Source organism: Anomalospiza imberbis, chromosome 3 (assembly GCF_031753505.1).
Source record: "Anomalospiza imberbis isolate Cuckoo-Finch-1a 21T00152 chromosome 3, ASM3175350v1, whole genome shotgun sequence".
Lineage (NCBI taxonomy): Eukaryota > Metazoa > Chordata > Aves > Passeriformes > Viduidae > Anomalospiza > Anomalospiza imberbis.
The window spans coordinates 53,486,481-53,607,598 of record NC_089683.1 but is presented as its reverse complement, the minus strand read 5'-3'; the positions used below and the strand labels follow the sequence as shown (position 1 = coordinate 53,607,598).

General features: G+C 40.8%; 2 protein-coding genes and 1 long non-coding RNA gene across 16 annotated transcripts; 1 reads left to right on the top strand and 2 right to left on the bottom strand.

The window, feature by feature from the left end:
- Window positions 1-37,008: 37,008 nt before the first annotated feature.
- On the bottom strand, window positions 37,009-41,439 carry LOC137470780 (uncharacterized). Its single transcript, XR_010997249.1, has 3 exons — window positions 41,212-41,439; window positions 37,426-37,519; window positions 37,009-37,227 (listed from the first exon to the last, which is right to left on the bottom strand). It is a non-coding gene; the product is annotated as an uncharacterized lncRNA (long non-coding RNA).
- A 1,719-nt stretch (window positions 41,440-43,158) lies between these two features.
- Window positions 43,159-83,362, top strand: ECHDC1 (ethylmalonyl-CoA decarboxylase 1). Of its 7 annotated transcripts, none has more exons than XM_068184406.1 (6): window positions 43,159-43,491; window positions 51,270-51,491; window positions 56,308-56,450; window positions 61,287-61,339; window positions 63,277-63,357; window positions 82,689-83,362. In XM_068184406.1, exons 1-6 carry the CDS (start codon window positions 43,290-43,292, stop codon window positions 83,092-83,094), a joined length of 1,107 nt encoding a protein of 368 aa, XP_068040507.1. In that variant the 5' UTR covers window positions 43,159-43,289; the 3' UTR covers window positions 83,095-83,362. The 7 variants fall into 7 exon arrangements, with proteins under 7 accessions (XP_068040507.1, XP_068040509.1, XP_068040511.1 ...); XM_068184408.1 differs by lacking the exon at window positions 43,159-43,491 and adding an exon at window positions 43,971-44,105 and having other exon boundaries at window positions 51,268-51,491; XM_068184410.1 differs by lacking the exon at window positions 43,159-43,491 and adding an exon at window positions 43,971-44,123.
- Window positions 83,363-88,013: 4,651 nt separating this feature from the next.
- RNF146 (ring finger protein 146) lies at window positions 88,014-99,248 on the bottom strand. Of its 8 annotated transcripts, none has more exons than XM_068184397.1 (4): window positions 99,094-99,248; window positions 93,369-93,518; window positions 88,604-89,819; window positions 88,014-88,562 (listed from the first exon to the last, which is right to left on the bottom strand). In XM_068184397.1, the coding sequence occupies exon 3, from the start codon at window positions 89,816-89,818 to the stop codon at window positions 88,760-88,762; it is 1,059 nt and encodes a 352-aa protein (XP_068040498.1). In that variant the 5' UTR covers window position 89,819; window positions 93,369-93,518; window positions 99,094-99,248; the 3' UTR covers window positions 88,014-88,562; window positions 88,604-88,759. The 8 variants fall into 8 exon arrangements, with proteins under 8 accessions (XP_068040498.1, XP_068040500.1, XP_068040499.1 ...); XM_068184399.1 differs by lacking the exon at window positions 99,094-99,248 and adding an exon at window positions 98,897-99,064; XM_068184398.1 differs by lacking the exon at window positions 99,094-99,248 and adding an exon at window positions 98,561-98,755.
- Window positions 99,249-121,118: the final 21,870 nt, after the last annotated feature.

Here is a 121,118-nt window from a genome sequence, read left to right as displayed (position 1 = left end):
CAAATTTAAAACTGTTTAAAAATCTCTTGCCAAAGTGATCTGCAGTCAGCTCACCAAGGTTTTTAGAAGTGAACTGTCTCTTTAAGCTTGGTTCCAACTTCTTTCTCCTGTAGTGAGTGGAGAGTGGATGATGAAAGTAATTTACAACATTCAGAAATGAAGATAACAGCGGTCGGATGGTTTAGGTAGCATGATGCTGCTTGCAAAGCCTCCTATGAGTTCTGTGTTAGATATTCTGTTTTTCCTAGAATGCTATTTAGTGCCAGCCTGCATGTATTTTGGCTTAGACTACTGTCTCATAGGTTGTATACATTTAGATATGTCTGGGAGAATCAGGCTTATGTAATGCTAGAGCCATCACCTCTGTCATCCTTAGAGAAATATTTGAGAAAATCAAAGCTCACTAATTCCAAGTGCCTGCTTTCCTTTTATGTCTCTATACACATAGATATGTACACACCACATGGATATATACACTGATCAAATATTTTGTTTGCTTCCTTCTTGTTTTTGCACTGTATGGAAACAAGAGTGGGGCCTGTACATAGTCTTATAGTCAGTCTTAGCTAAAATAGAACAAGCAAGGGTGTTATGCTGGACTTGTGATCCCAGCTAAAATCCCAATGGAAGGAAGTGTTGCAACATTTTAGGGTAGGAAGTTGAACCAAGTAATTTATCATTTCTTTCAGCTAAAGTAGTCCTAATCCTTTCTTAGGATATTTTGCTCAAACATAAGTTTACATCTGCCTTTACAGTGTGAATACATATATATATTTCCCCTACCTACATTGTCCTGTGGTTTGAAGAAAGACAGGCTGTAGACTGTGATGCCTTAAGTTTTAGCTTTCATATTTTTCAGATTCTGTACTGCATTAGTGTGTGACTCTGAACTCCATATAAAGTGTTAGCAAGTTCTCTTCACAGTCTGGTTAGACAAAGCAATCCTTTTCCAGCCTGAGAACCAAGGACACTGTTGCAGCTTCAAGCCCCAAAAGTATAAACAACAACGAATTGAGGGGAGCAGTCTGGGAGTATGGGACTTCATAACCTGAAGCTGTAATTGAACAATTCACCCCAATATGTAAATGGGCCAAAACTTATAAAAGTGTGAAAACTCGTGACCTGACATCCATCTTGGGTGTAGCCTCGGCCAGGCTCTTCTACTGCCCAAGGTGTATCCTTTGAAGGCCTTTTAATAAATACCTACTTTATTCCTTTAACTCTGTCTAGCCTGTGTTCCAGGTAGCCTCTCAAGGCATCAAAAGGACTTTAATTAACAGTGGAGATTTTCCCAATTCAGGAAGACTGGATTCAGTTAATTCACTTGGCACACAGGGGTCAAATGTAAACTGTGTCTGATAGGAATGTATTGAAATCAGAGAAATGTCTCAAATTCAGACTTTTGGTTTATTTTAATTGCTACTTGAACTTCCCTAAAATCCAAAATCAAATTCAAATCTCAGATTAATCTGCCAATCCTGATGCTTCCCACGGAGTTGGACATTGAAATGACTGAAGAGAGAAACTTCAAATTTTACATGCATGTATAAGTACTAGCAGTGTACAGTAATAAATCTCACAACACTTCATGCAGGCTTAAAATTTCCTGCTAATATTTCACACTGGTGATCACTAGCCTGTAAAACCAACAGTGTAAAAGCCATGAACCCACAGGGAAAACTATGACAAAAAAACACAAAAAAAAACCAAAAAAAAAAAAATACTTGCAGAAAAACACATGTGGAACATCTCTACTAACACCAGGAAGCAGATACCACCAGCTTTGCTGCAGAGGCTTTAACTCTGATGACTTATTGCTATAGATGGATATAAAAGGAGGGGTCTCTTCCTCCTTGTACAGAGGAGCATTTGATGAACTTCTCTGTGCTCATAGCTGGATTCCCGTGTTTGCAATAACTTTGCTGAACGAGCAACAAGTGTCAGAGCTGAATTGAAATCAGCTCTTGTGCCATAAGTGGGTAGTGATGTCATCAGCTATCATCTTTGCTCTAGGACTGCTTGCTGCTGCTACTAACCAAGAAAGGCAGCAGGAAGAAGGGTCTTCTTGACATCCACAGCAAGTTTAGGGTTGTTTGAGGTTGAAACTCACAATGTTACTTGTCCTCAACACTGTAAAAAAGCCCAACAGCTAACTCCTCTTTCTGGAACAGTGTACACACCCACTCACTGCTGACTAAAACTGTTTTTCATGACTGTGATATTACCCACCAGTGACTTTCCACATTACAAGAGAGGCCAGCTGCCGCAGGTCCGGAGTAAGGAAATGCCACTCTTGGTTTTCTTATTTCTTTGGCAGAGACATGACAATTTGGTTTTCATTACACACACAGCTTTTATTTTTAGGTTGGATCTAGAGGAGGGGATAGTCACCATCTCCATCATTTCAGTCAGACTTTGATCCACAAAATTCTTTAATGCTATTACACATAAAGTACTTCTGATCACTACACTTTGTTTAGTAGTAGAATAAAAGATTGTGATCCAGCTAAGTAATAAATTTGGAGGTTGGGAAGACCACTCTTCCCAAGCAGCTTACCGTGTGAGAGCATGCTAGATATGAGATGTTAGAGCATTGCACTCTTTTGGGATTTCCTACAGTCCTGTGGAGCAAGCATTAACAATCCCAGTCTTGAAGTGCAGGAAAATGAAGTGGAAAAAGAAATAGCAGGGAACTCTTGACTTTCTGGGTGTAAGTGGGAGGAAAGAATTTAAGCAGAAGATTGGAGCAGACACAGCTGTAGCACTGTAAGATGGGCTGTGCTCTTTTCTACTGCCCTTTGAAGAGGGAAAGGATGAAACCTGCACCCACCTTACAAGCCAAACACTCTGACGGATGTCAACCCACCTAATGCTGAGGAAGGGAAAGCCCAGCTGATTTTACATTGAATTGGGTGAGGAACTTCTGTGGTTCATTCCAAAAGCTCATCCTGGGAAGGTGAATGCCTTCTGCAGTGGCAAAGGAGGCAACTGATGAGAGGTGACCTCTGCTACTGAGCCAGAACAATTGTGCTTGTTGTGATGGCTCACTGGAGCTCACAACATTGTTCCAGTCCAAAGATGTTACTTTGCCATTTACATGCCTTTGTTGTGGTGCAGAAGACTTTCTGTCACCACTGCCCAGCAAAATTGGTCAAATGTGATAATGCACCATCCTGGCCTGAAGCAGCATAGAAGGTGTTCCTGGGCATGTACTGCAGCAGGCTGGTTTGGTACAGTCAAAGACAGAACAGCCAGGTTAGATCAGAAACCAGTCTCCAGTGAGCTGCACCTGGCCAAGGACCAGTGGCAGGTCTTTGGCTCAGGTGCTGAGAGGACGAGAGCTGTTGCCTGAGCTTTGCATCCTGCTTCTCTGTGTGGGACCTCAGATTCTTAGGCTTCTCTCTCTTCCCTCCCCAACATGAAATATCAGGACTACATTGTATTAACAATAGATCTCATTGAAGACTGAGGAGGTACCTTTTGTTCTGCCTAGATGCAGTTCACAGGGGGTAATTTACTGGTTGGGTACAGTCTGCATTCGCTGTCATAGATTAGCAAGGAAAGAATTTTTTAGAGATTTGGCCATTATCCCAAGTAATTTGATAACTCTGTCAAGCTTATTCTACATTTCAAACTGTGTAGCAATTGGGCAAATAGTTTTATAAATCAAATAATAGTTCCTTAAATCTTTATTTACAATCTTAAGAGTCTTTTTTCAAAATGGATGTCTGCTCTCCTGTAACACCTCCTTGTACGTATATGTCTGGTCTAATGACTGCATGTTACAGTAAATTTTCTCTCTCAATCCAGAGAATAGAAACAGTATCAAGATGGATTATGGGACTGTGACTCTAGGGGCATGTCATTTTTTTGATCTACCAGGACCTGCTTTAGCTGATCTGGCTCAAACCACTGGGTGAGATTCTCAAATAGGGACCTAGGGCTTGCTTATTTCTGCTGGAGTGAATGAGGCACTTTCATGGCTCTGTGGGCCTCAGCCTGTGTTCCTCTTGTGCAAAACAATGGTTATAATAATGCTTTCTTTGGCTGACTGTTCTCTTTAGATTATGTTAGTCACTCTGCAGACGTAGAAGAGAGACAACAGGAACTTCTTTTTGGCCCAGAAAGAATAGTAAGGAGTAGGAAGGAAAATCCACTGAGATCATTAGAAGTCCTTTCTATCTTGGATCATACCCTGAGTGTTTAAGATCAATCTTTTAGCTAGCATTTCCTATCACTAAATTTGTGAGAGACAAGCCATGAAAGGAGGACCTGAACAGACAAAAAGAGAATTCTTTCTTTTGATTAACAAATATCACCCAATTACACTTTGGCTAAATTTCCTGAGTGTTAGTCCTAGTTCTGGGAAAAAGGAGTGTCCCAAAGGTCAGCTCTGACAGTGCAAGATAAGAACTGCACTTGCACTGTCATGAAAATAACTTACTATTAAGCTAGTGGATAGTTATTAAAATGTTGCTGAATTTACCACATAAGGCATATTGGATTCCAAGCTGAACTGGTCTGTGACTGTCAGTATGATTTAACAGATTCCATGCATCAGGTTCTAAATCTGCAATACTTTATTCTTCTGCCCCTGATTAAGGTCTTGGATCCATACAACTCTCACATTTAATTGCACTGTTCTTGGTTAAGAACACGTCTTTAATCAAGTGCTGGGCAGCCCCTGTTAGCACAATCAGATGTTCTAACGAAAGAAAGGAATTGTAGGTGTTGCCAGCAGAGCTCACACAGAGAATGCTAAAAAGGCAGGCAAGCAGAGGGCTGAAAAAGTTTTTGTCTCTTCTCTTTAATCACCCCTCCCCTTTCCTGCTGACATTTTCTGACTCAGTAGAGGCTGCCAAATCACAGATGGTTGTGAGGCCTGTATGAATAAGAATAAAACAAGGAAGCTAGTATTTGGGAGAGATTGGAACAGTAACAAATAAGACTGACCTGATTATTCAAGCATGGTCAGACATAGTGCCAAACTGCATCTTCTGATATTTGCTATGTGATTTATATATCAGTATAAACTGCAGGATACAGTCAAAAAGTGCTGCATCCCTTTTGTGTCTCCTCTGCTGTGAATCTAGTAGTGTTTTTCTGCTCTGAACCTCCTGACTTCTGAATTTTGCTGTACTGGTTATATCAAACACAGTTTGGAGTGGGCAGCTATACCAAATCAGATAATGTTTTCTTCTATAGCCATAAGCATAGATATTTTGTTGCCAATATTTTTAATTGCTAGGCAACCAATATTCCATTTTGATAAAGTTGTGCTATTGCACACTGAGACTTGTAGTTTCAGCACTATAGCAGAATATGGAAGCAAAAGAATAACACATTGTTGACGATAGTTCATACTTAGATTCACTCTGAGGTCACTTTTGCTGCCCTGTCTGATGCTTTTTCAGTGAAGGCCCATGTTGGAGAAAAATAATTGATTCAATTACTGAAGTTTAAAGAATAGAGGCAGAAAAAAGAATGCTGATCTGCAGGCAAGAGTCATCAAGCTCTGCTTCTGCCCTCCTGACACTCTGGCATCTGACTAAATCCTCTAGGAGTAGGGCTGCAGCTGCAGTACAAGCCCAGCTAGACCTTGGCAGCAGTCAGCAGCTTCATGTACTTTGTGGGAGGGAGAGGAAAAAAACAAAGGAAAACAACACAACCAAATAAAAATAATAACCCCTAGAAGTAGGAACACGAGTTAATTCATTCTGGAGATAATGTTTCTCTGTTTGTCAGTCACAGGAGTATATATCTGTGCACATTGGTGAGTTGTTGCTTTCATATGTTTTGTTTGGGGTGCAGTGACATTGTTCCCACTTTGTAGCTGGAGAGCAGAGGCACAGAGAGACCAATGTTTTAAAGGCATTGAACTATGTAATTCTAGAGTACTTGTGTGGGATTCTGGTCTCCAAACCAAGTTTCAGCATCTGCCCAGCTATTTTCTTTCATCCCTCCCTGGCCAAACTGAGATTGTATGGTAGAGAAGGAAATTGAACCTACCTCTCACATCCCCCATTATAGCTGCATTCCCCCCAAGACTGGGATTTGAGCCCTGCATACTTGTCCTGTTACAACTCTGGACAGTGCTTTAAGCTGTAAATACACTTAACTTGCCTTTCTGCATTAAGAGGAGTCTGCTTTAATGGAAAAATAGGTAAGCTGTGCATATGGTGAAAATATACATTTTTAACCTGCTTTTCTTTCATTTGGGAAAAAAAAATAGGTTAAAAATTTCCTTTCAAGAAGCTGCCTTCATTGTCTTCCTGATTAACTTCTATCTGCATCATTTTATATGCTTTTAGTCTTGTTTATTTTTATTTAATTTTTTTTATTTCCAAACATTTTATATCTCAAACTTTTCAAGCATCCATTAAGGGGAATGTTGCTTTGCCTCTAGCTATGCTTTGGAATTTTCTCTAATACCATTCTGTTCTCTCAAAATAGGATTAAAAATGTGTTTTGTATAAGAAACTTTCCCTGAATTATGAAATGACACAGAGCATATTTCATACTATTCTCCATCACCTTCTTTTCATATTCTGACAAACATCAGCTCTTGTCATCACTGCTGCAGACTGGACAGAGGGGCTTTTTGTGGTACCCTATGCAAACGCCAAATTAATTCCTAATGTGGATTACAGATGCCCTGAGGCATATCCACACAACAAAGAGGAATTGGGCCACTCACTGACCTGAGAGATGGTAAGCAACTGAATGTCACTTTGCAGTTGTCTTTGAGTCACTTCAACACAGCTTAGTCTTGGAATTAGCACCTGGGCCTCAGTGAGCCCTATAGGTTCACGTGGTCCCTCTGAAATATCACTCAAGAAGATCCAGACATTCACTTGCAGGCAGTGAAATTATCATGTTTGTTACTTGTGTGGTTAGAAAACACACATGAAAAAGAACAAACTTTCCTTTTAGAAGCTTGTTATTTTGTTTTGCATAGCAGTGGGCAGCACATGTTAATGTGAGACCAAACCACAGACTAAATGACATGTCTCTTTCTGCAGACAAATTTAACTCTCATTGAAGTCTGTGGGAGTTTTGCCAATGACTAATGGAAATACTAGCAGTTCCTTAGGGTCAAAAAAGAGCACAACAATATCAGGAAAAAATAGCTGAAAGCTGCTCTTGAAATATATATGTAAAAGTCCTGTTCATAAGAAGTTCACTGGCTGGACTTGCACATCTGCTCAGGAGCAGCCTCCAAACTGTTTGGAAATTAGTATTATACACTTTCATTAAGGTTGCCAGCTATCTTGTTTAGCTAAATAGTACCTTCTCTCCCTTTAAAGAAGATGATAATTAAAGAATGCAAATGCAGTACACAGAATCCCATTGCTTAGACCTTTATCCTGCTTAGTGCTCCTGATCCCTGGATTTATTTGAGAAGTGTTTAAGTGGATAAATTTGTTTCAGGAAGTGAACTGTTGTCTTAGATTACCAGAGAGTATTTCGTATTCTGCCAAGGTAGGGTTCCAAAAAAGGTGCCCTGTAAAATAGTGTAGATGAAATAAAGTAGGAGGGTAATAATTTCCTGGGTAATTGTTTAAAAACATTGAAACACTAAGAAACATGCATTTTAATGTAAGAAACACAAATGTAGTTGAGTACTTTTTGGAGGCATCAGGGAAGATTTGGGCTGCATTGTGTCAGACAAACAAATACAGTGATCATAATTTGTGTGCATGGAATTATTATGATCAAAACAAGTGTAACTACTGAATCTTCAAATGCTCCAGTGCAATTTATCACACCAAGAGGCATCATACACATTGCATTTATTGTGACTGTGCAAATATTAAGAATCTTTTTACTGCAGCGTGAGGTAAGTCTTCTTTCCTGTGAGCTCAGAGGCTTACCAAGTTCAAGGTCAGCAATGACTCATTTCTGCATGCCTAGATCATAGCAGAGATACTAACTATGGTCTGGTATTGGAAGTATCAGGTCTGACCACCTCCTAACATTGCATGTTTACAGTTTTACCCTGGTGATGCTATTTACACAGCAGTGGTCATTCTGTCTCTATGGGCCTCAGTTGGCCTGTGGAACCAGATAGCTTTGTCAGAAATGGAGAAGGATGTGACCAACTGACCATGAGAGTCAAGTACACCTGATGCTATGCAAAATGTCACATCCTCAAAGCATTGAGCAAGCAGTGATTTGATTAATGTGAATTCCCATTTTGTGTCAGAATAACCACTGGACAATCCAAGTACAAGTGTACCTTGGTACCTGGTGCTTGCTTGGGCTACTTGAGCAATACAAAGATATTACAAAAGGGAAAGACACACAACTTTTGGCAAAATGTACATCTCTATAATGCACAGTTTCTCTGAAAATCAGGCTCCAGACATTAGCAACTTCCCAGGACACTGTCAGAGTCCAAAATCTCAACAGCCAAGAGGCACAGACAAAAGCAAGCCACCTCACCTTTCTCAAAGGCAAAGCTATATTGGGATCCAGTCTGACAATAATGTACTAATGGGTATTTCCTGGTCGTGGCTTCTGATGTCTGTAACTTATTGAGAGCAATGTGTTTCACCAAAGGATAGTTGTGTCCAAGAGATAAATGACTCTGGATTATCTCTGGGGCTACTTTATATTTTGGTCTTGACTGCTACCTATTACTCCCACTGAATCTCAGTCTATATCTTGTCATGTTTCTCTGGCAGTTAAAAAAAAAAAAAAAAACAGGCAAGCACAAGCAAGTTTCTTAAAATGTTCCCTTTTGTGAGACAAAAGGAACTTCATACTATTAGTTGCTGTAGGCAACCTCCACATAGATGTAAATGCTGTCCTGGAATACCAAAGATGTTCTGTCTCCCGGCTTTCCACATATCAAGAATTTAGAAAGCATTATGTGTTCTGGAGAAACCAGGGGCATAAACACTACTTGAAAAATAGATGCATCAAATTATAATAATTATGATTGTACTTATCATATTGCAGTATATACATTGAAGGTTTTTTCTTTTTTTTTTTTTTTTTTTGTATGTTTTTGTGTCTGTTAGGAAGCAGATACAAAAGGTCTTTTCTCAGTGTTTGTCATTTCTGAAGAGCAAAAATGGCTAAAAGCTGAAAATATGTGCTTCTCCCTGGTCCAGTTCTCATTAAGTACACAGTATTTAGATTTCATTTCATGTTCTGAGTATCTGAAGTCTGCTGATTGATTTGTGAAGGTTTTCCTCAAGCTCATATGGACATGAGATATGTGCCACATGACTGAATTGCTGGTTAATTGCCATGTGACCCACAAGACCTGTGTATCTCTAGTAGTCCTTTATGTACCTGTTGTGAGTCTTCCACAGACACAAAGTAATGCAAAAACAACTCAGACCATGGAGAAAACAAAAAATGGAACCCAAGGTCTACAGCCAGACCTAACAATGCAGGGCTTAGGGAGTTTGGGTTGTTCTCCACTCTCTGCCATTCATTGGCTGTGCAACTTTGGACAAGTGAATTTGACCTGTCATCTTTCTTTCCTCACTTTTACTTTTATTATCTTTCTCATTTACTTGAAGGATCTTATGTACTTGGTATCGCTACACTTTCCCCATACAAAGAACTCATAAGCTTGTTGGAGTTTTTCATCCAGCTAGGATATGAACCTTTTCATTCCTATGGCCTTAGAGAGTACTCTTGTGAAGCACACCTACAGATAAGTAGTGCAAGTTCAGTGAAGGGATTAAATATTAACTGCAGCAAGGGCAGTTAATTGTGCAGTGCCTGAGTGCAGAAAACAATAGCCATCAGCCTCAAATATTTCTAAGTGAATCTGACTCCTAACTAAACCACTGCTGTGACTCACAGCTGTTATGCCATGTAAATACTTTTCTCAGAGACAATAAAATATAATTGGAGTCAGTTTGTTGTTATTGATTAGAGCATAATGCATTAGAGAGCACCCTCTTCCATGCATTCTATTTAGAGGCCCTGCATCATGGAACAGTCATTACAGCTTTTCCATCCTCATTGTACAATCACGAACAAAGCATTAAACATGCATTCCAGTTAGCCCCCTAACTTGAGCCTGTCAAAAGTGACAGGGGGTAAAGTCAGACAGGCAACATAATATTAAGCATTTCTGTAAGAATCTAAGCAAGCAGAGTGAAATCCAAAGGAAAAGGGGTGTGATTTAGCAAGGGATATAAACTTTCTTTCTATGGAGTGTTCTACACGTTGAAGATGTGGTATGTATACACTGCCAACAACTTTTACAGGGCAGATGGCACTATGTCAGTATTTTCTCCCTGCAAAAGTGGCTCTGTGCCCAGGTCTGCAGCTTTTCTTCCACTCCCTCCAGGAATCTGCAGTCCCAGGAGAACCTTTCTTAAAGAGGCTTGCAGTGGAAAGCAAGGCTTGTGCTCTGCCAGGTCCGATTCACTTTAAACTGTAGTCAGCTCAATGAGGTGCAAGCTAGCAGGCACTTAAGCAGGAAAGTACCTTTAGGCTAATGCAGTGCAGCTGCATACACAACTAGAGAAAAACTACTGTGCTAGCAAAATACTCTTCCTACCCCTTGCTTTGAGTGCCACAGAGGTCTCCACTTTGAGACTGCTCCCTTCAGAGCTGTTGCTGCAGGCTGGTTATAGTGCAGTACCACGGGAAGCCTCTGATTTAACGTCTGCTTTCTGCAAGGGCACAGAAAGTGGCCATCTCAAGAATGAGGTTTATATAGGCAAAGATCGATGCTGTGACAGTATGATGTGTTCCCAGGAAAAATAGCAATTTTTGTGCTCTTGAACAAGCCCCTTTGGTTTAAGGTTTGGAGTAACCTCCCACAGCCCCAAGGGTGTGGTTGCTGTCATACAAAGCCCTCCTTCCTGTTAGGAAGCAGGTAGTTAACAGCCAGAGTCCCAGCAGAGCAAAGCATATAAGCACATGATGAACTGCTTGAAGTTAAATATGCGCCCAACTAATTCACTGAACTGGAGCCAAAGGATGGAAAAGGTGATAGCAAGGGAACATTCAGCTGAAAAAGGAGGGGAAAAAAGCAGCATATTATAAGAACCATGACAATCCTTAAGAATTCCTATACGCCAATATAGTCTTTTTTCCCCCTGCTTGCAGCCTAGTACATCCATGGTGTGTTGGAGCAATTCACGCCAGAAGGATCTCTATTTCAGTGGAAATTGTTTTAGAAGTGTAGCTTACTGGGATTGCTAATAGTGATTGCTGGTACTAATAGTGTAGTTTTCTAGCAGAGAAAGTGAGTAGCATTTTAAAGTGAGTAGCAAACAGCAGTGGAAGAAGACCTACAATAAATGCTGCTGTTCACTAGCTATGAACAAATACAGCTTGCTCCAGGTTCTGTTAGAGCAGACCTCAGACCTCAGAGCACCACAAAGCAAGGTGCACTTGTTATAAAGAGCCACTGAAGGTTGGTTGAGATTCTTCTGAAGGTACTAAATGTTTTTTGCAAGACTAGGTCTTTCATTTGTCCTTCATGGTATGACTTAACAGGAAATTCTATTGCTGTGATATATGAACTTGGATGTTTTAGGCCTGGCTGACATTTTGAGCAAAATGGGCAGTAAAAACACCAATCAAGCTGAAACAGAATTTATGTCTACTTCAAGGTGTTTCACACTTTCTGCTTTGGGTAAAATGTGCCAAAGGCAAATGCAATTCTCAATGATGTTTGTCTGCCTCGGTTCCCTGCAGCCTCAGTGGTGCCTGTGAACAGACCATGGAGCAGTGCTCCTGCCTCTTCCCTGCAAAACTTTCATCCCACGCTTTTAGTGGCAGTGGTCCCTCATGAGCTTCTAGTTGTTAAGGTGTCTCAGGTGCCTCCAGACTGTAAGTAAGCAAATTATATATCTAGAGGAAAGAATGCATATTGCTTCCAATGCACAGGGTAAAATGCAGGAGGGGGTGAAATAATGGGTAGAGCGTGATGGATTACTTCATATCAGATTCCTGTGGGCCTCAGGAGAACATGTAGTTCTGTACCAGCATTGGCTCACTGCCTGACTTGGAGGACATTGTCCAACAAGTGCTGAATTGTTCATAAAGTGCTCCTCAAGAGCCTCCTTGTGCCTGAATTCATGTGGAAAGGGAAAACAAAAATCCTTATGGGATTTCTGTCGTGTTCTGCTTCCCTGGCACACGACAGACTGACGGACATCAGAGCACACCGACATTAAACGAAAGAGGAGATCACCACAAAAGGAAGCCAAAAGATCAGGCACTGCTCCAGGCACGGCTGCTGATATAAAATATAATCCAGCTGGCATGCAAAACACTGTAGCTGCCAAACATATCCCATGATGAGCTCAGGGTGGTCTCCAGGGCTGGACCACTGAAAGGAAAAAAATGCACTAATGGCAGCAAGATAGGGAAACTTTGCCAAGTCAGGACAAAAGTCACATGTGTGCCAATTTCCATGCTTACGAGAACAGCTCTGCTATGTCTGTGAGAAAGGACCTACCCGTGGGCAGGTCACACACACACACATGCCCAGCCCAGGCACACATGTCCCAAGGTGCCTTGGACTCAGTTGCCCTGCAATGCCACCAGTGTCAGATGGTGCTGCTGACTCAGGCTGCAGCTTGTGTTGCTGCCAAAGGGGACTTTACTCCCAGCCACAAATTCCTAGGGCTAATGCTTGTGTCCCTGCTTAGCAGGGAGGATCTGGGAAAAGGTGCAGGTGAAAACCAACCCAAAGGAAAAATAATGACTCATGTTCAGCCTGAGACACTTCCTGACTCAGTTTGCTGTGGATATCTACTTCTGCTGGTGACAGTGCAAGGGAGGCTTTGGACATGTGCAGCAGGGCCAGTCTTGCCCCTTTTGGTGACAGTGTGATCTGTGCACATGAAATCCCTGATTGGTTCATACAGGTCAGACTTAGACCAGCATTCAAGGGTTTGTTTTAAGGAGACTGTTTTTCTGGACTGTTCTTTTAGACTGAAATAGAAGTAAGTATTATTCTTGTGGCCTGCCACACCAGCAAGCTCTTTTCCCAGTTTCTGTGCCTCCCGAGAAGACCATCATCCTTTCTCTTTGGTTTTTGCTGTCAACATACATTTGTCTTTAGCTCATATGCTCAGCCAAAGCTTGTGACTCGGCAGACTTCAGCACCACAACATGCTGTGCAGCCTTCACTCATTGCTCCTCTTGTTTTCATGAGGTTTTGCTAATGGCAGCCGGTGTCTGCTCCCGCTGAGTCAGGAGAAGTGCCCACCACATCCCTATTTTGCAATCGTCTCTCATGCATGTCTTGTAGCAGATGGTCAAAACTGTCACAACTCATGCACTCTCAAAGACAGATCTTCCAGAGGTTGATTTCCTGATGTCTAGTCCCTACATAAGCACCTTGTGATGGGAGGGGGAGCAGCCTTCTCTCCCTCTCATATAAAAGGCAGCAATTCATTCTAATGCATGTTTGTACATCCTAATGCATTCTAACAAGCATGTTTGGGATTAGTACCTCATGTCTGCTCTGAGCATCCCTGTGGTTAGCACTTGTATTTGTGTATTTTTTCTGCTCTTCAAGATTTTATTTTCTGGTTTTCTTTTTCATTTGTACATGCCTGGTCAAATAATTTTCTCATTACACTACACTTTGTTTCTTTCCATTGTGTTTTTGTCTACCAGGGATGTGTCATTTCCTATTGCTCCCTTCACTGTTTCCATGTGCAGCCCTTCATACCCCTCTACCTGCATACCCATTCATTTGCTACTGCCTTGGGCCTGGGGCTGCCCAGTTTCTTGAAGCTCTTTTGAACTGCAGCAAAAACTGTGTTCCCACTTGGAATGTCAGTACATACAAAGACTTGAGAGTGCCAGCAATGGTCAGTCAGAGGCCAGAGAACTTCCCAGAAATTCAAACCAGCTTGAGCCAACAGTTTTTGATAATAAATTGTGTCAATAAAGAAAATAATATTGGAAATTTAGAAGCATGTACATTTACTCTTCCAATATTTTCCATTTACTTTCAATTTTTCCTACTCTCTTCTAGAAAGACATAAATGTATGAATTAATGATCAGTTCTGGCCCTGCAAATACTAAAAACTAACTTCATGGTGTGCACTGACTGCATTACCTGAGCAGAGCACTCTGACAGTGTGTGCACATGTGTCTATGCATGTGACAGCCATGTGACAATGTGGTTTCACCAAAGGTGGCAGATGCAAGCCTTGCATTGTATCAGATCAGATTTCCCCTAAAAAATGGTTGAGTTCTTGAACATAGAAATATGCTAAATACAGACATTTGCATTTTCAGGTTTTGTCAGTCTTCATCATGATGATAATAATAATAATAATAATAGTAATCCCCAAATCCCTAAACCAAAAATACTGCTACAGAAAAAGCATTTTAATTTTCTGTGTTCTCCTGTGCCTGCCCAGCATTCCTCTCTCCTAGATTATCAAGCCTCATGCCAACCTGCAAGACTATCTTTCTTATAAAAAGGTGATGTGGGAATGAAAGTGGTGAGTGGCACTGGATATACATACAATGCCTGATTGGAATCCTTGTATGTGACAGAATAATGAGAACATATATCTGTCCTCAGTTCATACATCCTCAGTTCAAACATACATCTATCCTCAATAATTCATTAATTACTTGCATTGCACTCCAAAATTCTCGGGCAGGAGGCAGGGCTCTGTGGTTACCCCTAGCAGCAGTAGCAGGAGTGGTTTTAGCCATGCAAGACGGACTGGTTTGGTGGCTGAATGCAACATTGTGCCCACTGCCATTGTGCCAAAACCTTAAAAGTTCAAAGGTATTTCATGGGTCATGTTACTTTGGCCACTTCTCCCTTTCTAATATTGAAATATTGTGTGTTTTTTTGGAAGAGACAGCTTCCCTTAATCCACCAGGATTACTTCCATTACAAACAAACCTCTCCCAGTAGATCTGGAGCCTTCTCTGCCTTGTGCCTCTTGGCTCTGACAACAATTTCCTGTGTCAGGGTGGGGGTGGGAAGCAAGTGCCAACACTCCAGCACATTGGCAGCCCCCCAGAAAGCCACTCAGATCTCACAGATCTCACATCCTCTGCCACATCGGTGCCAGCCCCATCAAAGCATGAGCTAATGCAGGGGCAGAGTCATCAAGTACGGCTGGATGGGGACCCCAGCTCTGGAAGAAACCAAAGAAGGCACAAGAGAGGGCTGAAAGTGGTGGGTCGAGGCAGTGGGGAGTGAGAGGGGGACCTCCACAAGGAAAGGCCCCAGGAAGATGAAAGGGCATGAAGTGGGATACTGGAGGGCATCCCACTAAGGGATGGAGTGTGGAGAACATGGTAAAGAAGAGGATAGGAAGGGGGAAAAGGTAGTGACATGGAAAACTATGGAAAAGATGACAGCAGAGGGGAAATAAAGGGAGAGGATGATTTCGAACACCCAGAAGAGGTGCTGAGGAAGGGAAGGAATTTTCTGGGGTGACAGAGGTACCTGGAGAACAGACCAGCAGTGGAGAGAGCATGAGGACTGACAGGAAGGTTGTGGGCAAAAAAGAAAAGGTAATGGGGAGAATGTGAAGGGATGCTGGACTTTGCATAAGAAGAAGCAGAAAAAGGGAAAGAAAACATACAGAAAATTAGTGTGATAGAGATAGATAAAGAAGGAAAGTAAAGAAGCAAGGAACTGCCCAGGACTTTAGAAACTTCAGTTCATGCAGATCTGTTCCAGCCCAGTTTTGAGGGTGACTCTCAGGATGAAATCAGGAACCTGTGTTAAACAAACTCTGAATTTTGGAAACTTCTTTTCAATAATAAGGAAGCAGAATGCTTGAAAATTGGCACATTTCCTATTACACAGAGAGGGAAGGAAAGAAAAAGAATAGACTTGTCCATAAAGGCAGTAATTACATCCACATGCTCTTATAGCAGAACTATTTTTAAAGGATCACTCTTGTATTTTTTGTTTATTAACTGCCACTGGGGAGGATAAGTGTAGTAAGTGTGATAAGGAATTAACCAAGCTGTGTCTGCAGTACTGCCTGCTGATGGATGGAGCAGTGCTTGGATGCTGTGCACCCATGCCTGTGCTGTACCTCATGGGTAGCAGGCAGGGAGCCAAGGTGCAGTTTCTCCAGTGGATTTAGCCGGCCTGGTACTGCAGCGCTGCTGGATAGGCTGGGCTCCCAGAGCGGCAGCTGAGGGGAGGAGGAGACTCCCTCCTGGGATGGAAACAATGTCTCCCCACACTGCTTGGGTGACCAGAGGTCTCTGCCAGGCACGGGCCAGCTGGAATAGGGGAATGGTTTCCAGCCACTTCTCACTGGCTTGGCTTCTCCTGCCTCACAGGCTGAACCAAGGCAAGGGAATTCAGCCCCTAAAGCAGCCAGCTCTGTGTCCACCAACACTGCCAAATTCCCGGAGCAGAGACTTTATTGCATGCAAGCAGTGAGAGCAAAGCTAACAATGGGGGGAAGTTTTTCCATCAGGTGTGTTGCTGGCATGAGCTTCATCTGATGACATGACGCTGCTTCTAATCGCTTATATGCTTCTTATGCCAAGTGTTTGAATTCCAGCTTTTCAGTTCACAGCTTGTGCCATTTCTTACACAGGGAAGGAAAAGCTGCACACAAAAAAGAGATTCACGTGACATTTTTGGTGGGGTTTTTGGCTCATTCCTGCAGCTGCTGTCCCTGGAGGCTCTCAGCTGAAGCCCAAAGGGGAGAAGGCGGGTGGCAGGAGGGCACAGCCATGGCTGTAGTGCAGAGGCAAGTCAGCCTGATGGACTGCAGGGGCTCTGCCACTGGCATCAGTCAGTGCCACGTGTGCTTCCACCCCATACCCTGCAACCCACCCTCTCCGTGCCCCCACCCCATCACTGGGAGGACACCTGCCCTGAAATGTATACCAAGGGCAGGCGGTGAGTGTGGCTGATCACAGGCTGGACAAACCCTTCCCTGTCTGGTAGTGCCACCTGTAGGGAAAGCCACCGCCAGCTGTGCCAGTGCCTTTCTGCTACTGCCCATGGGGATGCACATCCCTAACAAAAATTGCTGTGTTTTAGCACCCCAGAGCAGAGGCTGCTGCTGCTGAAAGAGTTCAGCAGATGGCACAGGCTGACACCACGCACTGGAGCTCTCCTCCTAAGGAATTTCTCTGTTCTAAACTGTGTTGAAATCTGTAAAAAGCATTAGCAAATACAGCAACTAAGTACTCTCTCCCTGCATTTTAAATAACTTGTTTACTGCATGTGACATTAAAAAGCCACATTTGAGGTCATGATGAAAGAGGTATATATGCCAGTATCCAGCGAGGGTGTGGTAGCCCTGCAAACATACTAGAGGGGTGGTAAAAACCTGCCTGTGGTGCTGCATGGGGAGGCATTTGCCCACAGCAGCGACTCCTTTAAAGACAGCAGGAAAGTAAAATTCTGTAAAAATCAGATGACCCAAGCAACAAGCTTTTTTGGATATCCAGCAGGAAGAAATGGCATTTGTTCCACGAAGACATAATGAGAACCACTTAACAACATTAAAACAAAGCATGGATCTAATGAGCTCTATGGAACAAGAAAAGAATGGTGAGAATACTAAGAGTAAAAATTCTCAGCATATTTAGCTCTTGAAAATCTCTGCTTACAGATGTGAAAACAGCTTTGTTTGCTTCATAACTGTCAAGGTTATATTGTCATAAAACAAACTTCCTGAAATATTAATCTGGCTTTATAGGTCTTTCCTTACTGATGTAAATGTTCTTGGAAAATGGTCTGAGCTCTGGCATCTCATTAGAAATGGAGATGTAGGGACTGAAACAGACTGTACACCCTGTGTATGACCAGGCTGTATCTTTGCCACGGCCCATGTCCTGATATCTGTTCTGCACATGCTTGTTAGGAACTTGTTTTTCAGAGATGCTGATAACAAGCAAGTCCTGCTCATGTCAGGAATGTTTCTGGAAGCAGAAACATTTTTAAAATTAAAAATCAGATCAAATGCAGTTTTCTGTTTTGCTGTTTCCGTTTCAGTATCTCAAGAGCACCCTCTTGGTATATTGTGGACAGCATGAACCTGCTCCCTGCTTCCCTGCTCTGTGCTAACAAGTTGCTATTTGTTACTATAGTTATATTGATTATTTTTAATAGACTAGGGAATTGCCATGGAAACTGCCAGCCCATTTCTTCTCCTTCTGCATCCTGGTATCTCTGATTAGCTCATAAATGTAATCTGAACTAGGTGTCTTCCATGGCAGTACCTAGGGTCAACTGTGTGCATCATTCTTGAGGGGTTCACAGAAGGAAAAGCAAGATAAGGAAAGTGATAAAGAAAGGTCTTCTACTGTGAGAAATGCCTGGTGCTCTGAACACAAAGCAATTTGGAAAGCATTGGGTAACTCAGCTTCTCTTTCAAAGGAATGCCTGTGAGTTTACATATTTGTGGCTTTGTCAGATTGTGCTACAGAGCTGTCATTGTTTCTCTTATTAGCTTAATAGCTTGTATGAGCTATATGGCCATACACAGGTGACATGGACCTTAGCCATACTTTCTGTGGACCTTTGCTTGTTGGTTAATACATGACTACCTGCCAAACCAGGAATTCCCTAGGAAGAACAGGCATGAGTGAATGACACAAAAACTATTTGCACATGGAATAGCCTGGGAAATTCCCAGTTGCTCTGAGGTTGAATAAAGGAAAAATTCAATTTGTATAGCACAAGGCCTGAAACAGAGGATAGCTTCACTGTTCAGGCTAGTTTAATACCAGGAAAAAACTATCTGCATTCTGCAATAGTTCACAAAATGATAGGAAATAGAGATGGGAGCAGCTTCAGGAAGAATCTCAAATATTGAGGCAAGATCAGCCAGACTTGAACTGCCTCAGAGAGCTCCCTTCCCATGCTTTGTTATCCCTGATATTGGGCGACTGTTCTCCAAAGGCTAAACAAGACATATGACCTTGAACTTCTTTTAAAACACTTCCTTCTTGTCTTACCTGTTATTGTCATGGAGAATTATTTTTCCCTTTCTCCCCACAGCTTTTTCTTTCATGTCTACCTGGCCTTCACACCAGAGATCCTACTCCATGGCAGTCCTGTCCATGTTGGTTTGCTCTCTGCAGAAAATGATGGTCAGAAGGGTCTCTGCTGTAGAAAGATCCTGCGCGAACTTTAGACAAGACCTTTGCTCAGACTTATATACTGCATTTACAACATCAATGCTGTCAGAGCACAAGAAGAGCCAGAAGGACATAAAAAACTGCCTGCTCAGGATATTCTCTGTGCAAGCACACACACCCCCACACACTGCAGAGCCTCTACCAAGGCAACCCACATCTTTGCTGGATTTTGGATTCTTTGCAAAAAGATTGCAAAGCTAGTTTCAAGGTCAGGGAAATTGGTGAGAGCACACAGGACCAGGTAAAATGGTGGATTGTTCTCTTGGATTATCATAAAAGGGTGGTCTGCAGTATTTTCATTGTGGTAAGTGTATCAGAACATCTGAAAGACATAGGAATAGCTAAAAAATTAACTCGGTCTCAGCCAGACCAGCTTGCAACACACATATTCTTTCCTACTGTCAAAATGTGATTGGATGCTCTATTTTATTTGTGAGAAAGGGCTGAGTGGGCATCTTGAATGGATTAATTTCCCTTCTTAAACAAGCTTACAAAATTGCCCACAGAACTAATTTATATGAAAATTTTCTCTTTGTAATAACTCTTTCCCCTAAATTGTATTTTTTTTAATTTGAAAAATCCATCTTTACATTAAATCAGAGCTGTAGGGTTATGCAATTTTGGTTTTCCTTTTAGTTACAAAAGCAGTGCCCCAGGCTTGGCAAGGACTTTTATGCACTAATCTCCATGAACCACTACAGTGTTTGTTTTGACCAGTGCTGTTCAATTCAATGCCCTGATCCTTTTTATTTATTTCTTACTTATAGAGGGAGCAACAGCTAAATAAAATTTCAGATGTTGCACTGTCAGTGAAAACCTTTCCATCACTCTCTGCCCTACATTGCTTTTCTTCATTACCCATTCTCAGGCTGCCAAAAAGCATTGCTATGGGCTTGGGTTAATTTGGCAGGAATGTGATTGTTTGATCTTATTTGTCCTTTTTGGACAGGTAGTGTTCAGCTCTGGTACTAATTATCATGAAACCTCAGTTCTGAGAGAAGGCAGGTGCTATGACTGGAGAGTAGGAGCCCAAGATCATTGAAAGGAAGAATGAGGGAATGGAAAAAAAAGGAGAGGGACAGAGGAAATAAGGATGTTCTACATTCCCATGGAATAAGTAAAGCAGAGGACCACTGAATTTCAGATAAAATTATATGGGGATAAGTATCCAGAACAGGCATGGTAAGGGGAAAGGATAAGACTTGATATTTAAATGAACCCTTAAGGTAAAGTACATCCTACACAAGGATGTGTCACCAGAGGACACAAGGAAAAACAACGCACCACAGCTTTGGTCACCATGAAGAGACTAATTTATTTTTTCTGACTCCAATCATTTATAGTTCTCAAAAGGTGCCAGTGGATTGGAAGGTGAACGTGCCACCTCTCCAATGACACTGGACAAACTACCAGTCTATCAAATTTCTCCGCCTCTGTGAAAGAATGCAAAACAATAGGTTGTTTACAGAAAGCTGCGTGAGAAAGTTCTCTACAAGGATGTAAATTCAGAAGGCTTTAGAAAATCCTAAGAAATGAGGGCGACAAGGATGACTTAAAAAGAGGCAGGGTATAAGGTGGGTAAATGCTCCTCGTCCCATTTTATGGGTGAGGAGGTGAAAATTGGCGTAGATGGGTGGTAGAGTTGTCCAGCACCTTGCAGGAAACCCTAGCAAAATCTAGGCAACTCTCTCAAACCCTTGCAGGTATCCCCTTTCCAGATGGAAGATGAGGAGCCACAAAGACAAGTTTCTGCTTCCTACAGGAAGATGTCCAGCTTGCTGGGGTAGCCAGAGGTGGCACGGCTGAGGGCAAAGGGTTGAGGAAGCAAAGAATCAGCTTTTCTGTCTCACTCATAAGCACAATTTCTAGCAAGTCTTCCCAGCTTTCAATATACACTAGCAAAGAAAAAATCTGTGTCAAAGGGTAAACAACTTCATGGGTAAACAAACCATGAACTTTCCAAGAGATGATAACCTCATCTAAAATGTTTTCTGCCAGTGGTCTTTTGTCTTTCTTCACATACTTCTGCTCCTGAGGACCTCCTATGGCAGAATCAGAAACAGCAGTGAAAACAAACTCTTCCATCTCCAAGTTAAGTACCTCGCACTGTTCCTTAAGACTTTGTCCTATAGCAACACTTGCCTTAAATTCATATGAAACTACTTTTCAATTATCACATCTCTGTCTCAGTGTTTTCTCTCTGAATTTTGTAGGCAGGATTGAGAAACTGAGATCCCAGTGTAGCATGGGCTAAGGGGAAAAAGAACAGCTGAGCACACCAATAAATTAAAAATAGACATGGTAGCTATGCTGAAAGGGACAAGGTTCTGCAATTGTGCTGTCTGGCTCAGCATTCCCTTCAGATCAGAAAACTTGCAGCAGGAGGGAGGAATTCACTCTTCCTATATGATTTCGCTCATATCTTGCCGGGGACAGAGCCCATTTCTTTAATAATGCAGTTCTGGCTAAGGAGGAGCCAGAACAATAAATATTGATGTGAAGAGAGATCATAAAGCCCCACTCATTTGTATTTTCTTGAAGTGTTATTCTTGAAGTAGCAGCAAAAGTAAGGGGGTCTCTTGTCTCTTTTAGATATCTTCAGGGAGATGTGATGGTTTCCTGATTTGTTGTTTTAATGGGGTGAAAGAAAAAAAAAATGGAAGATGGAATTATTAGTCTGGAACTCAGCATGCTTAAAACAGAGCATTTCTGGGCTAGGGTGCTCTTGAGAGAGTACCTCTGGATACCTAGAAGTTTTTCATGACATTCATCTGGAAGTTGCCTTTCCTCCTTTACTCATATCCCTTTTGGGGAGATTTTCACAGAACTGCATGAGCAATTCCGATAGGAGAGATAAGGTAATTTCTTTCTGCTTCTTTATGTAATTGGAAGGACATTTAACCATTTAATTGCTATTGATATCCTCAGGAATTAGGCACCTAGGTATTTTGGGGATTTGAGAAAAACCTCTGTGAAGAGATCTCCTTTTTTGCACTTATAAAATTTCTGGTTAGTCTCTTTACACCCGAGTGCCATAATCTGCCTTGAGTTCATGCCACATTCCTTTGCCAAGCTTGCCAGGACAAAATCTACCCCTCACTCTTAGAGCTCTAAGCTGTACATCCTGATCTTCCTCTGTTCCCATCGAGGTTGTGGGGTGAGAGCCATTCCATGTCCTGGCAGCTCAGGGAGGATGTGAAATGGGGATATATGGAGATGATCATCAGAGGAAGATATTTGCTCAGATGTATGTTAGGTCAAACAGAAGGCTAAAAAATTCAATCCCCAAAGCAAACAAAATGCAGCTGGATGCAAGTACTGGCATGAGCTCTGTCCATTCTCTGGCTGCCTTGGGTTCTTGCACCACTAGTAGTCAATAATGAAGCTTTTTGATATCAGAAAAAGAAAACAGTCACATCTGCCCTACCTTGGCTGGCTTTAAAGCATGTGCTTTCTTGCACTGTTTCTACAGAAGGGATTTTGAAAGATGGTTTGTCTTTGACAGCCCTTTTTGAAAGGCTCAGCTGACCTTTCCTAGGAGCTAAGACAAAAGTGAGCTGCCTGCATCATTTCTCCCTCACTCCTTGACAGGCCCATATACATAATAACACCTACAACTGGCAGCTGACATTTACATTGACTTAATAAAATTATCTCAAAGGAGAGAGGCTTTTTGACATAAAAAGTTTGTAAAATGATAGTGAACTTGTGTGTTCTGGAAAATAAAATATAAAAAAAAAGTGGGACCCAGTGAAAGGGGAGTTTGAGAGTTTTACTATGTACCTATGCTGCATCACAGTCCAAATTGCTCTTTTCTGCCTTGAATGTCTGGATCAATTTCCTCACTAGCATTTTTATTACAGCCAGCAATCAGGAGCACAGGAGCATTGGCTCTGAACTTGCTCCATCTCCTGGCTGCTGGGTTTTAATATCTTGCCTGGGAAATCCATTTTCAGGCCTGTGATTTCATTAACTTTCAACCCTGTGAAAGTCTTCTTTAAAATGGTGGTATCATCCTCTGGGTACTCCCATGAAACCAGACCCCTCTAGCACTGCCAAACCTAAAGCAGTGCTGAGGCAATCTTTGAAGACACAAGCAAATATCAGAGTGCACGATGGCCTGGATTTTTAGAGGATGCCAGCTGCTGCAGTTGCAATCATGTTGCCTACATGAAGAGAGATTCCGGTCTCCTTCTGCACCTGTGATTTCCTAGTGATTATATTTCGGCCTTTCTGGGTCCATCATCTCTGTCAGCCCTTTAGTAGATATAATAAAGATTTATATTCTAAAGGATTACTGTTGCTGTTGCAAGACATTAAAGAAACAGGCAGGAAGAACCCGGACAGGATTGTTTAGTAGCTCACTGAGGATGATGCAGTTTATAGCCTGTCTCCTCTGATTTTTATCTTTTGCCTTGCTCCACACCTCTGCTCCTTGGCCATTTAAATGGAAAACCTGTTTAGATTTGACAAAGTGCATTTGTGATTTTCACATATATTTTTTTTATTGAATCAATATATGCAAATAAAATATGTAAGAAACTAGCCCTTGTAAAAAGCTTGTGCAGCCTTCTGCCATGCAGTGGGCAGTCCCTGACTGAGTACACACTACCTATCTATTTCTACTACCTATCTATTTCTACTACCTATTTCATCAGCCACAGGAGAAAAGACACACTGCCAAAAAAATAATGGTAGATCCATGAGTTAATCTCTCACTGGGCACAGAGGAATTGTTGGTCTCTAAACATGTGACCACAATTTCCCATATTGTGGTGTTTCCAGAGAATAATTTTGGGGCATCCATTTATGCTGACTGAATATTAAGATCAGCTTTTTGAATAATGGTTGCTGATACTCCTACTTACAGGGCTAATTTGTTGCTTCGGTGATTTAAAGGAATTATTAGATCTTCAGATCTGGCTTCCTGTAAAACAACAGGCCATTACACCTCATCCACTATTCCTGTACTGAGCGCAATGACTCATTTCTGATGCAAAAGTAATGTGTTTACATCAGGCTTCTGGAAGAACTACAGACCACAGAGCTGGAGAATCTCTCTTACCATTCAGTGTGTTCTGGATTGTTTGGTTTCTGCTGGTATACGCACATACATGCACACATGCACATACACAAAGGCAGGTTACAGGTGTATATCTGATTTCTCACATCAATTACTTAGGCTTCATTTTCACGCCACTGTTACTGTAGCACTATATCTACACAATTAGAGAGAATTCCAATCTGATGTATTTTCTCATGAAGTGTCACCATGAAACCATGACAATCTTTTTGTCGTGATTGAACTCTTCAGGTCATTTTGTTTGTTTGCTTGTTTGTTTGTTTGTTCCCTGGCATAGTGCTTAGCTTGTATCTCTTCTTCCTTGATGAGGAACTTTGCAGGTTTGTGTTGGAGCTATTTTCAGTGAATAGTTCCAGTTTACCAAGAGGTCAAGGTCATTATGGTTACCAATCTTAGCTGATCTTCTGTATTTCTTCCATCTTTTCTCATCAAAAGCAGCATGCCTAGCAGCTCAAAGAGGTGATTCTCTCCCTCTGCTCTACTCTACTCTTGTGAGACTCCACCAGGAGTCTCAGAGCTTGGGGCCCTCAACATAAGAAGGTGGACCTGTTGGAACAAGCCCAGAAGAGGGCCACAAAAATAATCAGAGGTCTAGAGCAGTTTGGGTTATTCAGCCTAGAGAACAGAAGGCTCCAGGGAGACCTTACAGTAGCCTTGCAGTACCTAAAGGGGGCTTACAAGAGAGATGGAGAGAGACGATCCACAAGAACTATCCCCTAGTGATAGGACAAGGGGAAATGGCTTCAGATTGGGAGAGTTAGATTAGATATAGGAAAAAATTCTTTACTTTGAGGGTGGTGAGGCACTGGCACAGGTTTCCCAGAGAATTTGTGGATGCCCCATGTTTGGAGAGTTCAGTGCCAGGTTAGATGCAGCTTGGAGCAACATAGTGTAGTGGGTGGCATCCCTGCCACGGCAAGGGGATTGGAATTAGATGATATTTAACCCAGTCTTCCAACCCCAAACCATTGCATCATTCTATGTGACACTTAGGGACGTGGTTTTGTGCTGGACTAGGCACAAACCCCAGTGCTGGATTAACAGTTGGACTTGATAAAGGCCATTTCTGACCTAATGCATCCATGATTCTAAGATTCTGAATGTACAAGCTACTTTTATCGACTAAACTCTTCAGTGGGTGAAATCAGGGCTGTCTTACTCTAAATATTTTTCATTACTTGACACCGCATGGTCTTGACACCACCCATACATACCACATTGAATGTGACATCAGGTTAGATGGCCTATATTTAATTGAATCTTCTTCTGTGTTCTGTTTAGATGCTTCCAGATTTGTGATTTTCTCAAGTATACCATGCCAGAGATACTGACAGAAGGCCATTGATCTTTTGTGGCTTTTTCTTTCTATGACTCCTGGAGGAAAGTTGTCAACATCCAGGCTGTAATGTATATTTAGATGTTTTAAAGTCCTACTTGAACCTTATAAAGAAAAATACTTTATTATTTTTGGAACATTTTGTGCATATGTTGATGTAAAATTGTTGTGCTTTATTGACAGAGCACTGGTTGCAGTTTAAAACTAGTAATCTTAATTTGTTTCTTAAATTGAATTCAGTTATGGTAATATATTACAAAGCAGGACCACTAAATCCAAATCCATGATATCAGAAAAATGTATTTGTGGGCAAGTGCTGTTTATTACTGCAGCTTGTGACACGGATAAGCTTTACAAGAAAGGTGCAGCCTAAGGAAACCGAGGGGAAAAAACCATCTTCCATTTTTAATAGCTTTACTATGCAAATCAATGCACTTAGCTTACCCTTTAATACAGATAACGTGGTGCCTAAATTCAGCTCTGTAGCTGAAAATATGTAATCCTTTGGTTGCACCACCATTAGAAGATGATAAAACTTGTGAAACATTGCATTTTAATTTTTTATGAAACTTGCACTGCTGGGAAGTCATGGCTCAAATTTGCAGTTGTAGATTATTTGAATAAATGCTAGATAGAGGGAAATTTTAGGAATATTTCAGGAAATTTCAGGAATAGTCCTTAAAAAAATATTCTGGGTTTACCTTTCTCAAAAGAAGAATGTGAAAATGAGATTCAACTGTAACTTCCCTTGTCTTCTTTCCTGTTGACACAATTATTTACTCATAATGTGTGAATAACTGCTAGCAGCCAAACTGCTCTGCAAAATTTTATTTTTATTTGCTGCAATACAGGTGAGTTTCTACTACTGTGTTCCTTTGTTAAACTCACCCATGTGCCGGCATTATTAGACCTGGGCACAGAAGCCATTCCCCCTATGTCATGGTTTGATGCTGGTGCAATGTCAGCGCCCCCATGAAAATGCACCTTCCCAAATAATTGCTGTGAGATGTGATCAGGAACAGAGCAGAGCAGGCCCAAGCTTAATAACAAAAGAAAAAACTTTATTAAACTACTACTACTATAAAAGACACAGACACTAAATCCAGGATGAAGACCCTCCAAAACACTCCTCCTCCTCCCACCCAATTTCCAACAAACCACAGTGAGACACCACCCAGGATTCCTGATCAAGTCATCACCCTTCAGATAATCAATACTCAGTCCCTCAAAGGAGAGAGAAGTCTCTCTTGCACCACAGACTCCCCCAGGAAACACAATTGCCACCCTTGTGTTTCCATGTCACACATGGCAACCGCCCGGAGAAAATCTGCCGGTGTGACACTCTCCTTTCCATGTCACAGTGCTCTCACCACCGTGCATGGACAGACTGCTCATAGGGCTCCTATGCTTTGCCATGGACCAAAAGAAACAACAGTTCAGCTTCTCATTTTGGGACTACAGTCCCCCCCATTTTCCCCCTGGGGCCGAGGGTCCAAGAACAGAGATCATCTTCTTCCTGAAGACAGAGGGAATCACCATTCCCTCCTCAGCTTTCCTTTGTTCTCTCAATTTCTGCACTGGTGGTTGCTGAAGCAGGTCTCTTTGGTTCACCACTGCATCCCCCTAAAATGCAGTCTCTATTGCAGGAGAATTTGGTTCAGTCTATGGTTAACAAGAAAAGTCCAGCCACAAGCCACTCTATCATCTCCTTCCACCCAAAAATTTCCTCTTCCAACATCCCAGATCCTGGACTGTCTCTCTTCTACGTCAAATCGAGGAGGAGTAATATTTTACAAAGCCTTCATTTCTCAGGAAAGGGTTAAAAGTTCAGACTCCCTGGATGGCTGAAATCTCTGCTCAGAATTCCAACTCCCCCACTGGGCATCTTCCCCCCCCCTTCTCCTTCTCCTCCGCCGGCAAATTTACAGGTGCCGTAGGACTCTCTGTCTCTTCCCTGTGATTGGGGGTGGGGGGAGAACAAAGACATCTTCGCTTCTCTCCACCCTTCCCTCTGCAGGAGCTGGCTCAGTTCCAGTCCTTCTACCCCTCAGCTCACCTCGACCAGGCCACATGGCTTCCCCTCCCCCACCCACCCTGGGGCTGGGCAGGGGAGGTCTGCACAGCACCCTGACTGGAACCAAAGAGACAGCTCCCCTGGCAGTTCTTGCTTTTAACCCGCTGTGTTCTCAGAGGCGTGTCCATGCCTTCAGTGGTCACTCCAGGTGCCAATATCCAAAACCGTCCACTGATTGGTTTGACCCAACTTCCTGAAAAAATTCACTTCCATGTCAAACCACTACGCCCTCACACTGCTTATTTCTGTGCTTGCTCTCAGGAGTGACATGACTGTTTCTGATGGCTGGCTGACTCCAACTCCATCTTAAAAGTCCCACTAGAATTTTGAATTTTTTTTTCTTGGGAGACATTGACATACATAGGAACAAAGAACTCCAGAAATTATGAAATCATTTCATTTCCATTCAAACAGGCTTTACGGAGGACATTTTTCAAACAGTAAACAGAATTCTGTCAGATTGATTGCTTTGGTGCACAGATTGTATTTAATTTCTTGTCTTCACCATCGCACAGGTTTCTTGCAATGTCCACAGGGACAAACAGCAGAACTGGAGATTCAGAGCACTAACATACCTTCTACCAGTAATGCAACTCTTCCTGTTCAAAGGGGACTCAAAGCACCTTTAATGCCTGCATGGAGGAAAGACACTTCACCAGAAGACTTTCTTGAGAGATAAAGAGGACGCAGATCCAGACTGGAAGATGGAGAAGCCAAATCCTGTAATGGTCCATCTGTTCTGGTTAGTGAGATGCTTTCTTGGTTAGATAAGTAAATGTTTTACTTGATCGACACCCTAGGGTGGTATCGTTCATGCCAGAGTTGGTTTGTCTCCTGCATATTTCAGCATGATGCATTGATGAGAGAAAGTGCTCCTTGGCAAACCAGAAGACAGCTTCTGAAATAGAGGCTGAACCTCTGTTTGAAAGAAGAGGAAACCTCTGGTCAGAAGAAGAGGAAACTATCATTTGCTAATATTTTAATTGTAAAAATGAGGCTAAATTCTCATTAAGCAATTTATTTTAAGTGTTCATCAGAAAGCCCATCTACTAGCTTGGAAAGTTACGTTCCATCCAATTTGACTTTCCACAACTGTCACTGAAGGTGAAGTCTGTTTTCTGGAATGTTCCTGTAAGAAAAAATATTTCTTCACTGAAGAATGAAGCTTCCAGGACTAGGGGAACAGCTGGAGTTCATTGATGTTTAACTTATGACAAACACCCCTCGTTATGTTTTGCAGTATGAAGTCAGTTTTCGTTACTTCCTGAGGAGAAAAAATGTTATGTTTGCCTTCCTGATTGGGCTGCAACAGTTTATTAATTTCCTAGGAATGCTGGTTCAGTACTTTTTTTTTTTTTTTTTTCCCAAACCACTCAGGCAAAAATTTGGGAACATCCAAGGTTATTTTAAAGCAATTTGCACTCTGTATTTCATTATACTGTCTCCCTGAACTGCTCAGATTTCCAAGAGCATCCAAATGACACTGTCATGGAAGAATGTCTTCATTCTGTCAACCCATAAGCACAACAGTGCTCACATACCCACACATACATTGCTAGGACTCATGGCTTTGTGGTTGCAAAGTCGTTGTGCTAATCTGAAGCAGGTTGTTTTGGCCTCTGCTTCTTTTCTGTAAAAACCCAGCACCACATTGTGATATGGATGTGCTCTGGAGCACAGTGCTAGCACAAGGCACAGCTCTGCTGGCAAAGCAAGCGCTGGTGCCTTGAAATGAACCTGAAATGGATGACTGGGATTTCCATTTTCCACCAATGTGCTTAGATGCCATTAGAGTGACGAGGAAAAAAACTTTTTAAACAAGAATTAAACCAGTGAATCTACAGGAGCTTCAACTGGCTGTGCTGCCACAGCACAACTTTTCTTTGGCTTGTTTCGGTGGTTTATTATTTAAGCCAGAGGAAGCACTGTCAGGTGTAGAGCTGGGCAGTCTGTTAAACCTATTTCTGAACAAATTAATGGAAAGCTTAAGAGCCCTTTTGAAAGGGATTGTTTTGGCATGGGCCAGATTTTTTTTAACCAATACAATGTAAAACTTCAGTATGTCCCATCTAAACACAAAACCAGAGGGTTTTGACTGAATTTTCCTTGGATTTTAGGGATTAATTTCACCCTATCCCTTCTCCTCTTTCCTTCCCTGCCTCTCCCAACAAATGGTTTGAAGAGCAATCTCAGTCTTAATTCGACTGAACAAACCAAATGTTTTAAGTTATTGCTGCCCTGTAAATAACCCAATTCTTCCCCCTTGTGGCATTTCTAGAAAGAATCACAAATTGAGATGTTTATGGTAAGTATTTTGCAAAGCTGACAAGCACAAGGCCTTGTGTTACATTTGTAGCTACAGGCAGGAAGAGAGAGGAGGACAGCAGAGGTCTGAGGTAGAATTTGAAGATGACTTGTGTCACTTTTGACATGAGTTCAGGGCACAGCAGTGTTGCACCTCCAGGTACAGTGGTGCCTGGCTACACCAGCTGCTCAGCAGTGCATGGCCTGGTAGGCAGTGTCTGGCTCTGCTGAGTGGCTATTCTGTTTCTAGGGGACTTGTGCTCTGCCAGTGACACCATTTAATTCCATGCTGTCACAGTGATGGCTGGAGTCAGCCAAGGTATCATGTCCCTGCAAAGAAGAGTCACTCCTCAGCAGTACCTGATAAACAACCTGCTCTTCTTACCCTTGTCCCTCGACACTCATTTAAACAGAGCCTGCCGAGGACTTCTGGCATTTGATATGCTGTCAAAGCAGTGAAGGTTTGATTTCCCACAGGAGATCATGCATTCCTGTGACTTGCTGCAACAATGGTAGAGGATGATGCTTTCAATGTGCCATTGCAGAGCAGAGAGCAAGTTTCAGAGAAACTGCAAATGAATTTCAGGACATAATACTGTGTCATTCATTTTAAGAAGTTATCAAAATATAATTTGGGGAAAGGTTTTGCTCACCACTGCCTTTCCTGTAGGGACTTGGAGCAATAAATCTGTACAGGAAATAGCTCTGCCTCTCCACATTTATCCCCATAGTTTAATGCCACATCCCTGCCCCAATATCTTGCTTTTGAGCAAGATTGGAGTTTTTTTTTTTAGGTTTGTAATGAAAAAGAAAACAGACTTCCTGGAAAGAAGGGAGGGGAATTGCTCTTGGTTCATGTCACAGAAACTCCTGTTTGAAGCTATGATCCTTCAGCCCCAGCACATCTTTGAGCCTTGTAAGCCGCTGAAAACCTCTCTTGTAGACTTCACTGTATCAGTGTGTAGCTGTCACAGTAACTACCATGTGTTACAAATGGGGCATCGAGTAATTTAACAGCAGGAAAGTACTCCTGCCATTAAAGTCTTTGCAACACCTTTAACTAAGGCAGAGCTGAATAGCATCTGCACATTTTTCTTTCACTTCACACTGCAAACAAGGTAAGGGGCACACATTTCCAGCACAATTTTTCCTCCTCAGAAAATCAGAGCCTAAGTCTATTTTTGACATGAAAAAAAACCCCAAAAACCACCAAAAATATCCCCCCCCCCCCCAACTTTTCAATATGTTTCCAAAGCCTGGCCTGGAGAGTCCCTACAAATTTGTGCTGCAGTAAACCAGCACTATTATTTTTCTTTCTGAGTCTTAAAATAGTAACAACCTCCTATTTAATTTCACTGGTAAGTGTATGGAAGAGAGTAGAGTATTCCCTGGCATAGATCTGCAGAGCAATAACTGAATTTCATGATGAGCAATTTCAAAATATCATCTGTTTTCACCACTGCAGGATATTTTTCCTTAATTGTCTCAAAAACACCTGCCCATAATCAAGTCTTCTTACACAATCCTATTTGTTTCCTCACAGGTTCCCATGTATTTGACTACCATGTTGGTCAGATCCATTGGTCTGCTGTTTTGCAGCACCACAGCTACACAGTGTCCATAAGTCTGAAATGCATTTTGTAGCTGCTATGTATTGGTGGAAGTCTCAGCTCATTAACTGAGTACAGCTGAGGACACAGAGGAACGGGCCCCAACATTCCAGCTTGGAAAATCTCAGCTTAAAATGACAGACATATGGGTTCTACACAAAAACATTAGAAAATTGATATTTTTGGTCATCTTCTCTGGTCAAATCACTTAGACATAATGAGGAGGTTGCTCACTAAGAGAAAAGCCAAGGCTGGGCTGAGGTTGTGCAGTTCAGGTTGGTGGAAGCAGCTGCTCAAACCATGGTCATTTTTTAAATCCCTCATAAAAGTCAACTTTGTCAGGATTATACAGCACCAGTTTCCCTGTGCTATTGATTGAAGTTGGTCACCTTGTCGATATATTACCTTGGAAAAGCAGTTCATGGTCAGCATGCAGCTGATTTCTTCCCACAAGTGGACTGGGAAACAGTCTCCTGCAAGACAGCTGAAAACACATTTCATGGAACATGTGTTGGAATATTATTATCTCCAGTAAGATGGAGACATATCTGCTTCTATCTGATGTCTGTGTCCATGCCTTTTCATAATTATGGTGATGTAGCTTCTGTTGCCTGTCTGTGATGGTGTGAGTGGAGGCAGGCCAGCTGCAGGGGTGATACTGGATTATTGGATTACAGAGATACAGCTGGCAGGTCCTGTTCTGGCAGCTACAGCTGTACGTAGGCTTTGTAGGGCAGCCACAGTTTGCACAGTTTGGGACACCATTGACTGAAGTTTAGGATATAACATCACACATTCCTAGCTCACAGTGATATGCTTTCAAATGCTTGGTTTTATTCTTCTGTAGCACAGCGTACTCAGGAAGGCACTTGGTACTGGGCACTGATTTATAAAGTCGGAGCCCAGGACAGAGGGAACTACCTAATGTGACCACCTGACAAAAGAAAGCTTGCATTTCACCCACTTATCCCCACACTGAGTGTAGCTATTTAAGAACTTGACTGGAAGATGTTTGAATCAAATGTACATGAAGAGATAAAAACCCCACTGGTCCTCTTGGCATTTATTCCCATGGTTAGTTCCTCACTCCACCCCTGTGATTAAAAAATGATGCGTATTTTCTCACCTAAAAACATGAAGGATTTTTCACATGATATTAACTAGTTCATATTAGTTCACACCATGACTTTTTCTCTGCAGGCACAAAGGAAGCTGGTACTTCCTCCTGATGCAAGCATGAGGATGACAGAACTGAGCCAAGGCATAGGTGATGCACAAGCCTCAGCCTGGCTTCTGTGACTCCCCTGGTGCAGACACCTGCTGCTAGCATGGGTTGCCTGCCTTGCCTGCTCAGCACCACCTGTCCGTAGGGACCTGCCTGTCAGTGCAACTGTTCTGGCATCTCTGCTGCAGAAAGGGTGGACACCCCTCACAGACAGGTGAATGCAGCAGTCAATGAGGAGCTGTGGTCTCTTCCTGTCAAGAAGCTGCAACTCCAGAAGTCTCCACTCTGAGGCAAGCTTCAGGTACAAGGCTTCATGCTATTTACTTCTTGAAGTCTGTCCTGGGAATATCAGGCCAAACTAAAATGCATATTGGTCGATGTGCTGTCTTCCCTTAAGCTGTGTCACTAACAGCAACACAGTGCCAGCTATTATGTCCTATGTTCCTCTGTCCTGCTGCAAAAGTTGGGTTTCCCCATTTGTCTGACCCTACAGGGAATTTGAAATGGCTTATTATTGTAGAAATACTGTATTTCTGCTTTGTTTTGCTGAAGTATCACTCAGTTACTTTGGGAGTGGATATAACTACTAATAATAAATAATGATATTGTTTAATCTGCAAGAAATGCTGAGATGACTAGAAGCTCCTTCATTATTTCTTTGAAAGCAAAACCCATGATTGTCCCAGACCCAGGTCATGATAGTCCCAGATAACAGCAGGAGTACCAGAGCTTGCAGCCTCTGTTTCTGGCCCTCATGAACTGTGGGTAGTCATGCTGGAAGCTCACACCCAATCTGCCATGGCTGCAATGGCTCCTGCTAGGAAAGAAAGGGCAATTTCACCTCTGTTCTGGAGCAAATGTAGGCTGAATCACATGGTACATGTTCCTGTGAATCACACTGTTTCTATGACTTTCAAGTTCCTGGGACTAAGAACAGCCCCTCTTGTATTTTCCTCTAGAAAATCAGTGCAGCATCTGAATGTGAGGCTAAAGGATGTGCCTGAACAGTAATTCTGTGTCCACTCTCAGCACCCACCCTTAATCCAAGAGAGTCGGACTAAGGTGTTCCTGCTGCCAAAGCTGCCATTCTTGTTTTATGCTGAGGCAAGGCTATGTAGAGTAGGTACCTCAAGATTATCAAAATATGCCAATATTTCAATGAGCATGGGAGGTCAAACTGGGCCAATATAATTTGCTGACCTCTATCTATGTTTCTTTTCCAGTTGGGTCACTATGAAGTGTTACATGCTGGAGAAATTAATCTTGGTTTTCTCACCCAAGCCTCAGTATATGGATCATAACCTCTGTCATAGCTGTCACAGACAGGATGACACTTAGGCATTGATATATGACATAAATAGTGTCTACCTATCAGCACAAGTCCTGCAGCTGAGACCACAAAAAGCATGGCCACAACAAGGGATAATTTTGTTTTGTGCCAAAACTGTTGGCCAGACAATACCATCTTTGCAAACAGATTTGATTATCTCCAGTCTTGGTGAGACTAAGGAAGCAATCTGTGCACAACACCTCATCTGTCCTCTTCCCCTCATCTTCTTTTTTGTTTCTCTCCTGACACTTCCCTTCTGCTTTCACTGTATAAACTTGCCATTATTATTAATGCCTTGCTCCTTGTTCCTTCCTGCTTTGACTTAATAAGGCAAGAAGAGAGGAACAGCCCCCATGAAAGAAATAAATGTTATTACTACATGGGGATGAAAGCTGCACTCTTCCTGGGTTGTAGGCTACCACATTGTCATTGTGTTCCTGGGAGAGCCAGAAAGGGCAGCTAAACTACTCATATCATATAAGCTATAATATCCTGGAAAGTGTGCCAAGGAGTCCCAAGTATCTTTGGCAGATGAACCTGTTCCAGAGATAAATTTCTTCTCTGAGTTCATCCTGCTTGCAAGGTGACAGGGATGCGTGCAGTCCTTTGATGCAGTGCAGGCCTTAAGTGTGTAAGCATGGTGTCAGAGGACAGCTATATTTACCACAAATACTGCCTGTGTAGGAAAAATTGGAGGCTTTCCCCGATGTGAACTGCTGTGAGCTACAAGTCTCCATGTATCAGACTAAGTGCACCTGGGAAGGGTTTTCAGAGCACAGGACAGTGCAAATAAAATGTCAAAAAGACTTTGATATACTGGAGAACAGGAAAAGCAGGAAATTTTTTATACACAAGAAATTATGTCAGTTCGAATTTCCAAATATAAGCATTATAATTGTGTAAGATTATCAATTTTTAATTTTAAAGTTCAATTTATTCCTTTAGCATTCTTAAAAATGTAATCCAAATTCTTCAGATCTGAAGAATTTAGATAAAGAAGTACAATGTATGTGTGAACATCCCTTTTTTTTTAACTATGATTTTTATCCTGAAAATTATGCTGTTTGCACATCAGTCACTTCCTTTAAAGTTTCTGAACCCTTTGTTTTATGTCAGTCAAGTCTGATGGAGTCTCCAGGTCTCAAAGATATTCAGATTCCAGAAAGTTCCAGATAAATCAGCTGAGTGGACTCAAATGAATTCTCCTTCCAGGGAAATTTAAGCAAAATAACTATTACACCCTCTTTCCACCATGGGTTACCCACTGCATCAGGAGCCAGGCAGCACAGCACGTATATTGGAGTTTGCTGCCTCTGCCTTGGGGTCGTCAATGGGGAATGTTGTGCTATTGAAAGGAGTTAGGTGAGCCACCAGGCAGGCACAAATCCATAGGAAATTGCAACTCCTTGCTTTTCTTGCTCACAGGAAAAAAATGTCCAGACAATCCCAGTACTGAGTCTCCTGGCTTGGAGGGCGTAATGAATGTTGGTGTTGGTGTAGTCCATTATCCTTTCCCTCCATACAGCCCTAAATATACATTATGATTAGTAAATTAATGGAATTTTTTGTGATGTTTGAACTAGTATTGATTCCACTCCAAAAGTAATATGAGGCACGGTAGTGTATCAGGGACCTGAAAAGTCCCAGGTTGTTATGTGTTGGAAGGGCACAATAGGAAGAGGAGTGAGCTCATTTGGCAGCTAATACAGAAAAAAAATTTGGAGAATCACTTCTAGTGTTTTCTACTTTTTATTTTTCATGTTTGGTAAAAGAAGAGTCCTGAAAAAAGGTCTGTTGAAATAAATGTTCCCAGGCTATTCTGTTTTCTAGTGTGGAAGAGCTTATTCACATTATCTTGTATTAATGAAGGCCAGGACCGATTTTTAGCTACAGCATAGAAAAAGCCTTTATCTCTTCTGTGAAACCTTTGTGAATAGAAATGGCTCAGCCAGCAGTCAGTCCTGGTTCTGGAGCCAGGTGCTACTGCAGGGACCCACCAGTCAGCAGCACTGGAGCCCACCAAGAGACGGGATCAGCCAGCCACCACTGCATCTTTTTGATGGAATTTTTTTTCCACCTTCCTCTCAAAGACCTGTACCACATGCATTTCAGGTGGTATTTCAGCCTCTCTTCTACTTGGTAAAGGATTTGTTGTTGTAGCTGTTTGACAAACAGCTGAGATGCACCAGAGAGCAATACAGGGGAGACCAAAGTGCTGTGAAGTGGCGTAAATACATGCAAGTGCCAATGCTACTTAAGGAAGACTATGACCTTGCAGTGACCTGGCAGGTGACAGACAGAGCATGTCTCATGCACTGTATCCAGACAAATTTCCCGGTTCACTTTTTCTCTGTCCCCTAATCCTTCCTCAATGACACTTGGAGCAAAGTAACTGTTCTGAGACTCCCAAACAGTTGCAGACAGGCTGAGTGCCAGGGCCCCAGGCAGGATTTTAACCCCCTAGAGCTTGAGGTGAGGCTACTACACCATGCAGTATCTTTGTGCCGAGTCTCTGGGAAGATTAATTTTTGCTATTTTTATTTGCAGCGTGATAGTTTTGGGTTTTGTTTGTTTGTTTGTTTTTTAATATGAGATTATGCTTCCTAGCCATCTCTTCCTGCTTGGATGAGAAACAGCAAATGGAATATTGCACAGCACACCACATGGCCACAAATGTCTGATCACATTCAATGAACAATAATACCAATATCTAGTGTTAGAAAACACACTATAGAGAATATCTGTCTAGTCATCCATCCATCATTCTGCAAAGGGAAAGGGGAGGTAAAGGGAAAGGCAGGAGGATCCCCTTTATTATACATGCACACACACACACACACACATACACACAATTTGCCAGCTGCCCTTCAAGCTGATTGATGCTAACAAGTGTAAGGAGAAGACCAAGTGAAATCCTAAGTACCTCTGAAAATGATTACATAGTACCTCATCACCAGCTTTATAGGAATAGAAAATTTAATTTGTCTGCATTAAATAAATCATTAACTGTGATTAATTAATTTGATTTAGCAGTTAAAAGCTTGTACCCCTTGTTTTCTTGTGTATTGCTGGGAAGTACATGTTGAAGTACTAGAAAGCAGAAAGAAATTCTTTAATGATTCAGTCTTTTTGTTAGTATTTCAAATCCTATTTTATTCACATGTATCTGAAAGATGGTAAGAGAGATGATAAAATTGACGAAACATTAATTTCTTTATGCTATTTCTTGTCAGGGTAAGCTGACCATATTTTCAGATGTACTCCACAGCAGTCCCAAAATAAAGCTGTCTGACTGTACAACCACATTATGCACAGCCAATGCAAGCATGAGCAGCCCTGCCTCAGGGACACAGTGTAAATTTACACTTATGCTGACTCTAGACTGCCGTCCCCTGGTTACCTTGGATAGTCCAGGGATTTTGCACCCCTGTTTCTTCAGGCCAGCTGGCAACATACACCTACCTAGACCAAGTTGAATAAAATTTGACTGCACTGCGAAAGAAAACATAGTGTGAACAATAGGGTGATTCAAAGATATCAATATCCCAGTGTTATTTATGTTAGGTGTTATTTCAGACTGTATTTATTTATTTAAAAAAAACCCAAACACTTAACTGATGGGTTTGTATGCTGCTTGTCCTGTTACCTTGACAGGGGTAATTGGGCGAGGACACGAAACATGAGTGCGCAACAAAAATCTCTAGAGGTTTATTTCACATCCAAACCTCTCTGCATTTGCTTTTAGCTTTGAACTAAACCACAAAAGCAGTAAATTTTGAAACTGTAAAAAAGAGCAATGGGTTAGAACTTTAGATCTGTACAGAATTATGCTTTCAATGAGGAAAAGTGCAGGGCCTGGTTAATGTTTAAAGGCTTTAACAATAGTAGATATTGATTTTTTTTTTTCTGTGAAACAAAGAAATATATACAAACACAGCTTTTTAAAATGGTTAAAAAGCAGTGGCATGTAGATATAAATCAATTTAGCCTAATTAACTACTTCAGAGACATGATCACAGCTATCAACTGATCTTTAATATTATTAAAATACTCAGATTTAATACTATGAAATCTCAGGTGACCATCAGAAGTTTCTTTTTTTAATAACCTCTTTTACCATTACAATATTTTCACATGCTTTGGGCTTTTATTTAACGTTGGTTACTACAGGATGAGCTCTAAACTGGTCCATTTTCCCATATCAAGTCCAGTAGCCCTGGTGAACTCAGAGTCACAGGATTCAGCAGGCAGCTCTCCCCCATCCCAGCTGACAACCTCATTATCCATCTTTTGAAATATTTCAGCTGTGGAAGTGAAACACTTATGTAACATGTACTTGAGAAAAATAAAACCATCTCTGCTTTTAAAAAGGAATGCTCTGCACCTCCTGCCACCACTTAATTCTCACAATTTCTCCTTTCTTTATAAAATGTAAACTTTATAGAATTTTAAAGAAAAATATCATGAGTGAAAAATAGTGATGACCAGGAAACATGAAATAGAAACAAAATGGCAGATGAGAACAGGGGATAATGCTACCTTAAAGAGGTACCTAAAAATATTCCAGTTCTCCTCGTTTAGCAACAACCCTCACATCACATCATGGCATTTTCCATTTTACCTGGAACCACTATCTCTTCATGTGAAAGGGAGCATTAGAACAATGTATTAAACAAAACAAACATCAATTTAGTGTTTCTGTGACCAGCAACAATAGGAACTGCAGCTGGCAGTCAGTGTGTCACCCACCCATGCCCCAGTGCCTGAAATGGCTGCAGGATTTGTGCCCCCACCACCTTACGGTTTCCATGCACAACAGTTGCTTCTCTGGCATTGCAGATACAGGGGATTCTTGCCAATGGCCAGACTTGAAGAAGTCAGTCCTGAATCAAGGGTTTGTCTCTACTATAGCTGCAGAGATGTAGCTGCTGTGAGGATGAAGATGTTGCAATGGATGGTGCCTGCAGCAGTGTGCTCAGCCATGTGCTTGGTGGAAACGCAGCGATGCTAAAGACTGAAATCTGCAGCCAGATCTCTGTACAGTTTCTCATACGTGGACCTCCTGCAGAGGTATCTAGGCACAGAAGTGCCAAAGTAGACCATGATTTTATGTTGCAGCTACTGATAATAACTGGAACTGCTCTTCCAAAAGCTCTAATGCACTGGGAGGCAAGAAAGAATGTGGTTTGGCAGGCAGAGTGGGTCTGATTCAACCAACTGCTTATGTGTCACTGAAATCAATGGTGCTATTTAGGGGCTTAATTGCTTTGCTGAATCCAGGCCAAAGAGACAAAAAGCAAGATGGTTAAGCTGGAAAGCTTGGACATAAATCTTGAACACTTACTTCCTTTATCAATATTATGATTCTCCCCAATAATTCACAGTTGTTCAGAAAAGTTTCAAAGGAAACACATGCTTTACTTTTTGGCCCTGACTTAGCAAACATTTTGGTGTACCATTATTCATGTAGATGGTGCCATTTTCTTAAGAACAGAAAGACACAAGTGAAGTGCCACAATAGGCTGTTTTTGCAGGTCGGAGCTGTATTTAATATCTACAGCATTTAAGCATTCCTACCAAGGTTATACAACTGCTAGAGACATCTGGACCTAATACTGAAATGTTCCTATTGCAATCTGTGTGTGCGTGAATATTCTTGTGCCAAAATATTTATTTAAAACTGTCTTTAAAAGAAAGAACAATAAGTTCAAGGAGTTATAATTTTTTTTCAGTTGTTTTTCTTTCAATAACAAACACACCTCAGACAAATAAAAATTAACAATTTCAATACCAGTGTTTAATGCTTTTACTCACTGGTTAGTCAGTATCCATAAAGAATGGCGGCATTTGCCCTAATTAATGTCCCATTTCCAGGAAAGGCTTTAATTAACAGACATTTAAGCAGCACGACAATGTGGTGTGCAATTATCACCTGGCCTAATTCAGTGTGATTCAAATGCTCTTGGAGAAAAAGATGCTATTTTTTTCTCTGAAAGTTTTATGGAATGGAGTAGCAACAGACACCTAAGGAAATGAAGGAAAGAAAGCCAGAGCTTCAAAGAGATTTAGGGTGGAGTTTTCCAGTACAATTTCTAGCCATCCCAGTGACTGGTTGCCCCCCCAAAAGAGGGGGACCCATTCAGCTTTGCCCTGGGCCATGCATTTCTAACCCACTTCCTCTCCCCAAACTGGCAAAGCCCTGAGTGCCATTGGGAGAGTCAGAACTAACAATACAGCTGAGCCCATTTGATAACTCCGTGCTGCTAAAAGAGGATGGTCTTCCTCTAGTTTCCTTCATCTTCTTTCCCCTGCTTTGTGTCCCTCAGGCTCCACCAGCAGCAAGCCAATCTGGCTCAGCTCCTTAGCCCTGGGATCAAAAGAGAAACTAGTTGCTGTGCTAAAGTAGTTTCCTGACAGTTTAGTGAGCTCAGCTGGCTCACCCTTGGTTCTCACTCCCAGGCTTGAGAAGGGAGAAGTGTGTGACCACCACCTCCCAGTGGAAGTGGGCTGGAATTTCATCTTGTGAAATCAGATCTTATCTTGTGTAGGATGGTACACCACACACAAGCATGTTTTTGTGCTGTATGTATTTTCCATCAGAAAATTAGTGTCTAATCAAATGACAGTGTTGGTGAAGTGAAAGGTAAGAGCATGTGGCAGAGACCTCATGGCCCTTTTGGTTGGTCTGAGGCCACTCTTCCCACAGTGAGCTGTAACCAGAGAGAGGACTTTGTAGAGCAAGAACATACTTTACCCTTCCCATTCAAGTTGCTTTATATAGCATGGAAAAATGGAACAGTTTAGGTTGGAAAAGACCTTCAAGGCCATAGACTTATACACTAACTTAAGTAGCTATTAATGTTTAAATACCCAGTATTTGCTGGGTCACTGAGAGTGTGAGCAAGCACCAAGCTGTGGCTGTGCTGAACCTCTCTCCTGCCCTATGGCCTGATGAATATTTCATTATGCTGTGTCAAGAGAAACAGCTTTTGGCACGTGGCCCAGGGCTCCTTTCCCTCAACTTCCCAACAATACACCACAGCCTCCTGATCAGAGCACCTTCCCCAGAGAAATGAGCTGGTTTGTTTTGGCAGAAGAGGGCCTGGGTGACACTTCCCATGCTGTGCTACAGAAGCAGGCATTTCTTTACCTCATCTTCCAGCCATGCCTTGCTGGAGCTCAGAGAAAGCTCTGCAGGAGGAGATCCTTGAACAACATGGACAGAGAACATAACATCAGCACATTCTGATAGGATGGGTATGGAGCCACCTGGGAAGAGCTGAGCCCTTTGCAGACACATCCAGTGACTGGATATTGTGTGAGAAATAACACACTGGCAACTTTGGTGCATGAAGTGGAGGATGGGCTGACGTACAAGTACTGAGGTACTCACGGTGATTGCCCTGTCCCAAGCCAGCCCCTTCCTAACAAAATCAAACCAAATGTAACTTGGCACATGGAGCTGCATTTAGAAAGCTGCAGCAGCTCTGGGGTATTTCAGATATCTGCAGTGAGGACAGGAGAGACAGCTGGGGTGGTAGTTTTGTTAGCTAACCTAATATAAATTGTCTCTTCCCACGAATCACAGCTGTCAGGCACCAATGGGATTTGGGGGCCTCTAGGGTGAGGCTGTAAGGAGAAACGGAATATCATGATTTTGGATCCATAAATCTATATTTTAGAAATATTTCAGAAATTTAGGAATAGAATGCATGTGTCCACCTTTTTATGTGGGTCTAGTCTTTGGAGTATATGTTACACCATCCTTTAGCCTGCCACATTTCCACACAGAGCTGATGATATTTGCCTCCTAAAAATTACAGTCAAGGGACCCTTTATGAACTGACTGTGGGTTTATGTGTTGGTCAGTATCCAATAATTCCTGAGATCTAAGCCCAGATATGTCATCTATCTGTTCCATTGCTCTGAAAGGAGTTCATAAAAATAGCACCTGGGAGCTCTGTATCTATTGGAATTCAATATTTCAGTCTGGCAGCCTCAAAACCAAGAGTGAAGCACTGCTCTTTTAGGCAGTACATTATCGCCAGCTTCTGGGTCGGCAACAGGGAATGGGCACATTCTATATAATTCAGGTGGTGCCTGACTCTCCTCGGTCAGTACTGCTTCAGCAACGCAAGGAGAAAGTGTTATTGATATCAGTGGAATTATTTATAAGAATAAGTGACTTTGCAGGATTTTACTTTTTTTCCTTTTTCTTTTTCTCTCTTATTGTACAGTCAAACATCCAGGGGACTAGTCACCATCCTACTGAAAGTTACAGCTTGTCTATTCTTTAATGTCTGTTTTCAAAGATGATCCCATCCACCTGTTCATTTGCCTACTCTTCATGCTTCATTCTTCATTCTCTTCACGCTCTTCACTCTTCATTTCCTGTTCTTCACGCTGAGTGCATCCTAGTCTTTTCCTTATGTCCTATATGACGCAAGGCAATAAAACCAAAAATGATGCAAACTAGTTTATGGATCTGCCGGTCCGGTTTGAGCTACTTCCACCAAGCGCTGCTAGGTGGCAATATGTTACCTGGAAAACCATGAGCTTCCAGCCGCCGTCGCCTTCCTCTGCTTCCGACTGAGCTGGGACGTGCCTGGGCATCGCTCCGCTCCGAAAGAGGACAAGCCCTTGGAGCGGGACCTGGTGAGAGCTGATGCGCTCACACAGATCTTTACTGAGGTTTTCCAGACACAACTGCAGGGCTGAATCCTACTGGAAAAATTCTTTGTGAACCCAAGAGGAAAAATAAGAGGCAAGCCTGCTTGTTGCAGAGAGTGTTGTAAAAAGGAAATGTATCCTTCTATTGTATAAAGATAGCACTGCCCGGGACGAGACTATTTCATATTCTCGATTCTCTGAGCAATGCAAAGTTGAAACTATCTGTTCAGCGTGCAAAGTGTTTGTTTTCTCCACATAAATGATTAATTGAAATCCCCACATATTCAATCATAATTTTTAATGAACTAGGCCAATTTTGGAACATTTGTATTGACAGTTGGGTTGAAAAACAGCTTTAATAAAGATGGAGAAGATGTATTTCCAGATACATATTTCAGCCATGCTACAAATACTTAAAATTGAGTCATCTTATGTATATGTCTCAACAAGGACATGGAAAGATTGGGTCATATTTGCATAATGTTTTGAATATGCAAAGCACTAAGTAATCTTCATTAAAACCATTTATTTCCCTTGATCTGGCTGCTGGCGAAACCGATGGCACGGCTGTGTGTGACAGTGCCATTTTATGCCAGCCTCAAGTTTGCACAATTACAGTTTGATGCCAGGGCAGTTTGCGGCTTGCTCAGCACTTTGGCCCAGCTGCCAGAGCTGGACACAGGTGAGCGGCACCTGGAGCCGGAGAGGCACAGCGGCCAGGAACAGGACAGCTGGAAAGAGCTCCCACTTAGGCTGACAGGTAAAATAGATGGATGTGAAAATGGGGAGCCCAAGTCTCTCCTTGTGGCGACGTGGACAGAGAGCTAACATCTCTCCTGCTTGCTGCGCAGCCCCAGGCACAGCAAGTGGGGGCCCCGCTGCTCCAGGCTGGATGCTCCCGGCAGCATCCGTATCCTAACCCGAGACCTTGTCGGAAGCCAGCGGAGAAAGGAGGATCTTTAATTACCCTGACTTGGATAGAAACACGGGGCTTGGTTTTCAGGGATGGGGGCGATCGGTGCAGAAAACAACAACAATGACGACCTGCTTATGTAGTATTTAGCAACCTTGGAGCTGAGGTGTATGGTCTGCTTCAAAATTGCTTAAATTCGGGCAGAGTTCTCGCTGCTTGGGGTCACGCCTCTATGGATGTGGTATGAAGACCCCTCCTGCTGGCCCCAAGTCAGCCCCCAGCTCCCGGGGGCTCAATAGGCTTTTGGTGCCCTTCGCTCGGCGCGGGGCTGCCCCGACGCCGCTGCTGCCGGGCGCGGGCAGGCGGCTGCGGGCCCGGCCCGGAGGCCGCGGCAGCGGTTCCCGGCGGGGCCCTTTCTCCGCAGCACCGCCCGCCTCCGCTGCTCCGCCGGCGCCGGGGCCGGTCAGTGCCGGGGCCAGGTCAGTGACCGCCCGCGGGGCTCCGCTGCCCCGGCCCGCGGGGGGAAAAGGGGCCTCTGCCGGGGAACGGGGCTGCCGAGGCGGCGCGGGGCCCCGGCAGCGTCCGGGCGTGGGCAGGCTCGGGGCGGCCCGGTGCTCGCAAGGCCTCGGGGCGCCCGCGGCAGAGGCGAGGTGGCTTCGTCGGTGCTGGAGAGGTCGGCAGTGCTTCTGCTTAGCCCTGACACCTCGGGTCTCGCTTTGGGAGCAGCCCGTCACCGCCCACTTCGGGCCTGCTCGGCACTGAGCCCTGCCTTGACGGTTGATTTAACATAAGTCATTTTGTATTAAAAAAAAAAAAGTGTCAGAAAAGCTTCCCCAGGTCAGACCACGTGCAACAGCGCACTGGTCAGGATTTTGGCATCGCAGGTTAGCAGCAAGAAATGTCCGCTCGGGAAGTAGCTTCCACCCCTCGGTCCCTTGAGTCTTCAGAGTCTTCCCAGGGTGATAGCGTGCAGGGAGGTTGCCATTGCTTCCCGCAATTCAGCGTGTGGAGCCAAGGAAGCAGGTGACAGGCAGTCCTGGCGTGGTGCTGCTACTTCCCACTGCTGTTACAGGGGGACAGAAGAATCGTGGCTGGTTCAGACCTCGGTATATGGTTTTTTTGGTGTTGCTGTCGGCAGGCGCACTTATGGGTGGTGGTGGTAAGGGGAGAATAGTAAAGAACAGTGAATTAAGTGGAATTCAGAATACTTCCTGACTACGAAAGTTACACTTTTCAAGGCAACCATTGGGAAAGCATCAGTATTTGTGGTTACAGCAGGAATTCAATTCATGTGTTTATGGTTCAGGGTTTGGTGACTGAAAGGCAAATGGTGGGTTGGTTGTGGTTGTTTCCATTCCTGTGAAGTTGTGCACCTGCTCTTAATGGTCTCTAAAACATACCTAGTATGCAGTGAACTTAAAAGAGTTTTCTGCCACTGTTATAAAAGCTCCTTCGATAACAGGTGTGAAGAGAACCTCTGAGGATCAAAGCATTAAAAAATAAAGGGCCCAAGTGCTTTTTGCAGAAAATAACAGATTCTTGCCCTCTGCTGTGAAACTCAAAATCTTTTATTCACCATGGGACCAAAGTAAAATGTTTTTAGGTAGTGTCATCTGTATTTATGGAAAGGCTTCCTTTGTCAGTTGTTTTGCTTCATTAAATGCCATTATTTTTCTGTGGACTTCAGTATGTTTCTTTGTGATTTGTTTACTGTTCTTCAAAATAATTAAAAATGTGATTAAGAGAGAATGTAATTGTTTAGGGATAGAAGGACAATTCACATCTAAACTCTAGCCTACAGGGATCATTAAAAAATACAAAACTAAGCAAAGAACACATAATTTGGAAAGCCACAGCTTGCTATGCCCAGAATTGGGCTGCTCAGAAACAATGAAAATAAGAAGAAAAAAAGGAGAGATAAAAGCAGAAATGAGGTGTATATGGTCAGCCACCTTAAAACTGAAGCTACAGACAAGGCTTGGTTTTTTTTTTTTACTTACAGTTTCAAAAGGTTTTTCTTCCCGCAGTTAATTTTTATTTCCTATGTGCATTATTTGATGCCATTTCAGTTAGTTAATTTGGCCATGTTCTCACTTCTTGTTCTGTCAGCTTCTGGATGGATAAAGTTTGTTTCTAATGCTGACATCTAGAAAGTAGGAGGCCCGTATCTTTTGCTCTCTTAACAGTAATACGGAGGCTAAAAAATTGTCCTTTAAAATACTAGCTACTTTTAAAGCTCGTTTTTAGAGGAGTCATAAGGCTTTTAAAGTAACTTGCTGAACTGGAGGGACTGATGATCCCATCTAATTTGTCTACAGTGCAGGTACCAGAGACAATGTACTAAAAATTTGAACAGGGCTCAGCAAATTTGAGAAACATGACATTTTGAGAAAGGCATGAGGGACCAGTCCTCTAGTTGGGGAGTGAGAATCTCCTCAGCTCCCCAGATTTGTTTATTTTCTGTATTTTCAAATTATGTTTTGTCAGTAAGTTTTCTGCTGTTGATCCCTTAGCATGCTTATGATCTGCTTGCTTTCAGCAGTGAGAAAGCCAGTTGGGAAAGTGATTGCCCTCAGCTTGCTTCATCTGGTAATTATTAGAGTGGGAGAACCTGTTGGACAAGGTATTTAAGTTAACCTAACCCACGCATCATGGAAGGAAAGTAGAGAGGTGGATAAGTGCATGAGATAGGTGGAGGGCTCAGTAACCTTGAGGTGAGGGGGTGGTGACAAGGAACTGGCAACAGAGGAATCCTGCGATTGAGTCCTCCCTACTACACCTTTCTTGTGTCTGAAGGCAGGATTTAGTGACTCTTCACTGTGAGACCAAGCTGGCCTCCTTTTGTTTTTGAATCTCTTCTCTTTGTCCTACACCATAATTTATTTTCTTTTTTTTTATTCCCTATAATAACCCACCAGCCCAATGCCCAGGGTTACAGTCAGTTGTTGTTATTTTCACTCATTTTCAACCTACTTTTTTTTCCTACAAATGGTCTATTTTCATGCTTTGTTTCTCCATCACTCTGCCTTTTTATCTGCTTTCATGCTATAGGATCAGTTGTGCCAGCCTCAGCACTGGGCCCCCACTTGCTTTTTCCATTGATTGGCTGCTACAGGAACCTGGTGAAGCATCTGCCAGTCATGGTCACTGCTCTCTAGTACAGGTGAATGCCTTTTAAAGTGACTGGCAAGCCACCCACACAGGGTTGAATTGTGAGTCATCTCATCATCATCCTCAGTTCATATCTTCTAACCCTTCTTCCCTGTCTTTGCACTTCTGTGCTTGTCGCTGAAATTGCAGCTGCCAAAGGTCTTCATCAAGTCAGGTTTTCTTGTTCTTCTTGACCAAGTGCCCTTGATACCTTTGGTAGTGTCACAAAAGTGCCTTTCTAGTTGTTTTTTATTTATTCCATTTGAATATTTTCTCCTCCTTGAGATTGATTTTATGGATTTTGTCTGTTGAATCCCTTTATTTCTGTTGTGCTTAATCTCTGTATACCGTCATCCAAACCCAGCAATTCATTTGATGGTTGTTTTTTTTTTTTTCCAGTATCTATATCTGCACATCACACCTGTCACATCCTGCCCCAGATGAAAGGGCATGCTTATTTCCCTGATGTTTTGAAAACACATCCCTGCATCTTTTTTTACCCATTTTCTTTTTCCTTGACTTGTGTCAATAACTCAGGCACCGTTTTTGAACTGGAATTTTCCTTGCTCATGTATTTTAACTTGCTGATTTAACTTGCTGTGTAGTGCAGTGTTTCTTGTTTGAGCATACAGCTACTAAGATTCAGTTCTCTGGTTTGTCCTAGTTCTTCTACCCTTTTTTCTAGAAAGTTGCTACCCACAGCACTTACCTCTTACTTTGGCCAGGTATCTTAATGTTCAGTGACAACTGCAACTGACAACATTGCTGGAGGTTGCTGTTTGATACATCGTGTGTTACAAGACATTTGGGTTGCAGCAGAGTAGTGGTAATGGCAAGGGCAAATACCCTTGTTCAAGGCTTAATAATTTCCCAAAAAATCTACTCAGGGAGTTTTGATGTTGGTGTTATCCCTATTATTAATATGCTTTATTAACACTGTAAGGTCTGAATTTTACCTAGACAGTTGCCAGAGGCTGTCAGAAGGCCTCTGATAATCTGCATGACCAAAAATACATACATTGTGAGTGCCTGCATGTAGATACATGTGTTGCTTTTGTAGATACATGTGCTGCTCTTGCATAATGTGTGTCAGTCCTTTGTACTGAAGTGCTGGCACTCAATATGTTTATATTAACCCACAGTCTGCTACCCCACAGGCAAGGGTGTTACAAAATTACTTGAGTGTCAAATGGGATTTAAACTGTTGTTTTATGTAAGAGGTACAATAACTGTGGAATGGGCAACTACTGATGCCTACACTGTTGACTTCTCTCTTGGTTGTCACCAGTGGTATATAAAGCTGTAGCACTTAAAACATGTGAAAGATGCTAATTGACTACTGTTATTCCTATATTGTCAGGTTGGGTTTTTTTTTCATTGTAGGAACTGTGCATAAACTACCTTTGCTACAGAGGCTAATGGGTATAGCATGTTGCCTATTTAAAATTAGACTAAGACTCAATTTCTGTAAGTATGTATAAATAGATGTGATTATGTTAAACTGAAAATATGAAAATTTTAGTGTTAATAAATTTCTCTTGGCTGGTCCTACAACATCGTAAGTATTACTGCAGCATCTTTCTTTCACTGCTTTCATGCAAAATACAGAAATAATCAATCTCAGTTATGCAGTGAATTGTGAGCACTCTGTACTGATTGAAATTCTGGATGTTGTTTGTCAGATATCAGCAGAAATCCCTTTAGACTGAGAGAGCTTTAGCTCTTCCTATCATACTTTCCTTGAGTGGTCAACTCAGACTGAACTGTTAAAATAATCCTATTTTTATTAAAAAGTAGTATTGGGCACTGACCGGTACTGTAGGAGATGGTTGTAAAGAAAATAATTCATAGATTATACCTTGCATGAGTCATTAATCATGAGTCATGATCAGCAGGCAGTGGTGTCCAATTTGTTTTCTAATCCCACACTTGCTGCTGTTCTTTATTACCATAGTGATAATATTAAAGAGCTGTTAATGCACATAACCACGCAGTTGAAAATGACAGGCTCTTTTTTCACTGGAATAAAATTTCCATATCTTAAGTCTGCTTTGCTCAGTATATTTCTTGTCATGAGAAATTCAGTAGTGTATAAAAGTCATGAAAAAAGTTTAAGTGAGCAAGTGGTTAAGTTAGCAGAACAGCTTTTTTTTCTCCCTCCTCTTTGCTTTCAAGCCAGTCACTGGGGCTTCCTAGAGAGTTCCAGCTAGTCTGTTTTAATATGAGAATGGGGGACACTTTGTATTCATTAAAAATTGGGAGCTGGTTGTTCAAGGTACACTTTACAAGGAAAGGCTGCAATTTCATGTTTGTTCTCTCCTGAGCAAAAGCTAGCAGCTGGATAGAAAGTTTTATTGCTTTAATATATGCTGAGGAATGACTACTGAGGTTTTAGAGAAAAGGGAAGGCAGTCTCTCTCTTGAGAGACTGAATATAAAAAGAATCCATTAGGAGAAATGAGCTTTAGAAACCCATTTTCGCTCTTTAAATAAAATTTTAAAAGCTCTGAAAGGTGGTAACTGAAGTGTTGCAGACTATTAGAATGTGCATAGATGGAGAGTATTTGGGTGCAGCAGCAGTCAGGGAATGTTTTTTATGAAGTAATGAATCTTGTATTCAATTAGATTTTAAACTTGATTAAATTTTGTAATTAGTTTTATTAGTTTACATTTTGGAAAAGTTCATCATGGTGGATTAAAGCCTTGTTTGTCAACAGATATTAAAAAATCATCCCTTTACATTTTCTTGTGCATATAATTTTATAATGCATAGATTTGTGTAGGCCTTACTAGTTTCTTTGTGTTGAGCTTGTGAGATCCTGTTGTATTGGTGGGTGCAATTTGGCAGGACAGGTATGAATCTACTGGCATAGATGACTTTTCAGTTTTCTGGTATTGGTGCATGTACCTTCACATCCCATAGTGTGGTTGCTCTGCAAACTCCTCCTCCCTTTGAATGAGGACTATACCTGCACCAACAGAAGCATTTTCAAGTTTAGTGTAGAATGGTACAGCCAGTGTCAATATAAGTGTTTACCTGACAGGGCTGTTCACTTGCTTCATTAGGAGCTAATTGTGTGTGGTTTTTAATGTGCATTTACTTGATCATGTGTAAATAATAAAGGTTTTCAAAAATTTTCAGTCTGTAAAATACCCTGAACAGAGCATACAATATAGCTGTCACCAAATTCTGTCTCAGTGAATGTGTTTGTGTTCTGAGTTCACCTTAGAAAAACTTTCCAACAGCTGCTTGCCAATTTTGAAAGTATCTTGTTTCTGCCAATTATGACTCAGAAAAAAAAAAATTAGCATCTACAAAAAAATGAGCATCTACCATGTCTTCTGAATGTCTTTAATGGCTAAGCCCATTAAAAAGTAGATTGGGGCAAAGGTAGGACTACTCTGTCAAATTGCATAATAAAAAGAGTTTTTTTTTCACATGTCCTGTGGGGGTTCTTTTGATTCTCATTCTGATTGATTTCTGAGATGACTTTATTTCCAGATCAGCTATTTTCAGTTCAGGCTTTACTCAGTTTCTTTCAAGTCACTTGTAAACTGCTTTCTCCAGTAGACCCATTTCCAGAGTAAATAAATTAAGGCAGAGATGCAGATCAAGTGTAATATACGGTAATTACCTTCTTGTTGTTTCCTGATCTACAGTCATACACTGTAGAGTAGAAATAGCAGAGGAATAAGCCATGGGTATACTGGTACACAGAAATACTTTACAAGTATTATTACCTGTATAAAAGGCAAGTATGGCGCTCAATGCATAATACTGTTGCACACTTCTCATCCTTTGGAGCACTGCACAGATTCTGGGCCCAAATGAGATTAACTCAAAGTGCTACTGGGATGACTGGGAAAAGCACATAGCAATCAAAGGCTAGGCAGATTAATTAGTTTTAAGATGGGGTATGACAACTGTGTTAATGGAATTAGGTGATGGGGAACAGATTTCGATATAAGAATGATCTTCAGTTCTTAATTTTTAAGTTACTCAAGTATTTCTCTGGGGAATGTTTTGCTGTAATAGTTGCTACAGTAGGACTTTTCCTCCATTAAAGGTATGTTTTTAGAGTGAAGGGTGAGGGAGGGTTTGGAAGAGTAATACAAAGTAAATTGATCTAGTGGAATACATAAGAGTCTTAGTTTTTAGTCTATAGTTTTTGAGCCTCTTTTGTTTTCTGCACACAATAACTTTTTTGGTAAATTTTACAAGGAAATATTTTAAAAGGTGCTAATACCTGGCTTAACTACTAAAATGACTCCATAAAACTCCTTCTCTTAACTTTGTGGGGGTAGATTCAAACCAAGAATTTTGCAAATATGGTTTGCAGTGATTTTTGTCAACTGTTATGATTGTATCACCTTTATATTAGTTTCTGCTGTCATACTTCCCTCTTTCTCAGAGGACTGAAGTGGATTTCAAAGGAGATTTCCTAATTTTTTTCCCTTCACTCTATGTATTTCCAGAAATGGCCCTTGCTCTGTGGAAGAACTTTCTTCAGATTACAATGAAAAGGATACTACAACAAAGAAGGTTGTCACTGTATAATGGTTCTCATGGCTATGAGGAAGAATTGATAAAGAAGAAACTTCAGCAGTTTTCTGGTGGATCCATCAACTTTTCCAAAGAAGACAATGGCATTGGAATACTTACTTTGAATAACCCAAAGCTAATGAATGCCTTTACAGGTATTAGTTGATGGGATTGCTGGTTGGTTTTGGTCTGTGTCTTGTTCAGTTACCTGTTTTGACATTTTGCCTAAAGAAAGTGAAACACTTTGCTTTATCACACTTTAGTTAAAAGAATAAATGTGTAAGTTTTATTCAGATGTGCAGCAAATGTGTTCAGTGTTTTGCGTAGAAACTTTGCTCTAAATGTCAGAAGAATCTAAGAAATTCTCAGTGACACAAGGACTGGCTTGCAGAAGGTGCTTCTCCCCGTGTTGTTTAAGTGTTAGCACAATTCTGCCACTGAGCTCTTTCTGGCATCTCTTCTCATTTTGTCATCACTGCTCTGGAAATATGGTAGGCATTTTTGTGGGCATGAGACAATGCCACCTCCCTTTTATAGGTGGTGTAGAAAGAAAGACTGAGTTTTCTGCTTGGTTCTTTACCTAAAGCCTTCCCTGCACACTGAACTTCTGTAGTTTGGTCTTTTCCACATACCCAAACAGGCTTCCGTTTGTTCTTCATTTGCCTTATGTCTTAAATATCAGTGACTGGTTAATTAAAGATCAGATGAGCTGGGTATTCTCAGCTGTTGCAGGTCAGTGATCTATTTAATATGCTTTTACACTGGAGAATACTTAGCTATCAAAACCAAGTTGCCCCATTTTATGAATATTGTATTATGAGAGGGTTTTGTTCTCCGAGCTGAGTATACTTGCTGTTTCTTCTTAATTATCTAGATTATTCCAATTTATGCCACTCTCTTCAGATGTGAGTGGCACACATCCAGGGTGTGAATCTGCTTGAGCTGGAGCTGTGCATAAGCCTTTAACAGTAGGAATGTTTTTATCTGTTAATATTTTAATGTGGATGCATTTGTGTCATCTTGCTAATTTCTTTGTTGCTGTTCTGTCTTCCTGCCCAGTTCTCACTGTTCCTTTGCTGTGTACAAACATTTTGCAACATACTAGCAAAGTGTGCCCTTTACATGCAGAATGTCAATCTAGTCTTTCCACTAGTGACTGTTAGCTGAAAGGAGCCTAAGAGAGCAGCAGAATTGGTGGTAATGCACCTAGATGGTTCTGCATTCTCTTTTGTTTCACTTAAAAAACTCATGTATAAAATTATTACCTAACTTAAGAAGTTGTAGCTAAAAAGATGTTAGCGTAGGTATTATCGTTCTGCATGCCTCCCTGTCAACATACGTGCTGCTATACAATCATAATTATGTGGTTGTTTCCCCTTTTTCTACAGATTGGTTTCTATTTTTGGCTCAAAACAAAACTGTGTAATGTACACACTGTAGTCTGTGTGCTTTTAGCTTATTTGTTGTGGAAGTTGAAAGGGGCAAGAGAAATGAGCTGTAACAGTAAAAGAAGAAAGCAGACTGGGCTTTTCTGCTATTTGAAGATCAGGAGTAATAAAAGTCAAATTGCTTAAACCAAACTTTCATAGAAACTGGCAAATATGTTCTCTGTTTTCTATGTGCTTGGCAAGAGGGGCTCCGAAGTGATTGGTAGCAATGCTGAGCAGGTGCAGCTGCCATTTAGGCAACTGATAGCTGTTCTTTGCCTATACAATGTTCTGTGTAATGTTAATGGGCTGAAATCATATCCCACATCTGGAGTTGAGCACCCAAAATTAGCAGACATTTTCTCTCTGGTTCCGTTAGTTGTCTGTAAAATAATTTCTTCTCTCCTTACAGGACTGCTGTGAGAATAACTTATTAGTGTATGTCAATTAGATGCTCTAGTAGCAAAGAAGAGCTACAAAAACCACTGAGGAAATTAATAGCTCTGTCTTTGCTGTGGATCCTCATTAGCATATAACAAATGAGCCATGGGATCAGGCAGTTCTATTTTAAAGCAGTGTGTAGAGCCCTGTAGAGAGCTGTACTCCATTTTGCTAGGCAATAGCCACAAAAAATTGTTCTGGAAAATCTTACTGTCAGTTCAAGAGATGCTGCTTCTTTGTGCTGTACACCTCTGCTAGAGACTTTTGTTTTCATGGGAGGGAGAGTAGAAGCAAAATCAGACTGGTCCCTTCGCTGCTGCAGTGAATGGTATGGCATCTTAATTTATACCGATCTTAATTTCATTTTTAACATTATTATTTGTAAAATGTAGTTGCTGAGAAACTACCAGGAACTTAATCCTTTGCCTTCAGTTGTGTATCAAATAACGCTCTTCAAGGGACAGCATGGGGTGTGCTACCCCTGAATTGCCTCAGCAGAACCTGGTTGACTCCATCAGCCAGAGCCTGTGGATACAGCTACCTCCCCATCAAATTCTGTTGATTCTGTGTCTCAGAGCTTCTGAAGAGTGGCAGATGTGATTTTATATATCCATGCACACTCCCTCTAGAAAGCTGCAAAACATTATTAAACTGTTGAGGGAAATTCTATTTTCCAGGCATTTACTTTACACAGCAGTTTTTTATCTCAAAGGAATTGTGTTTATTCTAAGCTTGAGCAACTCCTGAAATCAAAAACAGAACAAAATTGTTGGCAAATTGCTAATGGGCAATATGGAGATTTTTATGCCTTTTCTCTCTTCTTAATTGGAATCTAATAGCCACCTGTTTGAAATGGTCTCTCTGGAAACAAATGCTAATAATGTCAGTTTAAGCCTGGTAGAACCAATTTCAGCAACCCAAGTTCTCACTGAACTAAACTTGAATGTAGTTTAAAAGAGAAGAAAGCTAGCCTGTAGGAATTAGAAAATAATGATGATAGTTTTTATTTTCTACAATTTACTTGAAAACATTTATTCTCAGATTATAGTTAAAATGCAAACAAATTGTTTATTATTAATTCTGTAAAGAGCATGAACTTAGTGGTATCAAATTCTGAAAGACTAAGATTGGCAGAATGAGGATTTGCTTTAGTGTTGTGCCTTCTTCATTATATCAAACATCAGGAAATATATCTGTTGGTAAAATAATAGTTCGCTGTTGTCAGGAATGGAAAAGAGCCTCTCACAGGAATGTAGAACAGGCTCTGGCCAGTGTCTCTTGTCCCCTGCTATTGCATGTAACAGGCTCATATGGATCCTGCATTTTTTCAGTTAACTCAATTTTTTTCTTGGAATACTCTGTGGAAAGACTTCAATACCTCACTGCTTTGCCTATTAAAAGAACCGCAAACAGGGTTCTGCTGTATTTGACTCTAGCAAAGCTTGGATGCCAGCCCAAATACCTTTCTGTTAAGAAGACTTAAGAAGGAAAATATGCAATAAGTGAAATCCAGAGGGTTAATGCACACCTGTTTGAACAGCAGCATTTGCAGAAAAGTTGTTGAGTGTGCCATTAGGCTGGAAAAGCATTTCAAGTGAAGACCCACAAAAATCTCATCTAGGTCTAGTTCTGCTCAGTATTTTCATTCTTGGCTTGGATGATGAAACAGAAGGTGAACTGCTGAAATGGTCAGATGATCCCATATTAGGAGAGCTTACAAGATTACTTTTTGGAGTAGAGGAGAGGCATTCAGTGATCTTGATTAGCTGCTGCAAAGAGCTCAAGATCAACATGGTGAAATCTGGTGAAAACAAGTGTAATGTGCCACATACAAAAAGCATGACCAAATTATAAATGCAGAAGGGAAAGCAACTGGCAAAACTGCTGGGATTTTTTAGAGGATCATAGTATGGACTTGACAGTGGGTAAAAAATACCCCAACTCAAGGCTATCCTGCTATATAATATGTAATGTCCACTTAATTATTGGCTACCTCAGAAACATTGTCAAATTGTGTTATTGCAGTGGCTGAGACCAAGCCTAAGGGGAAAATACTTGACTGAGTGTTCACTCTTGATGTGGGACTGGGGAGCTTATTTCATAATGAACTTTAAGAAAAAAAACATAAGAAAGAAAACACAAATGTCCCATGGACTAGCTGCTAATGGGAGATTTCAGCAGAGGATGAGTCCTGTGCATGCAGGCGTAGAGTTAAAAAAGCAGCACTGTTGTCAGAGGAGTGAGTCCTTGAGAGTATTAATTGAAAGCACATTTCTATCTGAGGAATGTAGGCATGTCCATCGAAATTCTTGTCAAAGAAGTGTAAAGCTGAGAGTGTCATCAGCCTGTATGTACATTGCTTTCTGAAATTAGTTTCTCTAAATGTTTTCTCTTAAGTATATAACTGGACAGAGTCATAGGCATTCAGAAAGGAAGAGCTTTAAATTAATGCAAGTACATTCCATTGCTGTGGAAGATGCTGCTGTCTCGGATGAGCTCTAGAAACAGGAGTTTGTAGAGTTCCATGTCAGGAGGGGTAATTAAGCAAATATGATGTTTATGATGTATTATGATGAATTGGATGTTTAAACAAGAAATAAAAAGCTAGTACTGTCTGATGACGTGCTTTATTAAGAGTCTTTTTAGAAAGAAACCTTTGTTAATGGTGACTGGTTGTGCCCACAGCCCACCCTGGACACAATTATTTTCTACTCTCTGCCAATTGTTTGGGCAGGGAGGAATGTCAGTAACTTCAAAATGACTAGTTGGACAGATGTGGATGGATGCATATAAATTAATCTGTCCTGAATGTGTGCAATTACAAGCAGAAATAAATTAGGCAGAGGGTTTTTGTTTGTTTGTTTTGTTTTTGGCCTTTCTTGAGTGTAAAACAAATATCCTTCAGAATTTTGGGACGTGCATCCTTGGAGAATAAATGTATGTCAGTGATTGTGTGCAGGATTTAAGATGATATTTTCCCTTGTGATTTTAAGCCCATCACTTATTAACTGTTACTTGGTTTTGCTGGTGGAAAATGTAACAAAAGACATGATGGTGATAATAATTTCCTGTTAAAAATTTTGTTTCTCCCCTCTTGTGACAGGTACTATGATGGTAGAACTCCAGGAGAGGGTAACTGAACTGGAAAACTGGAAGGATGGCAAAGGTCTTATAATCCATGGTACAGGAAACACTTTTTGCTCAGGATCTGATTTGAATGTTGTCAAAGAAATATCCAATTCCCAGGCAAGTATTAATACACATTAAAGTTTTGGAGAAAAATTAATTTTTTGAGATTCTTTTTAGACAGAGGTGTTGCACTACACTTCTACTGCAATTTTATATACAAGTCACAGAATGGAACTTCAGTGGTCAAAAAAAATGCTGTCAGCCCCTTCAAGCCATGGTTTAAGTGTTATTCTAAGTGATTCATAACTCTAAATTCCTACACTATATGTTCTTTTTAGCATTTTCATTTAAAAATGTCATTTCAGTTTCTCACAGCAGTATATGGTGAATTTACACATCAGATAAACTGTGCTTCTGTAGTTTGACCTTTAGATAAAAAGTAATGATTTCTCATATTCTAAAGTTAAAAAAAGAAATTTAAGTAGAATGGCTGCTATTACAGAAAGGTTTCTGTTTTATCAAAACTGTGCTTGGCCTGCATGAAATCAAACAACAGATTCAATTCTTGTGCTGTACTTGAGTCATGTGAGTCTTGTGTGTATCTATGAAGTTGAAGGGTTTGGGGTTTGATGACAATTTTTTGCTCATGCTACCCATTTGGACAACTTTCACATGCGCTACAGTTCTTTCCGTGGATTAATATGTGAACTTGGCAATGTGTGAAATAGGGCTTTGCCAGCTGCCAGGGAAGAGGGTCTTCCTGCGCTGCTCTTAGACCTGGTTTGCAGTTGTGGTACGTGCCAATCCTGGTGCTTTTTTGTGGCCACTGCAAGTTTCAGGATTTAACCATGTAAATGAAACATTTAATTGGCCCTTCCAGTATGAATATCAACAGAAAAACTGGTTAATCTGATATTTGTCTTTAATGATTTTTTTTTTCTGTTGATGAAACTAAATACGATATACCCCACAATGTCTTAGATTTTTTTTTTCTGGCCTCGTAAAATAAAAAGGACAGTTCAGTTTTCAAAGGGTATAAGATATTTTGTTTCTTTTTGGGAACATCACAAGGGAGATGCTTTTCTTAATACAGAAATGTCATGCTTTATATATATAAATGGATTTGGGGGATGTTTTCATCTGGATATTTTATAAGAACTGGTAATTTAAAAAATATAGAAGTAGATGTGATTTTTTTCCTAATTTGATTTTTTTTTTTTTGATCTGCAATTCTTAACTTCTTTGAGTATTATACCAACAGAAAAGGAGCTGAAGCCAAGCAAGGTCAATTCTGTTCTTATTTGCAGTCTAGGCTTTCCTTCAGAGTTCTGCATTCGGTAAATCTCAGTGATTCTGCTTCCATACGTTTTGTATTCTCTCTGTATGCTTATACAAATTACTTGGAGCTGCTGCAGTGACAGAGAGGGCTCTTGCAAGGACTAGGTTCAATAACAGATATACTGGACAGAATGAAAAATATACATGTTATAACTTTGTTGAGAATTCTCTGCACATAATCTAGATCTCATGCTAGTATTGAAATTAAAGCCTAAGAGTCACCAGAAATGCTCCAAGAATAGTTAAACATAGCTGCTTTTCTATTTCCTTTGGAGAGGTCAAGCTATTTATCTTTTACTGAGAGTTTCTTTATAATAGCTCCTAAAGCATCTGTTTGGTGGGATTTAATAGTCTTTATTAAATAAAGCTTTATTAGAATATGGAATAGCATTTGCTGTTCTTCAGCCTTACAGGACTCTTCTCTCTAACTTGATGCAGATGAGAGTGTTTCATCTAGTTTCAGGTTAAGTTTTCTGTCCACAGGTATCTTCAAGGCAAAAAAAAAAAAACAAAACAAGAGCTGAATAGCTTCATGCCTGAACAGTATCGTGTCTTCATGTCTTTCAGAGTATCACAGAATATTCTGAGTTGGAAGGACCCACAGGGATGATCGAGTCCAACTTTTAAATGAACGGATTGGACCCACAACTTTTCATTATTAGCACCATGCTCAATCAACTGAGCTGTCCTTTGTATATATTTTTCAAGGCTGCTTTAGCCCACAGCTTTTAGTAACTGCAGAAAACACTTTTATTTTATCCAACCGATTGGTTGAGGGAGAACTGTATTTTTCATAATTTTCGGTACAGTTTGCTTTTCCCTGTGGTACAGAATCGGCAGAATAATGGCCAAGAATGTTGAAGGATTTTCGTGCCCCCTAGTGGCTCTTTGTCCTCCTCTTCCACTTCGTTCTTTTCCTCTTTGTTCACCTTCTCCCCTGTTCAATCGTTCCTAACTCTGAAGCAAACCTAGGTCCCCTGCCTGTTTTTCTTTTCTGAGTGCTAACATTACATAACCAAATCACAGAAGGTAAATGAATCGTGGAATTTAAGTAAGAAATATTTTCCTTCTGTCTTTATAAGGCTTTGTAAACTGTTCCCAGAGCAAGAGCCTCATTCTGGTGTGAGACTTGAAAAGTTGTCTAGCTGAAAAGCAAGAATAGCTCTTAAAGCAACAGCTCAGAAGAAGAAGCACAAAGGAGAGTTCGCTTTCCTTGGTCCCTGTCTAGAAGCCCTAGGACAGAGGTTCCCAAACATAAGCTGTGGAGAGAGGACTTTGGAGAAGTTGCAGATAATATGGAAATTATGTTCTATCTGTAGTGCAAATGGATTCGAAGCTCTTGCAGCAATAAGAGCCAGCATTACAGTTTTCTACTTTATGAAGGTGACTTTCTTCTTCCCTGCCTCTCCAAGGCCCACACCAAGCTAATAATCCTTTTCTTCCATATATAGTGCATTTTACGTCCCTTTCTTCTAGTTAGATATCTTCTTATTTCAAGGACAGTATTAGAGCTGCAAATATAATTATTCTACTAGACTGCAGCAAACACCTCTTAGAGTATTTTATCTGAATAGTAACCTTATTTTTCTTGTCAGGAAGTTTTGAAGGGTTTATTTGCCAGGACTCAAGCAATTGCTTTTTTTTTTTTTTTTTCCTTTTTCTTTTTTAAGGAGTGTTTTCTGTGCAAGCATTTTTACATGGGATACACAGTAATCTCTCTACCACCTGAGAGAATCAAGACTTTATTTTTGTTTGCTCAGACATAAATGCATTTTTCAAGTTTGTCTGTTCTGGAATTAATCTTTAATTACCATTTTGGATTTTGCCACGAGTTGAGAAGGCCAGTTTGAATGCAAGGATTCTGCTGTGATGAAGTGAAAAATCATGTTTTCTAAAGAGCTTTTGTGCAGCTTCATCCTGTCAGTTGTAATTTAGGAATTGTGCAAGTTTGTGTCTGAGAACTGGTACCTTGTATCTTTGTGTGGGCTTTGAACTTAGCTACTAAGGCAGCTATCACAAAGGGTTTGATTGTTCTTTAATTTGGAATGGAAATAATGCTACTGTTCTTAGGGGTTGTAGGAGATGGCTACGGTGATAATTAAAAGCCTTTTTATAAATCAACAGGTGCTAAATTTTTCAAGCAGCCCATTAGTGTAGTAAAACTAAATACACTGATTCTTGTGTAGCAATTGTCATGGCATTCACATCTGCCAGAGATCTCTGCCTAAACATCATAGTGGTGGTTGGCTTTGGGCAGAGTAGCTCTTGGGAATACATGACTAAATGGACAATAAATCGTCTGAAATTGGCCTACGGTTATTTCAATGTTCTATTCCTGAGATGTACTGAAGACTTACTGCGTATATTTTCTTTCCCTGAGGTATGAGTCAGAGGCTTTTAATTCAGGCAGATTCTCTAAATTGCCAGCTTTTGTGGAACTGCATTTTAAAAATTAAAAAATTCTGGTAAAGAGATGTTTGGTTTGGTTTCTTTGGACATATTTTTCCTTTATTATTTGAAAGATGTGCTGAAATTTTTACCTACTTTAAATTTTATTTTTATTTCTGCAGTGTCCAAACAAATTTTTTTATCTGGGATAAATAATACATGTTGTTCAATTCAGTATGTATATGAACATGGTGGTTCTAGATCATTTAGTCCAGTTATTTGTCAAGTTCCTGATTAATTCTAGATGTCTGAGAAAGAGGATAACAACAGGGAAGGCAGATAGATAATGATTTTGTCTCAAAATATTTTCTTAACTCCCAGCAACTTATGACTAAGACTTCTAGAGCTAGAGGTGTTGCCTTCTATGTAATAACCTTTTGTTGCTGTTTCTGTTGTGAATTTACGTAGTTAGTTCTTGAATTCATGTAGAGGGTGTAATGCCCTACTGCCAAGTGTTCCACATTTTAACTAAACGTTGTAGAAAGAAATATTTGTTTTGAATGTATTTTATTTGGAACCCTTTAGTTCCTGTACTGGATTAGAAGTAAACAATTGTAACTTTTTTACTGTTGATTGCAAGCAGATGCAAAACACAAAAGATGAGAGACATAAGAAGAATCTTCTTTTGGGTGTGGTTTTTTATTTGTTTCAGGGTTTGGTGGGGTTTTTCTGTTGTTTTTTGTTTTTTGGGTTTTTTTTTTTTTAGCTGAGACGCTTTTAGCCCAAACAATAAAAGATTAAATTGCTAAATTGTATCTTGTCTAAAACTTGATGGATTTGGAAGAGTAAAAAGTATGTAGCACACTATGGCTTTGTACAGAATTTAAAAACTCGGATTTATGTGTCTTCAACTTGAAGTGAGAAGAGGAAATTAAGAGGAAACACTAAAATTTCACAGCATAGAAATTCAGTATTGCAATTACTTTAACAGTGGCTTAATTTTAAATTAAATTTATATAAGTTGAGTTCTGATTTTTTTTAACCTGATTTATACTGGGTTTTCTATTTGTGCATAGTGGGGTTGGGCTAGAATTTGGGCAACATGAACCAGAGACAAACCCTGCTGAAGTAAATATAAAGAATGCTTACTCCTGTTTACTTTGTCTATGTGTTTAATTGCTTCACATTAAGATCACATAACATTTTTTAATTTCCTATTCATTGTAGGATGGGATGAATATGTGCATGTTTATGCAAAACACCTTAACCAGACTTATGAGGTAATATATTTTATTTACCCATTTATGAAGTAATTATAAGTATCAGAATGTATTTTGGCTAACTCCTTAACAAGATATTTAAAGATAAATATGTAGTTTTATGTATGTAATTTTGAATCCCAGACCTTGTATTCACACATGTTAGTCAGGTAGGTATTTATGCACTTTAATTAGACCTTAACATTTTGTAACTATTACACTTTCCAGAGGTTGGAACAGGAAAAAAAAAAACAAACCCTAGGCTTATATGTGTAGAGCTAGGAGATACCCAGAATTAAGGAAATCTATGCCTTCAGATTTTCTGAAACTCAACCTCTATAACTCATTGGAAATTGGTAGCTTTTAAATAATAAGCAGCAACAGGTTATGCAACCTACATAGGTAATACTTATTTGACATATTTATTTCATCTTCCCACTTCACAAGAGGAGTGTGTCAGTTCTACCATCTGGTAATTCTGAAAAAAACGCCCTTTCCTGTAGACTTAGCTTCCCTTAAGAAGTTACATTTCTATTAAATCCATTTGGGGTAGAGTCTGTGTTTTTCTGCTTAGAACTCTTTGAAGATGAATATTCTTTGCTTTCAAATAATCTGTATGAGAAAATGTTATGAATTAACATTTTTTCTGTAAAATTACCCAGGAGATTGGACACTTAAATTAGTAGTACTGTAAGGAATCCTCAGGATTGTAAGATATTTGCATAAGCTTGTCTCCATATAATCAAAATTGATGGGGCAAAGCTAAGAGGAGGAAGATGTGTGAAGATTAAGTCCCCACCTCAGGTGTGTAGACTTAGTGTATCTTTAAGCTGTGGTTCAGGGGGAGCACTGAGCTGCTGTCTGGGGACATCTGTTGTAGATGGGATTAGTGTCCCTCAGAGCTGAGGCTGACTGTGATCCTGAGAGAGGTGCCTCAAATGGATTAGAGTGTGGATGTAGCCATCTTAGACCCACATCTTCTGCTTTCTCATAAAGCACGGGAAAGATGAGATTGCCCTCTTCCAGTGTGTTCTCTTGTGCCATGGATTGTATGAACTGTGCTGCAGCTTGTAAGTGAACTTGGGCTGTAAGAAAGTGTTGGTGCTTCTGTTAAAGGAGAACTAAAACCAGACATGTGGTTATGATTAGGATGCTGTCTTCTGAATGTGGTTTGTAAACTGCTCAAACAGCTAAATGTCTCTTCATAGTAAATGATGAAACAGCTGTATTAGTGTGCAAATTCTGTGACTAACCAGCTGCCTTCATTTCTTAAGGAACTTGCCTTATCCTAAGTCACTGTTCATTAGTATTCATTTCACATCAGCAGTGGGGAAACATACTCTTCCTTCCCTCTGTCCTTTGAATTACCTTGAACATGATTAAATACCTTGAACATGATTAAATACAACACTAACAAAGGTAACAGATTGCTGCTTTCCTCAGAAGATTTTGTCTGCCAAAAAAGTTTTGTTGATGACTGAGATAGTAGCATTCTGTTTGAAGAAGCTGCTGAAGCTGTCATGATAAATCTCATTAATTTTAGATAACCCAGCCCTTCAATTCTTTGTGTCTCTTTCTGCTCCTTTCTGTGGTGCACTGGCTTAGAGTAGAATCTTGGGTTGCTATCCTGTCACTCCTTGCAGGCAGTCTTTTTAGGTATATTCTATAGCAGGTATTTTTTGTAACATGTGTTTTTCAGTACATGATCTTTATTTTGATTCCATTTAAAATATCTGTGTTGCTGTTTCATTTTGGGATTCTGTCTCAATTACGCAATAGTAATTTTGACATAAGTGGAATTGGTGGTGTGCTGATTGCACACTAAGATATAGTTATTTGATTAAATTGGAACACTATATTTTTCTCAACATTTACTGTAGAAATGCTTTGGTTGAATAGTTTTGTAATTTCTGAAAGGCTGAAAGCATTAATTTTGCTTACTAAATTCTCTTGTGCAGGTTGCCTTTGATCAGTGTTGCACTAGTTCAAGGAAAAGCTTTTGGAGGAGGAGCAGAACTTACCACAGCATGTGATTTCAGGTAAGGCTAACAAGTTGTGTAGTATTATGTTGGGTCAGTGATTTACTGATTGTCCAACTGAAATGTGAGAAGTGGGAGGTACCACTTACCAGGAGTAATGTTCCTGGGTTCCAAAGCATTTGCACCGAGATTTTGTCATCAGACTTCACAGGAAAAGAAAAGTTGTGGTTTCTGCAAAGTTATGTGGTTTGGATCACAGTGTAAAACATCAGTAGTAAGGAATTTTAGTAACTGACTGTGTTACACACCAAGTGGGTCCAACTCACCCTTGAGTGAGAGATAGGAGCATTGCAAAATTGTGTATCTCCCTGTGTCTCTTTTTGTGAATGTCATAAATAAAAATAAATAAATCTCTTCACTACTCTTATATTTTTTGTTCTGGGTTTATTATTTATGACATAATTTTGTGCTGCACAGCTATTCAAACATGAATTTGAGGTGCAGAGGAAAACAAATGATGTTTCATCCCTGTTTTTTCTTTTCCATGCAGGTGCAGGGATTTGCTAGCATGAAACAACTGGCAAAAAAAAGAGGCCTTTAATTAAACTGGCAGAACAGGAATGGGAAGACACTAAAGTAATAAAATGTCACTTTATATAAACCATTCCTAATGTGCAAACAGCGTACAGATGCAGCAGGATAAGCGCAGTGAGCAGCATATCTGAAAATTAGGAGCTTTTAGTGAAGTTTTCATCTAAGAAAAGGAAATATGCTCTTGAAAGGGCCTTAGTCCCTGAAGTGGGAAAGGAATTACCCCGAACAAGTTGAAAGAAGGTACACTCAAAAGTAAAGTAAACTAGAATATTACAGTGCTGTTCCAGGTATCAGGAACAGACTTTGAATAGAGGAGGTGGTATCTGCATTGTCTGAGCCACTTGGAAGCAATCTTCCTTTGCTTTGAAAGTAGATGTGGCTGGATCTTTCTTCATATCTGCTCAGCACACAGTGAGCTGAAGCCCCAGCTGTGATGTGAGTCCAGGCTGTGTTGCAAATAGCAGAGAGGCTTCGTGTTTGACAGCTGCGATGCTGGCAGGAGAATGCACCTGGGAGACTCGGCAGACCTGTCTGTATCTGTGAGCCTGTCAACAGAAAGTGTTTCTTGTTATCTCTAAATAGGCATTTAGGGAATGAGAATATAATGAAATGGAAATCTTTTGGCTTTCTAAAATATGTAGTCTCTACTTACACTCCAGCTATGCTGTTTTGACATGCTGTGTAATTATAGGCATTATCAAGTAGCTCTTATTTGCATGAATTGAGCAGCTGCAATTCCTCTCATGCAGTGCCATAATTTTCATAATAACTACAGCTGTTGATCCATCTTCCATTACTCTCTACACACCCATCCAGTGCAACTAAATAACAGCGATTCAGGAGCAGCAAATGGGATTTAATTAATAACAGCAACAAGACAGAGAAACATACTCTGTGCTGTATTGCTCATGAATTTGAGAATTTTAATACTGGTGGACAAAATTCCAGGGTTTTTTGAGGACTGTAAGTAGATATTAGTGGAATAGGTATTCTGTCCTCAGTCACTAGATGACAAAAGATGAACATGAGACAGAAATCAGAGATTTGTTTTCTTGTTTGGATAAACTGGACTTTTTATTTTTTAAAAACAAAATGAGTTCCTGGTGGTTGCTTTTAATTCTAGATTTTCAAATACAGTTCTGTTTTTCACAGTCTCTGTTTAACTACCAAACTGCTTGGTTTTGGCCTGAAATATTTTCTTATTTTCATCTCTGCCACTTTGTACTATATTAACTATACTGATATGGTTTGAACCAGAATGACCTAGGTACCTCCTCTGAAATGTGGTCTGGCAGCGTGATACACATCTCTACTAAAGTAGAGGTGTGGACAAATCCAATTTTAAAATTGCTGAGGTGGTTTAAGATATTACTGATACATTCTTCCTGTAGCGGTTCTTGTGGCTAATTGTCTCACTCTGTTTTAAGCTGGCTCATTTTAAATTGGATTGGGGGGGTGGTGCTTGTGTGAATTTCGGCACATTTATTGCTGAAATAAGGACAATGATAAAAAGCGAAAGCATTTTAGGTTAGTCCACATTTAATCTGGAGGAAGAGGTCTTCTCAAAACATCTTCTTCAGTCTTAGCTTTTTTATGTATTGTTGCAGTATGGCTCTCCAGAAAAGCAGTATCCTTATAAAGATCATTAACATGTTACTAGGGGGAAAAAAAAAATCAGAACAGTCCAGACAAGGGCAAGGCAATTAATTTCCTTTCAGACTTTTTCTGATATGAAAATTGGAAAGATAAAGCTTCTGACACTAGAATTATTTATCTCAATTATTACTGCAAAACTGGGTAATGTAGAAGGTTGCAAGTATGAAACTTGCTCAGACAGCTGTGCGTTTTAGTAATATTTTCGAGAAAAACTGACTTTTTAAATGTGCCACAGTTGAGTGCACGAAGGTGGCTCGTGTTTTCTGCTGCCACGTGTTAATGTATTTTACAGATCTGCATGACACTGCAGCCATTTCCATGAGGTACAGAAGTGAATGTGATGTTAGATATAGTGATGGAATTTTACAAATAATTAAGGGGCCTGCTTTCCTTTATGCAGAAACTTGAAGTGTGTCATTGTGTGCTTACACAATGTGTGAAGGTAAGGAGAGCAGATTTGGCAGGATTGGTTGAGGACTTCAGACAGGAAAACAGGAATAGTAGTGGATTATTGGCAATAAGCTGACAGATATGGGGAAGAGACAGTTGGTAATGAATCCATTTGTGCAATTAGCAGAGCACAATAATCTCTGAGTGCGGTCTCTGCAATGCACTACCAAATAATAGCTAGAGTAACTAACTTTGAATTCTGAGCTGTCTTGTCTTCTATTTCATATTGGTACCTTTGAGAAATTTCACTGGGGCAATGTCTGTGTAAGTCTTTTACACACATCTACATCTTCAAAAATTTAGTCCTACATTGCCTGACAAGTGGACTTTCATAGACTGAGTTCTTCTGAGACACACTCTCTTTCCCCTACCTACTTTTTCCTCTCTAATGCTGCTGCAGTCCAAGTAGAGGTGTGTCTGTGTCCCTGCCGTGTTAATCAAATTTAAAAGTTGGTGTCTTGAGGCAGAGGGTGAGAGTGCAGAGATGGAAAACTGCCCGTTTTTCATACCATTGATCTCAGAATGGGCTGTAGAGACAGCAGTGATTTCTTTTTCTTCTTTAGGAAATAAATTATTTTCTTCAGCTGTAATTGATGTTGCACAGTTAAATTGCAAAGGGCCAGTTTCATTACTGTTGTAAGTGCTGAGCTAGCTATTAGCTTATGCTAAAAATACTGCATTTATCAAATTGGCCTTCTTTCATTTTAGTGCTGTGTTTTCTGTATTTCTGTGAAATATGTAGGCATGCTTAGTATTACATTTTAAGGTGTTAAATATGTTCCATTAAACACTTAGTAAGAGATACAATGAAATCAAATCTTATTAAAAAGCTTTTGGTATGTGTGTTCCTGTGATAATTTATGTTTATTTGATTCTACAAGTTGTATTTAGTGCATTAAATGCAACATATAGGAAGTCAAAGCAACAGAAGATAATCTAGTCTCTGCATAGATGTAGCTACACTATGACCAACTTTTCAGTTGTTTCACCTTTCAAAAAGGAGAAGTGGAGGAAGCCGTAAAGACTTTAGTATTCTGCAGTAAACTTTTTTAAAAATAGGTTTCAGAACATCAGAGCACAGGACATGAGCTTCTTTGGAAATCTTTTATTCATGCAAGGATTTGGGCTTTTAATTTTAGCAGGAGGAACATTTAGGTGCACAAGATGCTGCTGTTTGAAATAAGGGTGCCTCAGGACATAGTAACATTTTTCATTGGGTAGAGCCTGATATGAATGTAGCAACATGGGGTTCACATATTCATTAATTCTTGTAGAGTCCAGGCTCACAAACACTTTTCATTCATGTGACTGTAACATTGCTACACATCATCAGAGAAGAATCAGTAGCCAAATCTGAGAGTGGGTTCTCTGTAGAAGCCTAAAAGATAAGGGACTAAAATGTGTATGCTTCAAAAACTGATAGGTGGATAGCCATGGAGCCAACCAAGGATTGTTGGTAATAACATACTGTGACAAAGAACAGGACGTGGGTGGAGAAGGGGTCCATATGGAGGTAGAGCAGCACTTTTCTGGAACAGATGTCCTTGTTCTGGGACAACAGAGTAAGCACAACACAGTACAAGGCAAATGCAGGAATGAGGTTGAGAAATGGACATGCACTGTAGTGGAGGATTATGACCATCAAAGACCCTTGAAGCCTCCAACCTATTTGCAGAAAGATCTAGAAGAAAGAACTGTGCCTGATAACTAATTTGCATAGAAAGTGAGAAACTTACCTCCAGAACAGGGTGAACATATCTATAAAAAGGTATCCCCACAAAGCCTGGGCATGTGTGCACTCCAGGATCCTGGATACACCAGCTGGATCAATGCTGGGGCTAGAACAGGTGATGTCTCTAATTTTCTTTCTTCCTTTCTTTCTCTCTCACACTCTTTAATTCATATCTCTCTCTCTTCCCTTTCACCCTACCTTATCCAAAACCCACTGCTATGTGCTTATGTTGGGAGGTCAGGGACTCAAATAACCATGTCCATGCCAAGTGTGTAGATTATTAATAAAACTCTATAAGCTTTTTCAGGTCCTCTGATTCTTGCCATTCCTTTCAACCATGAGTGTCTACAAATCTTGGGTTCTCCCTTCTCCTTAAGGATGGGATACCACATTCTCACAGCTTCAAGTGCTTGCTGCGTGGCATAGATCACTTTTCTAAACTATATGGAATTTTGGTCTCATATATATATATATATATATATATATATGTGCGTGTGTGTGTGTGTGTATTTAAAATCTCCTGCAAATCAGTTAGAAATTTTAGAATTCCAATGCAGTCCTACAACACTTCACATTTTTAGAGCCCTGGGGGGTTTGTTACTACAAGTTTCTGGTTATGATTTTAAAAGTCTCACATTGCCTGCCTTTAAGAAGGCTGTTCTTATTTTTGACATGGTACATTTGACATCTGGATAAGTAAGCACTGTCAGAAATGGGCTCAAGAGCTTTTGTTATTTGCCTTGTATTTATGGGCTGGTATTGGGGGTCTTTTACCAGTTTTCATTTGGGATTGAATTTTGTGTGTTTACATTCTTTCAGGCAGAGGATTTTTAGATGTAGTCTACAATTCAAATTTACCACTGTTTGATTTTAGTAGAAATACAAATAACATCAGCAAATAATGAATTTGAGTTGGTGCTTTCTTTGTGAAGTTGTCTTTTTGCAGGGATTTACTTCATTCTATGTTTTTTAATTTGTTTTGGGTTTTTTTTTTTTTGCCTTTGGGAGGCCAAGCCATCTTATCTTTGGTAAGTGCATTTTTTCTTATCAGCATGTGTCTATGTTTTAGACCACTTGTACCATGCAATCTTACATCCTTTCTGTTGAACAAGCCTGTCTGCAGCTGATAAAATGTGCTGCATGATAATAATAAACAGAGATAGTCCAAATAATGGAAAGCTTAGATAAGGCAGATTTTAGAGAATACAGGTCTAGACCCATTCTGATACTTGCCAATACACTGGGCTGTTAATCCACCATAGAGAAGTATTTAAGTTTCAAAGTGAATTTGAGAAAAAGAGTACAAATGCACTGGAATTGTCCATTCTGCTTTCATCTGCAAAGTGACTAATTCCCAGTTTAGATAAACAGGCATTTGAGGTGTTTGAGTTTGAGGCATCATTTCTGATCTTCACTACTATTTTTTTTCAATATATGCATATTTATTTTCAGATATCTCCACAAATTGGATAATATAAAGTGTGAGAAGCACTTATATATTCCAGTCTGCTGGTTTTGAGGTGAGATTATACTGAGCTGTGGCTTCATGAGCACAGAGTGCCTGAGCAACTTCCTTGAATATGGGAGGAGGGTGTCCCTGTTGCATATTCCCAGCTCACTTCTTACCTCTGGTTTGCCAAGCACGAGTGAAGATGCCTGTATGAGTCAATTATCTCACTGAAAAGCAACAGAAAGCCTGTGTTTTTTTCTGTGTTTACAGTTAACTAGAGTGACTTGTAAGGTCATATAATATTGACTGAAGCCAGTGTGAAGGAGGAACTAAGTCTAGGGGAAGGCAAAGAACCATAAGGGCTGAGAATACAATCTACTCCTTTTAGCTCTAGGAAGATGTTAAATACCCTCACTTTCCCTTGAAGCCACAGCTTTCAACTGCCTAACTTTACACTGGATCAGCTTCCAGAGAACGTCTTCTTGAGTCCCTGTTAGCTCTTTCATATTTCAGTCCTGTCATGTGCTATTGAAGCTCTACAAAAATAACTCTTCCTCTGGTTATCACTCCAAGTAGCCGTATAGTTAACGTTGTAGATCTCTGAAGGGTAATCATCCACATCAGGGTTGCTGTTCATTGAAAGGACCAGATGTTCCCGAAATAACTCAGTTTCCCTGGGTGTAAGCAGGCGTTGTGTGGATCTCAACCTACTTTCACTGTAAATATTGCCTTCAAAATTACAATTTCCACTCTTCCTCTTTAGCCTCTGGTTTTATATTTATCTCTGATCCAAGGCAGCCCAAGGTCTTAGCAAAGATTTGGAGCCCCACAGGCTGGACCTCTGTGTTCCTCTTCCTTCCAGATTTATGCAAAATTGTGTGAAATAAGTCTGTAAACTGTTTGAACTTTTTAACCTTGGTGGCTTCAGCTTCCTAATTCCTGGATTCTGTAGTCAGTAAGAAATTAATTACTATGCTGTGGCTTGGCAGTCTCAGTAAGAATAAATCAAATAGTAAATTCTTATGCTAAATAGATTCCTATTGTGCTTAAAATTGTGTGTATAAGAACTTCTTCTGTATCCATGGTCTGCTACTAGGTGTTACATTCCAGTCCTATTTTGTGTTCTGATGATTCACATTCATAAACAAAAAGCAAATATATAGACTGAGGAAGCCCAAATAATTTAAATCAGCATGGATTTGCATATGTGTGAAAGAGACAATGATTGCAAATAAAAAGCAGCGGAAATTATACTTTTGGTGATAATTGGTCACACTCTTAGGCATATTTATGGGATCTGTTAGAGTTTGCTGAAAATGTGCCTGCTTCTTGTCCAGGTAGTCTGAACATGACATCAGTGATCTGAAGTTGGTTTGAGATCCCCATCAGTATAACTAATACTCTATATTAAAAACTAAAGAGGAGAAGCAGCAGGTTACTGTGCCAATGTGGAATTTTAATTTTAATTTATCAATCTCATTTATGCCTTTTTGAGTTATATCATTGTGCTTTTCCCCTCCCTCCCAAAAAAATCTCTGAAGACGTGTATCATATCTGGAAAACTTAGGTCACAGTCACCGTGATAGTTTAAAAAAATCCAAACCATGACAGTCAGTATTTTTTTTGTTTGAAATTAACATGGTATCCTGACAAAGTGGCAACATTCCATTATAATTGAATCACCAGTGATTTCAACTAAGTAAATGATCTCTCTTTGCTTTAGTCAGAAATTGTGTAGGAAGTGCAAATGCAGCATTGGTAACACCATGTGCAGAGGCAGCTGTATTTCAAAGCGTGTCTTGTTACCCTGTGTCTTGTGAAGGGTTGTTAGTGTGATGTTACATTGTATTTCAAGTTCTTTAATTCTGTGAGTTGCAGAAACCTGGTACATCAAATCCATCATAAAGTATTAGAACAGCTTGAATATGGCATCTCTCACGGCTGATGTCAAGAAATGCTGTTCCTTTCCAGTCAGCTGAATTTGGGCAACTGAGGTGATCCTTGTGCTTTTTGACATTTTAGATGCCATGCTCAGCCACTGCTGGGAAGCCCCTCCTCCCCTTTGTGTATCAGCAGTAGAAATGAGCAGAAAATGTGATTGAAATGTTCCTGCCTTAAGAGATTCTTGAATTTGGTCTGGGAGAATTTTGTTCTGCTTCCTATGGTTTTGTTAAACATACATGATGAAAATAAAGATGTGGGAAGCCAAAGTTATAATCATGGTTTGCATATGCTGCATGAAAGTGTGCACATAATTTAAAAAATACAATATTCCCTCTTTGAAAACAAGCTCCACTGTACTTTTTCATTATTTCTTGAGGAATACTGTCATTTATATTTAACTAAAAATTTATAATCAAACACCTTTGCTTCCAGGTGGTCTTTTTCATCAGAGAATCTGGTAAAATATCACTGGATCTTTCTTGACAGAAATTTTTGCTTTAGTCTAAAAAGCATATCTGTTATTGAAAAATGCTTGAACAGAATCCAAATAGCTCTCTTTTTTTTTTTTTTAGGAAGGAAAGACTCATGTAACATTTCAGATTTCCAGCATGAGTAATTTTTCTGTGAGCATTATTTTGGCATTCACTCACTTGTGTACAGAGGCTTTGGCAGTGTCTAAAGAATAGCTTAAACCTGCTTCATGGGTAAGGCCCAAGTGCTATGACAAGATGAAAACTGCTCTGAAAATAATTGTATGGTGACTGAGGTGCCTGGGACCCATTGACACTGGGGTATGTCAAATGTAGTCATGACTGGGAATTAGAAGAAAAGAGTGTTAGTAAGATATTGGTCATTAGCAGGGGAGGAGAAATAGGGCAGCAGCCCATGGATTGCTGTTGTACATCTGCAGGTAATAAGGAGGATCCAGACACTGCATCTTGAACGATGGGACATCTGTCCAACTTTATGGCTCTGGGTGATTCATGCAGTTTTTAGAGTTTATACTGCACACTTCAGGAGAATTAGAGCTCCCCAGTAAACCTATCTGCTTTATTCTCTTGGTTCTATGTGTTCTTAAATTGTGGTCTGAGTCCTGTGTGTGTTCAGTGCTGTGTGTGTTCATGCTGCTCCTCGCCAATGTACCCACAGGGGGTGTTAAACAGGTCAAGGCAGCACCTGTGGACAGGGCAGTCTTTATTGCTATCTGTGTAATTGCAAAAAGTTTGTCTCTCCTGCCTAAGAAAGACCTTTTCATTTACTTTTTCTGCAGTTTTCTGAAACTACTCAGCTCACTTGGATGCTTAGGCACAAGATGAAATCAGGGAGTGACGTGTGGCTCACACAGCTTTTGTCACATCTCAGATTGAGAAGGGGCCACCCAATGTGTGTGTGCAGCACACACAGCCTGGCTGGATGAGTCCTATCCCCAGCCAGCCATGGGGATAGGCCAGCCCTATCCCCAGCTTCACCAAGTCCTCCTGCATGGTGCTGCCCACCCTCAGCACCATGGTGGGGATGGAACCTGTGGGCATTGCATGGGAGCCTAAACAAGTATCATCCTGCAAAATGGGGCAGATTCACCTTGTGGTTTGGCCAAATAATTTTCTTTCCTGTCAGTTTATTTAAAAATGACTGGGAAGGGGAAAACAAAATTAAAAGACTCATTGTATTTCTTTTAATATTGTTAGTGGAGTTTTAATCAGTCATGCTTTTTTGGGGCCCTTATTTCTTGCCTTGTGATCTGCTGTCTAATTCAATTTTTCATTCCTGCTGCAGAAAATGTCTTTCTGTAATTTCCAATACCCAGCTTCATTTATTCCTTTTAGAAGAAATGTAGATTTTCATAGCATGCTTTTTTTATCTCTGGCTTCTGTGAAGCCGTGGGTGAGAAAGTGTCAAGCCTGAGGTAACAAATTCAATTTAAACCCCCTAATCAAGGTCTGCTGCGTGAGCCTCCATCTGTACCTGACTCCTGGGAGATCTGGTCCAGAATGAGATTGAAAGTCTGTGTGGATGGCAGCCGGTGTGACAGCAGACATCACCTGCAGGAGACTTTGGGGGGACCTTACCTATCTTGTCTTGATTGAGGCTGTGCTACTTGCCTAGCAGGGTATTAGCAGCAGTCTTTCTCTGTGTTTCTTTTTATTATCCCTCTCTCAAACTAACAGTCTTTCTGGCCCTTTGTTAGCCCCTCTCCTTAGCTCAGGGAAGTGTTTAAGAAATTCACTATTTCACTTCTCTGGTTGTTCTTATGCAATCATGTCTAGACCAGTTTTAATCTGGGTCTTGCCAGGGCACTCTCCCAGAGGGCCTTCTCTGCTGCCTTACTGAGCTCCTTCGTGCTGCTGATAGGCCTTTTCTTGAGTTTTTTCAGTGCAGACTTTGCTACTGATGAGATGCTCTTTTTTGGGGGACATGTAGTTCTCTCTGTCTGTCTATTATAATTTAATTCCAGTTATCCAAGGGATCTTTTTCTAATAACAGTGTTATTTTTGTGTTTCTTCCCTGGAATGGCTTCCTTTAGAATTGGTAATCTTGCAGCCTCTTTGAGTTGACTTTGTTGATCTTAGAGGCTCCTCTTACATTGACTATCCCAATATTTGGGCAGTAGGTGGTGGTTATCCACACTTTAAGTTCCTGTTTATTCCTAGAGACCGCATTCCTCCTAAAATGGCTCATGTCCGTTTAGCAATTTCTGCATTGATGTCCCAGTGTTCCAGTTCTTCCTCTAACCCTTGTTGTTGCTACATATTCCATTTTTTAGATTCAGGACTCCACTTTACAGAATTTTAGCATCAACCAAATGTTTTGGGCTTATAGATGAAAGTGTGACTTTGTCATTCATTCTTCTGCATTTCATTTGACTTTGGGTGCTGTGAGAAAGTGTGATAGAGTGACATTAAAAATTGCTATTATTATTCTTCCTTTGAAGAGTGCAATTCTCATTGTTTAGGTCCCCTTGCTCCCCTCTGGGAAGTGCCCTCAGATTTCCCAGACAACTCAGAAGAATGTTAGCTCTTATTTAAAAAAAAAATACTTCTGTAATTAGGAGTTTATTTACTTGATGTGATTTTTACTCTAATCCTTAGTGTTCCATAAAATGCATTGGAAAATCTGACTGGAGGACAGCAAAGGTAAGGGGTGAAGGCAATATGTGCTAGGGAGACATGAGGGATTTTTCTGGGCTACTTTATGTAAAGTTTGATTCTTAGCTTTTGTGGTGAGTGGGGGGAAAATGGATGCACTAAGAGTGTTACAAGATAATTCAGTAACTATAAATAAAAGCCCCTATAGTCTCATTAAAGCAATTTGAGAAGAGCTGTGAGAAAAGGAAGTTTTTGTGTTAGTGAAATTTCTTAGGATGGCATCAAGCCTACTCCTTTGACACTGCGATTTAGAGTGTGCCTAAAACACACTGTGCTTGGGAGGCTTGATAGGATTTTTTTTTTGTTTTGCTTCTTGGGGATCATTTTAATTTATTTAAACCTCAAATAAAGAAGGTATACTCTTTTGTGATTTAAATTGGTGGAGTGTTTTTGAATCACTGAAAGGATTTGAGAGGGGTGACTTTCTGATGGGCTTGTTAAAATAGTAGCTGGTCCTACTTCTTTCCATTGCTTTCTTGTAGAAATGTTATGGATTAAAGCTGATAAACAGGAAAGAGTATTTATGTGCACAGTCTTCTTTTAGCCTATTGAAACTTGAAATTGCAAAGCATCTTTTAGCAACTGTATCTAAGATAAGTACAAGGCATTCAGTTCCCCCAGACTATCTTTAAACTATTTTGTCTTTATTTTTATGTTCTTTAGTAGTTACCATTTAGTCATCTGTCAAGTGAATATCTGTTACTAAAGGATTTTCAGAAAGAGCAGACATTTGGGAGGGATTGCTTTTATGATGCCATAGTGGTCTGTGTAGATCATCACCACAAGCATGTAGCACAAATCCTTACTTTCATTGGTATTGCAGTATTTTCACTTTGGAAGTCACTTCGTGCTGTTGTGGGTCTGAAGTAGCAACTGCTGCACTGTCCTAATTGCCTTATTATTTCTCTGCATAGGGCAGAAACATGAGAAGCTCTCAGTGAGAAAGAAGATATGGAGAGATGCAGAGTGAATTAATACTAGTAAGCTGTGTTGGAAAGCATGTAACAGTTATGGCTTGCCAATATTCACTGCATTGCTCCAGTTCAAAAATCTGCTAAATAGAATTAGCTAGGAGTTATTGATTAAATGTGTAATCAGTGTCTTTTTAGTTCTTTAAACCCTATCCAATTAATCAAGCGAGGTTAAAAGATAAGTGAAATTATTGCTAACTCTTCTCAGGATTAATCCACATGTTGACATTTTTAGAGAACTAGGGTGGGGTTTTTTTTGGTAATAGAGGGTGTAGTAAGATGACTTTCAGAAAAATCTGTAGCCATTTTGTGTAGATTATCACCTTACAGAGTATCTAGGTAATTATTTGATGGTGTAGTGATAAAGAGACTGCTGAGACACTCCACTGTATAGGCAGAGAGGGATCATTTAGTCCCAGCTTGCTTTTTGGAGGAGGCTGTCTTATTCTTAAGGGTCTAATTCTAAAAACATCTGTCGTGAAAATTGAAGTAAGGACTTGAAGCTGCTAATCAGCAACTTTGCTGACTGGCTAAATTATTTTAGTATATTACTGCATATTTCTTCTGCAGAATATTCTTCCCACAGTACCTTGCTGCTTCAAAATTTATTTTTACTGCAAAAATAAATATAAATGGTTCATATATTTGTTGTTTTAAGATGAGTTTCTGTAATAACTGTGGAAGGCTTATGTATTGGAATACTGAACAAGACTTACAGAAGACAAGATGTCACTACCAGAACACAACGTTGCTGTGTAATTAACTTATTGGTGTTTAGGTTTCCAGGTCAGGTCTCTGCAGGCACAGACTACAGCCTTACCTTTAGTCATTTCAGGCTTTCTGTGGCTTGTGAAAATATCAAGGCAGTAGTTCATGTTCAGATTGTGTTTTCAAGGTTCTACTCAAGAATTACTTCTGTTGTTAAACATTCTGGAGAAGGTAGGGATTAGTTTTGCAGCAATTGCAAAGGCACATTCATATATAATGCCTGAAAAATTTGTATCTTATTGCTAAAGAAGTTCTGTAGTTTCTTACACATGCTTTAATATCTGTCTTTCCATGGTGGGGAGTGCAGGTATAAGACAAATGGGAAGGTGCATGATATCTAGTATATCTTTCTGACTGAGATTTGGAATACAGATACCAGAGGTGGATTGAGCACCAGGTACAAGTTAAACCTTGCAAGTCCAAATGCCATGCTAAAGGAAATGGGGAGAAGGCAGTGAGCTTGGGGGATTCCAAACCCCTTGGTATGTGTTACATGTACTGTTTAATGTAGTGTGAAGTTCCACAGTGCTTAACTGCTTATCTTTGTGATTATCTTTGCCCAAACCTCAGGCTGACAGAATTTGCAGTCCAAATGAACTGATCCTTATGGTCCAGCTTTCAGAGCTGTGCCACTTGGCTGTGGCATGATCCCTTACTATCCCTGCCTGAACCAAGGAACTGAAGCTACAGAATTATCTGGATGCATTTGCAGCAAAGGTGATGTTTCTCTCTTATGGAGTTGCTTTCACATCCAACTACCCACTTCTGCCTTATCCAAACATTTCTTGCATTTCAGCCATTCACTTTAAAACTGGTTTTTTTTTCCTGTTTAAGAAGCTTAGAATGCAGCCTTGATTTATGTGGTGTACTGAACCAACCTGAAATAAAGGACTTCTGTTTAATCCGAAATCAAGGGTTTTGCTGTACAGATAAAAGAACAGGTAGTTTATTTCTTGCTCTGATGCTACAAATTCAACAATCAAAACTCTCTCTTGCTTTGTTTTAATGTATTGTAACAATTTAGTTGACTAAAAACATACCATCACTGCATATGTTCAGCAGCACATTGTATGTAAGAGTAGCACTTAATTTTTGTTGGATTTTGTGTGCCTCAGCAAGAGAATTGAGATCAGATTACAGATAGTACCTGTGTAACTCTGCTGCCTGAGTCCCATTCACTTGCTTCAGGAACCCACCATCAATACTGGCATCTGCTGTGTCTGTGCCCTGGGATCCTGAGGACAATGGAGTGAGATTCTGAGGTGCAGTTTGCTCGTGAAGTGGTGGGATTTTTATTGTCGAGAAGGTGCAGCTGGAAAACAGAGAAGAAGTGGACAATGGACTGGCTTTCTTGCTCACTTAAGGTTCTGCATGCATGTGAGAGCTGCTGCTGTTGTGAATTGTCCTGGTAGCACTCACCAAGAAGAGTTACAAAATCCTAAACCAGTTACACATGAGCTTTTGTCCACTTGCCAGCAAGATCATTAAATTTTCATGTCCACCTGGCAAAGGAAGTTCAATTTGCATAATAAACACCATCTGCAGATAATGTCATACCTGACCTCTCAACAAACTCTTGAACTTGCACTCCCCAGCAGTGTGTATTTTAAAAAGCTCTTTTGGCCGTGTGTCAGCATAACACTGCTGTTACTTAATTTAAGTAGAGTTAATTAAGCTGATGCCATATTGATGAGTGTATTAGAAAGACATACTTGTTGGGCAGAGTATGGCAGCATTGTACATCAACTTTGTTCTTCTGTTCTTTGCTGGTTAAAACAAGTGTTTGACTCTTGATAACCTTCCGTCTGTTACAATTTTCCTAGTAGTTTCCTTTTTTTCTTTAATAGCTCTCTTTTCCTGTGCCCGCAATAGTTGTGCATGTGCTTTGGGTGGTATTTCAGGTTTGTATGGCCAGGTTTTGGTAGCGGGGGGCTACAGGGGTAGCTGTAGGTAACAACTTCTGTAAGAAGCTGCCAGAAGCTTCCCCCATGTTGGGTAGAGCCAATGCTAGCTGGCTCCAAGATGGACATGCTGCTGGCCAAGGCTGAGCCAAACAGGAATGATAGTAATGCCTCTGACAGCATATCTGAAAAGGAGAGAAAAATTACTGCGCAGTTACAGTGGTGGCCAGAGAGGAGCAGGGTGAGAACATGTTAGAGGAACTGCCCTGCAGACACCATGGTCACTGTAGAAGGAGGAGGAAGAGGGAAGGAGGTGCTTCAGGTGCCAGAGTTGAGATTCCCCTGCAGACCATGGTGAGGCCCCTGTAACCTATGGAGGATGCCCTGTAGCCCATGCAAAGCTCTACCTGCAGCCCCTGGAGAACACCCACACCAGAGCTGGTGAATGCCTAAGAGAAGGCTGTGAAGCTGTGGGAGGCCCGAGCTGGAGAAGGGTCCTGCAGGGACATGTACACCTGTGGAGAGAGGATCCCATGCTGGAGCAGGTTTTCTGGTAGGACTTGTGGACCCACACTGGAACAGGCTCTTGAGGAACGGCACTCTGTGGAAGAGTGAATCACACTGGAGAAGTTTGCAGAGAACTGTCTCTGTGTGAGAGGCCCCACCCTGGAGCAGAGGAAGGACTCTTCTCTCTGAGCAGTGGCAGAAACAACACGTGATGAACTGACCGTAACCTCCGTCCTCATCTCCCTGTGCCAAAGTGGGTGTGTGGCTGACCACAGACATTGCTTTTTATCTGTCTGGGTGTCTTGCATCTTTGACTCTTATTTTTGGAGAAGTTTCCACTTTGTGTTGGTGCAATCACCTTGCAGATAGGCATCACTGAAATTTATAGAAGGTAGTGGATTTGGTGAGGGAACTTACTGTGACCCAAAGACGTAAGCTCTGTTTATTATTTATGTTAATATTGGTGGTTTGAGAGCAGTATGCCAAAGTATTTGTGGTGGAGATTAAAGTCATCTCCTGCAGTTCTGGCTGCCGTGTCTGGACACAGCCATAGCTGGGGACCAGGTGCTGCAGCACTGTGTGATGCCGGCTGCCTCCCTCCATGGAGTGCCAGTCTCATGCCAACTTAAAGGGGAGGATTGGAAGTCAGGAGCTGTGTCCTTATGTGACACTGGGAGTCAAGCAGAGAGCAGGAGCAAAATTCAGGTTGCTGACAACACATATAATGTTTTAGGTGTCTTTTTTCCTTATGGTGGCTTTCAAAAGCATAGTTGTAGGAGCTTTTAAAAAGCATAAAATAGAGGGTGGCATCTGTCCCTCCCTAGTAAACTTGACTAATATCTTTGCTTTGTCAAAATGCTGAATATAACTCAAACCTTGAAATCCAGGAAATGGTGAGGTAAGGGCCAGCACAGATCTTAATATAATCTTAGTTATGCCAAGGAACTGATTATACCCATTGGAATAACTCAGTAACATTAGTATTTATAATAAGCAGGTATGAAAATTTGAGAAAGTAAATTTTTGTTTGCATTTTTGGCTTTTATTGTATATGCTCTGGCTTCAAGTAGCTGGGAAATACTTTAGCAAGGGAAAGCATAGCTGTTAGCTGTTGGCTAACAGCTGTTAGCTCACAGCAAGTGCTGCCTTTGGGCAAGTGTACCTTTATAAGGGTGGGATTTGTTAGTCTGCAATGTTAATAACAAGCAAGGTTTCTTCTCACATGCATTGCCAGTGATGTGATGAGATGCAATGTGACAGACAGTTGTTTGTGGGTGCAATGAGATGTCACAGAATGGAGGAATCCTCAGATCAGAGGGGGAGGATTTGTAACATTTAGTGCAGCTGAGAACATTTTAAAATGTACAGTAGCAACATTTGCTGTAGTTCGTTTGCTTTAGATGACTAACACAAAATTGGATGTGGCCCATGGTGACTGTGCTTTCTTCCTAGGGGCATTGTAGTGTTTGTAACGTGGAAATAAAATGTTCTCAAAGAAGGTTTCACCTGCACTTTGGGGCTTATATTACCTTAACCTCTTATTTCCAATTTAAATTGTGAGGATTTTGCTAGCCTTCACATTTCTGAAGGATGTTCCCCTGCTTACTGTAAGGTCTTCTGTCACTTTGTACATTAATTACATTGAATAAATATTTTTCTCAGTACTGTTGTGCAACAGATTTTCTTTATTAGGGCAGGGAAGGCATATATGTAGGGGACTAGCAATATGACCTTCTCCTGTGGTACAGGGGACCCAGATTTTAATTCCTTCAACATGAAAGACAAAAACAGGCAAACTGTTGAAATCAGGGTTTATTTTGTATTTATCTACTACTCTGTCTCAGGGCCAGTACTGGTCGAATAAGGTATAAACAGCTCAGCAAAGGTGCTTTGGTCTTTCCAGCTTTTTCTTGTCTGCCTCTTTGTGTTAAGTAATGCTTGATGTGCTTTTCTTACATAAATTCTTTTAATGGGAGATCAGATCTGTCATGTCTCAGAAGGTAGACTCAATTCCTTTCATACAATAAAAAGGGAAATATGTATGCAAGGCTGCAGGTGGTGGCATTCAGAGGTTGATCCCAGGCTGGCTTGGCAGCTGCTTCTGCCTCTTCAGACATGAGCTCAGGTCTCCATTGCTTCCTGGGGTATGTGGACTGCAAGTGAGTGATAAATCTAACAGAATATGGTGGGTGGTTTCTGTAAGCAATGGTGTGACTTCAGGAGAGGATGCATAGTTGAAAAGTCTGAAAAACCAAAGATACCTTTCATAAGCCTGAAGGCAGTCCAATACTACAGTTACACCTCCCATTGACTGCCACTCATCTCAGTATTTTTTGTAGGGCTTGTTCAAATGAGCGTTGTGGAAGATGTGAATCCCAGTGAGGTTCTGGAAGCTGCAGCCTCGCAGTCTCTCTGTGAGTTAAGCTGTCAGTGGTTTACTTTCACTGTGTTTGGTTCCATTTTCATTGAGGGGGGTGAAAACGCTGCAGGGAAACACAGCCCTTCCCACATATTTATCATTGTCTGAAACAATCTCAGATTCAATATACAAGTGCAACTTGGGCTCCCTGACCTGTGCTGGCTGTCCTGTGAGACTGCCTACAGGTTGTCTAGCATCAGATGCCCAGCTGCCTATGACCCCTTTCTTTTCTAGTGCCTCACATCACTTGGCACAGCTAGAATTAAACCCTTTATAATGTTTTCATTATTGCTTTTCCAGTGAGACACTGGGTGTGAGCAAATTGCAGAGTAAGCTGAGCCAGTAAAGGAGTTCTGGAATACTTGCAGAATCATTCTTTTGAGAGAAGAGACCTGAGCTCCCTGGGATTTGCTGGGTCTGGAAGCACTTGATAATGTTAGCTTAAAGCCTTTCCTCCCCTGCAATACCCTGCTTTCTTCCTTTTGTCACACAACCTTCCCCTGCTATCTCTACAAAAAGGCTTTCATGCAATCTGGCCCGTCAGCTGTTGCTTTTGTGCATTGTGCTGGATCTGGGATAAAGCATAAGCTCTTCAATTCTGATGCTGTACAGTGTGGCATGAATACTGATGGTGCTCTGGTTAAGAATAAGGCAACCAAGCAAACGTACAATTAACAATAACTAAGCAGATGTGAGAATAGTGAGTTCCTAGAAGTAGTTGCAGTTTTAAAGATTTTCCTTTTTTTGTTCCCCTCTCAAAGCTGCTCACCTCGGTATTTTCACTATTGAAAACTGCATGGTTAGGAAACAGACTTGTGTGTAGACCTCAGTATTACAAGATTTGTCTTCAAAAAGCCAATTAGTGCTTGAAGTAGAAGCTAATCTACTTCACAAGTGTAATTCCCGTCCTTTGCCTTACAATCAGCAGCAAGCAACCACACTGCTGAACATCACTTTGAGAAAGAGCAAGCACTGGTCTGTTTCTGTACATCTTTTCTATGTGTTTCTATTTCTAGAGGTTTTTTCCACTAACCTAACATGTGTCAATGTGACCACTGTGTGAAGACAGAACAATCTGCTGCAGCAGAGCTCCTCCAGGGCTATAGCTTAATGAGCCCTAGGATGAGTTCTTAAGTAAAGGAGGTGAGAAGCTATAGAAAAGAAGCATAGAAAAGAAAGATGTGACATCTTTGGAAAGGAATATTACTTATCTGGGAGAGGGGAGCAATTCTACTACACATTGCAGGCATAAATAGAAAGCAATTCTATTGTGCATTGGGAGCCATAAGTTGAGCATCCATCCTGATTACCATTTCTGTAATGAGCAATTAGAACTCAAACTCACATGGATCTCTAAAATACGGAACAAAAAAGCCCCACCCATTTTGTAATCATCGTGGTGCTGACAGAACCTCCCTAGTTCAGATCAGTAGTAAGACCACATCCATCCTCTTGAGAAATGTTTTGTACATTAGTTTGCTTGGGTTTTACCCAATGCCCTCTTGGTTTCTGAATGAATTAGCAAGGCAGTGTCGCACTGTGAATAAATGCAACATGTCCTCTGTCTGCAGTTCTGTTTTCAACACTTTTTAGAATTTATTAGATGTAGCAGTTATGGGCACTAAGAATCTTTACTTGTAGCAGCATATGTATCTAATTTTGAGGAGGGCCAAAAGCTGCAGTTATGGCACCATGTCATGTAAAAATTAAGATGCTCCAGCTGTAATGAGCACTCTGTCAAGTTGTATCAACCTTTGGAAGCAGAGGGGAGGAGAAAATAGAAAATTAAGGGCCATCGAGCTGAAAACAAAAGTCAATGCATGGACTGACCTCTGTGTGTTCTTCATTGACAGGTTGATGACGCCTGGCAGTGAAATTCGGTTCGTCCACAAGCACATGGGCCTGGTGCCAGGCTGGGGAGGAGGTGCCCGGCTGGTGCGGATCGTGGGCAGCGGGGCAGCCCTGCAGCTGCTGGGCGGGGCTGCCCGGGTGGACCCCGAGAGAGCGCTGAGCCTGGGGCTCTCCGAGGAGACGCTGCTCTCCTCCGACGAAACCGGAGCGCTGGGAGAAGCCCGGGCCTGGCTGGGTCAGTACACAGAGGGTCCGGCCGCTGTCATTCGGGCTGTGAAAAAGGTGGTGGCAGCAGGAAGAGAGCTCCCGCTGGAAGCTGCCCTAAGGACAGAGAAGGACATTTTTGGAACTGTATGGGGTGGGCCTGCCAATTTGCAGGCATTGGTTAGAAGACCAAAACATAAATGATGGTTTATGCATAAGAAATGGGCTTGACCTTTTTGCAAACAAAGCTTTCAGTAAAGCAGCCGTGAAGCTGAATCATTTAAGGTCTTGTCCGTTTAAAATGGCATTAACATTCCTGCCATTTAGGTCAGACAGGCATATTTGGTGTGCAACTACAGGGAAATCCCAGGCAGATTCTCTACTGTCCAAATCACCCACTGAATCGAGATTAGTGAAATTACTATGTAAAGGTAAATGCTGTGCTGAAAATAGAACTGTAATTCATTTGGAATGAGGCTGAAGATTATTTTATTTGGTGTTTTGGTTTTTTTAGCTAGTATGGAAATTAATTACTTGAAAGATATGAGGTTTATTCATTTGCGGAACAGGTGCATCTAAAGCTGCAAAAATATGAGTTCCCCAACATGAGACCAGTTGGGGAACTCATATTTTATCAAATATGCTCTTTAAGCAGCTTGGAAAAGATGATTACTAGTGGGAGGATAGCTTTTATTTTTTCATTCTAGTTAGTTCTTTGTGCAATTGCTGAGAAACTATCCTTCAATTTTAATGGTGCTTTTACAGGAGAAGCTTTGAGGTACTGAGAAGCTTCTAGCACTCATTCACTATCACTGATTCAGGCTTTTAAATGTATTTTGGTGTCTTCTCACTGCTCAAGGAATCAACTACCCACACATGAATCTGCACATTCCCATATCCTGTACCTGTGCAAAGCTGCTGGCCTGGTTCTTTACACAGAATCTAGTTGAAATCTTGGAAGGCTATGATGTATCATGCCCCAAAAAGGTTTGTTCTTAGGTGACTGGGTGATGTGAGTACTTCAGCATTCTGGTAAGATGTGAGTGGATATGTCTATGTCTTTCTTCAATGCCTTTTTATTGGTAGGGTATATTTAGGTTGACTAGAAGGTTTGGAACTCAGTTTCCACTTCATGCCAGTGACTGTGCAAGTAATTGGATAACTCAGTGGAGAAGGTTTTCCCTTTAGAAATTAGAAACTGACACAGAGTGCCTGCTTTAAAAATAAACATCTGTGAGAGCAAAACCATACAGACATATCTGTGACTGAGAGTTTCCTGTACTGTTGGTTAGGATGCACTTGTCTCTAAATCCAGCAGGGACTGAGATCTGAGCCAAGGACCTACTCTGTGGAAGCATGTAAAGAAGGAAGCTCTGGGCTCTGTGCCACTGATGTGGATTCTTGCTCTGACCAGGCATAACTGGCTTGAGATCATGAACAAGCTCCCTTAAAAAAAGAAGGCAGTACCTTGGATGGAAATCCAGGTTACAATTTCTAGTGTGGCAGGAGTCCTGAGTTTAGACAGTGATGTAACAATGTGTGTTTGAGGACTTGGGGACAAATCAATGTTGGGAATTAGGCTTGGATTGCCTGTTAAAATTCTGCAAGTTTTGAGCAGATTCTGTGATCTCCTGGGGATATTTTACAGTGTGGTTTTCACAGCAATGCATATAGCCTGAAGCAACCAAGAGAAATGCTGAGGAAAGGGATGTATGTGTTTTGAGTTGGCATCTCACAGAAGATAAGGAACTTACCTCCAACCTGTTGATCCCACACCTTCGCCTTAATATCTGAAGCACTATTGGAGGAAGATTTCAAATTTCTCTTCCCCAAAAATAAAGCTCAATTTTTCTTTTCAGGTTAGAGAAGAGACAGGAATGAGAACACAGGGAAGAGAGTAGTGTTTTGGTTTGTACTTTTCTCCCCCGGCTCCTTTTTATCCAGTAGCCCAGTGGTTACTCCTGTGTAGTTGGATTCTTTCCCATTCCCTAAAGAACTTCAAAACTGTTACTTCAGAAGAACTTTAGTATAATCAGGCAGCACTTGACTATTTAGTAGTGAAGCTGTTCTGCTTTTCATGAAGTTTCTCAAGAGTCATGAGGGATTTCAGACTGCAGCATCCCTGAACCTTCAAGGCACACTCCAGTCCATACTCATCCAGCTTTTAGAAGCAATAGTACATAATGTTGTTGTGAGTCAAAAAAAAATGTTTTAAAGGGCAACTGATTATTTCTTTGCTTTTAGCAAGAATGAATGTGCCATTACTAATACTGTTACTGTTTTCAAAATTGGTGTGAAAATTACTTAGAACCTGAGTAAGACTTGAATTTTTTTTCTTTGGTGTATTAGGCTCTTAAGTGTACTCTGTGTACTGGGTTATAGAAATTTGAGAGGGAAGAAATTGTAGGACAAAGGCAGAATCTGTTTTCTTTCACATTTTGAACCAGATCTGTGCTGGCAGTTAGTGAATGCTAAGTATACCTCTGGGGGATCTCTTTCCATTTTGATTTATAGACAATGAGCTTTATTCTCATTTCAGCAAATGTATTTTCCCAGCCACCCTCTCTGATTTGTATCAAAGACCAATGTTTACTTGCTTCTAAGAAAACAGGACAAACAATTAACTATTACACACCAAGATACATTCAGAACAGCTTCAGAGAGGGTTATAGAAACACATTTTGCTGGTATCATAAATATGCCAAGCATAGGTACAGGACATTCTGAAGATCATTACAGGTTGTGATCATGAATTTTGTGAGTAGTCTAATGCCATATTCTCTGGCTTATTTTCTTCTAAAAGTAAGTAGAGTCCTTCATACAAAAACCAGCCCAGCTAAGTTACCATAAGTGCTAAGATGAAAGTTCCAGACTGAGATGAAATGGAATCCCATTTTACCCATTTGTAAGATAAATGCTTTATTTCACAGAATACTTTTTTATCATCTTAAAGTAACAAATATCTTTAATCAGCAGTTGATGAACGTTTGTATTTTCTTTACAATTATTAAAGATGTCAAGCTTCATCTCAGGGCCTTTTTCCCCCTTCTGAAATGGCTTAAAAACAAACAAGCACTAAATGCGCAAAATAAATTAGAAACATCAAAATTGATAGTCCCAGTCTCCTAATTAAATAGCATGCCAGCTTTTGTATTTCCTAGGGGCTAGTTTGCCAGCTTCCTTGTCAACAAAGTTTCCTATTACATTGTGAAGTGTCTGTGGATTCTGTACCAATCTTGTAAAGGTGTTGGATACTGGAGATCACTTTTAGCAATACGGATATGTGGATATGTCTATCTTATTTTCTGCTGATAGAAATATATTTACCAGATGGTCCATCTAGATAAGCGAGGTGTTCTTGCAGAATGCTTGGTTCCCTATTTTTTTTTTTTTTTTTTTTTTTTTTTAGCCATGAAATAGGATTCCTGTATCTGTGGTTATCTGTTCTGGAAATAATGAAATGCTGTAGATTTTATAGTGTTTAAATTTTCTTTTTCATTTTCCGTTCTGGTCCTTTGTGCATTTTTCTGGCTATGCCGCACAAGTTGAAAATCACTTAGTGCATGGAATTACACTCAACCACATAATGCAGTGTGGCTGTGGCTTTGCTAAAATGGACAGAGAATACATTTCCTACTGAAAGTAATGGTTTAAATATAAGATGGGAACTATCAGTTACTACTTTTCTGTAGCTTGACCTGGGGAGTGCAGTTGCTACTCTGGCTGGTTATTAAGGTCTCACCAGCCTTACTTTAACTAATTTTAGTGTTTCACAGCTGCAGTCAACCAGCAGGAGCCAAAAGCAGCATCACAGGTGTGGGGCTGAACTCTCTACTTGGGTCAAAAACCCCAAGGATAATCACTGATAGAATTATTTGTAGACTGTTTGGGCTGTAAATCCTAAAACTGAGTACATAGTCATGTTCCTCTATTTTCTTTCTTGCTTTTTCTCAACCCATACTCTCACATGAAGTGTGTGCTCATAGCTGAAATGTTTTTAGTGAAAGCTTTTGCACCACAAACTCATACTTAGGTTAGAGCCACTGTATACGAACTCAAATTAGAGAAATAAGACAGCTAGCAACTAACAGAGAAAAAAGCATTCCATTCAGTTTCCTTCCTGAAATCCATGTAATAGGCGGATTTCCTTATGGGACTGGAAGATAATGGTGAAAACCTCTGATCAAGAGCATTTGTTCCTAGCTGAGAATGGAGGAAATCTTCCTTATTCCATCCTAGTCTCGTCTGCACTTTCCTGACCCATTGACCCACCTGTAGGCAGCAGAGGAGGGACACAACTTTTTCCAAGACCAGACATGCCAACCATCATTACAGTAAGAAGAATATAACATATGTTTAAGTCTACCATTTTTTAAAGTCAGCCTTTTTGATTCCCTTTAAATGGTTGTTTCATTAAAGCAACTTTTGTCTTAAGAGCAGTAGTGCCTATCAACTGCTGTCCCTTTATATTCTGAGATACATATACTAAGAATTGGAGTATAATCAGCTTTATTTTAAAATAAAGTCCAGAATCAACTAATGCTGTTTCTCAATCTGAAAAAAATGTTAAAGAACTGCCAGAGAGATAAAAGACAAGCTGTGTTTCTCAAGATCTGGCTTCTAACATTCAGAACTCTGTTGAAATGCAGCTCCTACGCTGCTAATACAAGCACAAAACTACCGTTTCTGTGCTGCCACCATAGTTTTGCTATGAACATGTGAACAGCACTACAGTCCTTAATATCCATGTCCTTTGTTATAGGAGCAACTTTGATAACTTACCCTCTTTTATCAACATTTCTTAAAAACATTTGTTTTTAAAACTTTCTTATCAACATTTGTTAAAATAAGGCTGTGTGTGATACTTCTGCCTGCCATCAACAGTGAAGTGAGTTAATCAGCTCTTCAGATGTCTGTGTGAGTATTAAGCTTGCAACTCACGATTTTTCAGTAAAAGATGATACGCCTACAGCATTGTGTTTGAGAGACAGCCAGTCAGGGATGCAAGAATGTCAGGATGCCACTCAGAACTAGTCCTCCCTTCTGGTAAACACGGGAAGCTGTTTTATGATAATTTTATTTTAAATTCCTTCAGTGAAGTTCAATTAAACTGGAAACATATCTGAGATTGTTACTGATAAAATGTAGTTTTATTAAATTATAAATTCTGTAACAAAAACAAGACAGATCAAGAAAGATCTCAAAAAACAAAACTACAAGGACTAGATGGCAAAGCCAGTGAAAAAGCCGTGGAGAGTGAAAAGGTAAGGATTTGCAACACAAGTTAACAGCATTTTTACATTTCCATTGAAAGAAGGTAAATGATTGCTCTTGTCTAGTAAAAACACATTTTAACTCCAAACTCACATCTATTTTCTCACATTAAATTAAGCATCCTGCTCACACCCAACACCTTGCCTGATTCCACATAGCTTAAGTGTTCTTTTCATACATCAATCCATGCAGAAAGTAGTAAGACACTTAATGCAACAGTCAGATAATGATGACAATTCAAGTTGTACAGTAGATATACATCGGCCAAAAAGGGATAGAGTATCTTCAAGGGGAAAATGCTACAAAATAAACACAAGACATTTTCAAGAAAACTGGGCATTGCTACACAGCTTTTAAACCATTAACAGGACAACCCAGTTTCCTAAAGAGTCTTCCAGCTGAGACATATTAAGAGACTTAGGAGTCTTCCAGCTGAGACATGTTAAGAGACTTAAGTTAAAACAGGCCAAATCCATTTTCTCCCCTTCACCCCACCCTCCCACCAAACACACTGCTAGGTTTGAGTGCAATGCCAATGTGGACAGAAAATTTACATAAAATTACAACTGAGTATTTTTTTCACATGGCTCTAGATTTAAACTTCAGTGACTGTGCACTGTCCATCTGGCCTTCTAGATCTTACACTTGTGTTTGCCACCCCACCCCCTGCCCCTGGTCTATCTGCTCCTGCCTGGCTTGCACCAGCACTCAAGTGTCTCTGCTGACCAGAGGACGGGTGTTGCTGAAGGTGGGCAGACACATCCTCACTGTCGCTGCTGGCATCTGATTCGGTCTCCTCAACAGAGGTGTCAGGAACTGGTACCCTACCAGAAGATGATGATTCATGGTCTTCTTCTCCCTCTCCCCTGTGACTCCTTTCAGCCATACTGTCTCCATTTATTTGCAAGTGGGCAAAAGAGTTCTCTAGAGAATTGCTTGCATCAGGTGATGGCGTTGAAGGGCTCACGAGCTGACCATCTAGTGCTGGTAGGGGCCTCACAGAAATGGATGCTAGAGGCTGCACAGCTGCAGCCCCTGGAGTCAGTGTGCTGTCCGCACCGTCAGCGGAGCTCTCTCGTGCCAGGTTGACAGTGTTGGTGTCACAGTCCAGCCTCAGCCCAGCCACTCCCTTCTTTGGTATATCTATTATGTCCCGTTTTATTTTTCTGCGACGCCCGTGCTCGTTTCTCCTATACTGAACCATATTTTCAAGGTCTGCCACGTATAAAAAACCAGCAATTAGCATTTCAGTGCTCTTTTTACCCTTGGAAAAGGCATCTTCCAGCTCTCTGCTGGTACGTTCATCATACTGCCACCAGCCATTTCTACCTTCATAGTACCAAGCATATTCTCCATTGCCTCTGCTTGCTGCTTTAAGTTCTTCAGGTGACAATAAGGTTGGCTTGTCAAGAAAATCCTCAGGAATCTCCTGCCGGCAGAGTGCACATCGTTTCCCAAGCCAAGAAGCGCCCTTGACACACAGATAGCAGAAAACATGCTTACAGGGCAGACTTACTGGATGGACACATGTTTGCAGACAGATAGCACATTCAGGGACTTGCAGGGAAGGTGCTGCATTGGTGCATGACTCATTTGTCTTCCTATTTGTGGGAAGCATATTGATCGAATGATCTATTTCACCACAGCCAGCCATCCTGCAGAGGATCAAAGAAATTTAAGTCAGTTTATTAGGTCAATGTAAACTAGCACCTTGCATCACATTTCACCTCAACATCCACACAATGAGATGTTTACTTCAAATTAAGGTAAGTTACTGTTTCCTGAGGTGACAAACTACATTGAATACTGGGAAGATTTCTTTTGCTGATCAACCTTTTATCTGTTTAATTTGCAGCATGTTAACATACCAAGTCAGAAAACAAACTTTGGAATTTCCTCTGTTCATTCCCTGAAGTAGAGTTGATTAATGAACCTTCAGCCAACCAGTTACTTTGGTGCCTCCTCAGGAAATGTAAAGAATTATGGTTCTTTCCTCAAGAGGTGACGTAGCTGCAAATTGAACTTAAACAATCTCTCTTCAGACTACAGGTGATTATCTGTTTGATTAAGGGATTTCCTGAACAGTATCTCGGACTAGGTTTACACAACAGAAAATATGCCTGACAGCAGCACCCAGCTGAAGAGTTCCCCCACTCTGTTTCTTAGTTCCCATGCACCACGGTACACTACCCTCAAACTGAGCTCAGAACAATCACAGGGCTGCAGAAAGAACCACATCTGAAAACTGAGGTGGCCTTTTCAGAAGATACCTTGGACTCCTTTTTCTTAAACATCAAGTGAACTCCCTGATATATGCGAGTGCCTCTTGAAAGGAATCACTGCAGACCAGCAGAAGCAGCAGTGTATTGCAGAAGACATAAAACTCTGACTTGACTGGTTTGTGAAGTCATTGCCTTTACTTTCTCTGGCCATATCTTATTTCTGTTATTAAAGATGACTTTGTAACTGTAAGAGAATAGGGAATGCATAACTTCATCACTTTGGCATTGTGTAGGACTTAAGCAGTTGAAAAATTCTTGCCTAAATATGCAAATGCCTTCTCAACTACATTTTTGCCATGGCAATCTTTCATGGTCTGTTTCATGGTAATTTTCCTTTTATTTATTAACAATCAAAACCAAATACCAGATACCAAATGAGGGAGGGGAATGGGTCCTAAAAATGTGCCTTTTTTATTAAAAATCCCCAAGAAACTTCAAGACTGATATTCAACAAAACAGCCTTTCAGTGAAAGTAGTCTTTGTTGTACAGGCAGCTAGGAATAGTTAATGCAAAACTAAAACAAGGATGTGGGTCAAAAGGGACCTTTAGAGTCACCTAGTCCAGTCTCCTGCTCCACATGGCACCAACACCAATACTAGATTAGACTAGCCGTGGCTTTGTCTAGCTGAGTTTTTTTGAAATCTGCAAGGATGGAAATACCACAGGCTCCCCGGACAGCCTGTTCTAATGTTATATACATTTCTAATAAAATGTGTTACCTCAAGAGAAAATGCCTAGTATTGCTCTAAAAGCTTCCACTGTTTTAAAAATCTTATAAATATATGCTGAGATTAAACAAAAACCTATGTTCAGTATCTATATTTATCTTTACAATAATAGATCATGTGCTATTTACATAAAACATTTTTCTCTATGCTGTCTGTTCCCTTCTATCACTAAAATTTCCTCTTGAAAGACCAATGCCTCTTTAATCCTTTTTTATCAAATAATTCTTTTAAAAGCTCTACAGCTCAAATACTTTTTCCTGAAGCAGCACAAAATTGTATCCATCCATGTTTCAATTTCATATCTGAATTTCTTTTTCTGAGATTAATGCTTATCTGCATAACAGTTCTTAAATCAGCATGCCAGATACACACACAGCATTACCCACCAGCTGGCAACTGTGATTTTACTGCACAGCACACACCTGTGAGATCCATTCTAACAATGTTGTGAACAAGTTGCTTTTTGAAAGCCTCACACTTCTGAGGATGTATTTTGCAACAGAGTTTTATAGCAAATGCAGTTTATAACAAGAAACTTATTAGCAAAAGGGTAAAATAAAGTCTGTTGAGATTTCAGAATACCACAAACACAACCCAACCATCATTTTTCACAACAGAAGAGCTGAAAGAGAAATCCATTTGTTTATTAATTTGTGCTAACCATGGCTGAGGGAAAGGATCTTAATTTTTAAGTGTCCCCACAATGAGATAGTACAATGCAAAAAAGCACAGCAGCAGAGATTTTTACTTCCATGCTACAGTTTTACAAAAGGATGCTTCTCTCTGAATATTTTTTATAAAATTATCCTTTTCAGAGTAAAGGAAAAGATTAAAACAACCTGTAGGTAAGTAACTTCTATACACGTCACCTAACATAATTAAGATTTTGGAGGTGATTAAAATGCAATGCAGGGATCAAAAAGGCAATGCACTTTGACAAACCAAATTGTGATACCATGAGCTAAACCACAAAGAGTTTATCCTGAGGTAAACTAAAAGAAGAATTAAAAGTTCTCACCTGTTCACTGAAAGCAAAAAATGGCTAACATCTGAACTGTGCTCAATAGGTTGCCCATTAATTTGACAGATCTTTGGTTCCTTACTAGATCAAGACAATAATGCAGGATATGAAAAGGAGTATATGTGGGTTTTTTTTTTTAAATTCCTATTTGATTTTTAATGACTCTAAGGAAAATGTTATGCATAAAATCAATAGAGCTGGAGGAGCAAACCCTGATCACTAAAAGTGCTATGCAGGAACATAAAACTCTGATATGATAAGCACAACTGCAGTTGCATGTGCTCAGAATGCAGGACAATTATGCACTTGAAAATTTATATCAACTACACAGACTCACTTTTTATTTTTAAAACATGATACTAATGAATCTTTTTTTTTTTAATTTACCTTTTTAATACCAAATATAGGTCATGGAGTTTGTTATAATCTGGTAGGAGGATGTACACATAGGTTTTTATTGAAGAGGTAATCCTTCAGAATCAAGGACAAACATCTTGGACTGCTATTCTGCTATGTTATGGCTGTGGAAGCATTTCCACTGCAACTTCATTGTACTAAGAATTAAACAAAACTGACCACGCAGTATTTTTCCTGAAATTAAAAGTAATATTTTATAACAAGGTTCAATCAAAACAGGCTTTATATCAGAACTGTTATCAAATAGGAAAGCTCTATTTTTGGGGGATTGGGTTCCCTTTAAAACACTCGTGACATCATGGAAAATCATATTCTTGACTACTGACTAAGAAATTAGCTAAACTCAAGGAATAATTCTAAAAATAATTTTATTTTAAGTATTTAGATCCTCAGTTCAGGTATAAATAAGGGACCAAAAAAAAGCTGAACTCTGCATTTTAATAAATACAGCCTAAAACCAACTGAGACAGAATTAGTAAAAAAATCTTGCGAGATCCCACCTCTTGTGGTTTTTATTTGTAATATTAAATAATACAGTTAATTTCTAAGCTATGGGGCCTTCATCAATACATGAAGTATGGAAGAGGTGATGTGTAACAATTACATGAAAAGACCCCAGGCCTTCTTGGACTCTAATAGAAGAAAATGTAAATTCCCACAAAACCACTTCAAATTCCAGGTCAAATTATAACTGCAACTAAGCAGTCCATCAAGGAGCTGACATGTTTAAGTTCATTAACAAAATAACAGCTTACTTTTGCTTAATAATTTCTACTGAAGCATGCCACAAGACTGAAATGTCCTCTCTTCAAACATCCCCAGCTAGGATGGCAGGTCCTCCTTCCCAAGGCTGGCTCATTCCTGACTTGTCCTGCTCAGTGGTACACTACAGCGTTTCAGCTTCTCTGCAAACTAACAGAAAGCAAATAATACCACCATTACAATGTTGTCCAGAGGTATGAGCAAGCAAAGTACAATGCCATGGTTCTGCTACAGAAAGGAAATTACTATGCTTTTATTTACTTGATGCATGTTATTTTAAATAAAACTATCATGGATTTCTGTTTTATTTTTTGTAACCATCAATTTTGATCCACAGTTTTTATTTTGATGTCTGCCTCAAACAAATCATCTTTTTTTTAAGAATTATAAAAGGCAATTATTTTTTACTATAGTAAGTTAATTGCTCATTTCCATAAAGTGACCTCACAAAAGGAGTAACACAAAAGAAGAAACAAGACCAAAGTTAGGAACATGTTATGTTTATGAAAATTTTATCTCTAATAAATGATCCCTTATATTTCGAAAATTTAGAAAGTCACAATGGCTTCCTGATAGTTTTTATAAAAACTATCTGTATCATACCATTCCAAAGGACCATCTAGCCATGTGTCTTGTCCTGACACAGACTAGTATCAGATGCTTGAGGAAAAAGCAGTGCACACAAACAGCTGATTTCCCCCAGGTCTCCTCCATATTTCAAGCAGAAATTTTCCTCTTCATATTCCAAGGTTCAGAGCCTTAAATCCTCATTCTCTTTTACACAGATCATTGCATCCATTTAATGAATGAACCTCATAACCACTCAGTACTTTCTTCTTTATAAATCTACATATGTATGTCCTCATACCAGCTTAAAAACAAACATTTGATACCTATCAAGGTAAACAAATAACAACAAAAATTAATTAGGACCTTCCTCTATTTCTTTAAAATATCCTGATGGGCTCCAAGGTTCAACAATGGAAACAGTGCATATGATCACTAGAAAAGAGGACAAGGATGCAACTTAGCCTCCACACCTCACAGGTAATAACCCTCTTTAGGCTAGCAGATGATGTCAGTTGCAATATATTTGGTGAATGCCACCAACCAGAATCTGAGCCAAGTCACTTCACGAACGTAATAATCACTAAGTGCCTAATAAATACCTTAAAAGTTCCTAAAGCAGGGAAGTAGGAATCTGCAAACTCAGAAGGGGAAGGGAGACCATCACTCTTGCATTCTCACAACCTAAACATGAAGGTTTTGACCTAAGAGAGCCACCTTCAGTGGTTCCTCTGTAAAAAGACAGATGAGCCACAAAATCACCTCTTCCTTCTGTACCTGGTCTGTAGCTTTCTGAATGGTTCTCAAACATCTTAGACTACAGTTTCCAGTTTCTGCAAAACATTATAATATAGAAATGATTTGAAGTAGACCTGAGAATGTCACCTCTTTGATTTCAATTTGTTCACGGAAAGAATCATTTCAGCATAAATACAGTGCAGAGCAGACATGTAAGAGTTGAGTAAAGTCAAGGAGTGGTAAGTCCCTGAAAGAATATGGAATATTACAGTGTTCTGTGCTATAGTCCTTCATCAAATAGTTATCATTAATAATATTAGAGTGTTCAGATGACTTCAGTGCATGAAGCATTACTCAAATATGTTATTTTCTTTATAGCTGAGCTCCATGTAATATTTTGTACAGCTATTTTTAGAATGAGCTCCAAAGGAAAAATGCAAAAATTAACAAGCCTATCCACACCTTTTCTCCCCTCACAGTTCCAGCAGATTTCCTTTCTTCACACATCAATCTGAAACCAAGAGCAGCAATTTCGTTAGAATTGTGGCTCTACTAAGCCGCTGAGACAAGCTACTATGTTTTCTATGATCAAAGAGACAGCTGCAACAAGCTTGATGCTCTGGGTGTGGTATCCAGTCCTTCATCTTGGGAGCTGGATTTCTGTTACTTCAATAGGTATCACCTGAAGCCTTTTATCTACTGCCTCTCAAAATGCACTAGCAGAGGTAGCACATCATAAAACCAAATGCTATGTGGAAATGCCAGAAAACGGCTGGGTCAGTTCTCAGAGATTTCTTAGTAAATAAAAATGCATACACATATTCAAGGTATGTAATTATAACTAGAAGAATCCAAGGAAGGCATAATTACAGGATTGTAATAAGGCAACCTTCCAACTGCAGCAAAGGTCTTGAAAAGAACTAGTTCACACACTGACATCAAGTAACCTCTACATTTCATGACATTGCTACTTATTTAATAAGCCAGTCTTGAAAACTCTACCAAATGGACTACAAATACTTGTGGTTACACACACACACCCCCCCCTTCTTGGATGAAGACTCCTCCTTTGTAGTCACCTGGGTAAAGGCTGTGCTCTATACTTAGCAATTAATTTTCTCTTTTCCTGTACTACGAGGAGTTACGCTATCTGCAGCAACCTGCAGATATCCATTCCTAAAGGCCTGCATCCTATCACATACTGATTTTGAAACTTCAAAGATGCAACAGACAGAAGGACAATGTCACTCACTGATCGGGACTATCCCCATCCAAACTGAGGCTCAGCCAGCATGGAACTGTTCTCTTTGTCCCTTTGAAAGTCTCTCTTCCTGGGAGAAATCATGTCCACTTCTTCCACGCTTTAAGAATTTGAAGTAATGAACTTCCTACCAGACCTATCTCCCAAAATGACTTCAGGTTCTCCTTAAGAACAATGTTAAGCTTTTACTAGGTCAAGATAGAATGAAACCTAGTTAGTTCAGCCAACTGTGCTCGTTAAATTATGAGACCCAGTAAATTATCAGGTCCAGCACTATTTTTTATTTTTCCACTCTTATTCCTTTTCCTTTGGGGAAAAAAAAACCAGCAACAATTACAAACTGCCCCCCTGCCCCCCACCCCGCAACTAACAACCAACCCACCCACCAAAACCAAAATCAGAAGCATACATATTTAGGAAGCCGGCTGCCATATAGTGATGAAGAGTTACCTATAGTCTTAAGCTTCCTCAGGAAGTAAAATCTTAGCTTTTTAAAAACACACTAATGCAACACTAGTGAATTCAAAAAACATCAGCCAAAGACTATTTTATGAATCCTACTTCAAATAACAGAAGTCTAGGAATACTGCAACTCAATACAGATTATTTTAAAATAGCTATCACAAATTCATAATTTCTCCCCTTGAAAACTCAGCAGTTACAGTATTCTTTCACAAGAATTACGTATTAGGATTTTTTTTCCCTCAAGCTCCCTAATTTTTAACTCAATTGGTGGGCAGGAGGGGAAAATGATCCCCTTAATTCTGCCCTTCCCCATAAGTAACCATGAGCCAGACAGTGTGGGAAGAAAGAAGGTAGCTGTTTTATTTAATGAGAAAAATCACTCTCCTGTCTGATGGTCTCCTAGTGTCAATACACTACCAGCTCAAGGTACTGAGTGTCATCAGATATGTTTAAAACTGTCCCTCGTACTGGACAGCACAACAGATATTTAACCTCACTGTTTCCTGTGCTTGTCTACTTTTTTCTATCCGTTTCTTAAACTTAGAATATTCTCAGGAATTGCTAAATGTGATGAGGCTTCAAGATGCCTCTCATTCCTTATCATTGGCTATTGCATGTTAGTAAACCCCAACATTTATATGTACACTTGGAATTGAATCATAGAAGAACAGTCAAGTGCAGAACAGTCAGCCATTTCAGTATTAAAATGCTACATGCATTGAAAATGAGGTTGTTCCCTATGCTACAACTGGAGCACTGATCTTGAATTTTGAGCATATATCCTATTTCAATCTATTTAACAAAGAAAAATGTTAATTTCTCGCTCAAAAGCAAAAGTGTGCAAAAAATGAAATAGAAACTGGTTCATATTAAGTTACCAATGCTTCAGAAACTCAAATAAGTACAGGGATATCTCTTAGTGTACATATATATAGACTTGATTAACATGCACAGAAGAGAGGGGAAAAAATCAATTTCAATATGAGGACTTTTCCAGGGACTCACTATTCAATAGGCTATAAAAATAGTGCAACTCTAGCTCTTTAAATAAATGACAATTCAATTGCATCTAAATTGATGCAATATATTTTGAAGGAAACAAGAACAAACTTTTTTTTCCACTCACTACAGATTTTGCATTATAGCAATTTAAACAACTGGCACGTCATCAGACTTGGAAAGAAACTACAGTATTAAACACACAAGACTATACAGCAAGTTCTTGCAAAAACGTTCAATATTTAAGAATTATTCAAAATTCATTCAAAATGAAGATTCAGTTTTCAGAACGTCTTCAATACTATTACACACTCTAAGTTTTGGTGCTGCATTTCTAGAGATGCTTCAGAATCTATTTTTGAGTAGCGCAACATCCAGAGACAGCAGCTAACAAAGCAAGAAGGACTGGATTTTTAGTATTACAGACCCGATAGAAGCAAAACGTTTTAAAGCTCTGCTCCCTACTCCTCCTTATAATTGTTAATATAATACTGCATATTACACACCAGCAACAAAACCTACAGCGTTTCTCAGGCATATCACTGAAAAGCTGTACGAAGCTTAAAACCCCCCACAGTTTCAGTTTAACTATTTCACCATTCCGATCGTCTTGTCCGTACAGAAATCTCGCGTTTAGGTAATATTTGACAACAGTTTTTCAGTGGCAGCAACACGTACAGCGCCAAAACCGGGACCCGTTTTCCCGTTTCACGTCCCCTTTCAACATTCCGAAGGGATGCAAAGCAAACACTTGAGCCGAGGCCGTCAAGCACAAAGAAACAAAAGCACGTCCATCAGGAGCACTTAGTTACTTCTGTCTGGGTGCTGCGCTCCCGTCACCGCCCGTGTCGCTCCGCTCACGCCGCCGGCGGCAGTGACCGAGGCCGGCCGGGCACAGCGGGGACATCCGCAGCGGCGAAGGCACACATTCACGCGCTGCACATCGCCCTGGGAATGGAATTAGAGCGCTGCGCCGGCTCGGCCAGGGGATTCCGCCACGCGTGACGCCGCCACGGCTAATGCCCCTGACCTATTTTAATGCCCAGCACAACGAAACCCCCGACTCACAGAACCACAGAATCAATTCGGTTGGCAAAGACCTCCGGCCACCGAGTCCAGCCTAAGTCTGGGCCCGGTCAGGCACTCTGCGCGCACCTCGCTCCGCACCGGCATCGGGGCGCCGCCTCCTGTAGGGACGCGGCTCCGCGGAAGGAGGCCTGGCGCGGCAGGAGGGACCGAGAGGCTTTGCCGGCGGTCCCGGCTCTCCCTCCCAGCCTCTCCGTGCGGGGCCTTGGGAAGGGCTCCCGACAGGGCTCTGCCCCCGCGGCCCCGACACCCGGCACGTGACCCCGCGGGCGGGGCGGCGGCGGGCGACACCCCCACCGTCCCCGCCGCCAAAACAATACCGGGCTGGGCTCTGCCCGCCGGGCGGCCGCCCGCCCCTCGCTCGGCTCAGCCCAGCTCAGCCGGCCTTTTGTTCACGGCACTCACCCGCGCCGGAAGGCCGCGGTGCCCGCTCCAGCTCGGCGGGCGGCGGAGGGGCGAGGGGCGGCAGCGCCGCCCCGACCCCGGGTGGCCGCGCAGGGGGCGCTGTCGTAGCGGCCTTTGGTGGCCGAGGCCGCCGCCGCCACCACCGCCTCCCACGACCGCTCCAGCTCGGGCGCGCCCTCGGCGGCGCGGGGACTCACCCGCCGGGCCGGCACGCGCCGCTCGGCTCAGCTCCGCTCGGGCCCGCTCCGCTCCGCCCGCCGCCACCTGCCGCTCCCTCCGGCCCCGCCGCCGGGACCGCGGGACGCGCCGACGTCACGCGCGGGCCGGGGCGGCCGAACGCGCCACTGTGACGCCGCCGCGGCGGGGGCGGGGCGGGCCCGGCTCGCCGCGGGGGCGGGGCCGCGCGCGTGAAGCCGCGGGGAGGCCCCGGCCCGGCCGTGCTGTGGCGGTGTCGTGGCGGCTCCGCCCGGCTCGGGCGCCACCCGGGCTGAGGGGACGTGGACGTGCCCGGCGGGGGAACCTTGCCAGGCGCTCGGGAGGGCCCCGCCTCACACATGGGGGTCCCGTCCCCGGACCCCCTGTCCAGGTCGTGCCGCCTTGTGGCGGGCTGACCGTGGCTGGACGTGGCCTTAGGTGCCCTCCTAAAGCCGCCCTGGCACTGCCCTCCGCAGCTTGGCACGGGTGGGGCAATATAACGAGAGCCTCGTGGGTCGAGATCGGGACAGGACGAGATCACTCACGAATTGCCGTCGTGGGCAAAAGAATCTTGACGTGGGGAAATGAATTTAGTACCAGTCAAATCAAAGCAGGATCATGACAAAGAAACCCAAATCTAAAAACACTATCTTTGCCTTCCTTTCCAAGCTGATTTTTGGCTTCCCAGTCTTGATTTTTGGGACGCAGTCCTTCAGGAACAGACTTGTCCAGCGAGTGCCCCCTTGGTCACAAGTCCTGCCAGCAAACCTGCTCTGGTGTGGGCTCCTGTCTCCATGGGTCCACAGATCCTTACAGGAGCCTGTCCAGTACAGGCTTCCCGCAGGGTCACAGCCTCCTTTGGGCACCCGCCTCTTCTGCCCTCTGGTCCTCCATGGGCTGTGGTGGATCTCTGCTTCCCCATGGACTGCCCTGGGCTGCAGGGGCACAGCTGCCTCACCACGGTCTGCACTAGGGGCTGCAGGGCAATCTCTGCTCCGGTGCCTGGAGCAGTTCCTCCTCCTTCTTCATTGGTCTTGGGGTGTGCAGAGTTGTTGCTCTCATTCCCATTCCACTCTTCAGTTGAAGTTGTTGTGCAGACTTTTCCCCCTTCTCTATTATCCCACAGGCACTACCCCTGTCACTGGTAGGCTGAGCCTTGGCCAGCAGTGGGCCCATCTTGGAGCTGTCTGGCATTGGCTCTGTCAGACACAGGGGAGCCTTCTGGGAGCTTCTCGCTGTAGCCCCCTCCCCAAGCCCCTGCCACTACCAAAAACTTCGCCACACAAACCAAATACATCAGAGATGAAAGGTCTGGAAGTGGTGGGAGCCTCAGTGTGTGTATTACCTGGAGCTTTCTGACCAGAAAAAGTAGGCAGGCACGCTTTCTTGGGATTCATTGTTCAAGTGCCTGGTGGCAGTTCTGGGGGAGATGAACTTGCACAGCTCTGTCATGCCTGATTAATGTGAAGGCAGGTTGCAGTTGCCCTTGTTCCCACTGATAAGGCCAGACAGTGGATTCGGCAGGAGGTACGGACAGTTGCTGGCCTTTCCAGACGCATATTCTGCAGCTCAGGGAAACTGCAACTCATTTTCTGCCAGAAAATTTAGGTGGCTTGACAGTCAGGCACACACCTCATGCTTCTGTGCATTGCCCAGCCATGCTTGGGTGGCTGCAGAGGTGGTCACCCATAGGTGGAGATGGACCTCGGCAAGACCCAGATGTAACTGCAGGGGGTCAGACTATCCCAAAGCTGAGCTGCTCCTGTAGGTGACATGCAGGGAGGAAACCTGTGCCACATGCTGTTGTCAATTGAGAGACCTGCTATATTAATATTTTAATAAAGCAGGATGGGAAACAGTAATCCACATATCATTTAGGCTGGAATGGTATTTAGATGGGGAGAGAGACTGTGCATCCATGTACTTACTGCACCTAAATAGAAAACTATATGCTTCAAGGTGTAAACTGTCCACCCAACGACTTGTTAAAACTAAAGCTACTGTTTGGCTGCTCTTTTTGATTTTTAAACCCATGAAAATCACAAGCATCAGAAAACATAATGGATGAGAACTCTAAAGATACTAAATTCTAAGTGCAATCAGGAATACCAGAAGAAATGTTGCAGTCAAGACAGCTACAATAAACAGAGTATCACCATACAATTTCAGAAGGCTTCAACATTCACCCATAGAAACACCATACCACATCAGACAGCTTCAGGTACCCACCCACATAACATACACCCCAGGACACAACAAATGTCTGCCCTTCTTGTTCTTCAGCCCAACCTTTTATACCCCTCCTGTTCATGCATTGCACCTGTATGCCCTCTGTTCCCTTTGGTGATTGTTCAGTGCACCTTGGCACTCCATGGCTCGTTGCTTTCAATGCTGTTCACCTGCTTCTCACAGCTGCAACCCATTGGGGATGAGGCTCGGCAGCAGCCCCACTCCCAGTTACCACAAACTGTGTACCTACAAAGATATGCATTTCATTGAATCACTCATTATTTTCTAAAAGATCAGAAAAACCTACCCAAAATTCGCACTGGTTTTAATAAATGTGACATGTTTGTATCCAAGGACAAGCATTTACGTGGTAACCTATGCTCTATTTAGATAGTTCTGTGTGAGGCTGAGTCAAAGAATAGAGGTTAGGGAAAAGGAAAGGTCTTTTACTGGTAGTGTGGGCTCAGCAACAATAGCCTTAATCCTTTGCTGAACCAGACCTTGATCCTGTGGAAGCTATTGAGGCCAAATTCCTGTTCGTTTCTGTTAGAATCTGACCTAAAAAAAGAAAGCAGGCTTGTGCTCTTAAGGGATCTAAAGAGTTCAGGCAAAGCTACTCAGACTGCGTGCAGCTTTGTAAGAAAGGCAACACCTTGGGAAGACTGTACTTAGTAAAAAAGAAGTCTGTGGCTGTGTATGGATAGGCTTGTTGAGTTTCACTGCAGCTGCAGATAGACTGAGAAAATGTGCTTGTGAAAGAAAGATTTTATTTTACACTCCATGAGTTATGGAGCAAGCATGGCAATCAAAGGAATATCAGACAGTGCCAAAGATAGTAACCAAAGAATTAAATGCATTGCATCTTACTAGACTAAGGGAATAAGGAGCATGAAGGTGTATCTAGTTGAATTGATTGCAGTAAGGGGATCAGTTCCGGTAATACACCTTCTAAAATGTTCCCTACATGGTTATCAATCCATTTTACCAGCTTCTGTTTCAGTCAGAATAGGTATTATTTAAACATCTTTTTTTGTGTTTCTGTTTTTGGCATGGACACAACCTATTCATTCCACTGATTGCTTTCTTTATGCCTATTACTTTGTACCTGTCTGTTACAATTGAAGCCTCCTCAATTGTACCTTTTCTAAATCTACTTACTTCCCATTTCTGTTGTCTGCTATATTTCTCCTTGAGGATTTTCATTGTTGTCTACAATGTAATCACTGTGAAATTTATGTCTTTTGCTCACCACTAAATTATTAATTAATACAGTGGTTTGAAAAGTAAATATTCACCAGACTAATTCTTAAAAAAACACCACTTCCTCTGCTAAGTGTCTTCAGTCCCACCATTAATATTTTGCTGTGATGGTGGAGAACTATTAATCCATATGTGAGTATTTCTAGTTATAAAACATTTTTTTCTGCTTCTTCAAATCTATATGATACTATATAAACCTTTGCAGATGTGCTAATGTCTTGTATTCCTCAAGAGCTCAATCCTTGCTGCAGCTGAGATGAGCGGGGAGAAAAGAAGTTTCTTTCTGCTATGGTTTTGAGTCAGTTTCTATCAAAGCAGTTTGGGAAGTTGGTGTGGAGAACCTCCAAACTGCTGCAAGTTAACGCTATCGCAGAAGAGTGGATGATGTGTGGTATCATGCCAATTCCACGCTCCTGCACCTTCAGCAAATCCTCTGTAAAGACCAGAGAAGGTGTAAAGCTGGCAGTGCACTGCACTTGTCTGTTCCTTGCAAGGAGCCAGAGAGGGGTTGAGAATCGAGTTACAATGTGTGAATGTACTAAAGACAAATCTTGATTTTGCTTGAGTGGTAAATTCCTTTATAAACCTCCTGTTGTTTACCACTCCCTGCATTCCTTTTCCTCTAAGCTGTCCTAAAGCAGGAGATCCCTGTGTTGCAGTGCCATTTTCATTGAAGTAATAAATGTCATACTATCATCAAAGACTAAGATACACAAATTTCCCAGGATTATTTCTTTTTACAAATAATATTTATAATTTTTCACAGTCCAAGACACAAGCTTATCCCTTGTGCTACAAGTGTTTTAAGATGGTGTCAGTGAGACAAAATGACATTCACTTGAACTCTCTTGAAATGCAATTGCAGTTGTGCCAATGATGTATGAAATAGAAGCTGATTGATGGAAGTCCAAAGCTCCTTTGGGTTTGCAAGTGTTTTTTTCATTTTCACTCTCTAGAAACTAGTGAGGTTTATGCCTGTTTCAGCAATCTGCATTTACAGTTCTGCTGCACTGTAGCTAAACTGATTTACAGTTGCTATTTGTAGATTCATAACAAAGTGTCAGTTAAAGGCCAAATTGCTGTATGGAAATGCAGCTACTGTACCTCATGGAATATCTGTATTTTGCTTACATAATCTAGATATGTAGTAACTTCTGCCAAAAATGCTGTTATTTAACAGCTTTGGAAGGATTGTGCTGGTTAGTCATGAGAACAATCCCATTTTGCTTTAAAAACAGGAAGCTGAATGATGCTGAGGAGGAGGAGGAGTGGGAGAAGAGGAGCTCAAGGCGAGTTCTTTTACTCAGTTCTCTCAATCTGTTACTTTTACTGTATCTGTGCCCGTTCTGTCTGTGAACTCCCAAGGAGAGATCCTGCTTCTTTTGTTTTCATTTAGTGGCATTAAAAAAATTCCACACAGCATACAAAACAAATTTATTTTATTGCCCCAGTTGGCAGGCAAGGTAACATTTTCTTCTGCCAATAAGTAAACATTGACTTTTTCCATTATCCCAGCTGTCAAAATCATATCACAGTATATGTTGCTGTGGAATTGAAGTCATCCATATGGTGATGCAGACAAGCAGAAAAATCCCACCACAAAACAGTTATTGCATTACAATACAGTGTCTTTAAATCTTTTAGTTTTTCAGGCAGCAAGTTTGCAGGATTAAAGCCTTCTCTTCCCAAAAGCAAATCTTGTGCCTTAGTCTCATCATCACTTGAATCCCTTTCTCTTTGACATATTCTCTATCAACCATGGGAGCAACTAAACTCATTTAAAAAAAGAATTTTGGGATCTTCATAATCATGATGTTTACAAAATTTACAAGATTAGATTTTGGGTTGTTTTTAAATTTGGCCCCAAGTTTTACATTTGTAGGACTTAACAGTAACTTATAACTGCACACAAAATGTCTGTCTGTAGCTATAATGCAGGCTTTATTTTAACTTTATAGAAGCTGAAATTCTTGCATAATCATACATCTTCAGAAACAAAATCTTGAAAACTAGCTGGAGTCAGAAGATTCTTGATATATGGAAAAACACAAGTTAATCACAAGGAGGTGGTAGTGCACTCATCCTGTATTTTATTTTAGTGAAAGGAAAGCAAACTATAAAAGAATGTTGTTGTCATCTTCATCTTAAATTATAAAAATAGTGAATGAGCAATTGCAATTTCCTTTTGTATCACTAGATGGTATATGGTAACTGTGCGGAAGCTGAGCTCTTAAAAAAATGGATATAGTATAGGTACTGCTGTCTCTACTGATCCAGGTGTTTCACTGACCAGATTCCTTGCTTACAGAGGGAATTCCTGCAAAGATGTTCCTGACACCTAAAACTGCTTCTTGTTGTACCAAACCCCTGGCTCTGTTGTAGACAATGACAAAAACTTACTGAATGATTTTATGCTCATGTTTTCTGGAAAACTGCACAGTACTTAGGCCTCAAACTCAGAATTACATTTTTGAATAGGGGAACTCTATATTAAAATGCTTGAAAACACCCATGCTTTATTGGAAAGTTAGCAAAGTCTTCAAACACTGTGGATCAGACCCTCTGAGCTTCCTGCTGGTGAGTGCTCAATAGGTGTAAAATTCCATGTGGAGACAAAACCAATGGAAGTTTAGGTTTGTAATTTTAATTATAATAATATGAACTACCATATAATTTCCATGCAAGGACCTACTTTTACACTAGAGGGCATATTTTTGTTTTCTCAGGTAATATTTTTGAATACTACATTATCACAATCAAAACAGTATCTCCTATAGTAACTATATATATGTAAAATATGCTAGTATAAAATATTTGCTAGAATTTTATAAAAGAACCAAGAACATTTTATGCTGTTCCATTTGATTTAACAGTTCAGAAGCTTAAATGGAGCAATTTCCATGTAGTTGCTGTAGTAGTCCATGACATTTTAGTTTGAAAATTATCAGTTCAAAATTAAAGCTTTCCCGGATGACTCTGTCCTCTGGGCTTTAGTTGTGTGAAAAGGGTGTCATAAGTAAAATTTATTGAGAAAATTCCACAATTCAGTCTTATTTCTCCTGTTCCATAGGACCCAAAAATTTCTTAGTGCTTTTTAGGAAAGAAAAGGGTGACCAGTTTACAGAAAAAAAGGTGTCCAGCTACTTTGCTATTTAGTGGCTTGTGCTTTTAGCATTCCCTTGGTCTCTTGTATGCTTACGCTCTGTGGCTTTCTGGGTGAGAGACTCATTATGATGGGCAGTATCATCTGAAGCTTTCGTAACCGTTTCTCGCAGTGTCACCAGATTCCCCAGCAGCAGGAAATCCTGTGGAGAGGGACTCAGAGTGCAGAGCTCTGTTCTTCACAGCCTGACCCTTCTGGGCCTTTGCTCCCTTTGGTCTTCTCCACAGTGCGTGGCAGGCTCCTCGGGAGGGAGGAACAGAGCTATGTTTTGTGGTGTGTAATCCCCCAGCACTGCACCAAGGCAATGAACGAGGAGAGAGTATCTTTCTATGTCTTCACCAGACTTTTCTCCAAAAAGAACAAAAAGAAGATGGAGTTGTTATGGTAAAATCTTGGAAGGAAAGCAATTTCAGTCAATGCTTAAATAATTATTCTAATTGCAATTTTGATGATTGTCACCTCTAGGAGCCATACAGAGTGAGATAGTAGTGTTTCTTCCATCTGTAATATTACCTTTGCATTATTACCTTAATGCATAGGTAATATTACAGATGGAATAAACACTATCACTTGCTTTTGCATCTGTCTAATAAAGTGTTTTGAGACAGTATGACAGCATTGCACAGAAATTTCTTAGTGGCATGAAACTTTGAGATGACAGGAGTTTAGTGAGGATTTGATGCATGCATTAGTCAGTAATGCTGTACTGCCTGTTATATCTTAGAGTTTGATTAACAAATTCAGTAAGGGGAAATAGTGTCCATAAGCTGATAAAGGGACATTCAGCATAGCTTGCAAAATAAATAATACAGTCAAAATTTAATAATTCTGATAACCCACATAGCCCCCAGGCCAGTACTTAGACATCTTACGTATTGCAAGTAGTTTCATTAGATCCATCAGGATAGACTGCCCATATGTCTGTGAATATCAGTGTGTGAATATCAGTGTGTGTTCAACTGCCTGCTACCTGCAACCCACTTGGATTGGCCCAGGGTGCATGTGGAAAGTTTTATGTCTTCTCCTATAGAAGGGAATGGTTTGAAAACATGACAGTGCAATTAACCCCTCTGTAGATCTTCTCTGAGGGGCTGAGAGTGACAAATTTACATCCTGGTTTAATTTGCTGCCAGACTGGTTTAGAAATGGCATGAGCAGGCTGCCCTGATAGCACCATTTATCAGAAAGCAGTGCCCCAAGAGAAGATAAATGACTTGTAATCTCAAAAGAGAAGGGGTGCATTTTGTGCAGCCTAGAGTGCAAAGCCCTTTCCTTCTGTATGCTTAATCCCTTAACTTCAGCCATTTCCTGCTCATTCGGTTAGCTCTGATAGTCCTAGCTGTTCTGATTGAGTTCATATCAGTTCTGTGGTTTCATAGGATGACAGAAATTACCTGCAACAATACTATGTTCTCACTCTGAACCCAAATGAAGAGAGCAGGCAAAGGAAAATGGAAGGCAGGAAAGGAAAGTTTACAAAAGGACCACAGTACATTTGGGATCCCAAATTTGCCTGATAAGTGGTCATCTTAACTAGCTATGAAATTAACTATAATACTGACCTGTTTCTTATCAGGATACAGTTCTCTGAAGACAGAAACTACAAAATGGTAGTATTCTGCTGACCCCAAAATCCTCTCCAGGTTCCTAAGTGTCAGTAGGTGACTCTCTGGGTAAAGCAGCTGTTTTCAATCTGCAGTTATGTATCATTTATTGTGCATACAATAAATTATTGTATCTATTATGCATGCTTGAGTTTATATCTGCTTGGGTTTTCTCTGATGCATTTTTTCTTATCTTTCGTTTGGTTGATAGGATCTCAAGGTGAAATTAATTTCTTCATTTTGTGGTGAGGCTACCCTGGGGATGACTCACTTTAGCCTTTGTGTGCACCAGTGCATAATTACTGATCACTGGAATTTAAAAGTGCTATTCCAGGGCTTGTTGTGTGAATTAGGTCTCTTGGTACATCCATAATGTTAGCTTGGAGTTTGTTTGTGGTTTAGGTCTGTTTTATAATCCTGAAAAATTTCTGATGTATTAATGCATCATTAATTTTCAAGAGTATGTATTCTGTTAAAGGGCCAAGGTAAGTAGAGCAGACATTTTTTTATTTCATTTGAAGTCTTCACAAGACCTGCATTTCTAGAAGTGTTCTAATTTCAATGCAGAGCATTGAAAGCTGGGGGGAAAAAGCTATGCAGTAAGATGTTCTTGCTTCTTGACTTCCAGCAGTGCTGATAAAAGCTCATGAGGGGTTCATATTAGAAACAGATGAGGAGTCTCAGTTCATCACTCTTCCTGGTTTTGGATAGGATACCACTTTGGACTCAATTCTGACCATTTTTCTTGCTTAGTAGCACTTAACTCTAGAATTGTTTTCACTGATTTCAGTTAAGTCATTTGGTTGCATGAGGATCACTTCTTTCACTGTTGTTCTCTCTTCAGGGAATTTGTGCTAGGCTTTTTAAAATTCAGGTAAAGGAAATGGCTACACTATTTCCAGTAACTTTGAAATGAGCTCTGAAAAATCTCACTTTTGCATTTCTCCATTTTGTGGCACCACTGAGCACCACTGCCTTTAGCTGTATATTGCCTTATGTCACAGTGACTCACTCACAGCCAGCAGAGCTCAGTGCGATTCCGTGGAGTTAGCAAACTTTCAGCTACTCACATCAGCAATGAGTAATGTGTAGCTTTTAAAGTATACAAGTATGTGATCAGCAAGATGAGTAGGTTGTATTTTCCAATTGTATAAATTCCTGGATTTATATGAGGGCTGAATTTATTGCATCTATTTACCTGTGGCCTCAAGGCTGCCCCCATTACTCCTTTTTACCAGGATGCTGGAACTATGTTATTCACTGATCCTGTATTAAATTCATTGCTGTTATAAGAGGATATAACAAACTCCTTGAGTTCCAGTGAAGTGACACTGCTTTACACCATCCACAGACTCATTTGTATGATTTCATCCAAGATTCCAACACAGCTGGATAGTGAAACAAAGTTAAAGTGTAATGTAATGGCTTAAAGAGTGAACAGTAAGGCTAGAAAAGGTGACCAGATATGTATGCATGAATGAATGAATGAATGAATGAACTTAATTGTAATTCATATTAAAGACTCTGCAAGGCTGTAGATTTCAAAGATGAGGCTGTACATTTTACAGGAGGCATAATGCTTGGTTTGAGCAGAGGTGATGAATGAATCTGTACTTCCATTTGAGTTTCCATGGTGTGAAAGGTATCTATGTGTTTTTAATTAATGTGTGCAGTTGTATACATCCTCACATATCCAGCTGATGATACATTGTGCTTTGCATTGTGTAGCAAATTTCTGTGATGCTTAGGCCCAGCAAAGTAGATATTCTGTGTAGGTTCAGGTAAATTAGTGCTGGTGGTTTTAGTTCAGCTTGATGTGATATCAACTAATTATGTAGATGGAGCAATTATTTGCACCATGTAGCTTACTACACTGCATTACTCCCATCTTAGTTTCTAGTTTGCTGTAAAATAACAGCAGGAGGGATAAATTACAGAACTCTGCAGGAGAAGCAGAAGGCTTCGCAAGATTTGCAGAGGAATATTCAGGACTCAGGGTATCTGGATAGGTGTGGCGGACAGCTAGCGATTGCTGGGTATGTGCAGAAGCTGAATATTTCTGCTGAAAAGATTAGCAGGGGTATGATTACTCATTCTATAGTTCCAGTCTCTGATATTATCAGGCTTCATTCTTCAGTGGGGCACATAGTATCTAACATTGTCCCTCTTCAGTTAGCTGAAGAGCTGCTGAATCTTCTTCAGGAGCCCAGATTCTGTGGCATTATTTTTTCATTATCTCCAACAATGGCATACAAAACTCTTTTAACTAAAATAAGACTGGGAGAAAACTTACAGCTTTACACAGAGCAAGATTTTTTAAAACATTCTTTGACTGATCACCCAGCTAAAATGCAGTAGCAGTCAAGATCTCTCAGGAAAAAATGAAAGCCCATGTTGGAGAGGTGCCTAGTGTGATAGTAGACTGAAAAGGGCAAAGAATGGAGGACTCGTATTTTAAGCTCATTTAAAATTGTTAACTTTGTTTGGAATAGACAAACGGTCCAGTGATGACAGCTAAAGAGCTGATGCTCTTAGTTGAGTGCCCATAACTGTCTTTGTATAAACTTTTAAACCAAAAGGAGCAGGTCAAAGCTGGGTCACACTGGGAGATTCAATATGAGTATTAAATACACTTCAACATCTCTAAGTGTCTAAAGATGTGCCACCCATTTAAATATGTGGAAATGTAGGTAGGTTTCAGGTGTCTATGTGCTTGTGTCTTGGGCCTCTTGAGATGTTGTAGAGTTTCTGAGACACCCACTGGGGACTGGTACATCTAACACAGTGACTTTGGGACACCCAGGTCTGCAGTGGTATCTGAACTCCAGGCAGGCTGTCCCAGGGCATCTCGGATGGCAATCCATGAGCTGTTCAGGAAGCTGCACTGAGCTTCTGGGCAGTACAGTCAGAAGAGCCACTGGATCAACTCAGTTTGACCCAAAGTGACTTAGAAGGCGGGTGACAGCTATGCATGATTTCAGATATGACACGAGCTTTACAGGAAATGTGCCCTTTTTGACGTTCCGTTTGGAAGTCAGCACAGGCTTGATAAGGAATATAAAATAGCCCTGGGCACCTACCTTTGGACAACTGCATTACCCTCCAGCCTGCACTACTGTATTCACTAATTTAATATTGACAAAAAAAATATTTTAGACACCTTATCTGTGCAGACACCTCCATGGAAGCAGTGAAAATTGGGCATGGTAATCTCAGTGTGAACCTTGTCCTTTGCCTTGGCCCTGAAACAGAGCAGTCATGCAGAGAGGCTAATTTAGCCAATGAGTTGTGCTCCACAGGTCACTGACTCCTGCACCAGAAGCTGCTCTTTCTTGCTGGGGATCCCTCTTGCCTGTATGCAAGCATCCATGTGTTGGTAGAAGCCAAAGGTTTTAAGGGCAGCTGTGAGCAAAAGAGAGACTGTTACACTGGTCAGAGTTGCAAAGGCTTTTGTGTCTTGATGGCAGATGATGAACAATTGGATCCCAAGAGCTTGCAGTTGTGTTCTTTTTAAAATATGAGTTATACATAGAAATTCCCACTGTGTGATGGCAGCAAAGGGGCAATGTATTCAAGGGGCACCAAAATTTTCATCTTTCCACTGTCCGTCTGTGAGTAGTAAGATGGAGTAATGCTCTAATAGAATAATTACCATAATATTCTTTAACAATGGGGGTCTCAACTGATAGTTGAGCATGTTTAAGTTAAGGGATATTATTTCTCATGGTGCAGTGAAAGGCAGTACCATTGTCTGCCAGTATCCATAACTATACAGGTAATTGCAGCTATGTATGAGCCATGCTCTTGGTTGATTAAATTTGTTTACCCAATAATTGAAGGCTTATTGTAGTATAATTGTAATTGTAGTATACTGTGTTATTTCTGAACAATGGAAAAGTAAAGGCTAAAGGGTATCCAGTGGAACAAACTACCTCCTGCATGCAAATAAATTGTCCAGTTGCTGTTATAAACAAGAAGCATTGTGTTCTGCCAGACTTGCAACAAAGAAATCATTATATGTCTGGCCTGTGTGTTGAAGAACAATGATCACTATTTCCAAAATTAAAACCATAATTAACCTATTATTATGAGTCCACAACACAAGAATGAAGAAAATGATAGTGTTAGGCCCCTCTGAGTCTCAGATCCCCAATTAGCAGCCCCTGAATCAGTGTTTCAGATTTTTCCCACATGAAGATTGCTTCATGCCTGACTCTCTGTTGGTTATGGAGGCATCACCCCATGGTCTGAGTCACTGAAATTCTTCTCTCATTACCCACCTGCTATGCAGGACATTGCCAAGAAAGGCAAAGTCTCATAGGGATGTACCTCAAACACCTTGGGAAGCAACTTAGGCTCTGTTAGTTACTAGAAACCAGAAAATTATATAGGAGGCATCTCACTAGTAAATACTTGTCACAGAAGCATTTTTTAGCTACTAAAAATAAGCTGAAATCCCTTCTAATGTCCTTTTTCAGGCCTGCATTTCACTTTCCTTTGGGTGTTGCTGGGAGTCTTGGTCTTGATCATTTTGTCTTAATAGAATTGTGGAAAATGGAGTAGAAAAAAAGACAAAGGTACCATTTCAAGATTTCTACCACAAAACAAGATCTCTAAATTACAGCTGAGAATATACTGACGTGTATGTACATCAGTATTTTTTCACATCCTTATTACAATCAGATGTTAAGGCCAAGATCTTCATTAATTCTTATGTTTCGTATGTGTTGTTAACACGTCATTGAATTTAAAATGAAGACATTGTTCAGGTCATCTGGACACAGTGACAAATAGTAAAAGTCAGTAAATGAGAACATTGCAGCTAAAGAATTTGCTACATTTATTTAAACTGGCTGACAGTGCAAAAGTGACTTCAAATTTTGAAATACAAAACTGCAATGAGTCAGAAAAGAAAGAGAACAATTTTATTGCGACTCACCCACTCATATCCTATCTCCAGGTTTAAGGCTGCAACCAGCTGTGCAGTCTGGAATGCCCTTCATGTGTAGGGTCGAAACTAAAGCCAGATGACTAGGTCTTTTCTTTTTGTAATGAAAACTTTGAAGAAAAAACATGATCCAGAGCTAGAAATCAAGAAGTTCCAGGTAAAATATGCTTTACTGACTTAATATTATGGTCAGATTTCCTATCCCATCAGTTGTTCATGTAGCTTCATTTCTTCCTCTACACTTCTGTTTTTCTGCCTCCTGTAGTGCCTTTGGAGGGACTCCTTAAATCACTGCTTTCCTCAAATGGATCCTTCCTTGTGCTCCGATCAGTTCAGCAGCCACATCACTTTCTGCCCTGCACACCTGTGTTTTGCTGGTGAGCAGATGTAACTCTGCTCAGCCACTGACGCCGGTGTCAGAGATCTCAAAACAGGTTTTCTTTTAGCAGATGCTGCTTTGCTTCCTGGCCATGGGATCCTAGCTGCCTTAGCACGCATGGTCTGAATTGGAACAGTCACACAATAGGAATGCTGCTCTGCTTAGATATCGGCTCCAAATTGGGACACTCAGCTGTGAGCCCACCTGTCTACTAGTCCAGTGAAATGTCACTGTCCTGGATCTGGGTATTTGGAGTATAGGACTCTCCCTGTCCCTTTGCACGTGTTTGTTTTACTTGCAGGTAATAGCATATACATGAAATAAATCACTTCCTTGGGTAGACATAGACATTGATGCACACACCTGGAGATTCAGTCCAAGAATTCACTTTTTAATTCTGACTACATTAGATAGCTCTTTGCTCTGCTTTCTGAGGATACCTGTATGGGATCCTTGTTTTCCGGATACACTTGAAGTGGGAGGACTATTTCGATATTGGGAAGTCCACACATGCTGACTGGTAGCTCAGGATCTGTCTGTTGTACGCCTGCTTTGCACACACTTAATTTTTTTTTCTCCCCAAATTAGAGAAACTGGCCATCAAAGTGGAAATTTAGGCTAGGCCAGCTCACTACCAGTTTTCCAGCTTGGTAGCACAAGTTTTTTTCCTCTAAGAAAGATGATAACATTTATGTTTTGCATTTTTCTTCCAAATTAGGGGGCTCCAGTGTTTCTTTGAATCACTGGGAAACAAGGAGAGTAAATTTTATTTAGAAAAGAGTAGGAAAGGTGCTATTCTTTTCTAAAATAATGAGTGAGGGAGCTAGGAATGCAAACACGCACATCCTGAGAAAGACTAAAATTAGGTCCTGGCTACAGATGGGATGGAAGAGATATGTTAATTTTAGTGCTGTGTGTCTTGTGTTTTGTTTTCTCTTTTGCTAAATGCCCTCAGTGAGTTATATTGTTTAGCGTATCCAGAAAGGGAGAAATTTATGCAGATAAAGAATTATTTATTTCTGTTTCCTTCAGCTGATTCCCATTTGTGGCCATATCCCTTTCATCCTTGGCAGTGCTGCTCTATGGCTATTATCAGCTTCATAGGTAGGTAGGTGGGTGAATATTTTTCTGAAATTTTTTTTTTGAAGCTTTGATCATTCTCAGTGCTTTTGCCTGAACAATTTCTAGTTATACCACTTTTTTCTTCAACTGTGGTACCTTAAAGGGACATTATACTTCAGCTGATGCTTCTGGCAATACTGAGTAGAACAGAAGAATTGTTTTATATATATTACAGGCTATATTTCTGCATGTGTGCCCCAGTGTGATGTTTGCTTTCTTTCTGATATGACACTGTTTACACTGAGCTGTGAATTACCACTGTTGCCTAAGGGGCCTTTTCTTCTTACTCTCTGAATTTGTACGCTCTTGCCTTCATGTGGTGATCTGCATTCTCCCCTTTGATTTTAATCTTGCTGCTTTACAGAAGCCCACAGGAACCTTCTCAGCCTTTGGCCACAGCCTTCTGAGAGATTTGTTCTTGTGCTTAGCTGAGGAAAGAAACCATGGGAACTTCAGACCAGCTTCGGCAGAGCTTGTGCCAGGGAACTCGTGTTTGTATAGACAGCTTTATACAGAATTGTGAGTCGCTGTTACTGCTTGCACAAATCATGTGCAAAGACACCTTGTCTACAGATCTATGTCACTGTATTAAAAATCAAGGTAAAAGCTGTTTAAAACAATACACAGTGCTTTCAGTGCATCCTTTAAGTAATCCTCTGAGTGCTTTGCATCACCTGTTGCCTTATAGCAAGCACAGAATATCCACTTTTCAAATTAATACAGAAATTCCTTTTGATACTGTCAACTGCCCTTCAAAACATGGCAGTTAGTGCTCTCCCACAGGGGGAGATGGCTGAACCATGAGGAGGATGCTTCTGCAGCTCCCCCTTGTAGCAATAAATAATACAATGCATGGTGCTGCTACTGTGATTTTTTATGAAGTAACATTTCAGAAAAACTGTTTATAAAACACTCTAAATATTAATTATAGGCCTGAAATGATGACTATCCAGCATTCCTGAGCGATGGATTATATATTCTTGCAGTTAGAAGACAAAGCTTTCTATATTGAAAAATAGCTGATACCTCTTTAATTACAGCCTAGGTACAATGTGCGCATTGTGCTTCTTAACCACCCACTGACAGACACTAAAGTGCAGTGGACCTGCATTTCCTAATGTAAGAAATTGCTCCTAGGATCCTGCAGGACCCATGAGAAAATTGCAAAGAATTCTTACTTATCCCTGAACAAGTCTGTCTCAGCTGAATAAAACTTCTAAGTCTTTCTAAAACCTTCATTCTTAAGATCTTATATTGAGATGGCCCCCTAATGGTGCACCAGAATTTCAGCTTAAGGTGCCCAGCTGGCTTTCAAATGGTTACTTTTAATTATCATTCTTTTCTTTCCCCTGGGATTAATTTTGAAAATATAAGTCTCTGGGTGCATGTGCTTAAGAAATTTTCTTGTGTTGGCATTTCTCTCTTGTATAAAAAAAGGAAAACAAACCAAAACAAGAGTTTAATATCTCAAGCAAGACTTCTACTGCCATGAGAATACTTGGTTTTCTTTTTCTTTTCCTCTAAGCAGCAAGTACAATATGTCTAGACTTCAGTAATACATTTGGCACAGCAAATGTAAGGTTGTAGGAAACAGGCTGTGAAAAGAAACCACAGATGAGGGATGCTAATTACATCATTCGATGCACTACTGGAGCTCAGATAATGCCAGCAAGGTAAAAAGATTCATAAGGGGTAGAATATGTGCTCTTGCTCAAGATTATCTGGGAAGCTATCACCAAAAGGTACTCCAAAGAGGCTTTGTCAGGATGGAGAGTAGCAGGTGGCTCAGCCCTCACTATCCATTAACTATAATGTAAACAACTTAATTAACATTCAAGAAGACTGTTCATTTGTTACAAATCCCAGTAGGAAGTGAACTGAGCATCCGTAGTGAGGAAAATACAGAAATAGCACAGTATATTCCAAAGGTGTAGAAATGGGCCAAAGCTGTAGCCCGCGAGGTCAGGCTCTACCCCTGGGATTCATCTCAAAGATGACTACAAGAGACTAAAATGTGTGAATGATCTCCCACAGGCTTTCAAGGTGTTTTAAAGTATAATTTTGGCTCATCTAATATCCTCCCTCTTTTAGAAGTGTTTGATCCAAAGTGCAGTCTCCACCAGTGCTTCCGTCCCTGACCCCAGTCACACACGGGAGCACATGAGACATCCACACCACTCAGTCTTGTTCTAGAAAAATGGGTGGGTATCCTACATGAGGCACATCAACGGAACAGAAGGCAGAGGCTGGTGGGTAGAAAAATGTTTTAGAAAGAAGTAACTAGCATCTGGAAAAAATAGAAGCTCCTCACACTCTGTGAATGGTCAAAGTCACTCTTTAATGGAAGTAACAGACTAAAAAAGAGTAATATCTCAGTTATCATTAGTGAACAGAGTGACAGCAGGACATAAACCTCTGACATGGGAGACATTATTACCAAACATGACAGAATCGTGCTCTTCAGACACTGTTCAAAAAATCTCCTGGTTTAAAAACAGGCTGAGACTTCCTTGCTCATTATTTGGTCTGTGGCTTGCAAAGCCAGATGCTTTTTTATCAGCTAGTTTAGGAGAAACAGGGGAGTGTGGTGGAGGCGGGGGGAAAGGGCTGATAAAAGGATGACCGTGAGTTTATTATTTTGGATATTATTTTCCAATAACTAGCAGGAATACATGGTTATCCATCAGTGTCTTGTGGACATAGTTTACCCATTTTTAGTTCCCTCCTGCTGTCTGAAACTGTCAGAGAACAGAATTATTAGAGTAGCTATAGGACAGATTCTGTTGTAATTTATTCACTGGAGGTTTATTTTATGAACAAAGCATCACTGTGAAAAATAGCCTCCTTTACCATTTTGGAATTGTGCTTTTGCTGTGAGATGTTTTTCAGTTTCTACCATTGTTCAACTTTGACAGCAGACTAAACCAATACATCATTTCTTATGAAAAAGGAACACAGCCCTGAGCAGATTGTGCTGATTTCCATAAGAAATATTACCCACATTTTCCTTTCTCATGGCACCTTCCTTTATGAACTGCTATGTATTTAAACAGCACACGGATGATATAATAAGGATTGAATAATTTGTAAAACCAGGTATTTTGTGCCATAGCCTAAAGTAGGAAGGAAACTGCCCTCCTGTTTCTCAGTCACAAAAATTACCTCAAAATCACAAAAGCAGTTCCTGAATATCATATTCTGGGAAAACACTGGAGTTTTACTAGAGCAAGGTATTAGTTCTTGTACTTCTTCCACCTGGACAATGTCTATATGAACATGTGTAGAACTTTAATAACCTGTTTAGACACAGGAGTATTGGAGTAGACTATAAATGAGTAAAGATTACTTAATGAATAGATTAAATGATAGTGACAACATGTTTTTCAGCTTCTTGCTTATCTGCAGCCAGACAGCACTCTGTTCCCTTCTCTGCATTAATTTGTCTCATCTCTGGTTTCCTTCTATATGTACATCAAGAACTAAATTAATTGAATTCTGGGATCATTTATCCTAGTCCTTTATTCCCTTTGTACAAGAAAATATGGTTGCTGTTACTAGTTTAATTTTGTTCACATCATCCTTTTAAAGGTGGCAGACCAACTCTTTTCTCTCCTATGCTTGCTATATTACCTCATATTTTTGTGATGCCTGCAGAATTTGTTCTGCTTCCACAGTAGCAGAAGCAGTTGTGCTGCCAATTTTATCCAAGAGAGGCTGCTTACCCTACCCTTCTTTCCCTAGGCTGAGATTCCATGATTGCAGGTGAGTGTGCTAGTAAGATGGTTTGGTTTCACTTTGTTTTACATGGACATGGTTAGCACTCTGAAACACTGTATAGAACACTATCAACAAGAATTTGCCCATGAAAACACAGAAATTTCTATGTCAAACCAATCAATGGGTACTCTTGCTTTTTAAATGCAATTAGCATTCCAGATCTGAAAGGGCAGACCTAAATCCACTAGGAGTATCACAGTGAAGTTAGGAGAGGAAAATGTTAGGGGCAGATGCATTATTAAAATGGTGAACAAACATGCTGACTTCACTTCTCTTTAAATTATGCCAAATTATTGCAAAACACTAGGAAAAATCCAACCCCCCATTAATAAGAAGCCACAGGAGAAAATTATTTGTGGATATGTAACAAGACAGTGTGGTTGCTTGTAAGACTGCAAGGTCTTTAATGAGTAAGCTTTGTGCTAAATAACAGCGGTGAAGTAACAGATCTGAGCCTGCAAATGTGACCAAGCCCTTGCTGATGGACTTAGGAAAGACTGAAGCTGCAGCTATGCTTGCAGAATGTCACTTTGAAGAGTAGCTCCCATGATCAGCTGTTGTGTCATCCTATGCAGAGGTTTTTGTTTGAATTTGTGCAACTTCATGTGAACCATGCAAACTCAACCCAGTGCTGTCTCTGCAAATAACAATGCATAGCAAGTAAGTACAAGTGTCATGGTAAATTCATGCTGCATCAGAAAGTTCAGCCTTCAATAAGTTTCAGAGCCTAAAACCACAGAAACAAAAAATAATTATAATGACTCATGAGGGCTATAGAGGAATTCTTCTGAATTAATAACAATATTCTTGTGCTGCTTTCCCGTCAGCACGTCAACCACAAGGACACAGAGGCTGTTGGTAGAGACGCCAGACCTTCATTGAGGGGGATGATGGTGATGATGATGGTCCTATTCTGCTGATGGGTTCTTCTGCTGCCACTTTGCTACAGGGTACAGCAGAACCTGTCATCTATTTAGTGCATTGGTCAGCCTGACAACTCTGCTGTGGTGGTTCAGAATAAAGCTGCTGGGACAAATTTAGTGAAGGGTTCAGCAGTTCAGCACTTAAACTCTTTAACATTGGATTCCTTTATTTGGATCTTCAGGTGAGAGAACAAGGTACAGCTTGGTCAGACAGGTCTGAAGCCTGGGACATAACTGTTGGGTTTTCTTTGTCTCTTTGTTACTGATGACAATTCCTCGAGCAGCTTAACTGTCAGAAATAGCACTCGATGTGTGTTTATTTACTGGCCTTAACTGATATTTAGTATTTTATTTCAGATATATACTTTAATAATTAGCACACTATGAATTTGGCTTATAATTAATGTCCATTCAATTTAGGTTCCATTTTAAGAAAAGCTGTTCATAATTCTCTGGGAATCACTTCAAATCAACTCTTAAGATTTTGAGGTATTTTTTAACTGGGAAGCAATTGTCGGGGAAGAAATTTTGCACAAGTTGAGTCACAGCTACTCCTATTACCTAATCAAATCTTCTCCAACAAGGTCCTATGAGTTCTCACTAGCTCTCACTAGCATGTAAGATCATTGACTCCTGATTTTGCACATTTATTACTGGATGGGAAAAAGGCGTTATTGCAATACACTTGGCCTACAAAGATCCATATTCTCCTTCATTTTCTTGGGTGTCCCAATTGAGTAGTTCACCTACCAGCAGGACTTGAGAAAATTTTAGTTGCCCAAGTGACTTGGATATACTTCTTAGTGCTTCACCATGGCTATAGGCAATATTATCAAACATTTTTCTGTGTGGGAGGAAGCAACATGACAGCAACTTCCTTGTTCATTTCCAGGAAAGAGGTAGCATGTTTTTTCAGGTACTTATGCTATAAATGATCACTGCCATGAGCCAAATTCTGTTTACATTTTTATTTCTTGCTGAAAGGTAACAGCATTCCAAGTTCTGCTCTTGGTAAAACAGACTTGTCACTGCCCCTTGCATAAGCAGGGGATCTGTATAAAGGTTTTTGTGACAGTGTATAACAGCTCACATTTGTATCCTAAATTACTTTCTTTTCCTTTCTCCCATTTTCTTTTCCCTCAATCTAATTCTTGAACTACTTGATACTGCTTTTCCAGTCTTCTGTTTATCTTTGCCAGATAAATGGCATTCTTTGACTCCTCCAAGTGTTGTAGTACAGAATAACTGAGATCAGGGACATTCTGAGTATATAATTTAGTTTTGCTTTCTCCTTTTTTTTTTTTTTTTAATTCCTCTCTGAACACTCCTGTTCATTTTTATAGATTTTTTTTGTGGTTCAAAAGAAATTTTTCCATACCAAACCCCCTTGCCATTTAGCTCCTATATTTAATCAAGGCAAGGAAAAAGCAATCCTACTGGTTAGCTTTAAGAGTTGCAGACAAATCTTCCCTGAGTGAAACTATTAATGTGGTCCAGCTGCTGACCTAGTTTGCTGAATCCAAGTAGGGATGCTTCATCTGGCCAAAAACCTGTCTTTAGAAGAAGTAAATTGAACAGTAAATTCTTTCCGAGCAGCTGAACATCCCTGTTTGCCCACCAGCACCACAGACAGATGAATGACTGCAGCTGTAGGAGAGGGTTTGAAGCACTGGGTTCCCCTTTCTGTTATGATACCAATACCTCTCAGCCCAGAACTGCTACTTGCACCTCCTCTGGTGCCAGCTTCTGAGTCTGAGGATTTCTCATGCTTCTGAGCATGAGAATTTCTTCTTTCCTTTCTTTGCATCAGCATCACCCAGAGCATCAGTGGTGCACACAGGTTCTGCACCTTCCACTATTCTTAAGATCAGATCCTCCTCAGCTGCTGCTGCCAACAAAGTGGGAAGATGGTGGTGGAGGGATTTGACTGCTGCTGCTTGGATCAGTAGTGGGAGACTGAGACCAGACCACTCTGGAGGAGGGTATAAACAAGTTATGCAAGGGAGATGGGAGCTCACCAATAGTCACCCCTGCTCCAGTCTCCGACTGCTAGGTGCTCCTCACAGGCATTCAGCACACCCTGCTTTGCTCTCCCACCCATTGTGTGTGAGATGTGTTACATGTGTATGATACTCACCTCTGTAAAATTCAGCCTTTTGGTCTTCTCAACTGCAAAAATATAATAAATGCATAAAATCAGGGAGTGGTTACAGAAAGTTTTAATTTATTCTCATGAATGTAGGAGGCAAACTGTGGAAGCCTTAAACACTGTGTGGTTAGACTACTGCATCTACATGTATCATTAGAGACAAAGCTCTTACAAAGCAAACTAGAGGAGACCATCCTACGTTGCTGTCTGGATGATTAGGATATTACTTGAAAAGTCACTGGCACCTGTCACTCAGGTGTCCTCAGCCTGAGAGACAGGCTTCAGTCTTGGTCAGGGTCTTTTTTTTGTGAGAAATAGAACTAGTGAACAGGGTGGGGAACTGACTCCTGCCACCTGTTCTAGTCCACGTTCTACAGTGGGTGGGCTGCTACCCCCGTGACAGCTGTCATTGGGCAAAACACGGCAACAGGACAGAATTAGTGAGGAATGTTGGTTCCTTGACATGTTCCTGG

Excerpts from the sequence above, each read along its gene's own strand:
- ECHDC1 (XM_068184406.1), top strand. The coding sequence starts at position 43,290 with ATGGCACGGCTGTGTGTGACAGTGCCATTTTATGCCAGCCTCAAGTTT. Across the intron at positions 56,451-61,286 it reads AAGAAATATCCAATTCCCAG|GATGGGATGAATATGTGCAT; the intron begins GCAAGTATTAAT and ends TATTCATTGTAG. Across the intron at positions 63,358-82,688 it reads ACCACAGCATGTGATTTCAG|GTTGATGACGCCTGGCAGTG; the intron begins GTAAGGCTAACA and ends CTTCATTGACAG.
- RNF146 (XM_068184397.1), bottom strand. The coding sequence starts at position 89,818 with ATGGCTGGCTGTGGTGAAATAGATCATTCGATCAATATGCTTCCCACA.